This window comes from Dermacentor silvarum, chromosome 1 (genome assembly GCF_013339745.2).
Source record: "Dermacentor silvarum isolate Dsil-2018 chromosome 1, BIME_Dsil_1.4, whole genome shotgun sequence".
Taxonomy (NCBI): domain Eukaryota; kingdom Metazoa; phylum Arthropoda; class Arachnida; order Ixodida; family Ixodidae; genus Dermacentor; species Dermacentor silvarum.
In genome coordinates, this window is record NC_051154.1 from 225,858,638 (window position 1) to 226,002,816 (window position 144,179).

At 46.8% G+C, this 144,179-nt stretch overlaps 3 protein-coding genes across 3 annotated transcripts; 1 reads left to right on the forward strand and 2 right to left on the reverse strand.

Annotated features, from left to right (window-relative positions):
- Positions 1 to 7,376: 7,376 nt before the first annotated feature.
- Positions 7,377 to 64,417, forward strand: LOC119436852 (bone morphogenetic protein receptor type-1B). Its single transcript, XM_037703855.2, has 11 exons — positions 7,377 to 7,479; positions 13,457 to 13,641; positions 14,347 to 14,458; positions 16,404 to 16,518; positions 18,121 to 18,265; positions 26,594 to 26,786; positions 33,093 to 33,284; positions 37,150 to 37,255; positions 43,190 to 43,365; positions 51,172 to 51,305; positions 58,644 to 64,417. The coding sequence occupies exons 1-11, from the start codon at positions 7,377 to 7,379 to the stop codon at positions 58,779 to 58,781; spliced, it is 1,599 nt and encodes a 532-aa protein (XP_037559783.1). The 3' UTR covers positions 58,782 to 64,417.
- A 135-nt stretch (positions 64,418 to 64,552) lies between these two features.
- On the reverse strand, positions 64,553 to 69,172 carry LOC119436851 (uncharacterized). Its single transcript, XM_037703854.2, has one exon. The coding sequence runs from the start codon at positions 69,170 to 69,172 to the stop codon at positions 67,397 to 67,399; it is 1,776 nt and encodes a 591-aa protein (XP_037559782.1). The 3' UTR covers positions 64,553 to 67,396.
- Positions 69,173 to 123,587: 54,415 nt separating this feature from the next.
- Positions 123,588 to 124,624, reverse strand: LOC125942083 (uncharacterized). Its single transcript, XM_049660035.1, has one exon. The coding sequence runs from the start codon at positions 124,601 to 124,603 to the stop codon at positions 123,902 to 123,904; it is 702 nt and encodes a 233-aa protein (XP_049515992.1). The 5' UTR covers positions 124,604 to 124,624; the 3' UTR covers positions 123,588 to 123,901.
- Positions 124,625 to 144,179: the final 19,555 nt, after the last annotated feature.

Below are 144,179 nucleotides of genomic sequence, written 5' to 3' on the forward strand. Positions count from 1 at the left end.
GTCTCTTTCCTCCTTCACAATCACCATATATATAGAGAGCAAACGCGACTTCTTCCGTCGCGCGAAGGCCCTGAGGGGGCGGGAGGGAAGGAGGGAGGGGAGGCGACGTTTAGCTGCGGCACCAAATGCGTATTTATATAAAAACGTTGCGAGGCGAGAAGGTGGTAAAAACTTCCGACGCTGCTCGACGAGTTTCCCGTTCTGATCTCGTCGAAAACCCCCGAGCCGCCCCCAGAGGCCCTGGCAACAGCCACCAACGCCGCGCGCGTTCGGTGCGAACGCGGGCAAAACGGCGATGGCGTCAACAACAGTTCTGCGCATTGTTTGTGCTACTGCTGCATGTCCAAGTTTATACAGCTAATAAAACTACTATCCTTACTCCGTATAGCTCTCTACTAAGTTGCTATCGCAATTCATGCTTCGCCTTTCTGGTGAAACTGCGACATTTTTTATCGGGCTGAACAGAATTAAGTTCTTAAAAATGGCCATCAGCTTCAATGTGTTCTTCGTAGAAAGCAAAAACAAGTCATTTTCAGCACTTGCATCACTGTTTTACTGAAAACATCATAGCAATTTAAAATGACTGCAGGAAAGGACACGTACTACGCCATGTTCTGAGGAAGACAATACATTCCTTGCTTGGAGGTGTAATATTTAATGTATATGTGCATGACAGCATGATCTAATCTATAACTAAACATGTTTATTTTAACTACATTTTAAAAAATGCTTGCAGGTACTTTATAATCTGGAGTCCCGTATTAAAGTTGCTTTCACAGCTGAAGTGCCGCTCACACGTGCAGTCGCTTCCTCTGATTTTTCGAGGCAGTGCCTAAAAAAACTGCTCGCAACCATCGACCCGGATGCCATAGTGGCAAACGGCAAGGGTCTCAGGCCACTTCCAGAGGGTGGCCTTACCAGGAGGGAACGCGCAACGTTGCATCGACTGCGCACGGGCTGTGTCTGGACGGCGGCGCGGCTGTACGCCAAGGGACGCTCCACCTCACCGGCCTGCGAACGCTGCGGCTACCCCGAGCCCCTCGAGCACCTTCTCTGTGCTTGCCCAGCGCTGGCACAGGACCGCTCAAGGGTGATCACTGCCTACAGGCAACAGGGTCTACCTGCTGCGACAACCAGCGACCTCCTGTTCCCGTCGCCTCCCCACCTCCGAGCCCTCCATGGCCTCATGGAGTTTGTGGAATTGAACGGATCACCGCCCATCGCTAAGCGCTCGCCCCCAGCGGGCCACCGCCTCCATCACCAGCCTCCTCCATGATCGGATGACACTCTTGCTGCTTCTCCTTCTCTTCCCTTCCTTTCAACCTCTTCATCTCATTGTTCCCCTTCCCCTGACGCTGCGCCGTGCTCCATATTGGGCACCAGAAATAAGCGTCATGTTTCTTCAATAAAATCACTACTGCTACTAACCACGCGCCACCGCCGGGCGGCGGAAACATGTATGGAGGGGCTTTAATCTACGCGAGCCTGCACGAAGTGTAGAAAAAAAAAAAAAAAAAAAAAACCCTACTGTATGGCACTGCCTGTACCAACGTTTATAAACTTTGGACTGTACCAAAACTGCCGTAACTACCATTACTGTGCATGGTTATGCCCAATATATTGGTTATGCCGTGGCAGTAGCACACCCAGGGGCAATGCCTCCTTTACTAGTAAAGGAGGCGTTGACCCAGGATCTCTGCCGGGGGGGGGGGGGGGGGGGGGAGCACGCACTTTGTATAATATGCAATTTCCTTGCTCGTACAGGAATCGAACAACAAATAAAATGCCTAATAGTTATAATAATATAATGAGACCAAGGATGATGACGATGTTTATTTCTTCAGCATTTTACTCAAAGTATTGTAATATTGAATTAATAAATACAAGACAGTGATAGAATGCCTTTGTTAATCAGGAAAATTCGACCTCAAGCCACCTCCTGAATTGTAATGACAATGTGAACAGAGCACTGAAGGTACACGTTGGACTGGTGGGGCTGGACGCATGGGGGGTGGTGTCAACCACGACCTACTGAACTACAGACCTGCACAGATCTCGCTGCTCCAGCACGCCTGGTCTAGTTCACCCATTTTTCCGCTAGGGATAGAACGTACGAGCAGAGTGGCGCTAGTTATAACCTGTTCGTTGTCGTCTGCTTCTGCGATCTGTTCCAGCGCTCGTGCCGCTATTTCGGCAGCCCCAGATCGTTTACATTGTTTGTAAATGCATAAATTCACGAAAATAAAAAAGAAAACAAAATTTGCGAATGATTGCTTCTCATTTCAATCACGAGGTACAGTAGGAAGAGCGGTGCAAGAAAGGAAAACAACGAGTACAGCCAGCAGACGATAACATTTCCTCCCGTTGCCTTCGCAGTAGAGGAAAAAAAAATCTGATTACCAGAAGATTCATAGGATAAAATATAGTACAATGGAGTAATAAAGAAATACAATAATAAAGAACTTGATATGTTGATATGAACAAGGACATTTAAAGGAATCACGCAGACGATATGTATACGCAGACCACACACAAACTGCGTGAATCTGCAGACGCTGCAGAAGGCATGTAACTTCAGCGTTAGCTACATGCAGGTTGCTTGAGTTAATTACATATGGGATAACGTAAACGATCACATTGTAGTATATTGCTGTGTGCCATCATGTAAATGAGAACAAAGCAAGGACTCTAGCATCAGTTTTCACAGTTTCATAAAAACTTTGCGATGCATATTTGACGGGCCGAACAAACATGTAAACAATCACTCCATCAGTGAGTTTTTTTTTTTTTTTTTTCTTGTGTGGAGCGGCGCGAAATTTCCGCATAATAGCAAACCTAGAAAGAATTCGTGTACTATTTTACGCGTTATTACATACCACTACAATGAGTACAATTAAACAATTTTGACATACTAGCTGTTGTCTTCGTAAGAAATTGTCACATATGCTAGCAGCCCGCTACAGAAGAGCAGGCGCACACATTCGAACGCCGCCCAGCCACCAGCCGGGTAGCAGACATGGATGGATGGATGGATGAGGCTGAACCCTTTAAATCGGGCGGTGACATACGCCACCTAGCCATGACTATTAAGATAATTTGTACTTTGTGGTGGGTGAAATTTCACCCCTGCCTTAATTTTATCCACCAATCAGATAACCTCTGTTTGGTTATTTCTACCCGCTTAAAGTCTATTTTGCCTTCACTGTCCCTAAACCCCAATGCTTTGAAAAAATCAGCCCCGTTGCCTTGCACTGTAGGGTTAAGCCCTTTACAGAAAAGTATGAGGTGTTCAGCCGTTTCCTCTTCTTCTCCAACACGCACAGCACAACGTGTCTATACCTTGGTACTTGACTCGGTACATCTTAGTCCGCAATACTCCCGTCCTGCATGGCTTCAAACAACAAAGAGCTTCCCCTAGAATTATCGTAGATATTTTCTTTGGCAATTTCTTGCTTGAAAGTTCGGTATGTGCCCAGTGCTGATTTCGTCTGCATCCCTGTTTTCCACAGACCCCTCTCTGTTTCCTTAACCTTTTTCTTAACCGCTGTTTCCTGGTTTGCACCCCTCCTGCAGTCCAAATATTTGATTGACAGTTTTCTGGTCAGCTTCCTCCATTTTGTATCAACATTCCTCATGTACAAATAACTGAAAACTCTCCTTGCCCACCGCTTTTCTGCCATCTCTCTCAATCGCTCCTCAAATTCTATCTTGCTGCTGGCTTCCCTGCCCTCGAATGACGTCCATCCCATGTCACCCTGTACCCCTTGATTTGGTGTATTTCCGTGTGCTCCCAGAGCCAGTCTACCTACCCCTCGCTGCTTATAACTTCCAACCTTGCTCGAACCTCTGACACAGGACCGCATTGCCGAAAGTCAAACTAGGGACCATCACCCCTTTCCAAATCCCTCTCACCACTTCGTACCTATTGTAATTCCACAGTGCCCTATTTTTCATCACAGCTGCACTTCTGCTACCTTTAGCCGTCACATATTTTTCATGTTCCGTTAGGTACTCAGCCCCATTGTTTATCCACACTCCAAGATATTTGTACTTATCCACCACCTCCAGCGTAACCTCCTGTATCCTATGCTCGCTGCCCTGATTATCATTAAAAGTCATGACTGGCGATTTTTCTTTACTAAACTTCAAACCTAAGCTATCTCCCTCTTTACCCCAGATGTCCATTAATCTCTGCAAGTCTTCCTTGCTGTCAGCCATAAGTACAATGTCATCTGCATACATCAGTCCTGGTAATGACTGTTTAATCCATTCTCCCTGCTTGGAATAGGAAAGGTTGAAGCCAAGTCCGCTCCTCTCTAATTTTTTCTCTAATCCTTGTAAATACAGCATGAACAACAGAGGTGACAGAGGGCACCCCTGCCTAAGCCCCTGCTGTATCTCTATAGGCCCAGATACCTTGTTTTCCCATTTTATAAGCACCCTGTTACTTTTATAGATATCTTTTAAAAGATTTCTTACTCCATCTTCCACCTCTAGAGTGCCCAGTATGTCCCACAAATCCTTTTGGATTACACTGTCATAGGCTCCCTTGATATCCAGAAAGGCAAGCCATAGGGGCCTGTGTTCCTTTTCTGCTATTTCAATACACTGTGTCAATGAGAACAGATTATCTTCTAACCTTCCTTGTTCTCGGAACCCATTTTGTAGTTCCCCCAGCACCTCCTCGCTCTCCACCCATGCCTGCAGTCTGTCCTTTATAATCTGCATCACCACCCTGTAAACCACTGACGTCACTGTTATGGGACGGTAGTTGTTTATGTCGGCTTTGTCCCCATTTCCCTTATATATCATGCTCATCCTGCTCACTCTCCACCCGTCGGGGGCTTTACCGTCCATTATCATTTTGCTCACTGCCTCTCTTAATGCTTTCTTAGATTTTGGGCCCAATGTCTTTATCAACATAATTGGGATGCCATCAGGACCTGTCGACGTGCTACTACGAACCCTCTTCTCTGCCCTTTCCCACTCGCTTTGTGCCAGTGGAGCCACTGCACTGACTAGTCCATCCTCACCTGATTGAGCACATGCTATGTTTCGTTCTTTAAATTTTTCTGTCATCATTGTTCTTATATGTTCCATTGCCTCATCTCCCTCTAGTCGAACACCTTGAGCTGTAACTATAAACCTCTGCTCTAGGCTAGTCTTATTACTCAAGGAGTTGAGATGTTTCCAAAATTTCTTCGCTGCTTTTCTATCCTTTTTGTTAATTTACTTCTGACAACCATTGGCTCCCCTTTCTTCTGATCTTCTCATTGATCAAATTGGATGCTTCCCTTCTACAGCTTAAGAAGTTGTTCCATTTTCTGCCTACATCAGCTTCTGGTTCACCCCTATGCTTTGAATATCTGTGTTCCCTGGATGCTTCCTGGCGTTTCTCTATGGCCTTCTTAACCTCCTCATCCCACCAGCTCTTGGGTTTACGTCTTCTGTTCCCTTTTGTCCTGACTCGTACCTTAGTAAGCTCTAGCTCAAATAGTCCTGTTAAATTTGCATATGTCCATTCTGTTTTTGTATCCTCTGAAATTACTGCCTCAATTTGCTGGGTTGCTATTTCAAGCTGCTTTTCCGAGTAAAATATCCCACCTGGTTGTTCATCTTGCCTCCTACCTACTTTCATTTCCCTTCTAAAACTCACCTTAATACGTTTGTGATCACTACCTAGACTTCTGGAGCCATATTCATCTATGCTCATTACATTTAGCCTATCGTGCATCCTATGTGACATTAGTGCATAATCTATCGTCGACTGCAGGCTCCCTACCTCCCATGTTATGTGCCCTTCACACTTCTCAGTACTGTTGCATACAACTAAGTCATGCATTTCACACATATCCAGCATCATGTTGCCTGTTGAGTCTGTGTACCCGTCCATGTCTTCTATGTGTGCGTTCATATCTCCTAGTATAATAATCTCGCACCCTTCTCCTAGCTCATTAATGTCACTTGATATGCATTCCAGCATTTTTTTGTTTTCCTCTTTGGCATTTGCTCCTGTCCACAGGTATACAAAGCCAAGGAGTGTCTGCTCTCCTGCAACTTTCCCTTTTAGCCATAAATGCTCCTTGCATTCCTGTTTGACCCTTTGCCAGTTCATACTTTTATGAATAAATGCACCAATTCCACCCCCTTTTCTGCTGCCCTCTGTTCTATTGCAATATTCCCATGCATAGTCAGGGTTACAGGGAGGTTGCTCCATGTCCCTAAGATGTGTCTCCACAAACCCGTATACCATCAGCTTTTCTTGCCTTAGTTGCTCGCACGGAGTAAGATAAGACAGGAGCGCCGACTCCGCTCGTCTGGAAGGGACACATTCTGCAACGCCGGCTCCTGCTTGACAGCGTGTGCGCCAGACGGCGCTACGACTTAAGAAAAACTCTGCAGCGGAGAGGAGCAAAGGCGCGGGGACTCTCTCGCGGCGCCTGCTTGCCTATCCGTTTTGTCGTCTGCTCCGCGCACGCCCTGACGACTGTAGTACTTGCGCTATTATTTGTGCGCATATATTTTTAGTGTTTGATTGCTGTCAAATTGAGACGGCCGACGGTCCACGTTTGTAGCAGACGACACGCTCAGCGGGCGCCGCGCTGCCCGTTCTGCGCCGCCGTCGCCGCCGGTCTCCGCCGGTCTCCGCCACTCAGCGCATGCGCGCATGGAAGCAAGCTGTTGAGTGTTTTCCACGCGCCTCGACAGATGGCGCTACGAGATGTATAATTTGCGTTGCACGTTTTGTCCCGAGCGAATGCGTTGCGCGGCGGCGGAGTCGGCGCTCCTGTCTTATCTTACTCCGTGGTTGCTCGTCTATCTCCTCCCACTTCAGCCTATTCCTGCCACCTTGCAACAGGTTATAAAAGCGCCACCTATGGCCACCGGTTGAACGAAAGTGGGCGCATGCTGCTCCCATACAGTTTCTCACTAAAAATAGTGAGAAACTCTATGGCTGCACCCATAGAAGCCGGACATCTGTGCAGATCTGTAGTTCCAGTAGGTCGTGGTTACAACCATGGAGGTAAAAAACACTCCATGGTTACAACACCCGAACCCCCCTCCGGTCGGTGCGCCACTGTGCCATGGCTATTATAAATATAGGGGTTTTAATGGTTATGCCTCTGAGTACGAGAAACAAATTTTGAAAGCTATGCTTTTGTTAACGGCTAGCGCCGAAAGCAGTCGTGGAGCCAAAAATTTGTAATTGACATCACCTTTTGAACATTTTATAATAACCATAATAATAATAAAAAAACGCAGCGATTGACGGCGGCGCTCGCTATTTTATTAACTCGAAGCATAGACTGCCATATTTGCTCCATGAACTGTTTTTTTTTTCTTGTCACGTGACCGTTGCTGCTATTCGAGGCAAAATGGCTGCTGTTGGTGGGAGTTTTTGTTGCCTGAAGATGCGAACGAGATTGAAAATTTCGGGAGTGTTACCCATCGTTTTTCTCGCACTGATGGTTTCAAACGGTAAGTTAGGCTGCTTGCATTTAGTTTGCTAAGTGATAGTTACTGTTATTCTTTCGTATAAGCACTTTTCAGGTCTGTAATTTTCGTGTTTGAGCTGCGTTGTTTGTGTTGTTATTAGCGCATAACTTCCATAACTGCTGTTTGATTCACACAGAAGTTATGATTTTGCTGTCAAATAATTCAGCCTTTGCTGTGTATACGTATATGCTATTTCCTGCATGTTTCGATCTGCACTCTGGTGCATATATTTGACTTTCTTCTAGACATCAGTTGGGGTAGCTTCAGTAGAAACTGAAGTGTTTGCTTGTGTTATAAGCCGCTTAGGTCAGAACGTAGGAATGTTAGTGCCTTGACTAATTCCGGAAGGTTCTTTAAATAGCCCCTTGCTGCGAAGTTGGGATTTCTGAAGGACTGCTAACCGTTTTTCGCTAACACGATTTACGCACCGCCATTACAAAGCTCTTCAATTACGTTAAGAAATAGGGTGTGGAACGAAAATGTGTGATAGAGCGTTCGTGAGCGTTCGCTCTTGTTGCGTAAAGTGGGTTCTAAACGCGATAAATTTATCCAGGTACACATCCGTGGTATGCCTTACTTTACGGTTCTGTGGCTTGCTCATTGCCAGTATTTAAGGTATGTGCACTACAGGCGCGGTCTTGGTGTTTCACTCGTACAGGCTGTCTTAGTAACTGTATCTCTGGTGTATTCACAGATACGGTTACTGTATCAGTCCAAAAGTCTAGCTTGTTTCAGTGGCTGTAGTCTGCGTTTGGTTTTCACTGCCTAATGGAACGCAGCGACCAACGCAATCTACTCTAGTCAAGCGTAAAACATATGCTTAAAAGAAATTGATGTTACCTCGATGGAGAGCGTGTTATTTAAACCCGTCTTCAGAGAAACACAAGTCGCATAGAAGTGCAGTTCGCAGCGGAGCATCGCGATTGAGAGGCAGGACGACCGCATTCCGTGGAGAGTAACGTATTTCTGCTAGGACGTACAGCACAGAGAACAAAAACAAACTAAAAAAAAAAAGGGAGTGAAGAAGCGCATGGTAGGCCGACGATCAATTCTACTTTAGTTCGTGTAACAGCGCTCATATCTCAAGACCTGGCAGAGTTCAACAGGATACGAAGTGCCGCGAAATAATGCACGTTGTTGGATGCTCCAGGAGTGCTGGCTGGTGAGTGTGTGACTTCTTCCCATGAGAGTGAGGAGCATTTGAGCAAATCATATTGAGAATTGACAAATGCTACATTTGTGACCATAGTTTACTAAAATCAGTTCTTTTGTTACGTTTTACTGAATATATGTGGGTATGAAGCAGGAATGAGGCAAAGCATTGCTTGGTAAAAGAAACAGGAAAGTTTCTTAATAGATGTGCACAAAATTAGCAGGCTGGAGAAATATTTGTTAACACCTTGATTTGCATATGAAATGCTATGAAGTCAAACTCGGGAGCAATATATTGTAGCTTGTCATTTCCTTTAATTCTATCCCTCATTACTCGTCACGCTGAGTGAACAATTTCTGCCGTTATAGCAGTGCAGCAGCATGCAACTTGATGACAAAGGGCAAGAAGTTTGAAACAGTGTAGCAGCAGGCAACTTGATGACAAAGGGCAAGAAGTTTGAAAAAAAAAAATAATTAATTTTGATCCCAGCATGTACTTACACCTGGAATGTGCAACTTTTCTTTACCTGCTTGTGAGTCATGGCAGAGTAAATATGTGCTTCTCCTAGGTAAGCTGCCTTTATTTAGAATAGTTGACTGCTGACTGGGCTAGTTGAATCTTTGTAGTGTAGATAAGGCACTCGACCTGCCTGCTTGCATGTCCTTCATTTTCTTCAAATGTGTTGTCTATACAATGCAATTTTTGTGCCAATCCATCATGTCCTGCCTTTTATGTATGAAGATAGGCTCAGTAGCATCTTGATGCGCACTGTTTAGGCTGGGAATGCTTGATTTTTACAGTTGTGTTGGGACCTAAATGCTCTTTTTCCACATTTTGTTTTGCTGTGAAGTACAACCCATTTGTTTAAAAAACTTCAGAAAGATTGGGAGACAAGCTAGTTGGGTTGATGTTCATCTTGGCAGTATAAACTGCAATGAGCCAGCCACAATTGGTGAAAAACAAAGGACAAGTACTTGTCTTGTATTTTCGGTTGTGTGTGGTTTTCATGTTGCACTTCTGTATTATCAAAGTTGTTTTGAGTAACTAGGATTTAACAGTAGTGACTACTCTTTAGGTACCTTTTTGAGCAGTGAGCATTGTTGTATCCATAATAATTGGATTTACTGAACGTTCCTTAGCAGTGTTGAAAAGGCAGAAAGACACTTGAAAAGCTCCTTGATAGCCATTACTAAATTGCTGGTAGTGTAATGGTATGTTGAATGCACTGTTGCCTCATAACCTTCATGAAACTTCTGTAGCTGTCCATCCTTCTATGAATGAAATGCTTATATGCAGTATCAGCCAAATTTAAATGCACTTCTTGCATAACCTTGCATGTCTCACTGTTTTTGCAGTGTCTTGTCCAAACACAATTTGTTCTTACTCATAATGTGACAAAGCAGGGGGAAGTGGACTAGGTAGATGGAAATTATGAGGGCAGTGACTGTGGTTGATAATTCCATCAGTTTATGGAACAGGACAGTGATAGTTGTACCACATAGTATATACCAAGATTGGGAGTGAGTCAGATATTGAGGACGTTAGGTGCATTAATTCCAAGAACAAGGCCATCTGCTTGCTTGGAGTTTTGGAACCAGGTCCACAGTAGCTCCTTTGTCATTTTCCAGTGTTGCTGCTTGAACATGGTGAATGCCTGTCAGATGGCTAGAACTTTGGCATTGACTGTTTATCATGGAAACCATATTTCTGCATTGACATCTTGCTGAACATTTGTAGTCATGGTGTAGATGGGCAATGAAACGTGCATTCATGGTGAAGTTTATATTACTTCTTTCCTTGCTCCCCAAGATACCAGAAAGCTGGCTTAAGTTTTCCCCATTACAAAGGTTTTCGCTGTTGTAAAGATACTTTTGTATAGAGTGCCTACAGAAATGTTGACTATGCATGTTTATTGAATAGGTACTGATGGGCTAATTGTTGATCCATGACTCTGGTGAAGCAGTGCATTTTGAAAAAAGACGTTCACACAAACATGAACGACGAGGACGTACAGAGTGCCTGTGTATGTCCTCATCATCATGTTTTTGTGAGTGTCTTTTTTTCAAGTACGCTGCTTGACCAAAATTGTGTTTATCGCAATGCATTTTTCATGTCAGTTGCAAAAATCTAAATTCTGCAGTATTTCAGCATCCAGTTACTGAGCTGTGTGATGGCTTTAAACGTAACCACATTTTTGTATTGGGTATCTACGGAAATGGTTGCTGTATATGCATATTGCCGTAAACTTTTCTCTTTAAGTGTCAATACATCCTGTTTCTAGGTTCTGTGAAGGGCTATGTTCTGTTATTCTGATGAATTGCATCCATAGCTGTAACAATAGGCAAATATAGTGTTGAAATATGGTAGCTCTTGTTGTTTATTTATTTATTTATTTACAGAATACCTGCGTCGCCTCGAAGGCATTATCGTAGGGGGGGGGGGGGGCAGTTAAAGATGTGTTAAATCATACACAGAAATAAACAATAAATACACAATGCAATTAACATCAAGGTTGAACATATAATGAGTTAACATTTTCAAGCGTAATAGAAAATTTAAACAAAGTTAAGACAGTAATGCATTGTCACAAACACAGGCGCGAAAAAAAATTGTGATTATCAGACACTGAAACACATTCTTCCGGCAACAAATTCCAGTCTTTCACCGTAAGTGGATAGAATTATTCAGCAAAACGGTTCGTATTGCAGCTGTATTCACGCACCTTCTTTGAGTGGTCGAGTCGATTCGAGACATAAGTTGGCTCCGATAGGTAGTTGCGGCTATCAATGCCTGTTTAATGGCTGCGTTTTGTGTACTTCGGAAATAGCTGAAAGAGTGCAGTATTTTAACCACCTTTGTGGGATCACAAGGCTTGAAATGCTGATTAAAGGAGTGCTGTCAAATTTTTTCCGTCTTTTTATTGCTTTATGAAATAGCTATCGACCAAGTAATTACACTATGGAGCCTCAATTCCACGAGAGCACAACAAATTATTCCATTATCTTTTATGTGACTGTTCAAAATGCGCGTCAAGTGCAGCACGGCTTTGGACATAAAAAACTAGACTTATCACATCGAAACCTGTTGTGGCGGTCTTGTTGTACCAGATACCACTGATGTGCATAGTGCATACAGCCATTATGGCTGGGCTGCCAGAAAATAAGCCGATTCAGCACTTGACAGACAAGAAGGGAGAGCATGTCCCCCTGTGTTTCCAAAAGTGAATATTTAGAAGGGCCAGTTTGGCACCCTTCATCGTTATGGTCATTGTATGGCCTTCAACCACTGCACCGGGCTGACTGGCATTTGTGATACATTCATATAAAGCCAACAGGTAATTAATCCAATGGAAGCATAGGAGTAATTTGCTGTGGTTGCAATTTAAATGTAGAAAATAATGAGGAAAAGAGAAAATGAAAGTGGATGAAAAGATAACTTGTCACCGGTGGGGGTGGGGGGAGGAAGCGGAACTTGTAACCTCCGCATTATGCATGCATTGCACTACCAATTGTGCTACGGCGACGGCCATCAATCCATCAATCCGGCCACTACCTTGGGTATTTATGTGTACTAGATCTAACCCAGGGAGTGCTAGATAGCACTACTCAGGGCCATGGCACAGAGATGTGAAACAGCCCTTTAGTGTATTAGCATCAGGAGTGTCAAAGTGGAAAAATGTGTATGTGTGGGAAGCTGGTCACGTGGTAAAAATAGAGAGGGGATGGGAGAGTTTGGAAGAGCGTGTATGTGTGTATATATATTTATTAGTGCAACTGCCGGTGGGCTGCTTTGGACCACCGTCAGTTGTACTTCACTCCTCGAAGAGACAGGAACTGTGTCGAGTAAGCTCCTGAACAACTTCTTGCAATGTGGTGAATGCGGTTTAAATAGTGTATCTGGGATTTCAAAGAGGTGCGACATTATGCTAACACATTTCTCTTGCATTTACCGCTAAATTGCCACACTCAATTTTTTTGCTTGATGGCGTCACGTTTGAACAAAATCATAAAAAAGATGCTGTACATATTTGTGAGAAGAAACTGAAACTTTGTAAAAAAGACACAGTACAATACAGAAAATTTTATGTCAGTACTGCTTTAAATTAAAATGGCATTTCCTGCCTGTTCCTTTTCACTTGTAAAACATTTGTCTATTTTGTCTACTTGCCCTGTTTCAACTGCTGGCAGCATGCTTTCAACTTGTATTCACCACAATTCTCCAAGGAAGCAGGTGTACTACTGGGCTCATATTTGATGTCTGAAGTACATTTGCTCTATGCTTATGGCTCGCTTTCTCAGTGTCACACTGGGAGTAGTGGTTATTGCATAAACTAATTTGGGGGGGGACCAATACACAATGCTGGCAGTCAAGCCTGAAGCCCTCACTGCACCATGACAGAGTGCTGAAACTGTGTAGTGAAAGTGTTTCATGCCATTATGTGCAACTGTGGCATTTGGCTGAAGTATTTTGTGTGTTTGGAGTTTGCTGGATGCTATTAATTCATTTGCTCCATCTCGCCAACTCAGTGCAGTGAAAGTTATTGGTCACTCGCACCAGCCAATTATGTCTTTCTCAGAAGAGGAAGAAGGGTTTAATAATTGTGCACTAGTAGTACTTCTGCGAGCCTTCCACTTATCTAGCACAGGAGGATTGATGGCAGACAATGGATGAGCCCTTCTCCTGGTCGGCTAATGCAACCTATAAATTTCATCACATTATACAGATTTGGCGAGACTGTGTAGGCACTTTCCTGAGCTTCAAGCGATTTTAAACACTATTAAAAAATGTTGACTATTTTCATTGCAGGGAAAGCATTAGATTGTTACTGTCTTGGGAGCTGCCCTGATGGCTCCTACAATGGCACATGTTCTGCTCCACCGGAAAGTGATTGCTTCAGTGCGGTTGAGGAAGTCTTCAATCCAGAGACAGGACTGTTAGAACCTGAGCGAACTTATGGGTGCTTGCCTGCAGAAGAAAGCAGCATACTGTGGGTGTGTGGCTTTGCCATTAATGAATGATCTTTCCTGTTCTCCTTGCGTGTCCAGAAATAAGAGGGATTTTGTTTTTATTATTGGGTAGCTCTTCATTCAAATTTGGCAGCGACAGAAACCTAAGAGCACAAGAAAAGGCATAAATCACTTCTGCTGATGTTTGGTTATTGTGTAGAAAAAAACAATTAAGGCAGAACAAACAGGTGCTGAAAGATAAATACTTGCACGTAACTCTGCTTTTGCTAGTGTTGCAGAGAAATCAGAGTTCAACAGCCTTAATACAAATAGAACATATTTCAAACAGTGAGCAGGCTGTATTTGTATTGAAGTGCAGCATGTGGATAATATTGACGCATAAATGTCTAGCTCTTCTCAACGCCAGTTTTAATTGAGTATTTCCTTACAGTGTGCTTTTCTTCTTTCCTTTGTCTTTTTCTTCCATCAATGTATAGAGTTGTACTGTTGCATTGTAACTAAGAAAAAGTGGATCTTAAGGCAGAAACGGTTTTTGCAAAATCATACAATGAAACTGAAATTGTAAAGGAAAGAGATGTTGGGTCATTTTTTTTTTTTTCGTACTAGATGAAACTTTTCTCAATTTGCACAGTAGTCTTCAAGCAGGCCTATCCCTACTTCCACAAAAGGACGCTTTGGCTTTATTTTCGACGCATTTGTAGATTGATCTTTGTTCATTCTTCCTTTCAGTGCAAGGCTCACCTTGTCCCGCACAAGGTGCCGAAATCGATTGCTTGCTGCAGGAGTGGTGACCTCTGTAATAAGTACCTGAAGCCCATGTACCATATAAGGGCTGAGGATGGTTAGTACAACTTACATTCTCCATATGCTGTTGTGTGTCAAATACAAGCCTTTGTTGAACTTCTCGAGACCCGAAGACAGCTCAATGACATAACTTTTTCGAGTCTGTTCTTATTGCCACCTTGTGTGTTACGCACTCGGAAAACTGATTTTTGTTTAACTGTCATGGTTAGATGTCAACATCATTGTTTCCATGTTTGTGGACAAAGTAACTCTCTCCTTGTGTTTCTTATGGGGAAAACCACTTTGCCTGAATACGGAGATGATGTAACATTGTGTGGTGGGTTTCCACGTTGCTGCATCCTGGATTTTTAATGTGATCTCACAGTACTTGAAATGCCTCTACATATGCTTTTTGTTGTCAGTTACGACACGATGATCTTGATGAAACTAGTGTCAGTTTTCTGAAAAGCTGACAGCAGGAATAGAATTAAACTACTTACATGCAGTTCTGTGTGCTTCTAGCCAGGATGACTATTTTATGTAAACGTTTCTGAGTTAATTTTGGAAAGGATTGGAGGTAGTGTACAATAGTATGTACAAAGGGTCCTGAGAAGTGAAACTTGTCTGATGACCGTGTTCAATGTAATGGCAGAGGTAGCCCTCGTTGACATTTGTGCCAAGCGCTCTGCATAACCTGTAGAGAATAAGAACATTACCAGGACAAACAACAGAAATTTATGAGCTCTCTATTTTGTACTACAGCAAAAGGCTATTGGGAAAACAATCTAATGACACAGCTATTTCATTGCAGGTACCACAATAAATCTTTTCAATCTGTAATCTCTCTTCCTGTGAGCCAGTTGCGGTAGCTTAGTGGCTATGTTGTATTGTTTCTGAGCTTAAAAGTGGCAGGTTTGTTTCCCAGCCCCAGCAGCCACATTCAGATAAGGACAAAATTCAAAGTGCCATGTACTGAAATATTCGTTCGTGTTAAATAACCTACATTCATTGAAAGTCTTCCTGTAATCATCTATACCTGCCATGCTTGCTTAGTGGTTATGGTGTTGGGCTGCTAAGCACGAGGTCGTGGGATCAAATCCTGGCCATGGCGGCCGCATTTCGATAGGGGCAAAATGCGAAAACACCCGTGTACTTAGATTTAGGTGCACATTAAAGAACCCCAGGTGGTCCAAATTATTTCGGAGTCCCTCACTACGGCGTGCCTCATAATCCGAGCGTGGTTTTGGCATGTAAAACCCCATGATTTAATTTTAAAAATTTCAATTTTGTAATCATCTATCCCAAATTTATCCAGAGCACTTCACAGTGGTTGTCGCTCATGGCTGAAGTGTAGATTTGGGACATTAGAAGATCTCGCAAATGAATCGACATGCATTTGAAACATACAAAACGTCAGAGCCATGGCAGTTTTAAGCCACCTAATGAGGGAGGTTTGCACTCACTTCGCTTGCATTGCTTCCAAGATTTGTAACGCAGCAATGGATGTCCATTGCAAGCCACTTGGGTGTTGTAGGCTATGTAGGTGTCATGTGATGGCAGCACCATGCATCTAAATAAATTTTGAGGCTGGGAATCGGCATAATAGGTTGCGAGTGTAAATAAAAATAAATTGCATATGGGCACAACTGTAATTTGTTGGACTACAGCTGCGGCATCCACAAAAGTATGTAACTTTGTGTGTACGCATGCTTGTAGTCATAAATCTCATCATAGATGCTTTGCTTCTCTCTGTGTTGCAAAGCCTGCTTTGTCAGTTCTGCAGTCACATGCTGAATACCGTCAATATTAAAGTGGCATTAATTTCTCTAGCTTCTGGGCTTGGAAGCTACTGGTTGTTGTATTCATGCCTGTTATTTCCAAATGCCTGGTTAAAACAGCCCCAACAACTAGAATTTTCCAGCTGTTAAGACTTAAAAGTGGCTTGGGTATTTTAATTTGCCTTGCCAGGGTCATATAAATCCAACATTACTTTTCTTTTGCAGAGTATGGACCTACTGTGTATCTGTACAAGGACACCTATCTACAGATTGTCATCTTCATTGCTGTACTGGGTGTTGTGCTGTGCCTAGGCTTGATTGGCTACATATTCTATACAAGGTAGGATGTGCATTTGTGTGGTAATGGCATGCTCTGTTCTTAAATTTTCTATTGTATTTGCTTTATTAGTCGTAAGGCTTTTGGTAAGTCGAGTATACTCTTTTATGCATAATGTTGGTCTGTATCTGGAGTTTGATGTGACAAGTACAATGGGTGGTTAGGCCAGTACTGTACATCCATAGGCCTGCTTCCAAGTACTTTCAGAGGTAATTTTGAAAACGCTCATTATGACTGCTCACTCAAGTTAGAAGATGCTTGCATGTCTGTAGTCATAAAAAGAAAAATTGGCTGAGCACAGATGTCTGTAATTGAGGCCATGTAACGCCGTAGTTGCTTAAAAGGTTAGTTTACATTATGATATTGTGCATTACTCCAGCCTGCTAGGTAAAAGACAAAAATGTTGGTTTTACCCAGTAGCGTACCCAGGATCTCTGCCAGGGGGGGGTTGACAGTTTGCCAATACCATCTAAATAGCACTAATTTCAATTTCTTCACGCGAAATTGTCAAAAAATGCGCTTTTTGTGAGTGTGCAGACGATTGCGCATCTTACATCTTAGTTGCAGTACTCAAATGCGCAAGGAAAGAAAGGGGGTTAAACAAAAGAGGGGGGTTAAGTCGGCCTCAGGGGGGGGTTACAACCCCCCCCCCCTGTCGGTGCGCCACTGGTTTTGCCATTATTGCACACCCGTAACTTTCAGTTCCGTTAAAGAAAACTTGTGATATGTAATTTTTTGTTTAGTTTTTTACGATAATTTGAAAGGTTTGTGCCAGTAATGCATCCCTACATGCGAATATTAAAACCATTTGAGGTCTCTTGCCATTAACCTTTTTTTTTCACCCAATTCAGCTGGTATGAAGTATGAGAGCTCATAAAGGGGGATAAAAGTAAGGATGTGGGAAATTTGCAAATCTAATACAGATATTTCAGAAAAATTGCCTTTGAATATAAAATCAAATAGCAAATATTTAAATTTCTGAAGTGAGATATGCAAGTTTCTTAGTCTTTTTGGCAAAAATAAAAAGGCTTGCTTATGTCATTTGAGACATGTAACTCCACCTGTTGTGCTGATTGATTGATCATGGTGATAACAGCGGTGCAGTCACCTGCAAGATAATGAGCTAGGGCAAAAAGAATACTGCCATACAGAGTTAATGTTCACAGGTTGGCAGGTATGCCATGCTGGAAAAGTGAAGCATTTCACTTTTCCAGCATGGCATGGCAATGGATGATTGAAGCATTCACTGAAAGTTGGAACATGTGTGAATACTTCTTTTAAGCAAATATGTTAGCTGAAAACAAAGAAGCTTACTTAATATGCATTAAAGGCTTGTATATATCAGGGCTGTGGAGCAAAAGTTTCTTTAGTGCTTAAAACTGCAGCGCTCAGTAGGAGATCCCTGAAGTGTGCAAGTCAATTTTGGCCTTGTGAAATATCAATATACTCATAATACGAAACCTTATCCAATTAGGAGTTTGCAGGTCATCTAAAGTTGATCCATATGGGGTCTTCCTGGTGCAGCTCCCACCTGCTGAATTGTTCTACCCTTTTTGGTTTTGATGATGGGAGGTATTTGTTTACAAGCTTTTTTTTTTCCCCCAGACACAAGAAGGCACTGGAGAGTCGCAGCTTTTTTGCATCGGGGTGCCGTGAGCCTTTTCTTCCCATTGAAGAGGGCGGGCCTTGCCTCAAAGAACTTATTGAGCACTCCATCACTTCTGGTAGTGGATCAGGCTTGCCTCAGCTGGTAAGTGAAGTATTGAGGCATTTCGTTCTAGTGAGTGCTTAACTAAGGGGAGACATGGGTCGTAGACCAAAAATGTTCAAATCTTTATTCTTTGAGGTATGGTGCTGAAAACTTGTACATAATATGCAATGAAATGTGCTTATTTCGAATGTGAGGACAATTGTTTGTCTCCTTTTGTTTTCATTTTATGCAAGATTCCTTCAGTCAATTTTCTGCAAACATTTGCAAAGTATCAGTTCCTCACATTTTGCTAGACAGGATATTAGTGGCTTCTGCATGATTCAAGGAATGTTATAAGACCAACATTATTGCTCTGCCTTACATAGAGCAAGAGTTGAAACTCGAGAGTGTTCTTCTGGTGCTTAACTTTGTACTCTTTGAAATCAAAACTTGGACAAATTATAATAAAGGGCAATGTAATTGTTGTGGGGCTTGTGTGATGACGGAACAATACCATGTTTACTAATCACGAGTGCAGTATAATGCAAAAAATTCTTTTAAACTTTTGTGTGAATATTTAGTTGAGTCTGTGGTGGTCATATTTTAAATGTAGTGGAATCTCAATATAACGAACTTCAGGGGACTGCGGTAAATCGTTATTCTGAAAGGTCGTTATAGTGAAAGCCCCAAAATTAACCATTCCGCACATCAGCCCATAAGGTCATAAGTTGTCACCATTTGAGCTATCCATGAAAATGTCATTGTTGGCTCTCAGCTCGTGCTGTTATTTTCCATAGATTCCGCCGCCATGCACCACCTATGCACGATATAAGAGTGACACACGCAAAACAGATGCTGAGAAAACTACCGACAAAAAGGAAGCTCCATGTCACCTTCAAAGCGCAATGTTTCTTGTTTTGTTTTCACATTCCTTACTGTGGACACCGCAGCTGTCTCACTCGAGATAGACACGTGAACTATTCCAAAGGAAAAAAGCGTGTGTAAACGACAACATTCGGAAAGAACAAAGTGCGACCGTGAGGCGTCCCCGCGAGCACAGAGGTTACATTTCTCCGCACGCATAGCTAGTACGACCGCAGAAAAGCACGAAAAAAAGGATGAGACGCATCTCCGTTACTTGGCGACACTTGTCTGGATGGAGTATGCGCTCGTTTTTTCTTTCTTTTATTGCAATTGCAATTATATGGACACTCCACGCGCATTTCTGCCGTCGGCGTCGCCGTGAGGTTCCGTATAAAGCCCACGGGTGATAAAATCATCGCCATGCGCTGTATGCCTTATGTGTGAGTGAAAGCGTGCGAGGGTGAGCCGGCGATCACGGCTCAATCTCACGCACACAAGAGCAGGAAGTGGGAAGAAGGTGCGCCGTCTTCCAGTCGCACACAATGCTCCGGGGGGAGGGTAGGAGGGAGGGGGGTTTACTCCGTGCTGCCCGAGCGACCACGCGCACCCACCGGGCCTCAAGGCTCCGGAAGGAGGGTAGGGAGGAGGGGGAGCCTGCCTACTATGCCACGCGTTTCCGCCAGGGCGACTGTAAAGTCGAGTCCCGGACAACGAAATTGACAGGACATGCGAGAAATTTTGTTGTGGTGGAACTTCGCTGACGCAAAATTAGTATGTATATACAGTTAAACCTGGGTATAACGAAATTGACAAATTCCCGAAAAACTTTGTTATAAAGAGGATTTCGTTATATGCAGGTTCGGCACGAAAATTTGAAAAAGGAACGCTTACTGTATTTACTCGATTTTAACTCGCCCTCAATTGTAACGCACACCCGTTTTTCGTTTTCGTCGAAACACTCATCCTTGGAATGTCACACCAGGTACCAGATGCGTGGACGCATGTCGTTTCACACAAGCGCGAGGCATCGGAAACGAAGAGCGAGTGTCACGATGACGTCGTAGCGTCGTATAGTGTTACAGCAGAACCCCGCTGTTACGTCGTTTTCGGCCGGTCCCAGCACAGCTCCCATAGAATCCAATGCATTGGTAACCCCGCAGTTGCGTCGCAACTGTAGGACTGTTCCCGCATCATACGTTGCGAACTGCCACCCCACGCCGGCCCGAGCGGCCATTTTGACTTTTCATGTCGCTTGGCTTGGTGGCTTGACGACGGCATTGGCTGCCCAAAGTGCCGGGGGCGACAACTATGACGTATTTTCGGTTTCCACCAGCAAAAGTATGGCCCTTGAGATCCATATTTGCTATATAAAGATGGTGTCTATGACGCGTTGTGGCCCTAAAATTGGTTTTGGCTCATAGATATTCCGTATAAAGTCCAAGGGCGATAACGCGGTCGCCGCGCACCGTATGCTGTATGTGCGAGCTGACGACCGCGTCTAAATCTCGCGCGCGTACGAAAAGCAGGGAGGAAGCGCGCCTTCTTCCGTTGCGCTCGAGGCACTGGCGAGGGAGCGAGGGGGGAGGGATAGCGGGGCGGCGTTGTACTGTACTCTGGCATCAACTGCGTACTGCGCGGCGGCGCGTGGTCTAGCAGTGTAGGTGCGTCGACGGCTCGTAGCTTTGTGCGTGCTGTATGTTCTTGGCGTTACAGCGGATAGAATGGGGCAATGTATCGGCGCTCAGTTTGCGTTCAAGCGATAGACAACAGCACGAAAGTCACTTCGCTCGCTTCTCCAGCGGCGCTTCCACACGCTACCAGCGTATGACAGCGCGTGTCCGCGCTCATCGAGTGTGATGCGTCACAGCGTGTACCAGCGCGTCGGCAACATTAACTGGAAAAGGAGAGAGTGCCGGCTTGGCGGGCTAGGCCAGCTGCAGCAAGCGGCGGGATCAGGTTTGAATGAAGGGAAGGTTAAAGGTCACGCCCGCGGCGGCAAAATTGCCGGGTCGAGGGATGCAGGGCTGCCTCGCACACGTGCGCTCGCTTCGCATTCCGTCGCGGCAGAGAAGGATTCTCCGGTTGCTGCTCGCGCAAAAATGACAAAATTTGGGGTGAAATCTCTAGGTTGTCGGAGGGAAAAATTCGTTACATCGAGGGGGTCTCCTGCTGCCACTTCGTTACGTAGAGGTCTCAAATACATGTGCTTCTATGGAGTAATGGCGGGAAATAGAAAAACTTCGTTATATCCAGGAATTCGTTATATGGAGGTTCGTTATAAGCAGGTTTAACTGTACGTGCGCCAAATGGCAAAGCCTTGAACGAAACTGAAACCATCGTCCGAGAAATCTTCACGATGGCATGGGGCAAAGGTTGAGACGTACCAAAGGCGGTCAATAAAGTGTCGACTTCACGAGAGAATGCCTTTCGCGCCGCTGTTACAGAATTTTTCGTACATTGTGGCAGACGCCTAACCCAACGCGCGTGCCCGGCCGATCGCAAACACTCATTTGGGGCACATGCACTGTCGCAGTGAAGCGTTTTGAATTATCGCAATTTCACTGCATATTTATGACAAAGTCGGAAAGCTTGACAAGCTTGAACTTACCGGAAGTTTTATTTCTAGAAGTCAGTCAGCCTGGATTTCTTACACTTCACGGCAAGCAAAGGCGTTACGCGAGTCTCACAGTCCATTAAAAGAGCCATCGCAATGTCATTGTGGTGGGCTCTGATAACTTTTCTGATGAGGTCAAAAGGATCCATTACTTTCAAAGCAGTCGCCGAAGTCGGTGTGTCTAGCAGATTTTCATCTTCTCCAGACGATTAGATGTTGGCATCATGTTGACAACAGCGGTGGCCGTGCGGGCACTGTATCTTGAAAGCAATCTGCAACATGCACAAAGTGCGCGCCCGCGCGGGCCTCATCTTGAAAGCGATCTGCGATGGGCAAATTGCACCAAGTGCTGGTAGAGTCGTGTGCGCTGTGCTTTCGACGTTTAGTTCGCGGTGAAGCGAGAGACGGCATGGAGGTCAATTCGCTCGCTGCTATTGCCGCACCTTCTCACTCCAGTGTGTTGACACCGAGTTTCTGCGGTCATCGAGCGAGATGTGTTCATGTTTACCTGTGTGCACGTGACACCGGGCTTGGTAATTTAGTTAGTAAGCGAATGTTTACAAGTTTATACGGCCGATAAAACGACTATCCTTAGTTTGTATAGCTGTCTACTAATCTGCTATCGCAATCTATGCTTCGCCTGCGAAACTGCGAAATTTTTTTCCTTCCGCTTTCTGCCTCGGCGATCATATGTGCCTTCTCCTCAAGAGAGAGAAATTTATGCTTCTTCGTTGGCGTAGCCATTTCGACCGGACACGCACCACAGAAAACGGCAGTGATTGTGGTGATCCCGTGCAGTCTCGCACAGGCGCGTGATGACCACGCATGGCTATGGATTGCAGTGGCTTAAATCGGTACTTTGAATTTGATTTTGTTACCGAAATCGTCGTTCAAGTGGACATACGATCATCACAGCTTTGGAAGGGCCTTCTAATTTGACTACTCGGCACTTCCAATTTCAGTTCAGTCCCAATTTCATTCCCGAAAAGTTCGTTGAAGCGGAAATACTGAATAATTTGCCTTCGTTATAAAGATACTTTTTTTGTATTACTTTCTATGGGCAGCTGACGGGGAATCGGAGAATCTTTGTTGTGGCGGAAATTTTGTTGTAGCGGCGTTCGTTGTAGGGAGATTCGACTGTATCTTGAAAGCCATCTGCGGCGGAGGCAGAGTCCTTCCTCCTGCGCTGTGTTTTCGCGGCTTAGTTCGCATTGATGCGAGCGGCGGTACTGCTGTGGCGTTTACTCACTACAGTGCAGTCCACATATAATGATACCACATATAATGATATATTGGTTATAATGATGAGTCGACATAAGAGTGTCAACTTATGCATTAGGGCTATGAGAAAAAACCCATATATAATGATGTGTTATTCACCGCATATCGGATATAACGATTGAAATTTTTCTTCTGGGCGGCGTTTTTCATGCAGAATAATGCAGAAATTATCGTGCAGAAGTTAATGCAGAAATAATGCAGAAATTTCTCATGCAGAAATTATCGTTCCTAAGTGCCCCTAACCGAGACAGGGCGAAAAGTTTGCCTACGCGAGTTCGTATCTGCCGCCATTACCGCGCATCCCGCCCGCGCGCCGATTGCGAAAGCCACGGTCGCAAGTTGGCGCGGCGTGCATAAGATGGCACCAGCTGCTTCGCGCCCACGTTATGGTGGCTAGCCACCATACCAACGTGTCACCAGCGGTCGTGCGAGTGGCCATAGAGATGGAGGGGTGGGGGGCAGACCAAAGCGATAAATGAGGGGCGCCTGTGCTCCCTCCCGCTCTCTCGGCGAGCGCGGAATCAGCAGGAGGTGCGCCACTTGAGACGAAACTGCAAATTTTGCAAGACTCGAAGAAGCACAAGCTCGCGCAGTCAATGATATCGACGGTTATGAAAACCAGGAGCGCCACGATCATGAAGGCTCCGATTAGACGATCGTTGTCGCGACAGATGGCGGCGTTGTATGACGGAGGCGACGGCAGCAGCAGTGACGACGAGAGTTACAATGGCCTTTCTTTACACCGACCCCCATGTTCAACCAAAGTGCAATGTCGTCGATCGAGTCGCTAATTGACTTCATGCATGCTAAATTATAGCCGCCAGTGTTCGCGCGTGCAGCTGATGGACGCAATGCACACGTTGGTTGTGAATCCGAAACTTCCGCGAACACAAGTGCAGATTTCTATTTTAGCGCGCCTTTGAGACGCTATTTAGAGGTATAAATGACTTATTTTTCACGGCCTACTTTCCACAACGTCGACCTTTAATCGCAAGCGGCAATTTCGGTTTCGGGACTGCAAAATCTTATAGAACAGTGGTGCGACTTATGTTACGTTTTTTTTTTTTCTTGAAAAACTGCTGTCAAAATCAGATTCGATGTTATGGACATGCAAAGCGCACTGGTTGACTTAACTGCTACGGGTTCTGTGCGCACTTCGAGGTGGCAGGTACGTTCTTGTGATCGAGTTCCCGAGCGCCATGCGAGAAGGACGGAGCAACAACACAAGCGGCGGCAGGCCGACCGCGAGTCGGCCGACCCCGAATTCGTCGCATCTGCAGATCGCTGTCAACATACAGCGCGCGCCACTGCGCAAACTACGCAGTTGCTACCAGAGTACAAGCTGCCCCCTCCCCCTCCCTCCCGCACTGCCTTCCCGTTTTCCTCCCTTGTGTGCGATTCAGCTCTCCGTCGGACGCTTTCAGTCGCACATACAGCATACGGCGCGCGGGGATGATATTATTGCGCTTGGACTTTATATGGAGCATCGCGGCAACCACAACGGCAGAAATGCGCCTAGAGTGGAAATATTTCACCCAATACGCTTGCGCGTGACCTGCGTTCACGGAGTGAAACGTCACTAATTTTTTTAAATCGCTTACGGAACAAACAGGTGCGTCTCATATACGTTTTTTTCCGGAAAGACTGCTGTTTTGAGGGGGGCACGTCTTATACAAAGCTGCGAGTTATTGACCGGAAAATACGGTATATTCGGCATTTTTTTTCCCGGCAGTCCAGATATAACGATCGGTTAAAGCGATCGCATTTCTTGTTATTCTCGATATCGTTATAAGCGGACCGCACTGTACAGCGTTTTGACAGTGAGTTTCCGCGGTCATCGAGTGAGATGCATTCATGCTCGCTTGTGCGTGCGTGACACCATGCTTAATTTAGTTGGTACGCCTAGGTTCACAAGTTTATATGGCCGATAAAGCTACTATCTTTACATCGTATAGCTGTCCACCAGCTTGCTATCGCAATCGATGCTTCGCCTTTGGAGCAAAACTGCGACTTTTTTTGTTTTTCACATTCCCTTGCCGTGGACACCGCAACTGTCTCACTCGAGGGGGACACCTGAACTATTCCAAAGCGCTAGTGCGCGTAAACGACAACGTCCAGAAAGCGCAAAGTGCGACCGTGTGGCATTCCTGCGAGTCTGGAGGTTACAGTTCTCCTCGCGCGTAGCTAGTATAGCCGTAGAAAGAAGGGCGAAGGAAGGCAGAGACGCACCCTCATTGCTTGGCGACACTTGTCTGGGCAGAGCATGGGCTTGCAAAACCTGATGCGTTGTCACCTCTGCCATGCCTCCGCAATAGACAAAAAAAAAAAAAAAAAAAAATCTCCCGCGTTTTTTTTTCTTATTGTGTGCCGTCGCGAGTTTTCCGAACTCATGCGCCATGGCGTCTGCTTTCTGCGCCTTGTCGTCTGCTAGCCTACTGTTTCAGCTGCTGTGAAGGATACACGGAAATCTAAGAATCCCCACATTTTGGAATATTAGTCAGAGTACTGAGGCTTTGTTAACATGACACGGCAACTGAATAATGATCGTTATTCTGAAAAGTTCGGTATTATGAAGTTCGTAGTACTGAAATATTTTTACATTGAAACTATAAGCAGTCAGCAGGGGGATTTCTGAAAAGTTCGTTAATTTGAAAAGTGTTAATGCAGTGTTCGTAGTAACAAGGTTTTACTGTATTGCATACGTTGCTGTCTAGGAAAGTCTTTTATCCAATGAAAGAATGTTTCTGTTCATTTCTAGCTTCACTTAACCCTTTCAAACACCAATAAATTTTGTTGACTGAAAGCTTAATTTCACTCCATTTCTTGCATATTCAGAGTTGGCAGGGGATTTCTGAAAAGTTTGTTAATTTGAAAAGTATTAATGCAGTGTTTGTAGTAACAAGGTTTTACTGTATTGCATACATTGCTGTCTAGGAAAGTCTTTTATCCAATGAAAGAATGTTTCTGTTCATTTCTAGCTTCACTTAACCCTTTCAAACACCAATAAATTCTGTTGACTGAAAGCTTAATTTTACTGCATTTCTTGCATATTCAGAATCATAAAAAGCATACAGCTGCAGAATAGATGAAGAATTTTCAATTCATTAGTGCGTTTTGTCAAGTTTACAGAACATGGAGTCCACGCGAAAACTCACTACAGGAACATTACATATGAGAACATCAACTATTCTATGTATAGCAGGCTTGAAAAGCACCCATTGAAGATTATGCCTGATGCTACACACTGAAAAACAATGAAAGGAGTACACCCACTACATACAACGACGTACTCACACTGAGCAAGTACACACAACAATCTACCTTCCCACTCGTTTTACTAAAACATTTTGAACCCTTTATTCAAACTTGCAACATTATTCCAATTGGAACAGTTTCAAGATGTATGTGACACATTTTAAGTGCCATTACTTTCATTAATGCTAATGCTGTTGATGCTCTTCCTTGGCATATACAATTGTGTACACAGCGTCTTAAAGGGTTAAGCTGAGATCTTTGTGTTCCACATTGATTTGTTCAGTTATTGTGCTTGTCATAGTTTACATGTGCGATCTGCAGTACAAATGTGCTGTGGGCAGAAGAACTTCATAGCTTTCTTTTCGACAATGCAGGTTCAACGGACCATTGCAAGGCAAATACAAATGGTGGATATCATTGGAAAAGGACGCTATGGTGAAGTCTGGAAAGCTCATTGGCGAGGCGAATATGTTGCAGTCAAGGTGTTCTTTACAACGGACGAAGCGAGCTGGCTACGAGAAACTGACATTTACCAGACCATGCTTCTGCGCCATGACAATATTCTTGGTTAGTGCTCATGTGCTGTTCGCACATTTAAGGGGGGACGTGGCGTTCGATACCAACTTACTTATTTCTTTGTGGATTTTTATAAAAATTGGCAGACTTATCAGCAACGTTATTGTGATACTGCTGTATAAATTTCATAAAGATATCTTTAGAACTTTTTATGTACAATATCTTTCTCCTTCTGGCCTTGTTCCAAGCCTGAATCAATTATAAAATATGATAGAAAACTTGTTCAATGCACTGTGCATTCTACGATGAATGGTTGAGGTCGTGACATTCTTAGATTTTTTTATTCGCAATGCAATTTTTTTTAGTTCTCATTTTTTATGAGGTGACTGTACCACATGCATTTAGGCTGTGTGCAAGTAGTCGAATCGTTAATTGTAGTAAAGTAAAACTGCAAAAGCAAGAGTGTCATGCCCTGGACAGTACATCCAGGAATACAGAGAAAAAAACGGAACTGAAATATACCTAGTGGTCACGAAGAAATCAGTGGAACAAGCAAAGCAGGAAGCAAGAAAAGTCGTTTTGAGAAAAAAGGCTTTCAAACTCAAACTCAGCCTTCAGATGTTTCTAAAATGTTTTATGATGCAACCCTCTATGTGAGACATCCATAACTGACTAGAAATCGGTCTATACTGTTTCCCCTTTGCCAATACAGCTTGTACAGCTCTCACATTTACATAGAAAATTTTGCGACCTTCTTTTTGCGGTGATGACGACTCCTTCGCGACACCGCCGCAAAACGCGCTCGTCAGTATCATTTGCGCTGCTAATCCATGTCTTGTTCCCAGCTGAACTGAAAGTCCCGGTTGGGAGCACTGCTGGCACTTGGATTTGCCGAGAAGCGAGTTCAGGGCCGTCATTTGAACGATAAGAAACTCCCCCGCTTCTTCCGTACTGGCAAGCACCTCGCCTTCACCCGTTAGTCCCATTTTCCGCGCGGTCGCAGACACCGAACTTTGTTTTGCTTGCACTTTCACGGCGACCTCTCGGGATGCTTCGACCGATGCGAAATGCGGCTCCAGGCGTGCCTGAACGGTGTCGCCCGTACTTGTGGGCAACGTAGCAACATCGAGCGAAGTGCCGAAACGAGAACCGGAAACATCCGAGGCGCGATCGCTGGATGCATCCAACGATGGGGAACGCGGCACGACACTGCTCAACGGTGCCACTGCTGCTCGCACGAGATGTTTCGCCCGCGTATGAAGTGCCAAAGAGCGACTCCTCAACATCGTCGACACAAGTAGGCATTCCGCCCGCATGTGAAGTGCTCGGTGGTAGCTCCTGCATGGCATTATCGGCACGCATACGCATCCTGCCCGCGTGTGGAGTCCTCGGCTAAGCGTCTGTGACTTCTGTGCTGTGCTGCACAGTACTGCCAGGCGACCTTGAAGCAGTTTTTTTCACCGTCGGAGATTTTCGCTTACGAGTGCCATAAACATGAGCCGTCTTGTACTTCAGCGGTCGCCGACCCATGGTCACTGGTAAACTTCCGAAACTACGCACCGCAAGCACTGATAAATGCGTCGAGCCGTATGTCCAGAGTAGCGTATCACAACACAAACCAGCTTCCGAAACTAGGCTCCGCACGCACTGACAGCGAGCCGATATGTCCAGAGGCGCATATCACAACACAAATCAGCTACATTCCGCAAGTGCTGGCGATCTGGCGAGCCAAGATGCCAAGAGGCGCGTATCAAGTCCGCTGCTGAAACTACGCTCCGTACGTGTTCACAAAGATGGTGAGGAGATTGTCAGACGCGAGAGTCACGGGCAATATCAGATGTAAGCTTCTGAAACACCGCACATACAGATAAACATCGCGCGCCGAGAGGCGCTGCAGGCGTGGCGGCGCGGTAGCAGAATACGCGCACCGCCAACGAGACCAATGGCGAAGCTCCAATTGACCACGTGACGGCCGTGGCCAATCGGAGGCCTCGGAACGGCCTTGAATCATTTGCTTTTTGTGCGCTTGCTTCTGAATGGCCAGAGCGGCAAATTTAAAGACGGAGAATTGCGCTTTCCAACAAGGGCAAAATGGCGGTGCTCGGTTGCGCCGTTGCGGAGATATCGTGGCTTGAAAAACACCGTTTTTTCGTATTTCCGCGGAATTTTTTCGGCACGTTGGCTGATACAAAAATTTTTTTCAGCACTTCTACGCGGTTTTCAGTGTTCATATTTCGAAATCAGATAAAAAAAGAGTTATAGAAACGGAATATGTGCTTTTCAACAAATTGATTTTTTGGTCATTTTTCGCGATACGAAAGCCGCGTCCCCCCTTAATATAAGCACAGGTCTTGTCGTTTGGGAGACAATGTTTTCTTCCTTATTTTCATTGTGTCACTCCCCAGTGCAAGCTGTACTTATCTGCACAAATATAATCAAAGAGGGGTCCTACTCTTTCTCAAGGCCCAGTTCCTTTTGTTTTGCTTACCCAGGGGTGGAATTTCTGCTCCATTTGCGCCATTCTGCTCCATTTGAGTTTTCCTGCACCACCCTGCTCCATTGCCCGCCAATTGAGCCAAAAATAAAACCCTGCGCCACACTGCGCCATGCAGGAAATTTTACTTAAAAAAAAACTGAAGCCAGTTCCACGAAGTGAAATCTGTCTAAACAGCGGAGCTGTGGTTGTCTTCGTTATGATAAACTGTTTCTTGGCGTTTTGCCGCGAGGTTGTGTATGAAGTCCACAGGCAATAAAATCGCCGCACGCCATACGGTATGTGCGAGTGAAAGCGTGCGATGGGGAGCCGGCAATTGCGGCTCGTGCATGCAAGGGCGGGGAGCGGGAAGGAAGTGCGCAGTCTTCCAGTCGCGGACAACGCTACGGAGGGAGGGTAGGGAGGTGAAGGGCCCGCGCTTTACTGCGGCCACACGCTCCCGCTGGACTGGCAAACTTTGTGGAGAGGGTGCTGAGGGGGGGCGCGCCTTCCCTCCGTGTGGCTCTCATCCTCTACTATCACGTGATGGACTACACGGACGACGAAGGGTCAACTAACAGCTCCGCCGTTAATAAGGGCACTTGGCGTAGTTTCGGTTTCAGTTACAGGCAAGCGCGGCTTCTGCCTGGCTAGCTCAATTTAGTCTTGCTACAATGTGGCTGTAGACAGCGTTTTTTTTTTTCTTTTTTCTATTTCTTCTTCATACGCGGTGGTTGGTGAAGTTAGCGACGACTGTCATTGTGCGCCGGTAGTCAGGAAGTTCAAGGACTGAAAAATGGCCAAACGTAAATAATATTCTCCTGCTATTTTTTATAATTGCAACTAAGCATGCAGTCGCAAAAGTGTAATGCACACCAGCCAGCGTGTCGCCAGCGCCGGAAGCGGTCGGAAGTGAACGGTACGCTGGTAGGGGGGCCTTTTCTCCGCGCTCGCATGTTTAGGTGAGTTTAGTTGCCTTTGTTTCGATCGAGTAGTAGGATGATCAGGTGTAGTGGCTCTGCTTGTAGAGTACGCGTGTAAGAGTTACGGCATTCTATGGTTTAAGAGGAAGCTTTAGCTCTGGGACTGCTATCTAAATGCGTGAGAAATAGTTTTTCTCGGCAACCACTGCCCCAAATTTGATGAGATTTGCTGCATTTAAAAGATAAAGTTAAAATCTAGAGACTGGCAGAAGCGTATTTTTGATTTAGGCATAGATTTTTTTCATAAAGATTGTCGAACATAGCAACTTTTCTGAAAACGAAACTATGAAATTTACAACTTTGTAACTTGGTAATGAAAAACGATAATACAATTCTGTAAATTGCATCTAATTGTACACCTAATGTGGACAAAAATGTATAATACACTGCTCTGCAATATACCGTTAGTATGCGAGTGACTTTTGTGAAGCCCTGGTAAAGAATGTAACAAATTCACTTAAGGTATAAATTGATGTATAAAATTTGTCTGCTTTGGATGCTCTAACGGATGCTGTTTACAAAACTGTGATATCTGTTTTTGGTGCAGAGCTTCAAATTTGTAAACATTGTGTGTCTACTTTTTTTTTCGAACTTATCAATTGGCTCAAAATCAAGATTCCGCTTCCAACAGTCACGAGAATTAACTTTCTTTCACAAATGCAACAAATTTCATTAAAATTGGTCCAGTGCCTAGCACACCAGTGTTCCTTACGTAATAAAATGGTCCAAGGCGATCGAGCCTCTTTTTGTAACATTGTTATCAGGTTCAACATTTTAAGATATGATACATGCTCCTCTAATGCAAAATAAAGTCTGATATGCCCCTTCTATCTCTTCTGAAACGGTGTTTTAGTTGCTCCCAGCCTGCTCCAAAACTGCAATTTACCTGCTCCCAGGAGTGCTCCAAGTGTATCAGTTCCACCCCTGTTACTTCTAATTAGCGGCACTCATCAGCTCATTTCAGCACCCCCACTTAGTTTTAGTGCTCATGCATGTTTTTTTGCTAGTAATGTTAATGTGATTGTCATTTAAAACACATTTATTTTGACTTTTGAGGGAAATACCTTTTTTCCAGAACTAATTTTGTTTATAATTGCTTGTATTAATATAAAAGGTGAGCTGCATCCATAATACATATTTTGGCAAATGCATTTTCAGGATTGGGGCATCATGCATAAAAATGAGGTGCAGTGAAACGTAAAAATTTTGTGCACAGTTATTGGAATCAGACTGGAACTGCACCACATGTGTAAAATACCATACTCTGAATTCTGAAATAAGTGTAGTCCTATGTACAATTTTTTTAGCAGTTATTGGAACCTTCTGAATTTTATTCAAGCTGAAATTTATTATTCACGGACACCTTCGTATAGTGTGCCTAGTGTATCTTCCCACAGTAAAATGTTTGCCAAAGGATGCTGTATATTCGACACGCATGACTCCTTGTCACTGGAAATCACTGTACAGCATGGACCGCTCTAACGTAAGTTGCCAGAGCCATGTGTTTCAGTACTGGGACTGGTACAAAACTTAACCAAACAACATTTTCAGAGGCTGTGCACATGCAAAACATGTAGACTGAGCAGCCGCATGTGTCCGGGAATTGAAGCATATGAACGGGAGGTGCACGCCCTTTCATTGGCGAGGTGGTTCCTCCACTTTCCAAGTGCCGTACAGCCACTTTAAAGCATTTCGTTGACTCTGCACCAAACTGCAGCTTTGTCCACGGACTCCCGACGACTTAGCTGGTTAGGCCTAGCTGGGGGGGGTGTCTGGCGGCATGCCGTCGCGGTAAGCTTGCCCTTGATATATGTTCCTACCTGTGGATGAATACATGGAAATTTGGCATGAGATGACGTGCACAGGCTGCACTGACGGCAGCACGCGTTAAGCCATGCTCGCGGCCGATCAGCCAACAACTACTGCAAATGCGTATAGCAAACGTATGTATGTACATGTATTGGTGGAAATAGTGCAAGCTTGCGTGTGGACAACATTCCAAACTGGTGAATTTGTGGAACACTGTTTAAGCTGACAGCGTTGCGGATTCAAGGTCGCACACACGATACCTGCGCTTCGCGACGACGTACATTGCGATGACGCACGTCACGACAGGTGATCGTGAAACGCACTTGCTGCCTCAACAGATTTTTTCGTGGTGTTGGATGCGTAAAATACAACAAATTGATTTACCGTCGAATTACTTTTCTGGCCCGCCTGATAATTCAGACATTTTTGCAGCCTCGTCCGTTTCTGGAAATAAAAGTCGGTGACTATTTACTTTCTGCACACAATATGAGGAGCCGAAGAGTGACAAAGTGCACGTGTTTGGTGCGGACTGCGCACTGCTGACAAGTGGCCGGAGCAGAAGGCTTCTCCGTTGCCGAGGCAACCTCTGCTCACCTGCTGAACTAGCTCACTTGCTGCCTCATTGGTCGGCATTATTTTCTGGCAATTGCATTATAACCGGTATTTCATTTTGCGTGGGAGCACTATAAGCGGTATGCTTATACATTGAGTTCTACGGGAAGATAAACGGGCATCAGGAGAGACCGCATTATATCCAGTCCTGTACTACAAGCAGTTACGTTATAAGTGGTCTGAGCTATATAGACTTCGATGATGGCTGGAAATCTCAACATTGATAGGTTGTCCATACTGAACAAAATACATAGCCATTCACAGTTGCTTTGACTGGTACATGTGGCTATGACCACGAAAGGGTGGAATCAGACTATAACCTTCCTTTGCTTTGGCAACTTGAAAAACACTCTTTGCTTGTCTGACACATTGTAAGTGATTCATCTTTAACGCTGCCAAGGTATGTACTGTGGTGCTAAAATAGTTGCACTAGCATGAAGTTATGATTCTGGGCTCTGAAGGATGTGTTATTGTTTGCAGGCTTCATTGCATCTGACATCAGAGGCACAGGCTCGTGGACACAAATGCTGCTCATCACGAACTACCATGAGCGTGGCTCTCTGCATGATTACTTGTCCACACATGCCTTAGATCCTGAGGATGCTGTGCGGCTGGCTCACTCAGCTGCTTGTGGCCTGGCCCACCTACACATCGAGATCATTGGCAAACAAGGTAGGATATAGCACGGGCCACTGTGTCGCACCTCAAAAACCAGCAATAAAGCCTTGTCTTTATTGTTGTGTTCAGACTCAGCTTGATGAATAGTGAAGCATTACAGGGCAGTGGAATTGTACCATGAGGAGCAATGAACTTCTGACGGAGTTCATATGCATGCTATGCCTGAAAGGAAAAGGCAAACCAGGCAGGATCTGAGCATTGCATTACGGACTAGCACAGTGCTGGTCATGAAGCATTTATTTTACGGGTGCACAAATACTCAAATAAATGTTATTTGTGTTGCGGGCTGTGTAGGGGGAAGTGAACAAGGCAGCAACAGTCAAGCACAATTGTGGTTTCATTTACTGTCATCTCGTTTATCGCTTCACACTTTATGCCCTTGCAACAAAAATAATGAATGCCAACTAGCTCAATCTGCCGCGCTTGAAATATATGATAATGACTAGAACAGTGACATGGACTAGGTCAGTTCGTTAATTTTAATATGAACTGTTAATTTCTCAAAAATTTAGCAAAATACCTGTGGTCAATGCCCGACTGGGTGCAGCCTTTCCATGATGCATGGCCCTGACAGAGCACATTAGGACAGGTCTGCCAAAGCAGGTGAAAACGGTGAAAGGAGGCTATATGGACATAAAGTACAGTCGTGGACCGATAATTCAAACTCAACAGGGACCATCAAAAAGTCTGAATAATCCGGAGTCCAAAATACTCAGATTTGCCAGAAAATAAATGACTTTATACCACAAGTGGCCAAAAATGGTGTACCTTATTCTTGAGTCGTTACTTCCGGGGATACCTTCCATTTCGCATAACTATAGCACAAAACGCATCAGCGTCTACGAGCGATGGCATTCTTGGCACAGCGCCAAGTGTGCTGTCTTATCACAGTGCCGGAAATGCTGCATCAACATGTCTGGTGCTAGGCCAGTATTTTGTAGCGATGCCTTTCCGATGCTAATGCCTTTTCGCGCTTGGTCAGTGGTCAGAGCGATGATCCACTCACGTTATCAACGGAATCAGCCGACCGTGAGCGGTGGATGATAAGACTAGTATAGAATAAAGCATAACGCATCACTACAAAATACCGGCCCTAATCACGTGAAATATCGCGAAAGTGATCGTCCGAGAATGCAGCCCAAGTTTGTCAACTCGTTGCTGTGCACTTGTCCGCTTGCCTTTGGCCTAGACAGTCTGTGGCTGCAATTTTGTAGCAATGCCATTTCTTATGCTATTTATTCTCACGCTTTTTTTGCGCTTTGTCAGTGGTCAGAGCGACGCTTCACCTGTGTTATCAGTGGGATCTCAGCCAGCCGTGAACGATGGATGGTAATAGCATAAAATGGAGCGTAATAAAGTATTGCTACAAAATTGCACTGAATGAAACTCGCATGAAAAATCGCACGAATAACAAATGCAGCCGTTACGTCTTAGTGGCTTGACTTGTCCTGCGGTTTGAGTGTGGTCGATAACTACTAAATATTTAGACTAGCTTCGCTAGTTTCGCTCTCTAGAAGGCGTCGGCAGCATGGCCGACAACCATGCTGGCAACGTATCAAAACCAAAATATTGGCATTTCTGCTCGAATTGGTGGCCAAATTACTAGCACACGGTCGTGCACTCGGGAGTCCGAATTATCAGACGGCGCGCTGTAAGGTGTTTGAAATTTCAGTCGTACTTATACATTAAGTCCGTGGGGCCAGTGGCAGTGCCGCGGTGCTGTATGAATAATCAAGCATGTCTGAATTATCGTCCAAATTGTCGGTCGGCTACTGTATAAGTTCTTCTGTGCTCCAAAATGCAATACCTGGGTCTGTGTTATAAAATTGGAACACCAAAGGTGAATCTGCACGACAGCTATGTCTGTGGACACAAAGTTTATGTGATGACGAGCACCCACCATCCGGTGGCAGTGCACATTCAAATGTATGGCAGGGCAGACAAACCAGCACTTATTTGCATGCACACACTCTCGAGTGTAGCGGGGCCTACCACTGTCAGCTCAGGTGGTGGAGAAATGTGACACAGCACCACCAGTGACCACAGCATCTAAACCTTGCCTCAAAGGTCTCATGCGACAGTGCATGCATCTTAAGGTTTACTTTATTTTACTTCATTCGGTTTGATATTCAATTCGAGGACTACTACCGTATTTACTCGAATCTAGGCCGACTCCGATTCTAAGCCGACCCCCCAAAAGTTCGAAGTCAGGAAAAAAAAAACTTACCTCGAATGTAGGCCGAACGAAAAAGCGAGGACAGCATTCGCAAAATGAAACAGCATTTATTAAATTTGAACATTCTATGTCACCATCGCTGCTAGCCTCGTCGCTATCTTCCTTACTGCTGACATCTTCAAACAGTGCGCTATATTCAGTACCATCCAGCGCATTAGAGATGCTGCATTTTTGGAAGGAGCGCACGTTGCGGCGCACACAAAAACCATCTCCCGTGGCCCCCTCCAATGACAGACCGATGCCGAAGTTCCGCCCGGCTTGAACGTTTGACGATGCCTCTACGGCTAGCACAACTACTGTATTTACTCGATTCTCACGCTTCCTCGATTGTAACGCGCACCCGTTTTCCGTGAGGAAAAAGTCCTTTACCAGTACCGCGCACCTCATGCTTTCAAACTGAAATACAACTTTCTGTCATTTGGAAAAATAGATTTCCTCCCGATGCACTGATGTTGCGATGAATAAAAAAAAAGTCGCAGTTTCGCCCGAAAGGCGATGCATCGAATGCGGTAGCAAATTAGTGGACCGCTATTAACAAGCACGGTGTCACGCGCGCTCAAGCAAACATGAACACATCTCGCTCGTTGACCGCGGAAACGAACTGTCAAAATGCTGGAGACGAAGCGCGCCTTCTTGCTAGCATGCCTCTCGAGTCAACGTGGCGAAAACATGGCGCGCGGCTGACCTTACCCGTCGCAGATTGCTTTCAAGATAGGGCCAAGGCGATCGTATCGCCGGAGTGGATTGTCGCAGATTACATCCTGCTTCGGTCCACTGAAACCGTTCCGCATTGCTTTGCTGGCGAAAATCCTCTCCTTCTGTTTGCACCAGTCCCGCTCGCAAGTTTCGGATTCTGCGAACGCCCGTGATGCGGCCCGATTTCCGTCCGTCTCCGCACAGATGATCACTTTCCTTTTAAATGCGGCATCATGATGAACTCGGTACTTCATGCTGATAGATAGAGCAGACGCTGAGAACGTGAAGACGGACGGTAGACTATTGCCTAAGCACGTGCACTGCAGCACACGGAGGAAGCTTCCGCATGCTACGGTAGCTAGGCTCGACGCGCGTGCGAGGTGGCCATTCTGAAATGCCGACGCAGATTTAGGGTCGTGTTGAAAGTGCGCGTTAGATTCGAGTAAATACAGTATTCGTTTAGAAAGCGGCAGTATAGTGGCATCGCCCATTTGGTGCCATTACGATAACGCCACACCGCGCGCCGATGCTGCACCATACCGATACTACCGATACGACGCAGGTCAAAATGGCGACGTCGCTCGTGTACTTCAGTTGGCTACTGGCGTGGCTAGTAGCGGCTGCGATACTGACTTTTCTAGATGGCGTTAACTATGCACCATATTTATCAGTTTCAGTTAAAAACTGGCGCGTTTTTTAAAATCCTCGAATCTAAGCCGACCCTAGAGTTTCGTACGTGATTATTTGAAAAAAACTATCGGCCTAGATTCGAATAAATACGGTATATTTCGTATTTGCACACCCTTAATATTTTTTGTAAATGTTATAAAGGCACAAGAAAATTTTTTGCTTTGTATTATTGAAGTATGTATGTGTCAAATCTATTCAACCCTAAAGCGAAATTTTGCATTATCTAATGCCTTGCAGGAAAGCCAGCAATTGCTCACCGGGACATCAAGAGCAAGAATATCTTGGTCAAGAAAGATGGCACTTGTGCCATTGCAGACTTTGGCTTGGCAGTGAGATTCAGCAGGTATGTAAAACTTGTCTTTTGCATTTAGTTTCTTTGTTTATATGTATAAGGGGGGACCAGTGTAATTATACTTTCTTTCCTGCCAGAGCCAAAGTTTATAGAAATACTTTAAAGGTGTGGCCATACAAGTGCTAAAATGCGCGTGGTCAGCTGTTTGTGTTGAAATGCTGCAATGTTGGCATGGCCACACTGGCCGGCATCGTCTACCACTGTGACCGTCGTGTGATAACCTCGCTCTCCACTGGAATCGTTGTGGCTGGGATCAATGATGATTCCTGGTAGAACTGAGAGAGGGAAGTAGTTCCTAGTGCTTCTAGCCTGAATGAACTACTCATTTCTTATTGGTCCTCATGATTGATGGTGCGTGGCGTGTCATAAAATACCGTATTTACTCGCATAATAATCGCACTTTTTTTAAAAAAAATTGACGCAAATTTCGGGGTGCGATCATTACGCGGGGTAAATTTTCCGCGAAATAATATTTTGAGCACCGAAAACGCAAACAAGTCGCGTATCAGAATTCTTACGATAGCTATCATGAACATAACCAAAAATAAAAGTAGAGTAAGGCTTACCTTTGTAATAAACGCACACATTACGCAGGAACTACATGCATTGCATATTGCCCTTTAATTTTTTTCATTCACTGACCCCCTAACTTTCATTCAGAGTCTGAAGCATCACTGGCGTCAGTGTCGTCGCCGCTCGATTCCTTGTCAGAACCGGCAGTGTCATCGCAGTCCCACAGAAGGTTATCTTCCGTTCCGTCGAGCGCGTTTGATATGCCTGTCTTCTTGAAGCTGTTGGCGACCACCTCGTCGGAGATGCTACTCCACGCTTCGACAATCCGCGTGCTGTTGGTAGCCATGAGCTTCTCACGCTGATTTTTCCAGTACCTAATTTTGATTTCGTCGACGCCGAAATGCCTGCCGGCAGCGCGGTTGCCGTGCTCGAGCGCGTAATCAACCGCCTTCAGCTTAAACGCGGCAGTGAAACTCGCGTATCGCCCCATCGTGAACCGGCACTCCAACAAGCAACACCAAAGCACGTCACCACGTTACGGAATGGTGAAAAGACGCGGCTTTTTCAGGAATTATGGGAACACGTCGGCAGCTTGTTGCTGCGGGATGACAACAAGTCAACCAACAGGCGGCTGCCGCTGTAACACTGCGGGATATCAAAACCACGTGATCAAAACAAACATGGCGGCTGACGGAGCTAAGCGATCGCGTTTTTCCTCGTGAGTCATGGAGGTCGTGAGTGCGTCACGCGCGTGAAAACAGTTTCTTCCGTCGAAATAATGAATTATTTCGTTTAAATCGGTAAATTTGCGGCAACAGCATAGCCATGTCCGCTTTTAGAGGACAGAAACAGAGATGGGCGCGTTCAGCTGCCACAGATGTAGAAACACATGGCAGGCATGTCGGGAAAACTACGGCATTTGTGTTTACTGCTATGCTAATACGGCACGTTTCCGCCAAGGGTTGGCAAAAATTAGGAATCTGTTTGGTGTGTGCAGTTCACTTGGTGAGTCTTGAAGAGTTATTTACGTAACGTTCGACAGATGGTAAACATGATGATCATCAGCTAGACTTGGCACACGACATATCGCTGCGGCAAGTTCGGGGTGCGATCATTACGCGGGGGAAAAAAAAAATGGAATTTTTACGACAAAATTTAGGGGTGCGATCATTACGCGAGTGCGATCATTATGCGAGTAAATACGGTATACCTTCAAGACCTTCTATCAGTGGCGGGAAAATGTTGCTGCTCGCCTGCTTTTGTGGCATGCGTTTTGCCAGTGGTGATGCACTCGTTTTTCTACTAGTGTGGCCGTACATAAACATTTGTTGCAACAAAATCGCTGTTTGAATTATTACTTTATTAGAATTATCTTGGGTGGTCTCAGTTTGAATGCATGCGTTGTAACTTACCAGAATATTCGAAGCCTGCGGGCAGTGGGCCCAGCTTAGTGCAAAGAGGATATTGGCAAACATTCGGTATTGAAGGATATATGCAGTGATTTGATCCCGTGTGCCCCGCCACCCCCACCAACAACGCAGAGAGTGCCCTGCATGCCACTCGAAGCCTTTTCTTCATTTGCACCAACAAGACATAATGAGCTGGCATTTCGAAGGCATTCACAGAGCGAAGGTAGCCACCCTAGTGCTGATGGTATCTCAGCTTTGCTGTACAACTTTAGCTAGAAAGGGCTATGTTTCTTGTTTGCTTTAAAGGTAGGTCCTCCCTTCCGTCTTGCCCTCATGCCGCCCCCCACCTACATTGTATGGTTATGGTTTTGCTGAAATGTAGTTTTAGCTTCTGTTTCAAAGAGCAGTCATTCTTATTATTGAATAACTGAGTCCTTATTGAGTAGCAGGTGGTCCTTTGTCCTTACAGATGATTCTTATTTATAAAGCTTAGAATCTCAGTCTTTTGTCTGTGACAGACAGGACAGACAGCATTATGGAAAAATGGAAGTGCTTGATGAGTGTTGACTTGAGCACCAGTGCTATGCACAAGATTTCTGCTAAATGAATGTGACTTGGTTGCTGCTCAGCTTCAATCCTGCAATTGCAACATGTGCCCTGAAGTGAATAATTACAAATTGGTGAAAGTTTAATTAGTTAACATCACGCTGTGATTGGTCATACAAAGTTATGTCCATCACTACCTGCCATGGTGGCGTAGTGGCTGTGGTGTTGTGCTATACCCCGAGGGCGTGGGATCGAATCCCGGCCGTGGCGGCCACATTTCGATGGGGGTGAAATGCAAAAGCACCTGTGTACCATTCATTGGGGGCATGTTAAAGGACCCCAGGTAGTCAAAATTAATCTGGAGTCTCACTACGGCGTGCCTCATAATCAAATCGTGGTTTCGGCACGTAAAAATTACAGAACATTTTAAATTTAATGTCCTTCACTTTTTAACTCTTTTCCTAACACGTCCATTTCCCTAATGTTCCCATCATTTGTCCGCTAACTGTGGTTTTAAACGCTGTTTTTGAGACCTTTCGCGCCGCTCCAGGACACACTGCGCCATCTGACATATGAGGTGCTACCCAAAAGTTCCAGGAATTCAGTCGTAAAAAAGAAAGCATTGACCATAACGCCTAATCAGCACTGTCACTTTCAAAGTAGTCCCCTTGACCATGTATACACCCATCCCCGCGTTTCTGCCGCGATTTCATGCGTTCGTGGAGCTCTCCAGGCGACAGTGTGTTGAGGACCGCCTGTGATTCAGACTGGATCTCTTCAACAGTGTGAAACCGACGTCCTTTCAGCTTCAACTTCAATTTGGGAACAAGAAAAAGTCAAGGGTTGCGCGAGGTCAGGTGAATAGCGTGGGTGCGGAAGTACTGTGATTTGTTTGGAAATCAGGAACTGTTTAACGGAGTGATGTGTGAGCGGGCGCGTTGTCATGATGAAGAAGCCAGTTGTTCTTCCACTCCTCCAAACGCTTGCGATGAATGATCTCTCTTAAGCACCTCAAAACGCCACAGTCAAGGTCGCTATTTACGGTTTGTCAAGGAGGTAAGAATTCCGTGTGGGCAATTCCATGTAGGTAAAAAAAACAGTGAGCATGGATTTCATATTCCCACAAACTTGACATTCCTTTTGCGGCTGCTCAGAATTTGGCGACTTCCATTGCGACGACTGCTGTTTGGTTTGAGGATAGTAGCCATAAACCCATTTCTCATCCCCGGTTATTACACTGGAAAGGAATGTGGAATTGTCTCTGACTTGTTACTTCAGTTCTGTACAGACAGAAACACGGTGCAGCTTCTGTTCGTCACTGAGCAGTCTTGGCACAAATTTTGCAGAAATGCGCATCATGTTAAAAAAAATCCGACAAGATTTGCTGAACTGTGCCGTACAACTCTCCTACAATGTAGCAGACATCCTTTATAGTTAGCCTGTGATTTCCAAGGATAGCCTTATGAACTTCCGCTATCGTTTCTGGGGTTGCGCTCGTTGACGGGCGTCCAGAACGTTCCTCGTCGTAAACGCACATTCGACCCTCTTTGAAGCATTTATGCCATAAGAACGACCTATGGTGTTGACCCCAAAAGCGTCCTCTAGCATACGATGAGTTTCTGCCACAGTTTTGCCAAGTTTAAAACAAAACTTGATGCAAATTATTTGCTTCTTGAAGTTTGCTATTTTGGTTGCTAAGAAATGCGCCAAATCAGTGAAACATTGCGTTGCAAAACAACACTTCGCAAAACAGTACTTCTTCAACGTTCATTCAAACAGGCATACTGCTAACAGCATCTAGCGGTGCAAATGTGTACCACACTCAGTTTGCCCATGCTTTTCACATTCCCGGAAGTTTTGGGTAGCCCCTAGTATAATAGGAGAATTTAACTTTCATTTCTTATAGAGTTTGTTTTGTTCCCGCTGTGCGCCAATTTTTGAACGGGCTGCAAAGACGCATGCATGCCTGTCTGGAGTTGAAAAGGGAAACGGCCTCCTCTGGAAGCGGTGTGCATGCTCCAAAACATAGCAGATCTCGCGATTGCTATGTGTCTGTGGGTAATTTTATCGACGGCTCGAGCAGTAGCGACTCGGAGGATGCTGCCTTTTCATCTGACTTAGATTCTGAGAGTGACAAAGACTGAAAGCAATCCGGAACTTGAGCATGCAATGCTAGAGCATGCTCCTCCACCTACTGAAGCCATTTAGCACTAGCCAGCTTACATGTAGACGTACTGAAACTGCAAGAAATGTTCTGACAGAAAAATGCAGCAGAAAGCATTATATTACTGCAATACTTGCAATGTTCCCCTATGTTTCACATTGAGAAGCTGCTTTGCTGCATGGCATGCCGAATGGCTTCCAGTTAAATTTTTGTAGCACAAGTAGTTTTTTAAGGAAAAAAATTTTGATTTAGTCACAAATAGTGGCCATTAGATGGCTAAACATCAAATCCCGGCCACGGCGGCTGCATTTCGATGGAGGCGAAGTGCAAAAACGCCCGTGTGCTTGCGTTGTAGTGTACGTTAAAGAACCCCAGGTGGTCGTAATTAATCCGGAGCCCTCCACTACGGCGTGCCTCATAATCAGAACTGGTTTTGGCACGTAAAAACCCCAGAAAGAAGATACCTAAAGATTTTGTTCGAGCAGAATTTTAGTTTGAGCTAGTTGGTGGGTCATAATTCAAAGAAATTCATGGCACAAACTAAACAAGGTGCCTGTCCTGTTGTTGTGTTCTTTGTCCTCGTCTAGTTTGCGCTGTGAATTGCTTTGAAACATTTTGTGTAACTTCAAAAATGTTTTACCACTTTTTTTCTTTTTAGATACTTTTACAAATTTTGTTAAATTTTATTCAACAATCTTGTTTTTGGCAATTTGCATTTTTTTACATAAATCTCGTTGATAAAGATTGTATGTCGAAACGTGGATTCATTCTGCTTTGCTTACATGTATTGCTTAAATATTTTAGTGTAATAAGGTGCTAACTTGGGCTGGTTCGTACATGTCTGAAAATACGAGTAACAGCGCAAAGAACAAAGTGCAATAGTTTCTTCAGAAAAAAAAAATTTTGTGTAACCCACAAGGAACATCCATTTTCCACACGGTAGGGAAGAAGTCAAGTAGTCCAGCTAATGTGACAGTATTGTGCTGTTTCTTTAAAAAATACTATCACATAGTATGTTTACTAGGTATTCTGTAAAACAATAATAGTTGTCATTTATGCACATAATAGTAGTACTCTTTGCACGCAAACTTTCATCTTTACATGCGGTTTTGATATAGAAAAAGCTGCAGAAGATATTAAAATCAGTCCATATAGCTAATTGAAAAAAATGCCCTGAATGTCATCTGGTGAAGATAACTTGATGTGATTAGTTTGATTAGATGATGTGATTAGATTGATGTGATTAGATTGATTGAGTGGCAGAAGGTGTATCACTGGCTGTTTTCTGTGCAGCGAGGCCAACGAGTTGGACATCGCTGTGAACCCCCGTGTAGGCACAAAGCGCTACATGGCCCCGGAGGTGCTTGATGAGACTCTTGTGCCTAATCGGTTTGATTCGTACCGCATGGCAGACATGTATTCCTTTGGCCTGGTGCTCTGGGAAATTGCTCTGCGCTGCGTCGTAGATGGTAAGTTGAACCTTGAGCTATTCCTTCCACCCATGCCAGCACAATATGGGAGGGTCTGCTGGCTGAATTGAAAAAAAAAAAGTTAAAGTCCACATTCTTACAACGGTTCTGTATACGGCATACTTTCTTATATAATAGACCAATATTCTGTTGCATAAAATGCAATAGCACAGCCAGAAACTGAGAGAAAACACAGCCACCAGCATTCCAAGACGTCGCATGGATGCAGCACATGATATTTTCTGCTGCTAGCAGAAATAAACTTCGCTTGTTGCCCAAAAGTCCGTGCAGCGGCCTACCCATTGCCGCATGATTGCGTGACAACTGTGAGGACACCCATCCTTAGGGAGGAGAGTATGTGGTGCCCCTTGGGTGTGGTGGCAGCCACAGACATCCATCCGCAGGGGGCGAGATTATGTGGCGCCCTCTGGGCGTAGTGGTGGAAGACGCGGGCTGTGGTGACATCCCTCCAGTGTGTGTGCAGGTGTGTGAGCGTGTTGGCGCGGGAAGTGAGAGTGAAGCCTAATAAACCTAACAAAAGGGGGCCCGTCCGGGATAGACTCAGCAGGAATTCTGGAGAATCTAGTGCAGATGCTTCTGCAACAAACCGACGGGTCACCAATGGAACAGGATGGCAGCGCAAGTGCGGCAAGTATTAATGGCTGCACCGATCTCAACTTCCTCGACCTCATCCGCTCCGAGCGCCGAAGCAAACATGGCCGCTTCCTTTGTTCACGCTGGTGTCGGTGGAACACGTTCAACGACAGTGACGACGCCAGCTGCGGTGCCGCGATTCGAGGGATTCCACGACGTGCAATCACCGCAGGAGTTCCTTCATAAGGTGGAAAACTTTTGTGTGGCGGCAGACATTCCTAGTGAAGATTGTGTCAGACGCGTCATTGCGACCGCCCTGGATGGTAGCGCCAAACTGTGGTACCGCTTCGCCGGGCCTTTCGACTCCTGGGATGCATTTGTCGACGCCTTCAAGAAGGGCGTTTGCTTCCGTTGACGAGAAGCTGCGGCTTAAAGAGAAGCTGGACCTACGCACGCAGCACCCCGAGGAGAACTTAAAGGGTTCATATATGTGGTGGCAGCCTACTACGATAGTATCGGCGAGGAAGTGCCCAAGTTGGTGAAGGTGAACCGAGTCCTGCACTAAATGCACCCCCAGCTGCAGGACTTGGCGGCGGAGTCTACCTACCCAAGCTTGAAGGCATTGGCAGCTGCCGCCAATGGCCTCATGGAGTGAGCGCGGCTGGCTGCAATATCGGCCTCCTCCACCCAAAACAAACCAAGTCTCGCGCGACTTGGCATATTCGGCGCACATCATTCCTGACTCAATGGCAGTGCCTCAGTACACGGCAGCTGTCATCTCTGTGCCTAACGTGCCAAATTCCGCGACCAGTTGGACGCCTGGATGCACGTGGCCCCTTCACCCCGCTGCAGTGCAGCCTTCGTACCATTGGGACCAGTGGCTTGTAGTTCAAGCTCAACCTGTCGGCGTGCCAACGTACCGACCCCAGCAAGCACCAAACCAAATTGTTTGCTGACGATGTGGTGGTGTCGGCCACATTGCATGCAACTGTGCGAGTGGACAGCACCAGGACCGCACCGTTTGCTTCCAGTGCGGCCGGCCAGGACACTTCCAGGCACAGTGCTCGGGAAACGGGCGCCAGTAAGTACTGGGTCCGACGGGTGCCTACAACGCCGCTATGCAAATTACATCTGCAGCCGGAAGGAAGGAGCTGTTCCTCGACGTTCAAATAGGCAGTAAGACATTCTGTGTCCTGCTCGACACTGGGTTCAGTGTGAGTCTCCTTGGTCTACTGACCACCAGTGCAGCGTGCTCTTCGGGAGCAAAGAAGAAACTTGAAACTCGAACACTTTGCCTGGCATCAAGTTGATCCCAAAGCGCCGCAACTACCAAATGCAGAATAAAGTGGGATGGTGGCTCCCGGGTCCAAAAATTTCTTTGTCTGCCCGACCTGTGCCAGGACATAGTGCTTGGCAGGGACTTGACAGCCACTGGCATGCCCTTGCGCATTGCTTTGGGAGGGTGGACTATAGGTATGGAGCCACAGCTTGTTGTCCCATTTGCCAAACCTGAAAAAAAGGTTGCCCCAGATCCAAGGGAGGATGCCAATTGCCTTGGAAGGCTGTTCGAGCAAGAGCCAGACACTGTAGTATGCAACACAGTCGATAGCTCAGTACAGCAGACAGAAATGATGGACTAGTTCAGGGGCCTGCTGGGAGAGTACGAGGCGCTGTTCACAAAGTTGCCTGGTTGTACCATGCTCATTGAGCACTCTATTGACACCGGCGACAGCACCCCAGTGCGCACAAAGCTGCGCTCAGTCAATCCAAAAAAACAAAGCATCATGGACACCTGCTTGGATGAGATGCTGGATGCAGGCATAATCAGGCGCAGCATAAGTAGCTGGTAAAGTACACCGGTCCTGGTGGGAAAGAAGGCCAGAGGCTATCGCGTGGCTGTTGACTACAGACCCTTGAATTCTCGCTCAAGAGCACCAGTGTACCCTATGCCTCACACTGATTGGCCTTTGGCTCAGCTGGGTAATGCCCAATGGTTTACAAGCTTTGACCTGTCCCAGGGGTTTTTCCAAATTCCACTGCAGTAACAAGAGGTTGAGAAGACGGAATTCATATGTCACAGGGGCACATTCGAGTTCACAAGGATGCCATTTGGTGTGGCTGGGGGTCCAGCCATATTCCAGGCTTTAATGGACAATGTTCTCAATGGCGTAAACCACAAATTTGCCATGGCGTTTCTCGATGATGTCTTGGTGTACTCTCCAACTATAGAAGACCACCTGGTACATGTCCGCGAAGCCCTCGAGCGCATCAAGGATGCAGGGCTTACAATTAATCCCGCCAAAGTACAGTTGTGCACACAGGCCCTCACCTTTCTTGGTCACATCGTTACTCCAGGAGAGTGCCGACCAGACCCAGAGAAGGTGCGCGCAGTGGCAGAGTACCCACGACCATCCAACATCAAGCACCTGCAGGCATTTCTTGGCCTGGTCGGATATTACAGGAACTTTCTTCCACAATTTTCCCTTACTGCTGAGCCATTTACCAACTTGCTGAAGCGGCAACAGAAATGGCAGTGGACGAGCATTGAAGAACGGTCATTTGCAACTCTCGGAGCAATGCTAGCAATAGGTGCAGTTCTGAGCTTGCCAGACCTCAACACACCATTTGTAATTGCAACAGATGCCAGCAGTGTTGGCATAGCAGCGGTGCTGCTGCAACATCAGGATACTTTCAGGCCAGTTTCGTTCATCAGCAGAGGCTTGTCGCATTCAGAGCGTAATTACACAGTCCAGAAGTGGGAGTGCTTGGCCGTTGTATGGGCTGTGGAGAAATTCTGCCCTTTTTTGGAATTTACAGAATTTGAGGTGCACTCAAATTCTGTAAATTTTCTGTAAAATTCTGCGGCGAGACGTGATTGACACGGTGGTCTTCGTGACAAGGTGCTGACGCACGCGTTTTTGCCGCTAGCGTGGCCGTACCCTAGGGCACGCGGCCGACGCAGTCAGAACGAAACTACCATTTCGCTGCAACAACTGCAAATGAAATCGCGGTCGCTATCTATGCGATCATAAATGGCCACTGCGCAGCTCTTTAGGCACGTGGCCGACGTGCGTATGGGCGTCTTGCACTGGAGTTTGAGGTATAGTAGTGGTGCCTGGTGGCGGTGAGAGAAGTTATGTCTGGGTAGTACCAGCTTGGGTAGTATAGACCTGGCTGTGGCGAAGCACGTTTCTAGCCCGAGTTTTACGTCGATTCACACTTTTTTCGGCCCTGTTGCGAATGCGAAAAAGCTCGTCACTTCTCAGAGACCACGCCAACCATGCTGCGAGCTGGCCGCAGCCTAGTTTAATGAAAACGGACTCTCCGTGTGCTGTGGGACGTAATGCTGGAAGTAGAAGGAATCGGCGACGCCGATCTGGAGAGACCTAGCTCAGCTGCGAAAAAGCGTCACTGTCGTTACTGCTGCGTTGTGAGCTGCCACGAGCAAGAAGGCCTGAATCCCAACATCAGATTCTACCGTTTTTTTTTTTCAAGGCGTCACGAAGCGGAGCGTCGGGCGCGTTGGATAAGTTCATTACCCCACTATGAGCAGCACAGGTTTGAGAGTTATATGAGCTCATCCTTGGCCTCAAGCCAGCACGTTGAAGCAGCGCAGCAAGGAAGTATTGATTACAGCACATCGATGTTCGAGCGCTGTCATTAAAAGCTACATCAAGCGAGCAGCGCACGAGCTCGCGCTGCAGTGCGATTCGCACGTAGTACGTTACTGTGAGCTTATATGCAGTGCATCAGTTGTTTATCAGTTGCTAAAGGGACAGATTGCCGTCACTACAGCGCAGGCATGACTACTTGTTTAGCGGCATGCAGTCAACAAATTATTGCAGGAGGCCCGCCGTTCCGTGGCATGCTGAAGGAGCGGTGCCATCACGGCGCGTACGATCGTGCGCTCGAGCAGTTTGTACATCGCGGCAAGCTGAAAGACCGCTGCCGTCGCGGCGCGTACCGTTGTGCGCTCAAGCAGTTCTGTACACATGTCTGCTTATCGCTGCTGTGAATTCATTTATAGCAAGCATTTCCTTGCGTTTATGCTCCTGAATTTAGCAGCGTGCAAACCTTACCTGAAGTTTAACGTCGTACGTGACTCACTTCACTTGCGATTGACACCGCGCTAAAACTTCGCCGCTTATTTCTTGAATGGCGTACACGTATTCGGCGTTGCATAATTTCTTGCCTTTACGCAGCGTGCCACCCCTGAAAAAATTGTCGGCGCCCGATATTCGCTGCAAGCCGTGGTACAACACAACTGAAAGTGGCGGGTCCATATTGTAAACGTGCTTTCCGAAGCAGACGACCGAGCTAGGTACTACCCAGTTTCGGATTGAGGGCACTTTTTAGCACCATTTTTGCAGCGCCCCCTGGGCAACGCAGAAGCCCCATTGAGGCAAAACGAAACTACTTTTTGCCGCAACCTCTGCGGAAGAATCCGCGGCAGCTATCGATGCGATAATGGATGGCAACTATAAAATCCTGCGGCCAATGCGTGGCGGTAAACGCAATAAAGACACAAATAGGCACGAAGCGTTCCGTCGTTGCAGTCATTCATGCACGATTTTCGCTGATGACTATGGTGATGCGGAACAGCTGAAGTGGACAGTCCACTAGGTGGACTCGTACAGAACAGCCCCCCTGATGGGGCCGTTACCTACCAGCCCTCGCGGGCACAAGCACTTGCCAGTCATTGTCGACAAATTCACCAAGTTCATTGAGCTCTTCCCTCTCCGTGCAGCAACCACACAGCAAATCACCAGTCGTGTGGAAGAGTTCATCCGCAGACATGTGGTACCTACTGCCATTTCTAGTGATAACGGGAAGTCCTTTGTCAGTAGCTTATGGAAGAACCTGCTTAGGCGATGGGACACCTCGAGCGCCACACGGTGCTCTACAGGCCAGCTGGGCAGATGGTTGAGCAGCACAATGGCACCTGTGAAACAGTGCCTTCGTGTATACTGCAATGAGCACAAAAACTGGGACCAACGCATTTCCGAGATTGCCTTTGCAATGTGAACTGCAGTAAGTGCTGCCACCGGATACACCCCAGCCCTCCTCTGCTATGGCCGAGAACTCCGTACCCTGTGGCAACCCGCTGAAAACAAGCAAGATGCTGAGCCTGCCGCATCAGCTTCCCTCGCATTCACAGCAGAACATCAGTCCCGTTTGGCAGAGATCACAGATGCTGCACGGCAGCATCAGCAACATGCTTGGAATGCCCAGAAGCAACACTACGACCGACGGCGCCGAGCCACGACATTGGAGGAAGGCGACCTTGTCCTGCGCGAAACCCACGCACTCAGCGATGCTGCAAGGGGCATCTTTTCAAAGCTGGCGCAATGCCCCATTCTGCATCCGCAAACGTTTTGGTGCAAACACTTTCAAGCTCATCCACCCACAGACTGGGAAAGCTTGTGGCGAGGAACCAACTTGTTAAATACCATCCTCCATGGTCAGCGGGGGGGCTTCACGTTTCAAGGGGGGGGGGGGGGGGAGGCTGTGAGGACACCCATCCATAGGGAGGGGAGTATGTGGTGCCCCCTGGGCATGGTGGCAGCCACGGACATCCATCCGTAGGGGGAGAGAGTATATGGCACCCCCTGGGCGTGGTGGCGGAAGATGCGGGCTGTGATGACTTCCCTCCAGTTTGTGTGCAGGTGTGTGAGCGCGGCGGCGGTGTGAGCATTGGCGTGGGAAGCCAACGCTCACACCATGTTATGTGGGACACATGACAGCAACCAGTGCGCTCACTTTGATCCGTATTCACTCTTGCTACTTGCTCTGCACCGTGACAGCAAGAAATAAATGGTAAAATGAGCTTTCGCTTCGTCTCATCTGACACTGAGTACAAAGTATCCGAGATACGAGATACTTAGTACGCACAATCTTGGAGGCCATGGAGTCATAAAAGTGTTCAAATTTCTAGCTGATGGCACCACAGTATTTACCGCTGGCAGGATGGAACGCATTTTTACTGGCGATGACGGCATATTAAAACTAGATCTAGTACCCTCTGGTTAAAACGTTGGCCTCGCACCACATCTGACATTTTTTACGGGCGTACTATTGTATTTATTCAGAGAACAATGAAAGTTTGTCGCTACTTTTTCTTGCGATGTTGCACCCATGTATTTAATTCCACAGCAAGACGCAACAGCACGACTGGGTCCGTCTGTCGCTGTCACTTGAATATTGCGTGGATGTGGTCTTTAGTATGAGCTTCACCACGAGACAGCAAAACATACACGATACAGAAACGATCAAAACGTGAGAGTACGGGCAGCGTAATGTTGAGTGAAAATTAAACCTTTTGACCATCCGCCACGTCATTGTCAAGTTGTAGTGTCAATCACTCCTTTTTTTCTGTGAATTGAATAGAACTGGACAAGTAGCAGCCACATTGCTGTCCATGTTGCACTGAGAGGCGGGCAGCATACCTTTGCAGAATATCTAGCACTGCAACCCTCCATTGCTTTTGCACTGAAGAGTGGGGCATATGCTTCTATCTTGGCTCCCAGTGAAACAGTGCTGTAGCGTTTGAATGTGGTAATCCCTGATACTTTGCAATAGGGACTTCTGCATTGGCTGGCTTCAATATGTACAGAGCATGTTGAGTTTTTCTTAAATAGATAGCACTTTTTGCTCTCGGTGCCATTGGTGAAAGCGCTGTGGCACTCTAAGAAAGCATGCTACACAAGAAGTGACTTGAACGATGCGATCGCCACAGTTACACAGAGACATGTTTAGTGGGACTGATGATCACATACTTCCGGTGTCACCACCATGATGAAAATGATGCCACCTTGCCATGGGTGGCTTGCTGCCAGCACATTTGTACAGTAAGTTCCATATGTTCTCTGCACCACTAAATTTACATGATTGCCTCATTTAAATTGAATGTAAAATGAGGTTTGACAGAATGGCAGAGATGATCAAATGATCACATAATACATGAGAGTCAATAGGCTTTCAGTTTTAGTCTGCAATAACAGCTTTTTTAGGGAAAATGTGGTGTCATCTATGTACGGAATGCAACTTAACTAAAGCTAGTCAACAAAGTGGCATCTGCATGTTTTACGGCAACATTGGTATATGTTTTCAGATAAGACATGTCTGTGCATATTTGCACAAGCTCACATACTCTTGGGCTTTTTTGGACCCTGTTTTCTAAAGGTTGCAATGATGTTTCCTGTGCACATTTAGGTGCTGTGGAGGAATACTGCATTCCCTACCATGATGTGGTCCCCTCAGACCCAAGCTTTGAGGACATGCGCAAAGTGGTGTGTGTGGACAATGCAAGACCACAGATACCCAAACGCTGGAGCACAGGTGGTTCGGTGAGTTATTCTTTCAGGGCATCCAAGTCCCTTGTTTTTTAGGACGGGACCATGACACCCAAGTCCCTCCCCCTCCCCCCCTCTCCATTAAAGACTGTCGGTTACGCCAAACCGTTCCTTTCATAGTTCGAATGACCTAGGGCTGTTCACACTGTAACCATGTGAAAAAAAAAAAAAGATCCCTGCAGAAATAATGGTGATATTGAGCTTTCATAGGCTACAATTTGGTGCAGAACGTACCCCTTATGCATTTATATCCCTTTCAGGTGCCGCCTAATTCTGTTGATTGAAAATTTAATTTCACTGCATTTCTTGCGTCTTCAGAGTCAGGAAAAGAATACAGCTGCAGAGTAGATTAAGATTTTTCAATACTTTAGTGAGTTTTATCAGGCTTACAGAAAGTGGACTCCATGCGAAAACTCACTATAGGTACATAAAATATGAGAACCTCAACTGTTTCATGCCCAGCAGTCTTGAAAAGCATCTGTACAGCCACTTGAAAATAATGCCTGGTGCAAAACATTGTGAAAATCGATGAAAGAAGTGAACCCACTATATACAACTGCATATTGACACCGAGAAAGAATACCGAACTATCTACTTTCCCACTCGTTTTACTAAAACATTTTGTACATGTTATTCAAACTTGCAGCAATTTTTCAGTCAGAAGTGTTTCAAGATGTGTGAAACGCATAATAAGTATCATTACTTTCATCAATGCTTTTGCTGTTGATGCACTATCTTGGTGTACACAATTGTGTACGCAGTGCCTGAAAGGGATTGTTCACATATTACTTGATTTATTTGTACAGTTAAACCCGCATACATAGGACTTGAATGTTGAATCGTGCCTTATTTACTCGTGTGAGGCTTGCACCCCCACTTTGGAGTATTAAAAAAAGAAGTTTCATTAAGTGTCACACGCATACTTGTGTGTGTGGTCTATGAGATCCAGGAGGCTATGCCCGCATGCTGGCTGATTTCTGCAAGTCACTACTATATGGCACTAGTTACAGTCCTGCCAACGATGGCATTGTCAACACATCCCCATATCTTGCCGAATCGCAATCACGCCAAGGCATAGGGCATAGAGGCGTTCCGTGGCATAGACGCAGAACACTTATGTGCTTCAACAGTATCACTATGCTGAGGCACATTGTTTAGCAGGCTTAGCTGCATTGTGCGTTCCGGGGCATTAAGAGGGCATCACTGCAAAAAGTGGTGGCATGGATTTTGAACATGTTGTGCGATTATGTTCCAAGGCCATCATAAAGAGCTTGAAGTAGACAGGAATTTCAAGCAGTAATAGACGGTTCTGAGCACACCCAGAAAAGCGCCCTTGTCAACTGACAAGGGCGACAACAAAAGTGTTCATAGTTGGTTGCTAGTGATAGCGTTATTCTGCATAGCAGTCCGAGACTTTGGTGAATAGCCATAAGCCTGCCTTGTGTGAGACCCACACACTGTAAAGAATCCCTCCCCCAACCCCCCAAAAAAGCACGGACCTTACATTAGTGAATACGGTATATGAAATTGTGTACTTCTAGTAGGGGTGTGCGAATATTGGAAAAGTTACAGTATTATATTTTTAATATTCATAATCGATTCAAAAAATATATACTCGAAAATATTTGAATGTTCGGTTGGATCCGAATGTTCGAATCAAATCGAATATATTGCTGACTGTGCGGGAGCAAACACGGTTCTTAGCATTTGTTTTTATCTAATCTAGGAATATTGAGGTGATTTTGTGCTAAATTCTGCGATGATTTCATGCTGCTAGCGAAATTTCGCCTGTTAAGCACACTTAGCCACTAAACGTCTAAACTTTGCAGGAAAGCCAGCCTCTCAGTAGCAAGGGGCATGGGTTGCGGACAGCGAGGGTGCACTTTTTTTTTTTTTTTGCAGTGCCACCCTCAATTCTGAACTTATTATTTGACAGCAAGTGCGATGAGTGACGACTGGCACAGGGTCAAATGCCTCCGAGTTTATGGTCATTTGAGGCGGTGTATTAAGGCACAGGCTTTCGAGGACAGCTAGTGGGAATTGCTAAATTTCCCAAGTTAATAAATCTAGTTTTTTAACATTGACAATGTAATTGCAATGTTCCAACATAACATATTAACCCAACTTGCTAGTAAATGCATGTCCTATATCATTATTCGACATTATTCAATATTCAATTCAATATTCGAAGCTGAGTATTTGTATTCGATTCGTATTCAAAAGTTTTGTTATTTGCACACCCATAATTTCTAGTGGTAAATTCAGTGTAAACAAAATCTTAAAAATTGAAAGTAAGAAAATTCACACTGAAGCTCCTCTTGGAGTTGTCTAAGTATGCGTAAGCGTTGAGCCACTTGCTCATCTCCACTCAGCCCAGTGTCATTATCAGTGTTATGAAACTTGATCCGACCATTATAAACGACAGTGCTGCGGCGACACTAAGTGTTGAGGAGGGTAGTGCAAGGTGAATTGATGATGCAAGAAAACAACTGCAGGGGGCGGTGCCAGGTGCGCTAATGATGTTCCGATCATTATAAGCCGTTATCGCTGTTTAGTGCATTATCCATCCAGCTCGAATCATTATGAACCGTGATCAGCTGTACTCCGGCAGCGGCTGCATATGGCGCCGCCGCGTGGCCCCTATCTTTGAAGCGATCTGCAATGGGGACAGAGTACGCCAAGTACTGATAGCTTCGTGCGCGCTGTGTTTTTGCTGCTTAGTTCACGATGAAGTGAGACGCGTGGGCACTATCGTGAAAGTGATCTGCGATGGGGGCAGGGTGCGCCGAGTGCTGATAGCTTCGTGTGCGCTGTGTTCTCGCCGCTTAGTTCACGTTGAAGCGAGAGGCAGCACGAAGGTCAATTCGCTCGCTGCTGCGGGCCCTACCTTGAAAGCGATTGTCTTACGTAACGGAAGGACTTGTTTCCTCGTTGGGTAGGAATAGAAATGCTTATGCAGTAAAAAAGAAAAGAAACACTGGTTGAATGACAAAGGGAACATAGAAAATTCCAGTTGACTTGGGATGAAATCGGCTGTCATTGTTGTTGTTACCCGCCGTGGTTGCTCAGTGGCTATGGTGTTGGGCTACTGAGCACGAGGTCGCGGGATTGAATCCCGGCCACGGCGGCCGCATTTCAATGGGGGCGAAATGCGAAAACACCCGTGTACTTATATCTAGGTGCATGTTAAAGAACCCCAGGTGGTCCAAATTTCCGGAGCCCCCCACTACGGCGTGCCTCATAATCAGATCGTGGTTTTGGCACGTAAAACCCCATAATTTCTTCTTCTTCTTCTTCTTGTCATTGTTCTCTTTAGAAAGTATGTAATTTGGTGTTGGCACAAAGCTGTGCAACCAAGGTCACTTTTTTTTTAAAAGGTACATCTATACTCTATCTTATAAGTAACTTGCAGCACTGCCATAGGTACAGGGTGCACACAGGCAATATCTTTGTGCAGCGCAACATTGTTCCGGGCGTAACTGTCTGATTATTGGCGGGATTAGAGAGTTGCTTGAGACATGATACGTTACAACAATACATGACATGTTTGGCCCTTGCGCATGCACGTTGTATATCGCAATTACGTAGTAACATGGCACCACCCACACCGCCCGCTTCGATCCGAATTCTTGCTTGTTACTGGCTCTCCACTCTGACAGCAAGGAATAAATGGTAAAATTCGTCATCGCTTAGTGTCATCTCACGCTGAGGGCAAAGCATCAGGTATATTTCTTCATTATTTTTCAGATCAACTGTTTGTTTTGACGCTGCTAGGACTGCGGAGGCAGTGCCAAGCCCTATAAGTAGTTTGATTTCCAGTTAGCAGATGGTGCCACAGCTCTAGCACTGGTGATGCGTTGACGATGCGGAACGCTTTAAAGTCTAATTGTTCACAGCATCAATAATTTACTGCTGTGCTCTAGTATGGTCCGTGATGACGGTGGCAAGCAAATGCCAAATAGATGCCGATTTGGCGTGGATGAACATTTATAAGGTCGTTCGCCCTTACTACTTGCTAAGGAAGTAGTAAAGGTGCCTGGTATCCAATCATTGCACCAATGAGCGCGTGCCTCCGCACCAGTTGCGCGGAAGCTGCGCCTCTAGCACATTAGGGAGGTAGAGTTTCAGAATTGGTTCTGGGTGATGTGGCCTTCAAGCCCAGAGGACCTCCATATTACTGTATGGTCACGTGACTAACTTTAAGATAACTCTTGCTACATAGGTAATACAGACGGTCAAGTGGTTGAATTACAAGCCAATGCTTGGGCACGCACCCGTCAAATCGTGTGCCACGTGTGACCAAGCGCGACAACCCGAAGCAGAGCAGTGTCGTGTTTCGTATAAAGTCCAAGTGCGATAAGATCCTATCGCACCCTGTATGCTGTATGTTTTGGGTAAGAGTGAAAGTGTGCGTGGGTGAGTCAAGAAGGATCAAAAGATGGTGGCTTGATAAGGAGAGCCCACAGTAACACGGTAATTGCGATCAAGTGCACCTGAAGGGGGAGGAAGTAGGGATGTTCTAGTGAGGCCGTGGTTGCGCATGGTTGTCTGCAGGGCTGAACACATATGCAGCCCATGCGCCCTGTTTTAGAGGTAATCTGCTGCATGTGCAAAGACTTGGCGTGCTGAGATGGCGTGGCGGGATGTGCGCTGCCTTCCCGAGCCTTTAGTGGGCTTCTTCAGTGTGCCAGACGCTAGCTTGTTCCGGTCCTGATACTAGGAAGTCATGTTGGCTGGTATCCCAAGACAACCCAAAGCTGCCTGAAAGTTGCAAAATTGAACGTCAGGACAGCTGACCGCGAGATAAATCTAAACACGCTGCCAGTATTTCAGCGGCCGGGGTGAGCTCGGCATAGTCGGCTTATTTATGTGTTGCTAGCTTGCTGAAGCCTACTGAAGGGCTGGAGCGGTATCCTTAAGCGATCACATTCGGGTATCTGATCACTTTCGCCACATTTCACACGACCCAACACAGGACGCACACTAGGCCAACCTCCCTCGATCTTTGCACAGCATGGCAAACAACCTCCGGCGTGTCCAATGCCAAGACTTAAAATCATGCTAAGTGATATCCCCGAATGCGATCACTCAAGGATACCTGCTCGTAGTGATCACGTTACCCACCGGCGTTGATGAGTTGGCATTCGTGATATTGGACAAGCTAGGAAAAGCAGGATCTCGGCTATGTTTTAAAGCACGCATAAAATTTCGTCTGGGCCTCGATTTCAGAAAGTTGTTTGGATGATGATGCTTCGCTTCTGTCCCTGTGCTGAAGGAGCTGGGGCTGCAGGTGGAGCATGAAAATGCATGCCGCCTGTGACCAGTGAAAAGTAGTTCATATGAAAACATTATTGATCGATCATAAGAGCAATAAGCGAATGTGACATGCGGTTATATAGACCGGCTGGCCATCACTTAACCAGTGCATTCCATTAACATCAACAGGCTAGTTCATGGGTTCTCAAAGTGGGTTCCGCGGAACCTACGGGTTCCGCAGGCCCCTGCTCGGGGTTCCGCGAGCCACTGATAAATTTTCCCTGGTCCCGCTCTCGACAAGTGTCTAAAACGGCGAACACGAGGTGCGCTCGATCGAAAGAACCTCTATTACCCATGCCCGAGTGTCAAAAAGCACATCACAGTGCGTAACAGCAACGCGCGAACTGCGCAATAAATACGCAAGCAGCTTTTAGCCACCCAAACCATATGCCCAAACTCTGAGAACGGGCAGCGCGCCTAAGCTTTCACACTTGAATCTCGGAGGCCGTAGCTTACCACCATGCGCGTTTCTCCTATTTGTAGTTAGGGTCGGTGCCGATAGTGTGCGCACTGACGCATATGTTGGAGGGAAAAAAAAATTAAAAAATGCGCGGAGCGCCGCAGAAGAGCAAGAACGGCGTAGCGTCCAACCGAAACGAATCGGCGTAGTCCGCATCGCCGTGGTCCTCAGCGGCGATCGTACGCGGCACGTGACTGACAGCAACGCCGAAGCGCTTCGTGCCTAATTGTGCCTTTAAAGCCTTTATTCTTGCGTTTATCGCCGCGCGCAACACCGCGTTGGCGGCTAGCCGCGTGCCTCCGTAAGTGCGTAGTCGCTATCTCTAATCGCGTCGATAACCACCGCAGTTTCGTCCGCAGCGGTTGCGGCAAATAGTAGTTTCGTTTTCACTCGATGCAGCGCGTCGGCTGCGTGCCTTCACAACTGCGCAGTCGCCTCCCATGGAAGCGTCGATAGCGACCGGCCGCACTTTCGTCCGCACTTCTTGCAGCGAACGGTAGTTTCGTGTTGACTTGGTGCGTGCGTCAGCCGCCTGCCTTCTGAACCGTAAAGTCGCCGTACATGATCGCGTCGATAGCGGCCGCGGTTTCGTTCGCAGCTGTTGCGGCAAGCAGTAGTTTCGCTTTGATTCAGTGCAAAGCTGTCGAAGATAAAAAGCACCGGCTACATCGCGATGGACGGACAATTCGTTGGCGAGCAACTGAGTGGCGAAAAAATAATCGAGATGTGCGCCCGTTGGTGTGCAAAGCGCGTCTCAGATGAAAACGCGCGCCGCGAAGGATGTCGCGAGGCCTTCGCCGCTGCTAGCGCTAATCAGTCATGAGATGAAGAGAATTTCAGCTTCCGCACTGGTCTTGTGCTAAATAGAAACAAGATTTGACGATTCATTGAGTAAATAGAAGCGTGATGACGTATGAAGTACTTGTTTATTGTTTTCTTGATACCCTCGATAATTCGACATTCCGTTAATTCGGGGGGGGGGGGGGGTTCCTTGGCACTTTATGGAGGTTAGCAGGGTTCCCTGGGATGACCGTACTTGAGAACCCCTGGGCTAGTTGATGTGAGAGATGTGAAAATGGATACCACCACCCAAAAGGCACTGCAGCTTGTGGGAATTCGCATCTACATCTTGCGCGGAACACGGCACAGATAGCATGTACACATGAAAACGTGGCACGCTGTTCACGGAGAGAAGCTTCATGGAACAAAAAAAAAAAAAAAATCAAATGCTCACCGCCTTGCAGTGTGGAACGGTGTTTTAGAATGTTAGAAAATAACACTGTAAGTAATGTAAACCGAAGGTGATCAAGGTAAGAGTCCTCATATGCCCATGTTGCAATCCATCAAGCCTCCACAAAGATGGCTCCAAGCGCTCATCGACTTTTTTGTCGTCTGCTAGCCAGAGAGCCGGCAGACTTCGCCAGATCAAAATCGTCCTGGCTGGTTCTGGCAGTTAGCGCCTCTCTCTATGTTATTTTCATGCAAGTGTGATGTTTATTGTGTTTCTGTGTGTCGTGAGTTAATTAAAATGCTGTTATAACTCTTATTTTTTACAGGTAACACAGTGCCTGTCCAAGCTAATGCAGGAATGCTGGCACCAGAGACCTGGTGTTAGGCTAACAGCCCTGCGGGTAAAGAAGTCACTGGCTAGGCTGGTGGTGGATTCCAGCTACATTGGGGGGAAGATGGTGTGACACCTCGGCATATTGTATGGCTAGAGTACCAGCCTGGGTGCACGGTAGAGCAACAGGTCCTGCAGATCATGCTGTGTGCCGCTGTTGTTAGATAAGCAGGCTCAGCTACCGTAAACCCCTACGGTTGCATCATCGTAAGATGTCTGCAATCACATTGCCGTATCCAAAAGGCCCGAAATTGCTGTGGTGAGCAGATCAGCAATTTGTAATAGTGAGTTCACGAAAAGCAATCTGTGCTGACACAGGCCAGTGAACATGACCTGCGGTACCCGCCCATTGGAAGTAACGCAGTTTTGCTGTCACTCCCTTTCATCACTCCGGCTACATGTGTGGAATTGAGTGAGCTGCAATGATGGAACTGAATGGCATGAACGGTGGGTCCTCGGTTGTGACCACGATTCAGTCACTTAGCATTGACTTTTTTTCCCCTAATTACTACAGTGTAAGTGATTTAGTGCCTTTTTGCTCACACCAGTCCTGAAATCGAAAGCCACCTGTGGGCAGCTTCTTCACCTTACCATGAGTAAGCTATATGCAACCTCTTTTACCCAAGGAAATGTGTATCACAGGGACACATTGACATCAGTTACTGTTATGGGCAGTCCTCTCCTTGTCTGGGCTTTATTTCTCTATGTGCCATTTTATACAGCTTTTGTTGTTGCCTAGTTTTTTGTCTGACTGTTTTTTGTTATCTTACGAAGCATAAAATAGCACTCACATTGTTCATGGATTTTTTATTTCATCAGTTTTTATTTTGCTCTACATGTACATTTAATCAGCTCTTTAAAGGTTTGCAGCATTGTTAAGGTCACAACAGTCATTAGATGGTTTGCAGCACATGGACAGAAGTACTCCAAGTTGTATGCACAACGAAAGATGTTCATACCATTCATACAAAAGCAGTAAGGAAAAATTGCACTTTTTTTTTTCTGTACAACTACTGCATACAAGCTCACATTTGCCTTACCATACTGTTTCAACAGCATAACCACTGCAAAGTAATGCCTCAGTGTTTTAGTACAGTTTGTGAAGCATAATTAGTGTTTTTATATGTATTTAGATGTGCCCTAGGATTTAAAAAAACGTCTATGCAGGTAAGAGCATTCATTATAAGATTAACAAGCCAAGTACATAACCACTGAGCTTATAAATGTACTTTTTTTTGTGCTGTTGCAGCTGTTGAGTGCCTACGTTTCATATTTGCAAAGTGATTGTGGACAAGTCAGTTAATTTCAGGCCTCCCACATTATAATGTGACAGCAGTGAATGATGTTTACCATTGAAGCTATTGCTGTACAGTATGTCCGAAAAGGTCTTTGAGGATCTACACTTTCATGTGATAAATTTTAGGGAAAATAATGACGAATGTGAAATCTCGTATTTTTTACTATCATCTTTTAAGTGCTTACCTAGTAGTGCCTCATATGCAGTTTCAAACCTTATTCTTTTGTTAGTGCTTCAGCAGAGACATTGAAAAGTTGGTTTGATTGGGGATCAGAAATAATGATAACTGATGACTGTCGTGATATTAAAAAAAAGAAATAGAAAAGCTAGTGCATGCTGCAGAAGCAGGCACAAGAGCCTTGTCTCCAACATGCTTCTACTGCCTTAAAATGACTGAAACAAAGGCTTACAGAGTTTAGAATATCATGTGCTTGTGAAACAGTCATCCCTCTGACTGCTTAAGTGCACTTCAAGGTTGGAGTGATTAGCCTCAAAGTCCCTACAGGCTTTATTTTAATGTTTGTGGCCACAACGGCTACTGAATTACTCTTGGCACATTCTGTGGTGCACTGTGCTAGAACATGGTGCATCACTCTGTGCATCATATTCATGAGAATTGAGAAGAACATGAGAATTCATTGCTTAATAGCTTAAGCTGCTACTTCCCTCGTTAAAACAGTGCAAATTAAGGAATGTTTTCCTAGCTTCGCATTGGCAGCAGTGTTAGTTATTCAGTGACATAAAAGTGTTCTTTAGACTTCATACTCGCAGTTCGTATTGATTTTCATTGCTTTGTCACACATCAGCCTTCATACATTTTTCTCATGTGAACATAACAGAGTACAACCTTTTTCTTGTGAATATGTAAAAAATGATATGTAACAGTTGATGTGTGGATGTCCAGCTAATTAACTCAAACTTTTGCTGTTCCAGTTAGTGTACATACATTTACTTGTCTGAGTATTGTGCCAAAATGTAATATGAACATGTATATATAAATATGTATATATATAATGCTAGACATAGTCATCAGCTTTTTTGTTAAGTGGTGTGGTGGTAGCACGACAATGCAAGCTATGAAGTATTTGCAATTGTACCACTGAATCAGCAGTGTGGCACCCCCCCTCCTCTTTTTTATTTTCTTAAATCAGATGTAGTTGCATCAGTTTATTGTGTCATTTCTAAATTTATTGAGGTGCTGCGATGTAGAGTTATGTTTGATATGAGCTGCAACACGGTGTCCAGGGTTGAAGGAGCTCCAAGACTGCACGGCAGTACCAATATACAAAAAGTTGGTTTAATAAATATCAGGGCTTAGAATACCAGTGTTCATTTCTCTTAATTTTGTGTATGTTGGCGGGACCGTGCAATCTTGGGGCCCCTTTGACCACGGGTACCGTGTTGCAGCTTATATTGAATGCAGCTGTATGTGAGCATAAGGCAGAAAAGAAATGTAGATGTTCACATTCATGAGGAAAAAAGCCTGTGGAGTAGCTATGTGCGGTAAATATCAGATGTGCAGATTTGCTGATGAGGCCAATCCTGGTAGATAACAGCATCTGTCTAGTTATCACACAGAGGAATAAACTGCATTAATGTGGCTTCCGTAACCTGTTTCCACCACTGCAAATTGTGTACCTTTGTAATACTTGATGTACTTTTGGTTTTATGGCTGACCAGCATGCTTGTTTTTTCTATACTTTGCCTTGTAAGTGCTGCAGTAGCAGGTTTCTTTGTGTGTGCCTAGTATGCATGCCACTGGTCTGTTGGTAAAGGAACAGACAACCATGGAAACTGGTCCCCCCACCCCACTCTTACCACATATGTGTCACTCATGAGCTGTCATTGATACCAAAACATGTGCATAAATCATGAAGACTTTATAGACAGCATAAGCATAGCTAAATCTCCTGCATGACAAGAACTATGTGTTCTTTTTGAAATCATGACTTCATTGATACTGTAGCCTGTGCCTTCTGGTGAACGTAACCCAGTTCTTGGTGCTAAAATGCTTTCCAAACTAAACAATGCTGCATCGTGTCATTAATGGTCCTTTGAGTGGCTGACTTGCACATTGTTGGCACAATAATCAGCAGCCAAAGCTGATAGCTATCATCGCTTTGAGCAGTACCTGCATCAACCCACCTCAGATATTTTTTTTTTTTTTTAACAGCATAATATGGGGCCTCAGGTGGCACCATGTGGCAGTTCAGGTCTGTTGAATGAACATAGACACTACCCTTTGAGTGTACAGCAGTTGGGAAATGATTGCCTTTTCGTCCATAGCTGCACTCGGCACATTTTTCCCTTCTCCATCTCGGGCCATTTCTGTTTGTCTTTTATAGCTTAATGTGCATTTTTATGGATAGCTGTGCTGTTCAGCTTCATTTATACCTGCATTAAGCTTACTCATGTCTGAACCACTAGGTCTTCACTCATTGTCATGTATGCATTATATTCATATTTTTATCTCGTTATGTTGTAGCTGAGCATTTATTATTTTATGGGTCATATAAAGGAAATTGACTATGCTGAAGGGGTCAGATCCCAGGCGGCAATGTTTTTCGAAATCCAGTGGCCAAATCGTTATTTGAAAATTTTATTTCTTTAGTTTTGTCCAATTTTATTTTGTCTGACCACAGGAAGTTCGTGCAATTTATTCTTTTTTGTGGGGTTTATGTAAAGGTTTCACGCTGTGGCACATAATGCCAAAGCTCCGTTATCTGTGCTCCTGACATTGTAGCTCTTATGTATTCCTGCAAGTAGATCACAAAACCTTTTGCCCGCACACTGTTTTCATCATGCAACAAGCAGGCGATGTTCCAACCATGTTTCAGTGCCTATTGGAACCCTTCGTTCTCTGGTGCATTTTACTGCTGCTTGCCTTGTTTTAATATGCCTTTGCATTTCTCACTTGGTGATTGGGGACAGCTGACAATCTCTCATTCACAGCCAATTGGGGTATGCTTGTTGTGCCTTGCTGTACGGCTTTCTATTTGCAAGCTTTGTGGAGGATTGCAGGACGATTCCTCTGCCCACGCTGCCTTTGGTACACACACATGGCCTGAAGAGATTTTGTAATTGTGTGCACGCATTTTAGCGACTTCTCTACAGCTTCTTTTGGGCTGGAAGAGTCTTCTTAATAGTGCTTTTTGAATGTGCAGGTAGACCAATTCAGGTGTCATAATGATATTTATATATGTTTGTTATGCCAGTTGTTTTCTCGTGTGCCATCAAGTATTTTTATTCAGCAGCTTACGTGATGCACTTTCGAAGCCCAGAATTGCCAGGTACAGTTGTGAAACTGCAAAAGGATGCGTGTGCTGGTTTGGTTGCCCAGTGCAAACGGCAAGCACAGCAATTTATGCCACAGCACGTGATCCCCCCCCCCCCCCCTCTTCTTTAATTTTTTTTCTCGTGCTTGCTGCTCTGAGGCTTTGTTATGTGTCATGTGGCGTTATATATACTACTTTTCATTTTGTATCTAATGTGATCAGTTTGTGGTATCGAGTTGCACTTTCATCTCCTCAATGGTAAGGAGCCTGACATTTTTGTGTGCAAGATGCTATACTGCGATGCATAAAATGCTATAACCCTATGAAAAATTAGGTCCCCTTTGTAGCTCTCTCCTGTTTATTAACTGCGTGACAAAGGGAGCTAACAGTGTGCATCTACATTTTAGTAGCACAGTCAGGCCTGTGTTGCATTTAGGGTTCAATATTTTTAAAAATAATGCCATGCACTTGTTTTCGCACTGCTTATTGTGAAGGTCAATTTGTTTTTCTTTAAATTTAGGTATTTTTAGTTGGATGACCATTTAAATGCTTGTTTAATGTTTAATAGTACTTTGGCAGTAAGTGCAATATGACGAGTCGGTATAACAAAGACAGTATGCCTAAATAATAACATTGTGTTATCCCTTTACTGCAAAAAGCATTGTTTCTGTCGTAATCAACTTATTATTCAAATGAGTGCCCTTATGAAACTTGGAAATTGATTGCTTTAGAGTGTAGACATTTGCTTTGTTTTCGGTGCCATAATGACATTGGGTACTAATCTTTATGTATTATAACTGTACTTTCAAGAATGAATCCACCTATTTTTGGGGTCTTTCTTAGTTTAAAGAAAAATATTCTGAGACCTGTGGATAATGCATTGTCCAATTCTATTCATATTTGGTCATCTTCGTTGCTGTAAAATTTCAGCATCCCAAACATTTTGCCTCAGTCACTGAGTGTGGGATAAATATTATTACCTTATGTGTTGGCTGAAGGTGCATTTGCTGGGAAATGTGTGCTGTATAATTCTGCAGTTTCATACCATTGAGGATATGGAAATGAACTCCAAGTCATAAGTCTGTGCAACATTGATGTAATCTTGTAAGAACAGTAAATGTACATTTATGCTCATTTGTGATTTGTCCAGTTTTTTTTTCTTGAAGCACAACACTTGGACAGCAAGAATTTGCTTTATTGGCTTTCGACAACAATATTAATAGTTAGTCCAACACATTTCAAACAGTGGAACACACTATTTACAGCAGACATTTCAGACCTATTTACAAGAGAAACATGCCAGACCAAATGATGCACATATAGCACCTTTGGAATAGCCAAGAATATTGTGACTGTTTGGCAAGAGGGAAAATGCATAGAACCTACATTCATCCTTAGCACCATTAAAGAAAAAAAAAACAGCATAATCACATGAAAAAATGGTTGATGTCTGACAAATGAAACAATGAAAAAGCTCAATGAAACATCTCGGCCAATACGCGATATTTTATTTTAGTGTAATAATTATTGAGGGTAATGCACTTGCGATAGGAAGTTCATGAACCTTTAGAACTTTGTGTGAAGTTGCCTCTTGGGCTGGTGGCCTGCTTCCTTGCTATTACACATTGGGTTAAATCTCCAAAATTTTTAAAGGCCTGAACTACTCAGCTGCAAAGTTAGATAAAGCAGGCATCCAGGCACTTATCCAGAAACCACTGCAAAAAAAATATTGGATGTTGTCAACAAGGCAACAAAATCGCCATCGAGGTGTTCTATGACAAATGAATGGACAAGTCACCTAAGAGTGACCTTTCTGCCAAGTTTCAATGCTTTGTATGTTTGTTCTGTGCTGCCTTGAGTAGGGGTTGCATTGAAGCACAATAGTACATCTTCATGATTGTCAACTGTTTCATCAAGCTTTCACATGCAGCACTGTCAAACTTGTGCAGCGTTCAATGGGGATTGCATTGATGGATAACACACATCTCTTAGTACACATCCTTGCATTTGGACTCTCAGCAGAATTTGTCAAACAATAGCGAGTTGAAGCACGCCACAAAGGGATTTAATGTGAGTGCAAATTATGCCAGCCTATAATCATTGCAACATAAGCCATTCCGTGCGAGTGATTAGGGTTTTGTGTTAAGTATGCTGTTATCCAAACAATTGTACACGAAAGCATCAACTGTTTTGATGTAACTGCTTTCATTAGTTCGTTGCTACTGCCAGGTGCAGCTGCTTTTGTAGTTGTTTACTCGGCTACCTGGAGAACGCAATGTCCGTGTCGGCGCAGTCAACTATACTAAAAGCTGCATACATGTTCTACTGGGAGGAAGCGGTGCGGGACAGGGGGGGTTGATGCTAAGTACGCAATGGCACTGAACAGTGAAAATACTGTTTGGCAGAAGCATTTCAGCCCAAATTGATTCTGGAAAAATAATTTTCATGCCGATCCCGCGTATACTCCAAGTAGTGGTTCCTGAAAATTTGTTAAACGATGAGTTTGATTTCCTAGTGCACAGTAAAGAAAATGGGAGAAGAGTAACGTCATACTAAAAATGAAAAACTTGCAGTGTGCTGTCATAATGTGGACGACCATTAAATTTTTGCATTGTGTTTTCACAGATCACTTTCAATTATAGCATACCTTCCAACTTGTGCACATTAAAATTCGTAAAAGTCCCGCAGCCACAGTAAGAAAGAGAGGGGGGAGGATAGTAAGCATTCTTATTTCAAAGCTTGCTCTTAGCACACACCTTTTATGAGATACACACGCACTTTATTAACGCTGAAATACCTTTAGACACAGCGCACAAGTAGCAGCAAACGTTTGTACAGCAGAGGCTCGCAAGCAACACATTATTTTTAGATAATGTGACCTTTTCAGTCAGATTGCCCTTGCCGATTTGGCGTGCGTTAGGAGCTTGTCAGATAAACGTTTTTGGAGGAAGTGCCCTTCTGGCATGTTGGGCTGTCACAAGAGGGCAGCACAGGTGCCATCACAATCTTTATACCCATTTTTTTTTTCTATCTTGCACCATGCCATCTTTCAAGATTTTTTTCGTAAAACTTCACGAGAGAGTCGTAAAATCGTACAACCTCAAATTCGTAGACTTTACGAAGAGCATCCTTTGACGCCACATTTATGTAGCCCGACGTGACAACAACGTGGACGGAAAGTGGGCCTGTTCAAAATTAATTTCGTAACGCCCGACCAAAATTATGGCCGGTCGCGGCAGACTCGTGGCTTGGCATTTTGCTACTGGTCTGTGCGGTGTGCTCCACAATCGCACGCAATCACGCTCAGCGAGCTCAAGACAAGAAAACGCTGCAGTGTTAGCGGCTACTTTGATCCAAAGCGCCCGACTGATGTAAGTGCGGAGAGCGCACGGCCTGTACCTGCACGTTACCTTTGGCACTCGGGTATAAGCGGACGAAAGCAGCCTAATCCACGTTGCATGCGGACTTGCCGCCATGGAGGCTCTTAATTGTCGGGGCGATTGTACGCGAGTTGGCCTGCCCGCGCGCTGTGTCCGAGTGAATACCATTTAAATCTTGTAAGCGCAGAGCGTGATACAAAAGACGGGGAAGTGAATGTGCCTGCCGATAAGCGACTTCAACGTCGCTTCGTAATGGTAGCATACACTTTATCCTAGACACACTGGTGAGGCAGAACTACGAAGAAAAACGCGTCATTGTGGGCTAACACTCAAATGTGGTTAAATGAACATGGATGATCCCTGAATGCACAATGAAAGTTAAACAGATGTTTATGGCTTAAGGAAGAAGGCACATTTTGGCCCGGTTATCGGACGCGCTGACAAGGCGGATTCGCTAAAGTCACCTAGACCAGCAGCAGTATTCATGCGATAAAAGGTAAAATAAAGGATCCGAATACGCAGTGTCAGCGGGTCGTAAGGCCACCTGCAAAAATTTAATCATTCAGCCCCTTCGCAGTATTTAAGTGGAATCGTGCTGCTGGAGGTAACGTGCTTTTAAGCTGCGCGATTCCACTGTTTTGAGGGGAGAGGCCGAATGGTCAAATTTTTTCGCGATGCTGGAAAAAAGAAAATCTCGTTCATCTTATTAGTTCAGGAGCCTATAAGCGAAACCTTATTAGAGCTTTCCCTTTTTGAGCACTGGCAGATCGTAGGGAAGGCTTTTAGGAAGCCGCATCGCCGTCTTTTGCTTGATCCACAAGAAGGCGGACAGCAAGCAGGCAATGACGAGGAGGGACAGGAGTACTACAAGGACGGACGCGAATCCTGGCGCAGACATGCATATGATGGAACTTTCATGCTCCTCCTTTACTAAGGGAGCCGGATGGGTCTCGTTGGAACCCAGGCTGAATGCCAAGTCACCAGCTGAGACAACGCGAATCACTCTGTTCACGCCAATCTCTGCCATTTCCTCCTCCTCTTCGTGGTACGAAACGTCTCTCTCTTCCCTGGGCCGACCAGCAGACTGGGAAACATGGTTAGAGTACAGCGCCTGCTTTTCGGGTGCCGATGAGTCGACGGACGCCTGCGCCGAACACTGATCCGGGCATTGATACCGGCAGATCTGTATGGTGCATTGGAAGTGCACTTCCATTGTATCAGGAAATTTAAAGGCCTGGAAATGTGCGTACGACAGCACCGTCGCACTGGAACCGAAGTTCCTGATCTTGGTGAACCGGCTCATTAGTTTTGGTCGCACGACGCACCCTTGGCTGTCGACAAGCTCGATGGGCGCCCGCTGGCCGTCATGCGCAATGCAGTTGCGCACCAGCATGTCGAATTTGTTCTCGTCGTCCTTGATCGCCAGTACCATCGTCATAGTCTGACCGATTTTGACGATGCCGGCTACCTCGCTGGCCCAAGGCCCTTTTCCAGCTTGTATCTGCATCCAGCAGCCTACGTTGTCACCTGCGAAGTCGGCGCGCACAACGTCGAGCATGTCTACTGGGAAAGGCCGGAAAGTAACCGCCTTCTCGTAGTTGTTGTGCCACGTGCACCTCAACTTGCGTGCTTGGTCCCACACTTCCTGCACCTGTGGATCGTACTGGACGATAATGGTGTTCTCGAAGAAGCTGCCAGTTCCAGAGTTGCCACCGTCGTAACCGTAGAGGCCATTCTGCGTGTTTCCAATGGTGCCACAGCTGTTGATCGATACATCGAAGTAGACGCTTTTGCGGCCTGAGCCCGCCGGCAAGTGGACACAACTACCGTAGCTGTAATGGCCTTTGCTGAAGATTATGCCGTGGAAGGGCTTGTCGAACTCGACCACTACCTTCATGAGGTTTTTCTCGCATTTGACATCCAGGTGGACAATCTTGGGCATTTCGGGCTGAGGCAGTGGCCACGGCTCCTGGCCTTGAGCCTGCGTCGCTAAGTCCGTCGATTGCTGCGGATGAACGTTGTGGTTCTCTATGTACTGGTGATGCTGCTCCTCAGATGCACCGCCGCCGCCGCCGCCGCCGCCACCTCCACCGCCATGGTGAACAACTTGCGTCGGTTGATGGTGGACATCGGGATAAGCATGGTGGTGGTGGCCCTGCTGTGGCTGCTGCTGCTGCTGCTGCTGCTGCTGTTGGTGCTGTTGGTACTGCTGCTCGTGCTGCTGTTGCTGCTGGTACTGCGGTTCATGCTGTTGCTGCGCTGACTGATGTTGGTGCTCAAAAACTGGCTGAGGCGGCTTTTGGAGTTTGTTCGACTCCCACTGTGGCAGATGGATGGCGCCCTGTTGAAGTCCGTTGTTAAACAGCTGTGGTAGGATGATGTGGCCGCTTTGTATGGGTATCTGGTGCACCGGGATAGGAATGGCGTCGAGCGGGTATCCTTGCTGCTGTGCATGGTAGTGCTGCGAAGAAAACACCTTGTTCTCGCCTCCGCCGTTGTCCTTGGTCTCCATCTCAGAGGCCTGCTCACTCAGCTCTTCCTGGCCGCCGACCTGCTGCTGCTGGTCGGCCGCGCCCTGCTCTGCGTCGCCTGCCAGCACAGCCTGCGAACAGAAAAAAATGAAAAAATAGGCATTTTCCGACGTTTAACACCTGAATGAAGAAACTATTTAAATGCATCAGCTGATACCAACAGCTTCAGGTTTATGGTGAAGTTCCCGGTAGAGAACAACTGTGTTAAGTTGAAAACTTCCCGATAAATAAGTTCAGCTGCATTGCATTTTAACATTGAAATGAATCTACTAAAATAACTGTCCTTCAAAATCAGTTTCTATCTCACTTCAGTCCAGAGCGGATAGACCGGAAACTTGTATGCTGCTGTCCGTGCACCGTCGTATGGGCGAACGCAGGCTTTGACCCAATTGCGTATGTCGACAGTCGCATTTGGCACATATGCACACGCGCAGCGTGGCTGAGCCTATATAGAGGGCGCTATAAAACTAGTACAATTAGCATATACAGGGTGTTAAAAGTTAAGTCGACAGGTATTTTTTTTTAAATTAGGCGCTTAATTAGATGTACGTGATGACCACCTCTACAGGTTATGCGCCCAGGGAGACACAGAATGAGGTGGTAATTATTGATACCGGTGGCTTAATTAACTAAAATTGAATAATTAATTTTTAGTGGCTGCAGTAAGCAGGCATGTTTATATTGAAAAGTTAGACGCAATCGTGTTTCTACACAGTTTCATTTGGCAGAATTCTTCTAGAGCATCCGTGCTCCGAGATATCGAACTGCGAAGTTTAATTGCCGTTCGCAAGATTACGCATGCAAGGCAGTGAGCAGTAGCTCAGTAGCTCTGGCAGTAGATCTCTGCCAGGGGGGCGGGGGGGGGGGTAAGCAAGCACTTTGCATAATATGCAATTTCCTTGCTTTAGCCAGAGGAATCCAACAGCAAATAAAATGCCTAATTATATATAATAATATAATGACACCAAGGATGATGACGATGTTTATTTCGGCAGCGTTTTACTCGGAGTAATTTAAGAGTGAATGAATAAATACAAGACAGTGATAGAGTGTTTTTGTTAATCAGGAAAATTCGACCTTCAAGCCACCTCCTGAATTGTAACGACAATGTGAACAGAGCACTGAAGGTACATGTTGGACTGGTGGGGCTGAACGCGTGGGGAGGGGGGGGGGGGGGGGGGGGCTCACAACCCCCCTCCTCGTCGGTGCGCCACTGGCAGTGAGGACCGGCGCAAAGCTCCTCCCTTTTGTGAAGTGCCTGCTGTGTACGGTGTTTAGTTTGACAACGGGGTGGAGGCATAGGCAAACGTGATAACTGGCGCCCTTTCAGTCTTGGCTTGCGTAATCGCAAACTTCAGTACTCGGAACCGCTATTGAAACACGGAACCGAGTGGCCTGTAATGATGGCAGTAACTGCGATGCCGAGATAAGGGAGCCAGCGCTGAAGCCGAGCCGAGGGGAGGGGGGAGGCAGTTATCAATTTCGCCTATGCCTACACGCCGTTTTCAAACTATATACACCGTACACAGCAGGCACGTCACAAAAGGGAGGAGCTTTGCGCCGGTCGTCACTGTCTTACATGCGTAATCATGCGAACGGCAATTAAACTTTGCAGTTCGATATGTCGGAGCACGGATGCGCTAGAAGAATTCTGCCAAATGGAACTGTGTAGAAACACGATTGCGTCTAACTTTTCAATACAAACATGCCTGCTTACTGCAGCCACTAAAAAGTTCATTATTGCAATTTTAGTTAATTAAGCCACCGGCATCAATAATTACCACCTCATTCTGTATCCCCCTGGGCGCATAACCTTATTGTAGAGGTGGTCTTCACGTACATCTAAGCGCCAAATTAAAAAAAAAAAAAAGAAAAAGCTGTCGACTTTAGTTTGATCACTCGCAGTGTATATACAGGAACACTATAATGACCACATGAATAGGACCCATATTAGCAAAACTGCTCTATACGTAAGGACGCTTCCTGATTACCTGTCATTCGGGCGCTCTTGGTAACGAAGGGCGTGGTAACGACACGACCGCCGCGTCGATTAACACACGGTACTTACCTAAGTTGTTGTTTACACGTCTTAATTCACCTTTTTGCCCTTAAAGAACTTCGGTGAATTAGTTTGGGAAGTGGCGGAGGTTACAAGCAAAGGGAGATAGTGGTGATAATGGAGACTTAATTATCTACATCATGAGGTCTAATGCTTTAGCTGGTGCTCCCGAGACGAAGAAGCCTGGTCCCAGTGACTGGAATCTCGGGGTCGTACAAGAATTCGTACAGTGACCGCCATAGGTCGTCGGCGGCCGCAGCGCTTCTGTGCCTCGGTATAGTGACCAGGTCTGGAGGGAGGTCGGTCGCCATTCCGTTGGGAGCGAAGCAAGGGCCCTTTGTCTGGGGCCAGAATACAGCGGGCAGTCCCAGATTAAGTGTTCGAGGTCAGCCCGGGTGTTGCAGGGGCTGCAGGTACCCGCATGCGAACGTTCCAGGCCACGAGGGTCTTACTTTCTGCGAAAACGCTGCACGAGGAAGGGCGTAAAGAGGGTTCGGATCTGTACCTGCCGGAGCAGAACCTGCTGCCGACGAGTAGCAGCCATGGCGGGGGGTGGGGGAGCAATGTCTATGGGGTTGGATGTAGTGAGGAGATAGCTGCGCCGGTGGCGTTTGACTTCGGCTATTGCTTCCATGGGATTGTACCACTGACTATATATTTCCGTGTCTTCAGGTACGTTGTTCAGTAATTGTTCGGGCGGTTTCGAATGGACGGGTAGTCACATGGCGGGCGCTAGTCGATGGGCCCGTTCATTTCCTGGTATACTCGTGGGCCCCGGGATCCAGTGTAAATGGAAATCGTGGTGTGGTGACTGGAGTACTTCTCCGCAACACACCAAATACTGCCCCGCAAAGCAGCAGCCAGACAGTGGCATCGGACGATCCGACGGGATTCTAAAGACCGTCCCCAGACAGCCAAACCTCAAAAAAGAAACTAAAACAAAGGTGCTTCGGCACAGGGGGCGTCTGGGGGAGAAATAGGCGAAAGAAGAAAACACCGCACCCCGGCCGGGTGTCGGATGACCGCGGGTCTGAGAACGGCAGTTGGAAGAGAGACGTGCTGAACTTCGGATCGGGCGGGCGCTAGATGCCCACAAGAACGAAGACGGCCCGCAACTTTGCGTGAGGCCAGGCGCTGTCATCGCCAACTCCGCCGATCGCTGTCGTCGCCGACGACAATAATAAGGAGCAACCAGCCGCTACCTACACCAGAGCCACAGCACCAAACTCCACGGATGAACTGACATCGTCGCATCGCGTCGGATGATGGACATGTAACCTGTGAGCCCTCTGCTTAAATATAATTAAATGCCATGTTATGTCACATTAGGTGTTTGATTTTATTTATGTAAACTGTTTGTTTCGCTTTTGTCATATTTCTTGCCTATACTTTGATATATAATTGATTCCCAATATAAGTTTTGATTGTGTATTTGCATGTGGTGTCTCGTGTCCATTTTCATCGCGTAGCACACCTGCAGGCGTGACTCTGAAGTCCCTTACACGTGGCCTTGGTCACGCAGACGACGCACGCGGAGGCGAAGTTGTTGGACTACAGCGGTTGTTAATTGTGCGAGTGTCCTTACAAGCTCTAAAGAAATTCTGAGAGTCCGTAAACACTCTCTAGTGGTGCTTAGTATCTCTTGAAAATTTGTGAGCAGGGGATTCGGCATGCTTGGCAAAATTTAGGATGGCATACAGTTCTGCCGTAGAGCTGTGGACGACATGTATCGTGAGGGGGAATTTACTGCCTCGTTCGGTTGCTTCCATATTTGTTCATGCCGTAGTAAACACTGGCTCCTCCTGTGCTCCTCCAATAGAAGCATCTGCATGCACTATATGGCACCTACCAGAATGGTTGTTAATTGCCCTCGCGTAGTTGGTGCGTGTATTTCTCATGGCGTTTGGCGTGGGCCTGTCTCCTTGCCAATTGACCTTGTCCCATGTTCTTCGGCAGTGGCTTGGGGTCCGCAATCGGTATGTGCTCCCAAGGGGGAGATATTCGTGGAAGCGTAGGGAGGTTAGAGCTAGATGTCATGGCCAATTTTAACCTAAGTGACCCTCCCTGCGTTTGTGGACTTTAGGCGTGTCATATAAGTAAGCACGTGCATTGAGATAAGACCAGCGATGTTGTGCCTATAAACTTTTGCGCCTAAACTTTTCTTTTTCTTTTCATGTTTTTTTTTTGTTTTTATTAATTTTCGTCATTTTCCTGGTGTAAATGTCGCGTGCTAAGATCGGACGGAAATGTTTGGTGCGAGGAGAGGCGGGGGAGGCCGAGGAAATGTAGGAAGAAAGCGTTTATAGGCAGGTGATTCAATGTGCAAACAAAAAGTCGTAGTTTCGCCCGAAAGACGAAGCATTGACAGCGATTACAAAGTATTAGACGACTGCACGAAGTAAGTTCGTAGTTTTATCGACCGTATCCAGTGCAGAAAACATTCGCTTACTAATTAAATTAACAGTTGGTATCACGCGCGCGCAGGCAAACATAAACAGATCGCACTCAATAACCGCGAAAACTCGCTGTCACAACGTTGGCGTTATGAAGAGCCCCTGTAGCGGGTAGCGAACGCCTCGTGCTGCCTCTTCAACGCGTTTCCGAAAGGCCTTGCACCCGCCGCGGATTACCTCCAATACGGCGCATGGCCCGCGTATTTGCTCAGCCGCGCGGAGAGCCACGCGCAGGTATACTGCAGGGGGCCCCGGTAGAGAAGACGGACACCCACCTTGTTATTGTGATAGCAATTATATGAACACTGCAAGCGGATTTTTGCCGTCGGCGTTGCTGTCGCCGTGAGGTTCTGTATAAAGTCCAAGGGCGATAAAATCGACGCCGCGCGTTGTATGCTGTATGTGCGCGTGAACGCACGCGATTGACGCGCGCTTTCACGGGGAGCGAACGTACGGCGGAGAGCAAACGCGACGTCTTCCGTTGCGCGAAAGCCCGTGGGGGATTGGAGGGAAGGAGGGGGGGGGGGCGATGTTGTGCTGCGGCACCAAATGCTTATCTCGCGACCGAGCGCAAGGGGAACTGGAATCTCGTAGGCGAAAGGAGGAAAGCGGGAAGGCAGCGCGGGAAGGAGGGGGTGCGGCTTCTGCTCTGCGAGCAACTGCGTACTTGTACATTGCGCGGCGGCGGGTGGTCGCGCGCAGCGTATCTTGAAAGCGATCTGCAACACGGCTCCTACCTTTGTATGCGCTGTGCTTTCGCCGCTCAGTTTCCGTTGAAGCGATAGCCCGCACGAACCTTCGCTCGCTGCTGCTGGCACGCTTGCCCGCGCCAGCGTTTTGACAGCGGTTGTGTGGTGTCATCGAGTGTGATCTATTCATGTTTGTTTGTGCGCGCTGACACCATGGCTGTTATTCAGTTAGTAAGCGAAGGTGTCCAAGTTTATACAGCCGATAAAACTACTATCCTTACTCTGTATAGCTCTCTACTAATTTGCTATCGCAATCGATGCTTCGCCTTTCGGGCGAAACTGCGACTTTTTTTTATTTTCATCTGTGTACAGATCGCCTCTAAGAAAATCGTTCACTTGTTCACGTGTATTGTCACTTCGCAGAGTTTGTCGTATGGCCCTATACACTGCCGCAACTGCACCGTATACAGTTTCTATAGAACAGCCAGGATGCGAAAAAGTATGAAACAAAGAAAAATTTGGTACCGCCTATATAGCTTTACCACAGTGCTGGCGGAAGATATTGTACTGAGCTTTGTTTGGCCAGCAATTTCAGTGAGTTCACTAAAAGAATTAATTGTGAAGCTAATTAACGGAATTTATTTTAAATCAGCCAGTCTAAATTGTGCTTTCTACTTCAGGCAAGTAAAAACAAACACATATTTTCGATTGAAAGAAAAGTAGAAGAGCCGACAGTAAAAGTCAGCAATAGATCGCGGTACAGCGTATCTTAAATTTCACTGCACCGTGGGAAGATCCCGCTGACTGCGTGCCCGTAAACAGCCCACGTATGCGCGACCGTACAGGCCGAATACCGAACCAGCCTTACCACGTGTCGCTCGAAATATTTGTTTTTACTCCAACTGTCGACCGTGTGACGTCTGAGAATTTAGGCTGTACACTGTACAGTAATTATTGAACCCAAGTAGCTCAGACGTAACACCGTTGTCGGCTTAATTTGTGCCCCTGCTCTCGGGAGACGGGAGCTGCGACCGCGCTGCTCGCTCAGACGTACAAGGGGCCCGCGCACCTCTGTGGATGCGACCGTGCTTCGCGGCGGCCGGAGCAAGAAATTGGCTCGAAGCTCGCGAGACAGCGGTCACCGGCTTCTCTCGGGCGCATCCGCAAAGGCAAGAGGCCTTTGCGCAAGCGCTGGCCGCGGGGCTCGACCCGCCCGACAAGCCGCTTCTTCGGCGGCACGGAGAACGCGCGGGGCCGCCCGTCAATACGGCATTTGGCCCGGAGGAGGAGCGCTTGACCCAGTGCAGCGCCGTAGCCGCGGGCTACGCGGCTGCTCCTACCGCCCGACGTTATGCGAGGCACCCCGCAGAGTGCGGAATTCCGCCGAGCAGCGCGACTCGTCCTTCCTGTTGAACGCCTGGCCCGTGTTGCGTATTGCCTTTCTTGTCCTTTATTGACCCCAGCCCGACGTGTGGCATACCGCTTCATTCACCCGCAGGATTAAACAGGAGCGAAGGGTGGTCGATTAGGTGGCGGGGGCCTTGTGCGGGGGCCTTGTGCGGCCGGGGGCGGGGGCCTTCACGCCAAGGCGGTTGCACCGGTACTTTGCTTAGTGTGTTGCGCCTTTTTTTTTTTTTTTTTTTTTTTTTTTTTTTGGTACTGCCCGAACAGTCTCGTTGCGAGTCGAATTTCCGCGCTTCAAGAGCTTTGGAGCTTCGGACGTCAGTGCGATATTGAGCAAATGGAATGCGGGGCGCGTACCTGGACCGCCAAACTTGTATGTAATATGGAGCATCCATTAAACCACTGGTGCCACGTGCTCTGTACTGTCAGGTTGTCTCTCGCGTGCTATATAGCTATGGCACCGAGACCGCGCAAGGCAATACCCTCACTATGAAATGAGCGAGAGAAATCTTTGGAAACGAACGTCTCGAATTTTAGTCAAGTACCAGCATACAAAGCCAATAATATACACCGAAACCGAGGAAAACATGCATGACTGATATAAACTTTCTTTTTACTTTAACAATTTACCAAACACTCTCACTCATTTGCTCTCGTCAATCTCTTCTTGAGTCAGCCGTCAATTAGTAACACAAAAGAGAATTAAATTGAAGGCTACTTTCATAATCTTGACGAAGGGAAACAAAAGCGGAAGGCATGCTACTGTATAGTTATCCGAACCCATGACGGTGACTCATGTCTTCTTCGGTGTTGCCACGCGTCCAGTGGATTGCCCTTAGTTTATCCTCATCGAGTGGCACTGATCCATTTCTGAGCCGTAAGATTTATGCTCCCTTAACTGCGCGTTATAACTCTATAGCTTAGGAATACGAGAATATGTCTAAATGTTAAATATTGAAGGAGGTTATAGCCCAGCCGGATGTGATGCTTAGACAATTAATCTCGGCAACTGAGACGGACCGTCGCAATATTATTATTTATTTTTCGTCTTCCTGACTTGTCGGTTGTTGATGGTGAAGCAGAACACCTTTAGTCAGCGCCGATGATTTTGTTACGATTGAAAGGCTCTGTCAATTAACTTGGCCCTTTATATTCTTTTTCTTTGTGACAGAATGTTTTGTCCGTGTTGGTACTCACTAAGGGCTTTTCGTGTTTCTGAATCGCTACAGCGCCGCCAGAGCGAAGATGCTCGACGCAAGACTTTACGCAGGCTATCTGCAGTTCTTCGTCCCGCTAGCTGTTCAGCGATGGACGAAGCCAAGAGGCGAGCCATAGCACAGAAAGGGAATCCTAAACTCCCTGTCCCCGCAATTTTCACCTGCACTCCCCCCTTCCTCCCTAGATGGCTACCACCAATAGGAGGGGAAGTCGTACTCTTTTGCACTAAATAAACATTTTCGTTATCATCAGTTATAAAAGGGAGGGGGGGTGGTGGTCAGAACGGGGTCAGAACGTTCTTCCATATCCGGCATTACTATATGTGTGCTCTTTCGAGACTGATCTTACTAAGGCCTTTTTTTTCCTCTAAACTCCGGAGTACTTAGACTATACAGGTAGCATGTCACATTAGCTGAAAATAAAATTTTCCTTAAAAAAAAAAGGGGGGGGGGGGTTGCTTTCTTTCTTTTTGCGAGAAGGAGTCCGAGGGGTTAGATTTTTTTTGTTAGTCACGCCCACATGTGAAGAAACAGTTTAGCCAAAGAAAGCATAGGCCAAGTTACTTGTTACGTTTAATTGGAATGGAGAAATAATAAGACAAAGGGAAATGAAAGCGGACGGACAGATAAATTGTCGCAGGTGGGAGCTGAACTCACGTCTTCCACATTGCGTGTGGTGCTTTACCAAAATAAGGCGCAACAAAAATTTCTCCAGGTAAACTTTTGCAGACATTTTCTTGGCAGAAAAGACCCAAGTACACGAAAATATCGCGAAATCCGTAACGTGACACAGTCGTCATTGCCAACATGGTTCGACGGGAAATAAAAAAGAAGAAAAAGAAGAGAGGGGGAAAAAAAGAGACAAAGGTTTCGCATTCATTTTTTTTTTGTTTCGATTACGTCAACTACTTCAGGCCAACAAATACGTGTAGAGTGATCCGAAGGAGTCGCCCATTGGTTTAGCCCGATTAAGTGCTTCCGTTTAGCGTCCATTTAACTTGGAAGTGTTGGAGGGAGTGAGACGACATATGGCAACCTGCCCCTGTGATCCGAACCGCGAGGCCAGTGGTAGCCTTATTCCATGACCGCCTTAGACAAATTTTAACTCGGATTCAGCGCGAAGGGACAAGGGAGAACCTTATAGCTACGTATTAGCTTAAGTAAGCTGCCGTGCGTCTACTGTGTGAGAGGGTACAAAATTAAAACAGAATACGCTAGCGACCGTTTTCGCAGAGCTCTCTCATGGTCGTTGCTTTCTTCAGTGATTTTGCTTTATTGCGGATGCAGGCGACCAAAATGTAAGGTAGTTGGCGACGAGTCTTCCGTCGGCTTCGTTGGATCTAAATGTTTGGGTAACAACGCATTCACGTTGTTAGTTGGTGACTTTCTATGGTGCTTGGGTAACAACGTTATTCGCGTCATTACCAAAGCACTATGGTAAGTCACCAACTATAGCACAATCCGTCCCAATTGAAAATGTTATCCATCTAGGAACTGCAGCCACTTATATCGATAAACGCGATTGGATACTGAGGTGTTTCCAACTGAGTTGCTTTATCTGCACTGACAATTGGGCGAGTTGGTGTTCTTTCGTATTTTCGTCTTCCTTGTTGCGCCGTTCTGAAGCCATGCTGTATCTGTCCTACCAAGAATGCGGAAATTATAATTTCGCCTGTTGCTGTGGCGTTGCGAGGCAAGTCACGCCTTATTTTTGCACGCGTCGAAGGAACCGAAGCGAGTCGTCAATTGCGTCTGCAAATTCACCAAAACGAAGGATACGCGCAGCTAAGTAAAAGTATATCACACCACCATAAAACGGCAACCGCACTTATCGCCCTGGATATACGTATATGGCATGCGATGCACAAAATGCCTGTGTTCACGTGTTTTTCAACTATACGCACTGTTTATTTTGTTTTTGTTTTTCAAGCATTTGTCGAAAAAAAGTCACGGCGTGCCAGCCCGGAGCTGTCACCCGCCTCGTGATGTACCTGCGGAACTTTCACTGCTCCAAAGCTTTAGAAGAATGAGATGATTGAGGCGGGCTGTTCAGCTACCGTGCTCGTGGTTCGGAGCTAAAACGGTCATTACAGGAGACCCGCCGCGCACATGGCTCAGTGACCGGCTCTGCCGATACCATGGCGGCAGCTGTATACTTCACGGCTGACAGAATAAAGTAAAACACGAACCAACAACTCCGTGGCTCCCAAGACAAGCTGTGGTTGCCTTCAATGACTCCTGCCCATGCACTGCCGTGGGCTATTGCGCATTTTATGCTGGGATGTGCGCGCGCCCGCGCAAATACTTACGCCAATGAGGAGCAGCAGGCATCCCAACCGGAGAAAGATCATGACGGTCTGCACGGTGGCGCTTGCCAACCACGTCGCGGACGGGAACGCAGCTGGTCCAAACGTCGCCGTTGCTCGGAGGCTCTCCTCCCCCTATCTGGGGCTGCAAAATATACGGAAAGGAAAGCAGTGAGCACAATGGAAACCGCCGGAACGCAAACGTCCGGATACTAGCTTGTTCTTGGTAAGAAACTGTCACTAACCGCGTTGCCAGAGTTTGCGGGAAATTATAATGCCAGCGTGTATTATTCTGATGGCCTGCATCGGCGTTTCTAAAGCCGCTTTTTCTCATTATTTTTTTTTTTATCTGGAAACATTCTAAAAGAATTGGAAGGTGTATGTACACGAAATAGAAACGTGCCGAGGTGACGTGTGATGAGACTCTCAATGCGCTGCTGTTGGTTCAGTACCGCCCATGATCGCGGGATCGAATCCCCGCCGCGGCGGCCGCATTTTGATGAAGGCGAAATGCAAAAACGCCCGTGTGCTTGCGTTGTAGTGCACGTTAAGGAACCCCAGGTGGTCGAAATTAATCCGGAGCCCTCCACTACGGTGTGCCTCATAATCAGAACTGGTTTTGGCACGTAAAACCCCAGAAAGAAGAAGAAGAATTCCGCCCATGTCCGGCTGCTACTAAATTACGTTGCAGACTTGGCGATCAAGACGATTACGTAAGTGTAGGTTGTGGCTATCAGGCTGCGTTCCTCGGTAAGGAAAGCCAAGGACGCCTGACTGCTACTGTCACAAACACTTTGCAACTATTGCTGAATAAAATTGCGCAACATGGTTTAATTCGTTTTCTTTTTTTTCAGCTGCAGAAGAGGAGAAGGGAAAGAAACAAGCCTTCTGAGAATCAAGCTTACTATTTATTTCTAGGACACGAAATGGGCTTCAAATCAATGTCGGCCCCCGCAAGGGCAGTCATGAGGTGGGTGCGCTTCCTTATAGCCACGCCTACACTATAGATGTACGCGCATGCGCTCTACGCAAAACCATGCCGCCGTCACGTGGGGCCGCAAGCTTTATAGTAGCCAGCCTTGTTTCTCTTACTTTAACTTCTAGCCACCACACTTACGTATACAACCTTTTCTCTGTGAAGCGCACTCATCTGGCTCACATTCGTGCGAAATGGCGCGAGCGCGTATAAGTACTATATCACGCTCAGTATGAACTACAACGGGAAAGCGCGTGGCAAAGCATGCGCGCGTTGTAGCTCATACTGAGCGCGATAGTACGTGAGCTCGTTGTGTACTTTTCGTTGGGGTTGTATTGTCTTGCCGCGGGGACGAAGAAAGCCCGCGTGGACTCTGTTCACGTCAGGAAGACAGGAGGTTGGACTGAGGAGCAGTAGCGCACGTAATACGAGACAAAGCAAACGGTGTTATTGGCACGCGTTTTTCTCGCGTGAACGACGCGCTTCAGTGCGCGAGAGACGCGAGTACTGTGCTGTCAGCCCCCCCACCATCTTTTCAACTAACCCTGCTTTTCTTTCTTCTTGGCCCGCGCACCTGCTGCTTCCCCCGTGTATGTGTGTGACGCTGCCCCCAGGGTATACGTGTGTGTCAGGCTGTTGTCTTGCTTTCTTGTATTGTACGCCATTACCCCCTTTTTTGTTTTGTTTAATGCCTTCATTCCTTCCTCCCGCACAGCGCGAGTTTCGTCGGGGTGGGGGGAAGTGCTCCTCCGTACACAAGTTGATCGCTGCGCTCAAGTTGGGGCAAGAAAACGAAGCGAAACGGAAGAGACATAGAGTAGGCCATTATATAAGTGGCGCCGGGAGCAAAAAGAAAAAGAAGTGACCTAGTTCGCAAGCTCGCGGCCAGTTGCAGGTTAGGTTTTCGCAAATATAGTTTCATCGCTCCTCTCTCGCTCTTATCGTTTCGTCCGTCCCATCCTTTTTTTTTCTTTCTTCTAATTTTCTTTCTTCTTCGAGACGGAGGGAAACGTCTGCACGGCGGCGTCCCTCTTGCAAGAGATCCGGGAGGGGGCAGACGCGCCGCTTAATGACAGCCCGAACGCCGACATGACCGGCGCTCGCATCGTCGTCGTCCCCTCATGCGAAGCCTGTGCGCGGCGGGCGCGTGCCTCTCGGACCTCGTATATATCGGCCCCTCTGGCGGACCTAATAGGCGCGGCGCGGAAGACGGCGGCGCCCTCCTCCTCCTCGGTGATGGGGCAAGCGTCTGCAGATTCGGCCGGGATGCCGCTACAGCTCTGCTAGCCGCGGGTGTCAGCTTCGAGCTAGAACGGTTACGGCGCGACCAGCAGATTTTACCTTTTCCGTGTTTTTTTTTTTTTTTTTCTTGTACAGCCAACAGTAATAATACAATGAAAAGCGGCTGGCCGGAGGAGAAGCCGCTTCTTCTATAGCGCGTGGCCCCGTGACGCGTAGATTCGCTTTTTCGGCGCCGCCGTCACGTCTTCTGTCTGCATGCGCAGAGATGCGCAGACGTGCTGTGAGAAGACATGCTTCGCCGCAGAGAAGAAACGTGCGTGTATGTGAGGCGACGGACTGCACGTGCGCGGGTATGACGCTTGGGTCATACTGCATAGGGACCACGTGACTACTTGGAACCTCGCACCGCAAAAAGTGTGAAAGAGAGAGAGAGAGAGAGACGGATTGCTGAAACGAACAGACCCCAGCAGGTTGTGGCCTTACAGCCGATGACTGCATGTTAAGCGCAGTCTCTTAAGTGCGCCTGTATGCTGTGTCTGTCAGGCTGTGTGGACGCAAGGCAGCGTGTAGTGCCCGCAGGAATTCATCCTATACTCTTCCACGCACGCACGTACACCTCCCTTGTCTTTTTGTGGCCCCGCTGTTGGCTTTTGTTTCCCCTTACCCTTCCGCCTCTCCGAGCGTTTAAAGTGTGAATAACTACTACTACTAAATAACGTGCTGGCTTGGAATGACGTAGCTTTGAAATGGTTCTCGCAAAATATAGGCCTGCGCGAACAAAGAACCTCTCTGTGTACGAAGTTGGGGCAGTTTGTCTCGGTTCAACATTATACAAAGAGGTCTGCATGTAGTAAGCAAGTATTATCGCGCAAGAAGGGCACAATACACCATGTTAGTACACCCATCACCCTTCATGACTAACAGTTTAGATATTTAGACAAATAGCATCCGCTGTCACCTTTACACTCACTATAGTCATCTTTATATTTCTTCGTTTTGTTCTCTGGTAAATGGTTAGAATCTTCTTCTGTGTCCCCTCGTTTCAATTGGCTTTTACGGGTTCTTCGAATTGTCAGCGCATCATGCGATTTTCGACCCGTCGCGGTGGCTTAGCGGCTATGGCGTTGCGCTATACTAAGCACGAGGTCGCGGGATCGAATCCCGGCCGCGGTGGCCGCATTTCGATGGCAGGCGAAATGCAAAAACGCCCTGCATTGGGGTCACGTTGAAGATCCGCTGGTGGTCAAAATTAACCCGGAGTCCCTCACTACTGCGTGCCTCATACTCAGATCGTGGTTCTGGCACGTGAAAGCCAAAAATTAATTAATTTTTTAAATTATAAGATTTCTTGACGGCTGACCTCCTTTTTTAGGCTTGTGTCTTTTTTTCTTTTATATTTGTTTGGCTTTAATGATGCGTTTCATTTAGCGCTGTGCTTTCCGATCCTGATTGCGTTATTGTGCTTGCAGCTTCTTGTGCATACTATATACAGTATATGCCAATTTCTTTGAATTGGCTTGATAGTTCAACGTTCGTGTCGTCTACTTCGCTCTGGCCTGTCATCTTCAATAGTGCGTGCCTCCGCAGTGTAGCTAACATATCGACGCAGTGGCGATTGAAACCATTGCTAATACCTGCGTAGTCAGACGCCCTACGGGAAATATTACTTCGGACAAATTTTTCTTTCTCTTTTTTTGTGCATTTTGTATTTTGTGCTCGCATGCAATGCAATACGACGCCATTTCTCCGTAATGCGCTTGTCCGTATAAATACGCGGCGCTGAATGTTGCTGCTCGCCACAGCAGCAATCACGACGCGAGAATGGCAGCAAGAATCGAGAAACTAAAACAATTGGCTCCTTGCCCTAATTACTCTCATAGGAAAACTCCCGGTAGCTGCCTTATATATGCGTCACGTCACGCTCGAGTTCTACAACACCACGAGGCCTGCCTGTTGCTCGCACGTATATTTCTTTATCGTCGTCATGGTTCCTATGTAGTTCGCCGAATTGCAGCCGCGTCGGTACCTGTGCAGCCTAATGAGGGAGTCATCCTTTCAACCCACAGCACAAAGCTCGCCTCGGAGAGATAAAGGGCGCTTCCTTTTCTGTATTCTTTCTCTCTGAACGGCTTGGTCGCGTACAGCTGAAGTCGACCTGCTTCCGTATAATGATCGGCACACATTATGCGACCGCATGAAGGCAGAATAGTCCTTTTGCGCCAAAACGGGTGATCTTGTATATAGTGCGGAGTGCAAGCATATATATATATATATATATATATATATATATATATATATATATATATGACCAGGGCATCACCTGGTCTGGTGATCGGCAGCAACTAACTATACGTATATATATCGCACGGGGCTGTCATCCACTATGGTTGTTATTTAGCGGAAACCTAAAACAATTAGGCTAGACCTTAGCACCACTAACTCTCTAAGAGATACGAGGTATATATATATATATATATATATATATATATATATATATATATATACATACACACACACACACACACCTCGTATCTCTTACACACTTGCGATTTTGTGCGCACCGAGACGCGCTCGCGGACACTCAACACACCTCGAGTTCTCTGTTAGATAGCTACAAAGTGGGTGAAGTCCGCTTAATATGCTAAAAAAAAAAAAAAGTGTGACATATGTGGGATGGAACCTCTCTATGACCCAGCGCAGCACCTCTAAGCATTAGGCCAAGATCTCATGCACCAAACCAAACCACGTTTTATTTTCCACTAATCGGCACATATTAGGCGACGATCGCACCTATGCATGCTGCTCTCGACCGTGCCAAAGTCGCTCTTTGAAGCGTCCGGCGCTCAATTGCGTCACGTGCCAGTTTTGCGCTCTTTGAGGCGCTGTGTTAGACTGCACAGCCGTCGGGATCGGCGCATATTTTTCGTCAGAGGAACGTGATACCTCTAAAGTGTGTGGAGTCCGCTCAATGCTGTCGCATTAGCAACGTGACGCGGCCATTTTTAAGACGGATGAGAGGAAACCTCAAAACGTGTATACATACATCTATTCCTTTTTCAGTTTTTTTTTCTTTATTCCGGCCAACTTGAGTATATGATGTAACGCGTGAAAGAATCCAGTTTTTTTTTCGGCCGTGTTGCTTCGTTAGACAGAGCGATACATGAAGCATTTATCGAATGATATATAGCTCCGGTGACAATGCGACCTCCTTTTTGTCGACGGGTTTGTTGACATAGAAAAAGGCTCAGCGCACAGGAAATGTGATTAAGTAAGACCCGTCCTAACTGGTTTGTTGTGCTGACGAGTTAATCGTATCTCTACGCACGTGATTAATCCCATATTAATTAGACGTGAGTAATCGAACCTCTGAGAAATAAATTGATCACTGGGGGATTTCGCACGCACGGGGCGTGCCGTACGAGGAGCGGCCACAGGTTTTGGAGGAGTGGTCCGAGTGGTCACTTCGTTCGACCAGCGGATGCAAAGGGATAGACCGGGAGAATTGGGACTGCACATTTTTTCTTAGTTGTTGCTACGAGCTGCTTGCCTTGAGTTGGTTGGCCGGCGTTCACTGTGTCGATATTTCCGGCAGTTTGGACGTCGCTAGCATGTGAGATCGTAACTGTTACTTTGTGCGTTAATAACATCCTCTATTAGTGTTTTAAGCTGGGATTAACTGTGGTCATAAACAAAGCAGCAGTGAGCAGCTTATTGATGAGCTGCAGTCATCGACATTATACTTTTTTTTTTTTTTTTTTGCCTGGCCAGGATACCGTACGTATATTCTCAAGCGATACGAGGGAGATCAACAACCCGCCGGTTGAGCAAAATTGACAATAGCTCGTGCTGGAGACGGTTGCATTCATGCGAAAATAAGTGTACGGGATGGAGGGACTAAACATTAGCTCATGCTGATAGTGTTACCTTTTTGTGTGCGTTTTACTTAGTCCATATAAACTGCGTTTGGGAATTTTGCTGCAATTAATTTAAACCTAAAATGATCACCTTCGAAACTCTTCAGACTAATTCATTTCTGAGCATGCGACTCCCATAACTCTGCAGATGAGAGTGGCAGGCGTGGGCGCTGTCTCGGATTGTACGCGTTATTTGAACGGCGCCTTACCGCCATATTCTGTCAGAATAATCAGGGAAAGCGTGTGGTTGTGGATGGGGAATGGAGCGGCAACATTGACTAATCGGTTTTTCCTCCCCAAAGAGGACAAGTTACAAACAGGACACGAACGCATCTCCTTTGACAATATGGACTGTCAATTAAAACAACAACAACAACAACGATGGTAATGCCCACTTACCTGCATCGCCATGCAAGCGTGTGACGCGACTTTGTGTGATTAAGGTATACTGGACAGCTGTAACAACACGTTGGCAAGGAAGCTGTTGGAGGCATTTAATTTTGAGAGGCACGGATTATAGTAGCGATACATCTGCTTATCTTTTCGGCAATGAGTCCCACTTGCTCCACACGTGACAATGACGGGTGCGTGTTTCCTTAGCGCCATGCGCACGCTTTTGTATATATCTGTCAGACATTGGTGCGCAGATGCATCAATTAATGTTTAGCGCCTTTCTTGGTCCTCTTATATGCGTCTCGTGTCATTTTCTCGACGCATATGTACCGCGTGTCGCAGCTAACGTTAGCCAAGTTGTTAAAAAAAAATTAGAAAACACGGTGCAATATACGATCTTAACACCCTATAGAGTGTTCGGTCGTCACACTTCCGACTATCGAACACCATAGGTTTTATAATTGTATCTTGCGCAGTGTCTTTCTTTTAATTTTTTTGTTTTGTTTTTCGTTGAACAGCTTGGCTAACTTTAGCTGGGACACACGGTACATATATGCGTCGAGCAAGCTCGCGGTCTATAGTCTGTTTTCTCGCTTTCTGCGAGTGGTCCCTGTTAATGTTGACCGCTTGAGCTCAATCCTTCGAGCACGCTCATAAACCCAAACACGCGAGCGTTTCCGTTTCCTGTGTCTCCATCGCGATGCCACCGCTGTGGCCCGGACTCATACCCGCGACCTCCTGCTCATGAAGGTCGCCGAGGACTCCGAACCGCTGAAACTGAACGGCAGCAGAAGGAGGCCGTCTTAAAACTTATGCTACTTTAATATAATCGCTATGTAGATAGTAGCTAGTGCACTTTGAGTGCGGTTGCATCTACGTTATCAATTGTAAGCACTAATTAATTACGGGCACCGAAGTTCAAGAATAGAAGGTATATACAGTTCAAAATCCTGCGACTATAGCAGCATCTTGCGCATTTGCTTTCCGCCCGGCAGGGAAGTTCGTATGCAAAGACGGGGTTGACCTCATAGCTGTTTGTCTATAAATGGTTTAATATTTTCAAGCAAAAATGAAGTGAATACGTTCTTTACAAATGTAAAGTGCTTAGAAAAAGAATAGTTGTGCCATTCGTAATTTCCGTTCGTGATTTTTAAGCATTGAAGAATGGAAATTTTTGTCTATACAGAAGATGAATTATAGGCCGATTCATTACGCCTACCTCTACTGCGCGCCAAACTTTTGTTTCTGAAATTCAGCAAACCTTTCTTTGCGCACGAAAAAGGCTGCGTTAAAACGTTGACCCTAATAAATCGGCTGGTTGGTGTGGTCATCCTACGTGGAATGGCGCTGCTTACTACGGGGGATAGGTCATAAATCGGGTGGTAGTAGAAACAAAACTATTTTGTGTGTGTGTGTGTAAAATTAAAGAGAACCTAATAAAGGAATGTTAATGATGCTTTAATAAATAGTAGTAACAAAGAAGCTCTATGCTCTGAACTCCGTTATTTTTAATTCTAAGAAACATATTAACTAAGAAATACTGATAATATTGTTATTATTAATGATTAGAAAATAAGTTAAAGAAACAATCTTAGCATGGCAGTCTCATTGTATCACTTTGTATCACACAGCGCGTTTTTTTTTTTTTTTTTTTTTTTTTTTTTTTTTTAAGAGCGTTCTTCTTATGCTCACTATAGTCCGAAAGCAGCTCGTGTTTCTTCGTACTCCGTTTCGCGCCGTGAGGTACACGCACAACTGACAAACTCGAGCTCAAGCTCGAACGTTCACTCCGTGGAACTCGTTAGCATAGTACAAAAAATGTCAGCACACATAAACAACAGTCCACCAGGAGTGCTTAAGCTGTTCATCGTTGCCATTAGGAGTACATTCCTCATATATATTCCTCATCACAGAACAAAAGTGCACTTCAATGTTTTTTCTTTAGGAATCTCAACAATAAACGATGGTTCTTGAATATATATATATATATATATATATATATATATATATATATATATAAACGAAGCGCTTAGTGCGACTTTGGTTAGGCTGTTAGAGCACGCGTTCAGCTTGTTCACGCACTGAACATCACACACGGAAATCGTAAGCGTTTTCTAATTACATTCTTCATTTTTTGGCGTAAGAGCAATCGAAGTCGGTCAGAAATCAATGTGTGTGGTTTAACGTAACGAAGTTGTCTACACCGGCGGGCTAAGCGTGGGTCGCTGTAGACGAGGTCTCCGGATTAATTTTGACCACCTCGATTCTTCAACATGCACACAAGGCACTGTACGCGAGCGTTTTTGCATTCCACCCCCTTCGGAACGGGGCGACCGAGAATCGAACTGGGGACCTCTCTCTCTCCCTATATATATATATATATATATATATATATATATATATATATATATATACAGAGAGAGAGAGAGAGAGAGTCGATTCTTGTCGTGTGCCGCGTGTGTGTTGGGTGCCTTCTGCAATTTCTGCAATTGGTGTTTCTGAAATGTTTATGTACGTCATGGTTTATCTGCTCTCATTGACTTGTTTCGCAGCATTTGACGCGGTCTTCCACTTTTGTGTGCAGAATTCTTTTTTCGGACGGTGGGGAAGGGGGGCTCACGTTCCCGGTGTGTCGCTTCAAGCATCATGAAAAGCGTGCATGGTGAACTGCTTGTGAAATCAGCGCTCGCCACATATAATCCAGCACTATACGAGTATATGTCTAAACAAAATGAGAGAGTTCTTTAAAAATCTTCAGGGTGATCGCTCTCAAAGAAATTCACCATAATGTGAACGAGAAAAGTACTTTATCTGAAGTAGTACGTACGCGTACGCCACTGACTACATGCAGGCTGTACAGGCTGTTTTGCACAACCTTCGTATAGGCAGCAGATCTTACGACTTTCATCTAAATTTTTCTCGTGATGTGCGAAAAGCATACTTGGAGCAATATGACGAAACGTTTCTTCGTGGACGTACTCCATTTAACCTACGTATATTCGATAAAAGGTACCGACGGATACAAAGCAAGTTATTGCGCTCAGAATGTATTATATGCTGAAGCGCTTGCTTTTAATTCATCGACGAGTTTTCGTCGCGTACTTACATTGGGCCGATGTTTCGTGGAGACAGGCGCATAGCACGATTGATGTTAAAACTATAAAATACAGGGGATTGGGAAGTGCCCGTTTTCACTTTCCTAATCCCCCGTTTCGCATGCATTTGGCTCTATTCGCATCGTTGATTTTACGCACCGACGCTGAAAGTGCAGTGCTTCGGAGTCAGGATTTACGCTGCATGCATATACATATACTATAGCTATAACTGGGCGTATGTCGACGTTTGTAGCACTGCTCGCTATTTTCCTGCTGCTCTCGTCGGTGATGGCGGGCGCGCTTCGACGTCGTCGTTGAGAGCTGGACCTTACACGTTCACATCGAGAAAAAGCTTAAAGGTCATGACCTTAATCCCCCGAAAAGCAACATTCGGAAGAAACTTGCCTACGCAAAAAAAGGCCAGGAAACTGGCATATATACCGTATAGAAATGACATTCACTATATATACTGCATAAGGTATGGAGGCTGGCTATCAACCTGTTTACGAAAACTTTTATGCTGAGTATCCTGCAGTTTTCAACCGCGCTAAGACGTCGCTTACGCTACGCACGCTCACATATTACTCTCTTCGTTATACATATGTGGCATGATACGGGATGCCTGTGTCCACGGGCCACCATAGATTCTCTTTCCGTAATCGCCCGTGGACTGTAAGAAGTATGCTATAGGTTATCACATTCCCTAGCAGGTGCGAGGCGAGCTCACCTTTCCTTCTAGCTTAGAAAGCATCGCTGTACGTTAAAACTGTAAAAAGATGAGGAAGAGAGATAGTAGGCATGATAAAGAAAAGTGGGGTCGATTTTCTTTGCTGACAAAACACAAGCTGAGAAGGGGGCAAGACTACGGAACTATATATACGGAGGTAATCGAAGTGCTTCTATACAATGCTAACAGGGACGAAAGGAATGCAGTAGAAAAGGAAGGTTTAGCTGCCAAGAATGACAAAATAACGGCAGTGAAGCTGGATGTGGGCGAAGGTATGTCTTGTCATCAGTGCTCACGCCTTACAAGTTGCAAAAAGCGGGAAGAAGAAAGAAGCCTTCTGGACTTCGCGAGAGAGGTAAGTCCATCCCTGGAGTATAGTTCTATTGTATATGGCACCTTCACCTCATTTATCTTAATGACATGCTTGAAGAGGTCCGAAATAAAGCAGCCAAATTCGCGTTACCAGAGCATGTCGGAACTGAAAAAAATTAATTCACATTGTGCCACCATGCATGTGTACGCACAGAAAGCTTAACCACCTAACCATTTTTTTTTTAAAGCTTTGTACCCCCTCTTTTGCCCGTAGCCATGTCCCGATACAAATCGACCAAATAGTTTACAGTCGCCCCATGGGCTTCGGCACATCTCCTTCGGGATTAGATTAAACGTGGTTAATCGTGTTACTACAAACGGCACCTGTTTACTCCGTCAGTTTGCGATATATAGCATTTGGAAGAGGCCGCTCTTTCTCGCTGCTCTTGTCACGGCTGTCGGGAGTTAACCTTCTGAAAACAGCTCCAATGATTGCTGATGCCTCATTCTGCGTCGAAACAACGCCGCTTGTATTCGGCGCCTCCAGACTGCCGCCGATATGTGAAAACGTATTATAGAAGAGCGACATTGAAATGCCAGTTTCTCTCTTGAAATAACCCAAGAACTGTTCTAAAAATAGCGACCTAGCTTGCCGGGGGAAAAAAAAAGAAGATTGAGTGTACCGGCCAAATGTACACACGTTGGTCTCTCCTCCAGCACGTTGAACGGACGTGACTTACACTATAGAACCGAAATAACCCAAATAACGACTATCCTCGGCGCTGCAGGCTGCTGTAGCCAGAGGAGAAGGCGAGGTCGGGCACACAAACGCACACCCACATTAGACTGGACGTGCCTGCTTTCCAGGGTCACGGTGTCGTGATCCTCGACTGGGAAGAGAAGGCAAGCCGCAGCACAGCAGCGTACATACACACCGGACGAGGTGCGCGCGCCCGTGTTATATTCCTCCTCCTCGGGACCGAGACCCAGAGGAGCAGCGCCGCCGGCGCGTACGGAGCGGCGCCCGCGCATGTGTCTGTGCGTGTGTGTGTACCACACTCGGTGTGGCTGCGTGCCATTTCCCATGAGTGGCCATTGTCGCGGCAGCGCGCGCGCCAGCCACGCACGCTCGTCTTTTGTCTTGCAGCCAGGAGGAACAACACCGAGGCCTCATTGTTTCCTCGCCGCTGGGCGGACCGAGCGGCGCCGAGGAAAAAACCGAGGAGACGACACGACACGGACGATCCATCGACCAGCTCTAACGAATGCCGAGCTCGGCAACGTCTTCAGTGCGTGTACGCATAGTATACACGGGCGGCGTCGTTTCTGACTCTTTTTTTTTTTTTTCCCTCTCGGTCTCTTGGTCTCCACACTGTGCGTGCCGTGAGGTGCGTGCCCAGCAGACTGGTAAACTGTTTTCATCCCTCTCTATATTCTTTTGCCCGCCTTTTTTGTCTTCTTCCCCCCCCCCCCCCCCCCCCCTAACTACCTGTTCCTGCTCTATTTTTGCTTCTTTTATTACTTTTTTTCCCTCTCTCTTCTTTTTTTCTGTTATCCGTTCGAAAGAGCTGCCGCCTCGTCGTTATTGTTGTCCTCACGAGACGCTCTATACGAGAAGCTAGCCGGTGTGTACAGTATCGGGCTGCCCATCGTGCGCCGTATTGGCCTGCAGACACCCTCGGGAACGGCCCGTGTATCCTTGTTCAGGCCACGCGCCATTAACGCGGCGAAGATGAATGATATCCACTGGAGAAAAGGTGGACGTTACGCTCTTTTCTATACTGTGGCGAGGGGGACGCGCGTTCTTCTAGGGTTTGATATAGTGAGAAGCGTCTTCTCTAGCTGACGGTGTACCATGTTCGATATAGCTGGTGGTACCAAAGGTCCATTGACATCGAGCCTCCGTAAAGCATAGCTGATGTAAAAGTTTCAATAGCAGCTCAATTCCTGAGAACACAGACTATACGCCGCTCTGGTTACCAAAGCGATGCCAAAGTTGGACACTTTGCTCGGCGACAGTAAATTGTTTGCGATTTTGAACATTATAACGAAGGCTTAAAAGTGTATGACTCGCCGCAGTGTATCGGCGGCTATGGCGCACTTTTGTTGAACACAAAGCCGCGGGTTCCCGTTCTGGCCGCTTTCCGATCGTAATCGAATGCCAGAATGATCGTGTACTGAAAATATCGGTGCACGTTGAAAACCTCAGGTGGTTTAAATTAATCCGGAGCGTCCATCAGCCGAACTGTGGCTTTGGAATGTAAAGCACCATCAATTATTATTAATAATATTAAAGCGCACAACTATTCAACGCAACAGGCACATTGGCCATTCACAGAACCCCTTATATAGGGTGTCCGACGTAACTTGAGCCAAGCTTTAAAAATATTGTCACGTGTCTTGCCAGGTAGCTGGACAGAACCAAGGTAAAGTTTGCCGTCGCTTTAGATAATTACTAATTAATTACATAATTAGTGTTAATTAATGATTCAGCTTCTACAATATTATAATTAGATGAAAAGTGTCAATGAGAAAATTGTAGAGCTACGTGAAAAACTCCCGATACAGCTTTCTGTTGCTCAATACGTGCTACATAAAATTGTTTTTCCAAGCATGAGAGAAGCCCGCGAATACACGCAAAGTGCCTGTATTTACAGACTGGTGTACTGGTGTGTTTGTTAGCTGACACTTTCCGAACGACACGCTACGGTCGTGCTCTTGCTGGTTTCTTTTCTTGGGCCGGGGTAATCTAAAACGATTCTATTTCAATTATTTTCGCGCTTCATTAGTGAGTGGTCCGATCGGCGCTCCGCCCACGTTATTCCCGGTATCGGCCGGGTCCTGAACAGTGGATGATAAGAGACAATTAGACACGAGTGAAAGGAATCCTCGCATTCCTACTTGGTTAAAGCACTCCCCCTTTCTTCAAATGCCAATCTACCTCTCTTTCCTTCTTTCCGCTACATAATGGCCGAGATTATCTTATCTCAGGCAAGTTGAACTGGCAAGTTCAACTGGATTATCGTCCCGTTTCTACCTTGTTGTAGCATTTTCAATTTATTTTCTATTAATTTCTTATTGTTTTAAATGGTTACAGATACTGGTGGAATTAAATAAGCTATGCTAGCTTTACCGCCACAGATAAATCAGACGAAATTACCAATTTTAAAGTTACTTTTACATAGACGTACTTGTGCTGGCTGGCCTGCCTGTGCTCTCCGCCTTTGTAAAGGACGCATTTCTGTACGACATTTGTGCATTGCACCTCAGCACCTATGACACGCAAGCGACCAAAGCAATGATGCACACGTGAATAAAGTTGGAAGATTTATGCGTGAAGTCGACCTGATAATCAATATTGGAAATGTTGATATTATGAGTAGCTAAAGCTCGTTTCTGTTCTAGTAGTGGAGATATTCCAACGACGACGATCTCCAGTTATTAAAGATACGCGATATGATATATTGTGGTAATTATTGCTGCGCAAAATTCACATCATCGGCGGACCCAATAAATTATGAGATAATTCACTAATTTACTCGTTAGTTCGGGAAATCTTGCAAATGTTTGATTAGCAACTACAATGCACATCACATTTGCGGAATCGAATCTGGTCAGTGCTCAAGACATGTCCACTTAGTAGAAATTATACCGGCAGCAGTTTCGAGAAATTCGTTTCCAAAATGAACGACGAAGTACGTTTGCATTCCATGTATATAGCTTTGTACTACTTTGCTTAAGCAAGGTTCTGCGGGAAAATGATAGGTAAAACGCTAGTGCATTTTGCCACCAAGTTTGGGAACAAGTATATCGAAGTTGGTGCAAGTCTTAGGGTTATAGTGCTTAGTGTATAATGGCTTAAACACCGTGACAGGCTTATATTTCGCAATTGCAATGTCTGCTCTGAAGCGAATAATCAAATATGTTAATCTGTGAAAATAGCCAACTAATCATTTTATCGGCTATTCTCGCACATTTCTGATGATGTCCACCACTGCTACAAATATTGGCCAGAAGATATAACTTCTCCGATCCCATGTCCAGAGCACTTAATTGGAGACAGTTGTAACTGAAGAAACTGGTATACGACCCTGCACTGAGCCTTCAGGTGCACGCGTTTTGTTTCGAGCACGCGCAAAGAAGTCGGCATGAGTTCGCGGAATGCCACTGTGGGCGCATTTAGTGAGCAGCGTAAAGAAACGGGTAGCGTAGGGGTTCCTATATATATATATATATATATATATATATATATATAAGGCTGAGGACAGTTGCTGCTCTTACAGCGCACGAGATTTTTATCTATGCGAAAGTTATGTCCATCCGCTCCTGCGCACCATGTTATGATGCGTTCTGATATGCTCGATCATGAGGTTGTGGGTGCTGTTTCTGCTGCATCATTCACTTACGCATAAGGACGAATACTCTAGCATTCGCGTGGCTAAAATTTTAGGCGCAACCGCCCACGAGGGAAACATAGGAAACCATTCTCGGGTAAGAGACGTAGCGAAAAAAAAAATACTCAATGAAAGAAAGGCAAGAAAAGCGCAAGTGATGCTGTGTCACCTCCTTTCTTCGCACATGCGCGCCTGTGTGCTTGCATTTCAATGCGACTTAGAATAAAGGTTCAGTAATGAGGCGTCCTCAATTTCGGTGCCTCTTAAAATCTCTAAGCTTAGATACGCAAAAGCTCACCGGTACGATTTCTTTCATACTCGTTAACAAGCACATCTCGCGTGCCGCGTCTGAAAACAGGCACCATGCCCTAATGGGCGCGTCAATTCGGACGCAATTGATGGCTATCATTCGCCGCCGCGCGGCGCGTCCTTATTGGATGAATGTGATGTACCGCGCCGTGCTTTGTGTTTCTGCGGTTCCCGAACTGGTCGCCCAGATTGCTATCATCGCTCAGGTTCCCAGGCGCCGCCGGACGGGAAGGAAGAGGCCGGGCCGGCGTGCAAATGAATTCAGACGCCGCGTGTGCGGTGACCGGCTGCGCGTTGCGTGACGCAGCCGGCCGGCCGGCCGCGATAAGATGCGCAGTCACGCTAACTTAATTGCCAGCGCTGCCGCGGACCCCTCCCCGAGCACGCTCCGAAGGCGGAAAACCGCCGCTGCACGCCCCCGTCCCATAGCGCCGGCCGCGATGCGGTCCCGAGCAGCTGCCGGTGGCGTATCGTGATTCGGTTTTCGGAGCCGTTCGTCTTCGCGAGCCTCTCTTCGCCGCGCTGCTCTGCGGGTTAAGGGTCGCACGAGGTTGCCCCTACGCGGGTCGCGATCTAAGAGCCCAGCTACGCTGGTGCACGGTGTCTGTTGTGGTCAAATTCGGAGCTATTACGGCACGTCCTGCATGCGCTTTATGTATAACCCCGAGAAGCCGGAGGACGGGACAAAACAGCCCCGCGTCGGGCAGACGAGTTGGAAGTATACGCAAAGCGGTCTTCACGGGCTCTTACTTAGGCTATTAACGCGAAAGCGTTAAGGGCCCCGTATCGCAGAAAATCTGGTGTCGGCGTACCGTGAGCGAAAATTCCCGTATATATTCAGGTATGTGTAACATACCACACCTTGCTATATGATATGGGGTATATGCGGGTTATATTGCCACACCATTCTATTACTAAAGCTTCTCATACCTTGTTCTTACATTCTTGACAAGGTTATTCCTAGGAATTTTGAGAATGACAGCCCACAAACAAACGTCACGAAACAAAACACCGACAGCGCACGCCTTTTATGTTAACTATTCTCAGACTGAAATATAAGTGCGAAGCAATAACAGAAACCTGAAAATGGTGTAATTTTTTGGGCGCGGCTGTGCACAACCTCCGGGATCGGTCCACGCAAGAGGCCGCGTTTCTACCAGAAAGAGCTCGCCTTCGTGCATAGCGTTTGCCGCAAGCGTTTCCCGGTAAACATTGTAGGGTTACATAAGCTGCAGTTGCCGGGAAGCGTGAGAAGCAGTCAAAGATCTTTGAATGCTAACGCGTTCCACTCTTAAAGGCGAGCGTTCTCAAATTCTTTAACTCAATATTGTTTGTTGGGTTTTTTGTAATGTATAATCCTCTTCGAAAGGTCCCTGGCCGATGCGCACCGGGCAATGGGTGGTGGCTCTGTTGTATGGACTCGTGCGGCGCTCCCGCCATTCCAAAGCAGCGGATGGCGATGAGATAAGTTCTACCATCATTTCCCGAAGCATTGGTGTACTGGTGATGCTAATATGAGGCCTTCGTTATGAATCGGACTCAGCCGGGTCATGTTGCCAATAACCTGGGAACTCTAGAAGAAGGGACGGCGTTTCCTACGTGGCCAAGAAACACACACACACACACACAAAAAAGAAAGAAACAGGTGACCTGTTTTCCATTTTCACGTTCCTTGATGCCGAGCTACGTCGTAAATGAGAGGCTGATGCTGTAGACCGCGATGAGGTTCGCGGATAGAACACCCGTAAAGAAGGCGGCAATGGTGCTTCCAAACTAATTATATATACCTATTGCCATTAGAGGAATCCCGCTGTGTAAATGAAAAAGAAAAAAAAAGGTTATACTTCAAATAAATTTCGTTTTGCACTATACGCCAGCTTGAAGGTTCCATTGAATGCTGCAAATGGGTCACTTTTATGTACTAGGCTTCTACGTATATGGTGTCCTTTTTTTTTTTTACCTCGAACACATTCTTTTTTTTTTTCTAAATGCCTAAAATAGTTAGTCGAACCACGTTACTACAGATTAATTATCTGTTTAGGCGGACATCATTTGCACGAAAAAACCAAAGCAATCCATTCGCTGATTAAACTAATTACATTAGTTAACTTCACAGTTACAAACAATACGGCACATGTTTACAGTACATTGAAAAATTGAAGAAAATTTCTTCATAAAGGTCTAGTTCCGAGTTCTTGAAGTTTCAAAACGGCCACGTAAACCGAAATAACTGGCGTACCAAATTTATTCGGTCAATTTTTACCCGATTACGCGCGCAACACTGCCAAGCGCTGTTTCCAGGGCAACCCCCATGTGACGTAGTTGGGCGGCGTAAAATATGACTATGCATCCAATCGGAAGTTGCGCAAAACGCCAATCGGAATCAGCTTGTGGGAAGAGGTAAGTGCGGCGGCCGCTTCATTTTAAGCCACGATCTTACGTCACACAGGGACGCAGATCCATGCTTCGCGGTGCCGAGCGCGGAATCGGGTAAATTGAACGAATAATTTGACGCCAGTTATTTCGGTCTACGTGGCCATTTTGAAATGTAGATACACAGAACTACACATTCCTGACGATTCTCTTCACCTTTCCAATATAAGTATATATATGTGCCGTAAGGTTGGTGACCATAGCAAGTTAATTAATGCGATTGGTTTATTTAGTAAATAGATTGATTTGGTTTTTCTTGAAAACTATGTATACGCCTGGGCAGATAATTCATCTGTAGTGGCGTAATTCTAGTTAATTTTGTAGCTATTAGAAAAAAATGTGCAAAAAAAGAGAGAAAACACTGTATACATAATATCAGGTCTAGAGACAGATTATACTTTGCCTCTTCTTTTGTGCTAACATGGTCTTCTGAGGTTATACTAAACGTTTAATAATCATCAGCTTATTGACTCGTCTCGCATCACGTAAATGAAAGGAAACTTTAAACCGCTAAAGTTCACATTGGGTGTTGCTTTCACTTCGGCTGCCCGTTCCACGCCAGCACGTTCTCTGCGTATACATACACCATTCCTCCCGCGACCTCGAATCTCGCACTGTCAGTCTCTCGAGTTTCGACGTCTTCGTCTCTGATTATTCGATGAGCATTGCGCAACGTCTCCTCTCGCGCGCAGTTATCTCGCCTCGGGCCGTGTGTTCTCGGTGACTAAAAGCCGCACGTGTTGCGCTCCACATGCTGGGCGAGCTTTCAGCGAGCCAGTTCGAGGCGGCGGCCGGTTCGCGAGACGCACACGCGCGCGCAGAACTTCCAGGCGTGCCCTGAGGCGGGAGCATTTTGTGCCTCGCCGTCGGCGTAATAAAACTGGCCATTTCCAGGGAAGCGATCAGACGAGTAGTCTGCTGCTGCGGCACCCCGCGAGACTGACTGGCCCCCCTCCTGCTTCGCGTTTTGTGATTTTCTCCCCGCTCATCCGCGCCGAGATATTATTGCCGGTAACTACGGGGTCGCCCAAGCTCCGTTCCTCTCTCTCGCCCCGGAGACTTCCTGATTGCGCGTGAAGCCACCGCGCCGCTTCGGTTCGAGTGTGACGGCGGGGCGCTCGGTCCGGCGGCGGCCCGACCGTTGTTGCCCGAGGCTCTGGGTCACGACGTGCTTCCCGTTTATGACGAAACGCGCGTGGCTCCTCTTCTTTCGGGCTGCGCCGCGGGGCCGCCGCTTATTCTGCCGGGCAGCCTCCTCCGGAGCGCGGACAAGCAAACCCACCCTCCCTCCCTCCCTCCTTTCTTCCACCTGTCTTCTGCCGTGCGGCGGCCGAATAACGCCGGGGCACACCTTGCGAGTGCAGAGTATGGGCCTGTGTGTATACGGCGGTTTGTTTTGAGAGGTCGCACGTGCTCGCGAAAAAACAATAACGGCGGAATACAGTTCTCTGCCGAAATTTCCGGTATCGTCGAAAGAAATCGGCGCAGTTATCGTTGTACTATTGCGGGCTATCGCAGCACGAAGGGGGACATTTCAAAGTTGGTCAGAACAGAGAGAAAGAGAGGATTGCTGGTGAGATTGGCTTTTCGCAACCAAGCTCAGCCGCGGTCTTCTTATTTTTCTGCGGTTGATTTGAAAAAAAAAAAAAAAAAAAACTGCAAATCAACTTCCAGGGTTGTCAGCCGCGCTACGTATTTGCTCCATCAGCCACAACCTCTATCTCTTCTTCTGTTTGATAGAAGCGCCCAGTTTGCCTTTCATTTGTCTTGCGGTCTTGCCTTGTGTGGACGAGAACTATACTTCAGGAGAATCTGTGCATTTCAATATGTGTCGATCAAATGAAAAAAGAGGCGTTCCTTCCTCCCTGGAGCTTTCCAGAAAGGGGAAGGGGGTCACACCGGGTTCGCTAGAGGAGTACAGTCGCACACATCCGTTTACGCAAAGCGCTTATAAATGCTTAGTTTCACCAAATATCTGCCTAAAAGGCGTACTCGACGGAAACCGCAGAACACTATAGCGCCTTGCGAAACGTGCGAATTAGAGTGAATTACTGTTATGGAATGCCAGGTCAATGCTGGCTACACTTACTTATGTCGGACATACAGGAAACATGAGCCAACCACATAAGGATGCTTGTTTGCGAGATCTCATCCTAATGTAGCAACCACATGATACCAAGACAAAAGACGTCATAGAAAGATGGTTTCTTAAATGCATGCAACGTTTTCCCAACTTATTTTCAGCGCGGTAAGCGACGTGCTGTAGTCACGGCTGGATGGGGTTCCGCGCGGTCGTAAAATGAACCAGCAAATACACACAGCGTAGAAATCACTTGGCATCATTGTAAGGTCGCTGTGGAGCCGCACTGAAATTATGTTCCATGGTATTGCTGTTGAACGAGTCTCCGCTCGGGACGAAAGTGTGCCACACGAGGCACAGGAAAGAGGGACGTAACTTAAGAGGCAACAGCAGTGTACATCCGACAATGTAAAAACAATGGACCAAAACGAAGGAACTATATAGTCACCCGAGCTTTTCTCGATTTTGATGTCTTCGCTTAAGCACGGCGCGAGCTACTCACGACATTGCTTGAAAGGCGCGCCTGCAGTAAACGCGCAACTCTTACAAACCATTCCGGCTGCATGCTATGTCGCATAGCCTTCGTTAGGGAATTTGAGCACTTTACTCCTGCACTGCATGGGTATTCTGAAGTGAATACTCGGAATCCCTGCTTACCAATAGTCCCCATGGGACTCAGAAGAAATGCAATAAGCGTGCACGGCACGCAAGTCGGCTTGTCCCGCGCGTGCCCCGTAACATGCATCCGCGGACGCCGCTGTTGCATCTCGTAACCCGGTCCCAGCGCGGCGGCCTCTCTGGTTGAGATCCGAGGAGACCGGTTCGAGCGATGATGTAGCGCCTCCAAGGTATCGTGTCCTGTCACCCCCCCGCAGTGCGGCGTGGGAGCTTGCCTGACGCGCGCGCACATCCCCTGAGCATCCAGACTGCTTGCTAACGAAATATGGGCCGCGGGGTGCCGCCTATGGCATTTCGAAAAGCGCTGGCGCATCGAAGGAAATCGGCCCGCGCGCTCCCGGTATCCTCGGGATCGAGCACGTGCTACGCGTTGAGTCGCATTTCCGTCAGTTTACGAGCCGGTCTGGCCGTTCGGGCGAGTGCCGATTCGCTCGCGCGATTGCGCGGAAAGACACTGCGTGGTACCAGTATCTGCGCGTCTCGGAATCTCTATAATACGTGACGTGCGTTTGATCGGGCATATTCAGATCTTATAGTGCGTTCGGTTGAGATCTTCAGTGTGTCCCATGGATCGTATGGCTTTATAATGATACTTCAACGCAAATGCCTCATGCAGGCAAACATGCAAAAAAAAAAAAAAAAGTGCCTTTCTGTGTGCAAGAAGGCAGGCGAATGCGTTGATATGTGCAGCCGACATCAATCGGCACGATACTGGAGTTCTAGAGTTGTGGCCAAAGTTTTGCGGCAGTGCGAATATAAGTCATAATTCATGCCGACACGAAAGCAGTAATCAAAACGCTGTTCGAGGGAATACCTCTTCGACTGTCCATAGTTTCACGCTTCCTCGATCGTTTACGTGTCGTTCCTTGGCCACGCTATTGAGTAGTGATCACGCAGTACTTTCGAACGCTCTTCTGAATTTCTGGAAAAGAGCTGCGTTCGACCGCAACAACCGCAGGATAGGATCACAAAGGAAATAACCATAATAATCACACCACACACGCTGTGTGTTTGTGTGTTTTCCCCTCTTCCTTAGCCGCTTTTCCACGTTTGTCTCCACCTTTCTTTTACTATACAGAAAAGATGCCTCGTGCACGACTTTCGGTGGCTTAAGGGACAGTCGGTTCCAAACACGCGCCGCATCGCTGCGCCACCTACCATCCATTACACAGTGCCTCTTTCAACCGTTCATGACCTTCGGCATACCGTCTAACCATCCTCCTCTCCGTACTCACCTTCTTTCTCGCCCCTTTTCAGATCCTACCCGCGTAAGCTCTTTTGACTTGCTACGAGGCGCGAGGTCATAGCTATTACGCACATACAAACAGCGTCGTTTCCGCGTATCCTGACCTTGGCCGACGGAAAACCGTATAGTCGAAGGAGGAGGAACGCCCCGAAGCAGCAGACAGCGGCACAACACTCCGCCGCCGATTCCGCAGCGCGCCGGAGTCGTGGGGCACGGCGGAGCGTGAGCTACGAGAGTGCGCGCGCACCGGGCATGCTTGCATGCGAATGAGTTTCAGAAACCGACGTCGTGCCTGCCGTCTCTCGCACGCGTTGTTTCCGGGGAGATTTACGTCTGTGCGTGTGCCGCAGAAGCCGTGGCTGCAGCTGCGAGAAATGTCGTCGCACTGTCGTACGCGTCTCCGGATCGATCCGCGGGCGGGATGTTAAAAGAAACGCGTATTATTTTTTCTTTCATGAAAAAAAAAAGGGGGGGGGGGCGCAATTTTTTCACGAGAGAGCCTGTACGTTGCGTCTATATAGCCTCGTGCCGGCTATTGGAGCTCTGGGTTGGGCACTGACACGACGGGGCTTGTGGCTGTATACGTTGCTGTCCTTCACTGCGCTCTCAGACACTGATCACGGGACGGCTTAAAAGTCAGCTCTCACGCCGCAAGCCGACATGCGAGCGCTGGACGACTAGTTCGAACTCACGCTGGACTTTCGGTGGCCCGGTCGAAGCACTGAGAAGCTTGCTCCGCGTCGTGAATGCGAGCTGCGGCTCACTTTGTGAGCGAGCCTATAGCTGGCAATTGCAAGCGTTCGCATGGACAGACGGACATCACTCTGCAGAAGCAAGAATTTCACTGCAATTCGACCGGGGACGAAGCAAATTAGTTGCTGACTATAAATATACACCTCTTCGCATTGTCTATGGCAAAGTGAAGAGGTGGCCAACACGGTGCGCTGTAGTAGGCCAACACGTGCGCTGCCTCTTCAGCGCACGATTGACTATTGTTTTCGTGATAGTACGTTCGTGTACGTTATCGCACTGCATCGCATATTAAGATGCATCGCAAATTACGATGCGAGTTCAGTAGAGAATTTATGACATCTCGTGAACTATGTTAAAGGAGGAACTACCGCTGAGGTAACATTGAAACGACTGCCACGAAAAAAAATAAAAAAAAATACGGACGCAGTTGAAACCATAAGTAAGCATCATGAAGTAATCGCACGTGCAACGTACGTGCAAGATAATACACATTTCTGCGGTATCCGAAGTTGTAGGCCAGGTTATGTTGACTAATATATATATATATATATATATATATATATATAATATATGCGAATAAGTGTGTAAGTAGAAGTACGTATATGAATTAATGCCTCTTATATATACCGCATACCGGGAAGAATTATTCGCGCCTGCTCGGCCTGAGAGGCGTCCCGTATATATATATATATATATATATATATATATATATATATATATATATATATATAGAAACGTCTCACCTTCGGAACCTCACAGACTACTACGCATATTAGTAAAATAGACAAATAAAATTGAGTAGGCTGCACAGCCTCACACCTATCACTACCTCGCACGCAGAATACGCATATTAGCACGTTAGACAAAAAAAAAAAAAAAAAAAAAAAAGAGCAGGCTGCTTAGCCTCACACCTGTCGCAACCTTCCACGCAGAATCTTTTTTTTTCTTCTTCTTTTTTCACCACTTGTTGATTCACCATTTGCGACGGCCGCCTCCATACGTAATCGTGTCGCCGCACGCAGCAGCCGTGTCAACCAGCCCCTACTTCAACCGGTTTCTGGTACGGCTGCTGATCGGAAGATGCAAACACAAATGCAGAGGGCAGCAGTGCCCCCTGGAGCTAACTGGTTCTCGCTCATCTCGCCGCACAGCGTCATCCGCGTGCCTCGCGTGGCACAACTGCGACGTGACAGCGCCCCGGAGGAGCCGGAGTGCTTCTCGGGATCAAAGGAAGCCGGCTCCTGGTGGGCCCGTTATGCCGCGGGCGCCCCGCGCCTGCTCGAAACAAGAGCACGTGCTCGCTCGTAAGCACGCCATCAGCCGCGTGTGATGGCGACGCGCGAGTGTAGGCGGGGCGCCAGTTAATTAGCCAAGGGCGCCCTCCATCTTATCGCAACGTGGAAAGCGGAACGAGAAAAGAAAACGGAGCAAAGATTACGATCATAACGAAGGCAGAGCTTCGAGAATATTGCCGACTCGGCCGGAGCGAGTGCTGTGGAGCGACAGGAATTCTTGGAGCGCTTGTTATAAGGTCAGTTATGCGCTTGTACCGGAGACTCTAATTGAACCTGCAGTTTGTTTGTTCTTTTTTTTTTCGTACTATCTCCGAAGAATCTACAATACCGTAGTTTGTTTGGATGCTTCGGTAAAATGCACCCCAGCCTGTTTGCCTTCGTGCTTTCCCATGCGCCTGTATACTGACGAAATTTTCCTCTTCAACTTTTGTTTTCAGCTGCTCCTTCTTTGTACGCTTGTTACCGATCACCTTGTCGTGCTAGCGATAAAGCGCAATCCAATGTTCTTGAAAAGCAGCGAGTGAGCTTAACGCGAAGTCTGTACCTCCAACTGCCGTCATTCCTTCCGCATAAGACACACTAAATGGTTCTCCGTTCCCCATGCGAACAGTTCCCATTTTTAATGCCTCGTGCTAACCTTATCACAAGCGTATAACTTTTGCTGGAAGCTGGTGTTCTTTTAAAGAGAAATTGCCCCACCGCGTCGATATAATATCGCACATTACTGAAGAGCGTCCGTCCAGTTTGGTATGGAATATTCGCACGACCAATTAAGCGCCTGTCCGTGTACACGTAAGGACAGCTTAGAACTCACTTTTTACATGTCATCATAAATTAGGCGTATTTTCTCTTCGCAGAACAGGAAATAAATCAGTGAGTCACATTGTAAACACATAAGGGACGCAGGGAGGTTGTAAACAATACAAATATGGTACGTACATACGTGCCTATCTTATGCATTGTATGCGCATCGTTATGTTTATCTTGTAAGTTGCAGTATAGTCATGATTGCGCAATGCGAACGTATAGACTACACTAGCTCAGCGTAGCTGACTAAGAATACAACTGCGCGGCGTACTATATCGCCATTCGCCTGCATTGCAGTCCTACGCACTCGGTACGTTGGGGCTGCGATGCCTTTAAACACAGAATGAGGTTGGACGCTTAAATTGTTCATCTTTTTTTTCTCTCTACCACTAAATTTTCCTCATAGGCCCACGAACTTCGCACGAGTAAACGCGCTCTGCCACGACGGATGACGCGTGAAATGCGACTGCACTGAAAGGGCGCGCAGACGTTTGCCTTTGCTCCTCGGAACACCTTTTTTTCGAGGAAGTGCGCTAAGTACATATATGCTCGTCGTGCGCCTCCGGAACTCCGAAGATGACGAAGAAAAAAAAAAATATCCCGTCTTTGCCGGCATTTCCGGACATCGGCTTTGTCGAAGCTCGCTTTAGCCTTAGGCTTTGGAAAAAAGAAAAGAAAAATCAACACCATCAAGGAAGGGAGAGACCTTCGGTCGAATCGAGGAAGCGCGTGAGTGTCGGTGGCAGTGTCGCGCGCCCGCGGCGCGAGAAAGGGGGGGGGTGGGGGGCGATAGCTCTCCCGGCCTGTGGGTCACTGGGGATCGTCGCTTCTTCCGATGGAGGATCCGGTCTGCGCGCGCGGCGTGCTTTATCGCCGTCTTCTTGCGCCTAGCCATAGCCCGATTCTCGTCACGTCGGAGAATCGTTTGCGGAAGCTGCCCCGGTGTGGCTTATTTTTTTGCCTTCCTTACTGCGCACGTTTTCTTCTTGATTTTGGCGTGCTGTCTGCTCGAGGCTGATGCCGTCGGTCGCGTGACCTTGACCAGTCGGCGCGTGTCACCTGCTGGAGTTCTGTGCGTGCATTCTCCAGCCTTCCGGTATCTTTCACAGGGCACGGCAGGGAGCCACGTGCGGCGGTCTTCATTGGAGTACGTAGGAAGTTGAACTCGGTACTTGTTACAAGGGGAGAAGTTTTTTTTTTCTGTTATTATAATTTTTTTTTCGGGACGCCCATATATTTAGTATGAAACTTAGCGGGACATCTTAGGAAACCCCCGCTCTGTGACGTGCTACTTCTTTTTATTCTTTCATAAAGGACGAAATTTACGGGGGAGGGGAGGGAGGTATTCAGTTCGCTCCAAAACCGTCTCAAGATGGCTGCTTGTTCAGCTTTAATGCCTACCAGCTCCCACTATACGCGCAGCGTGCTTCGGTTATGTCATAAGACTCATAATACTCAACAGCGTCCCCGCATTACGATGGAAAGTTCTATACTATACTCATCTTGCTTGTGTCGGAAAGGCACGACGAGTTACACTTTTCTCCTTTGCTTTCGTTTCACTCGCGGCGATGTGGATTATGGCGTTACATAATTACGCATCGATTCTATTTTATTCGCTCGTAATGACTGCTGCTCCAGGCACTCCCATTTTACTTTCAGACCAGCCTAGAACTTTATCTGCTAGCATTCACTGGGGAATTGTCCGCTTGGATTTCCCCCTATTTAAGTCCATTGAAGGTAATGGTGGGAACATTTTACTGGTCCTTATACAAGAGTTTTGTCTGTCGTGCTACGCTCTTTTTCGCAGTAAATGCGCCATCCAGCGTGCGACTCACGCATCTTTGCCTTCAGCACGACTTCAAGATTGCTGTATATATCTATAGTGTGTATGCGTGTATTTTCTTTCCTAAGGGGCGTGCGTACAACAAGGGCGTCCATAAGATGCGTCTCGCTTTGTTATAAAAAAACGCGCTCGCTTTCTCAATTCGTCGCCCGAGCGTGGTAACAACGCGGGCGTGCTCACATGGCGGGGTGGCGAGAGGCATCAAAATGCCTCCAGTGGTACTGAGACTTCGGCTCGTGCTCACAGGTCACGAGGTGCGTGCACTGCAAACGCGAATTTATTTCTCTTTATTTTCGGCGTTTTCTCCGCATGCACGCTGCTAGCTGCGAGCGAAACTACACCCGTCACAGGACCTGCTACGTCGTGCAAGCGTTGGATTCACAAAGCAGAGCAAGAGAAAAGAAAGATAAACGGGCAGTTTCTCACCCGAGATGAAAGGGCTCGCGTGACGCCTCTATACATACACGAGGAGGCGTTGCATTATGTCCGTGTTTGGCCGTTACGCGCGCCTCAACGCGTTTTCTCCCGCAGGATAGACGTCAATACCTTCCGCGAAAGAGGGACGCCTCGCTGACAGCGGCTGGCGTCGCCCTTTGTGCGGATAATATGCCAGTTCTGACGGCTCGATAGCGACTGAACTAAATGGCTTCACGTTCTTTTGGGGAGGCGTGTACAGACGATGAGTTCCGCGTATCCCGGAGTCGACTACGTGATAGCGCTGCGAACGAAAACTAAAACTATAGGAGAAGGGAATAGGAGGAGCACGCATTTCACTTGGGCGAAGCGCTATGCTTCACTGCGCGTTGCGGAAATGTGCGGTTACGCCTGTAAGAGATTTATTTACCTCCCAACCGAATTGGCAGCCGCGGTTTGTGTACCACCTTATGTAACTCGGCTTCTGTTAACGTTCGCGCGACAAAAATTCTAAATCGCCGAAAGCACTGCCCTCGCACTTCCGTGATCTATGTCCGCTAAGTTGAGTGAACGTACTTACACTGATTAACACACGCTTTTACTTATTTAATTAGTGAAAAGGCGTGCGGTAAAGCTGGCTTCTCCACAACAAGAGGCCTCGTGGGAAGAAGCCCGCTTTGTTTTTTTTTTTTTTTTTGCAAGTGACAGTCTGTATTACGAGTATTATAAGTATTTATGAGTACACGTAAAAGGAGGGGAACGCTACCACGGCAACGCTAAGCGTCGTTACAAACAATAAACGAAATAAATGTTGATCACCCGGTATCGAAACGGCCCTCTCGATCCTGAAGCCGCCGCTTGAGTGCGATCTTTGACTCTGCGAACAGCCTTCCAAGCACCATTTTGTTTCTTAAAAAACTTGCACATTATTCTTCCGAAAGCAACGTTTTCTCTTCAGGCGCACTAAATCGAGAGCAAAAGCAGTAATATGATATGCAGTGCAGTAGGATAGTCCTTCGCACTGCGGCCCGCATTCACGAAGTCGTTTCTGCGAAAGAAGAGTTCGTAAAAGCGGACGCCAGGCTCCAGCTAATCGTTACGTGGTAATAGTGAATGGCAACAAAATTAGCAAAAGCACCGGTCGATGACCAAAAGTTCTCACTACTTCTTTTGTTTCTCTCTCTGTGTGTTTGTACCGATGAATCTGAAGATATATTTCCAACCATACGAAGCCACTTGCTGTGTTCAAGGCATGCTCGCGTCGCTTTCAGTTGGAGAATACCTGCACCGTCGACTCGCGATACTTTAACTCGTGTTCCCGTGCTGCAACTGTTGTTCGTGAAATTTTCACTGGCGACTGTAATAACGATTACAGTAACGACTGGCGACTGGACGAAGGAGTGATCCGTCTGTTTGGGTGGAAGGCATAACAGGAGTGTATGTTAGCGAACTTGCACACTGAGATTGCTAATGTAATCACCGAAGCTATAACATCATTTACCGCATAGTATATGTCACGCCACTCAGGTGGAGGTCTGAATATACACACACAAATTTACCCTCTCTATCCCTTTCTCTGCCCAGTTCGTTTACCACGCTATCAATGCACCATCCCGCCACTTCGCATATACTGTTCATCACTGTGCTCCTAAGGCTATCTAAACTAGCAATTGTCCTCCATGCGCTGCTTTTACGACTTGTAGTCGTCAGTGCGTGGGCGCACTGACGACTGACGTGCGAGGTATGTTTTGAGGTTTTCTGAAGATGCATCAGGAAAATATTCTTCACTGCTGGAGGCTACGAGATGCGTTCTTCGATGACTGTAGCTGATGTTGTTGCCGATGTAGGCTCGCCAGAGAAGCAAACATAAATATCACGGTAGCAGCCTTTCGCGCTGGACATAACTGTGCACTGAACCGAAAGAAATTTGGATTTGCTTTCACAGATGTGCGAAACGCAGCCTTTCGACGAACACCTTAGCCGATGGAACGTATAGGAACTGTCTCGCGGTTGTGGTTTTCAAAGGAGGAACTGCTTCACCATTTGTATTTGCCTCTTGACGAGCAATCCACGGTAAACGACGTTACATATAGGTTACACGCACAGGCGTGGTGCCCTACCTATCCGTGGCGTTAAGTTGATTTGAATTAGCTTAGACTTTCGCATGGATACAAGTTTAAGAATTTTTTCTCTTCTCCTTTAATGTCCGCATGGGCGTGCACGCGGTTTTAGCAACAAGAAATCGAATCCGGCGTATCAATACCTGTGGCAGAACTTACGAGCCTAATGCACATACAACGCTTAAAGGAGAGAGAGAGAAAAAAAAACCGTAGTAAAAAGGTAGCAACAGAAGCCGCTGCTACATTTTTACCAAGTTTACCCTATTTTCTTTTTTAGCCAAGGGCACTGAAGGGAATGCTAGTGGACAAGGTATAATCTACTATTACAACTACACTACATTTACCAACGAAAGTATGTACATTTAATCATGCGAAACTTTGCTTGCAGGTGCAACGCAGTAACACATTACCTATTGGCAGTTCGTTGATAGAACGATCCAGCCCTCGATATTATACCACGAACAACTACGTTATAGGAGCGAACTAGGATACACAGCAGGAGTCTCAAACATGCGGTCCGCGTGATCTTTCGGCGCACCCGACCCATCACTGGCCCTACCCATTATGCTTCGAAAATGTCTGAATGCGGCCCGCGGCTAGCAGTGTACACCACGCATCGTGAGTTTGGCACTGCTGGTATACGAGTAAATGGAGTACCTGCTGAAACGTTGGCGCACATTCTAAGATCGCCAAGCTCGCGAAATAGTAGATACCCACCATAGCAAGTCCCGCCGTACTGGAAATGGAACCGAATGTTTCTCAACATTTTTTCCCATTTATTCAAATGCACGCGTCGTACTCCTCGGGGATGCATTAGAAAAATCTTATATGCATTCAGTTCTATAGGTTGTCCCAGCTAACGTTAGCCAGGCTGTTGAACGAAAAAAAAAAGATTTAAAGAACACGGTGCAGACCTCTGACGACTGAACACGCGTAGTTCTTATAATTGTACCTTGCATCATGCTTTTTAAATCTTTTTTTTCCTTGAATCGCTCGGCTCACGTTAGCTTAGACGCATGGTATAGCTTTGGCTCCGATCCGCAGAAGAGGATATGAATTGCAGTTCGCATATTTATCCACCCATGTGAAATATGTTTTAAATTTCAGACGTGCTCAGAGCTTAAAGAACTTATTTACACGTATGCATATACAAGTTGAAAAAAAATTGAAATAATTTATTAGGATAACAAAATAATGAATGTGGGTCAAAATTACTTCTAAAGATTGTACTCACACTACAGCACAACTCTGCATATAGCCACTTCTTGTGTTGCCCGTCAACTTTTTACAGTGGAGAACACTCTTGATACGACGTTCTTACAGATTCGTCAAAAAAAAAAAGGACCCGTTCGGGCAAACAGAATGAGGCTCTAGAGGAGAAAGCCTCACTCCCTCACCCTCTGTCTAACAAACTCAAAACGCATTCTGCAAAATTAGTAACATTTTTATAACCGAATGACGCATCGTTTTCATTAGCGTTAGCATGTGTAAGTTCTCGCTAAAGCACATCTCCGGCTCCCAGGTGGTAACAGTTACTACGTGGAGAGGTAGTGACCGTTACTCCTCCGTGAAAGGAGCACTGTACTATACGAACGCAGGAAAATTCTCGGCAAGGCAATAGATCCAAAACGGCGAACAACCAGCATACGACAGAGACGAACACGGAGACGAAAAACAATTTTCTCCGGTCTACTCACCACTCTGGCTTATTCCTTTGCTGGTGACGGATGTTGTGTCGCTCCTTTCTTCCAACCGATGGGCTCGGATCAAGACGTCGACTCCACTGACGACTTATCACGCGATGTGTACAGGGCGATAGCAGTCGCGTCGCAGGTCTCCGGTGGCCGCTTCCACTTCTTAAATCCTCGCCGCGAAGAAATCGGAAAGGGGCGGGAGAGTCGGATCACACGGATTTCACGTCCACGGAGAACCAAGCGAAGATTCGGCGAAGGGCGAGCTAGACTGGCCGCTGCTCCCAGCAGTGTCTCTCGATCGAGGGCGCCAAGTCCGAGGTGTATCTCGAGAGTGCCTCGATTAACACGTGGCTCCCGGTGGCAGTGTCGAAGCTGGCGTGCGGCTGTGGAGTCTCTGCTGTCCTGGCTGGGACACGTTCGTCACTGGCAGCCGGCGCGCTCAGCGGCACTGCCTCGTGTGTCCAGTTTCGGAGGAGCCGGGCGCTGCTGGCCGCTTCTCCTCTCCCGTTTCTCGGCGTCCCACCCTCCCTCTCTGCTCCACCCCCTCTCTCCCCCGTTCCAGTTATTTTTTGGCTGTGATACAGCGGAAAGCCATTGAGCCGCAACCGGTAGACCGACCGACAGACCGAGCAACCGACCGCGCGGCCATTCATCCTTCTCTTACGGACGGCTCCCTCCTCCTCTCCCTATTAAATGTTTGCATTCCTGCGAAGGTCAAGGTAAAGAACGGCGGCTCCCGCCGCCGCTCCTGTCGCCACAGCCGCCGTCCTCCTCCTCCTCCCCGACGCTCGCATCTATGCTCACCTCCTGGACGCTCGGCTTCTCCTCTGTGCAGGCGCGCTCGCTCGCTCAATCGTCCGCTCCTGTTCGGCGCCGGGAGGAACGGAAGGAATCCGGAGGAATTCCACTCGGGTTAATCGGGACTCGTATGCAGCGATGATGGCAGCCCGGAGCTCCGGCGTGATGCATCAACGTCTGCAGGCTTGTGAAAAGGCGGTCGTTAGCCACTCGGCTCACACGTGCTTGGTCCCGCACCGGCTTATGGGAGCGGCAAATAAAATACATTAAAAAAAAAACAGGCACGTAGAATACCCGGGCAACAAACAGGTGAGGAACTAAAGAATCACGCACTCCTTATCCTCATTAGCTTTTCACAGCATGCTTCTTCTACCAGCCCCGCTCTTGTTCAAGTGCTTGAACTGAAGCAGGGGAAGTAGTTGTAGAACAGAGGAGAATACAGAGCATTCTTTACTTTATTTTCTTTATTTTTGTTTTAAGACAGGGCCTTCTTTGGCGACTTAAGATCGATTTGTGGTTCATGGAATCTGTGTTTCTCGCCACTTTCGTCTCGTAAATTAAAAAAAAAAAAAGATTAAGGGGTTTTACGTGCCCAAACCACAATCTGATTATGAGAAATTCCGGAATAATTTGGACCACCTGGGGTTCTTAAACGTGCACCCAAATCTAAGTACACGAGTGTTTTCGCATTTCGTCCCCATCGAAACGCGGCCGCCGTGACCCGGATTTGATCCCGCGACCATGTGCTTAGCAGCTCAACACCATAGCCACTAAGCAACCACGGCGGGTTTGTAAATTAGGCGATGTGAGGCTTTCTGTATGGACGTAGGACAACGAAAAAAAAAAAAAAGGCGTCAACATGTAGCTTGGAACGGAAAGGACGCCCCAAGTTAACGTAGATCTATGTACGGAGCAGTAATACTGCGTAATTAGAGCAAAAAAGGTAGAAAGTAAACCCACATGGCTCAGGTGGGTCGATGCCGGAAATAGCGCAGTCTAAACACGTGGGCCGATCCCGAAGGTTGTGCAATCAACCACATGTATACGCTAATGCGCCCCGGAAGACCTTGTCTTTCGTCGATGTCAACCGCTGTTGTCGAAGTCAACCACCTCTTTTTTTCTACAACCTTTTCAATTCAATTTATTCCCACAAGAATGGAGGAAGGCCCGAACAAAAAGTGGAAATTTTTCCACTTGACAGAGATTCGGGCCCCCTTGTACAAGGCATACAGCAAGCAGACAGATTACAGACTCAGACAGTATAGACGTTCAAAAAAATGCAAAACAAAAATGAATTTATTATTCGCAGATGTACCCTATTTGTACTGTGCATACTTTAAAAGCTACAAAAGTAGCAAACGAGGGAAAAAAATAAAAGCATAAAGAAACACACGTATATATGTATAATACATACACATAAAGACAGACATATCTATGTAGCGTACGCAATGCACACAATGTGTGAAATATAAAGAACAGATGCATACAACAGTCATACAACATTACTATGAGTATCATAAAAGCAAACATAGAACTTTACAATGAAACAAACAGAACGCATAAAAAATACATTCCATAGCAGTCAATGTAACATAAAGTCCTGATGAAGTGTTCTCATTTTACCAACGCAAACCAACTGTGTAAATCAGACTTTCTTAGGTTAGTAATGTCAATATCTTGTTGATAAAACAAGTTTAGCAAAACTGGAAGCGTATGTCGAACGCTCTGCTCACCATATTTATTTCTGCAAAAAGGCACTTCCCAGCAATCAGTATTACGCGTGGCATGCACTGGTGTCCTGGTTTTTAATTCTGCCAGAAAAAGTAACATCTGTTTATTATTCTGTAAACTTTGTTTATACCTAATAGATAGAATGTACGAGTAAAAATTAGGAATTGAAATTAGATTGAACCGAACGAAAAGCTCCTTTGTGTGCGCATTATAAGGTACACCAGCTATTTGCCGAATGGCCTTTTTTTGAAGTACGTGCGATTGATTCAGATTAGATGATGTGGTTGTGCCCCAGACCAAGAAACAGTAGTTCAAGTTGGACATAAACAATGCGTTACAAATTTTCATTTTAATATTTGGCGGGAGTAACGAATGCAGTTTTGCCACGACACCAACTGATTTCAAGAGCTTCTTGACTACATATGATTGATATGTCGGTCCCAGAACATGTGTTTGTGGAAATATACTCCTAATGATTTTATAGAATCTACAACCTCAATAGTTGAGTGACCAAGAATGAGATTATGCGTCATTACCGTACGACATTGTTTTGGTGATAATAGCATTGCTTTTGTTTTAGTGACATTTATTTGCAATGAATTAGGTTCACTCCATGTGGTTAAGTCTTCGAGGCCTTTATTTACATCTGACTGAAGATTTTCGAGTTTTGAATCAGAAAACAAGAGAGTCATGTCATCTGCATATATGACGTAATTTGGTTTGCTGCTAATTTTTACAATATCATTCACGTATAGGTTAAACAGCAGTGGTCCAAGAATACTGCCTTGAGAAATTTCCGCTGCTTCAGTTCAAACATTTGAAGGTGAACCAACTCACCCGCATTAAGATGTTGTTAACCCACCACTTGCTTTAATTTAGAACTCTAGGAGTAATACAGCAATCGCCGGTGCACGAACTACTGGTCGAGCCAAATCTCCCGTTACCGAAAGCATCTGCACGGAAGGCAGCCAGCTGCAGTTCTTGTTGTGCAACCAAGGCGCTTTCGTACTGACTCAGTATGCGCTTAGGCTGAAACATAGAACCAGTGCTAATGGGTTTTCTTTCTTTTTTTTTTTTTCGATAGACTCTCGCATGGACTCTTGCGTCATCGTTCCAAATACGGGCAGACACAGGAAGTTCGCGTTTTTTAGTGCAAAAATGGTGTCTTGTGCCGTTGATAAATTATTTCCACAATAATTAAGTCTATTTACAAAGGATGCGTTCACCAATTCCCGAAGGAATCCACGCAGTCCCTTGCTTAAATTCCAACTCCAGGCAAACATATGTAACAATTAATTTTTTTTTCACGCTTGCCTGCCGTTCATGAAATTATTTTTCTTTCCACCGTCAGTGTCACTACAGTTCGTATTTGAAGCTGCCGTTTACGGATAACAAGACGTTACGAAATCCGGCACGTCGATGCTTCCCCCACGTACCTATACGTTCCTAGTCTTCCATACTAACCTATACTATACATATCTACGTATATCGAAAACATGTTTTTTTTTCTTTCATGGCGAAACCATTTAGACGACCAATACCGATTTGTGCCCCAGCCAGGAAAAAGGGGTGCGTCCTCCAGGAAGCTTCCGCTGCTGCACCAGACCGCCACTGGCACCAAAAGGACCTTTGGGAGAACCATTGTCGGCCACCCATTGCCGCTGCGCGACGCAAGGAAGGTAGCCAAAAAAGCCGCGCGGGTGGCCCTACTTGGCGCGTGCTTTGTCCGTGCCGTCCCGCGTAGCGGTCTTCATCTGATTGCCGTGCGACCGCGCATTGTCAGACGCTGACAGGGGGTCCTTAAGCGCCACCTTGGCAGTGCATTGACGAGCTCGGACGGTTGCGCGCTTCCAGCTCGCCCTCTTCCATCTTTCCCTATCTGCAGCGCTGACGCCGCTGTTATATAGCTCTCTTATTATGCCGCTCGCGCTGCGTGACGCTTGCCCGGCGTGCGCGTACGCTGCTTGGGGTGCGCCACGGCGAGATGGCCGCACGCGACGTGTATATATACTCGCGCGGGCTGCACAATTGGAGGTCGGCGGCGGCTCGGATAGCGTTGTTGACCCCTGGCGCGCGTGAGTCGATATGTAGCTTTCGGTGGGCGCTGAGATGCCCCGAGGTCTGTTGTGTGCGCGGGTTTCGTGACGTTGCACCCTTGCAATCCGCGGAAGCTTTCGCGCTTTTGCAGTTTGTGGACGTATATATAGATATCGACGGAGGATAAAGACGCGAAAAGAATGAACAGAATGGCGCATCTCTGCTACTTCTATAGGCGGGGTAGGCGCCTTATGTACTCTAGAGATTCATATATACTGTCATTGCAGCAGGGAAATCCTGCAGTGCTGGAGAGCGTCTATGCGCGCGCCGCCAGTATACATACATGGCGCTCCGTTCCACATAAGAATAAAGGGAAGTATAGATGGATTTCTCACTTGGACTATCTACTGGCTTCTTATGTTATCCTAATTTGGCATCAGAAATGTTTCACGCTAATGATTAGCCTCATTCAGCCTGCAATTTATACCATCAATTTATACCGCCACCAGAACGGGGGGAGGGGGGGGGGAGGGGTCATTTCTTTACCCTATTGCCCAAACACTCTCAGCAAAACAAACGGGCTTACTGTGAATCGCGAACGAGCACGGTTGCAAAATTAGACCATAAGACCCCCATTAGCTGTAACATAAGTTAGGCAAGTAAACTTTCTAATAAGTGAACAAATGTAACGTGTGTATTCGGTTTAATCATTTTTTGTACTCTAGTGCTCACACACCCTCTGCGACCAGGAACAATACATTTCACCTAAACCCGATCTTTTTTTTTATTTTTTGTTACATAGTAAAACACCTTCGCCACTAGACGTATTCACGCGCCTTCTTATCCGCGCCGCAGGGCGTTATGATCAGGCCCGTCAAACAAAATGCTTTGAAATAATTTTTTTCTGAGATTTGACGTACCAAAACCCCGATTTGATTGTGAGGCACGCCCTAGTGGTGGACTCCGAAATTTTCGACCACCTGGGGATCTTTAACGTGCCCCCAATGCACGGGACACGGTTGTTTTTGCATTTCGCCTAAACAAATTTCACATCCGCTTCGCGTTCAGCATGCCAAAAAAGGTGAAAAAGAAAAATACAGAAATAGAGAGATTTGACAACTCTATTGCTCCAAGCACATTGCGACAAGGGAGAGTAAACGACGAAGAAGATACACGTTCACGAGGCCGTGAAAGACTTCTTTCTTTCTTTTTTGTTTTCTATCAGATTGACAGTTAAAAAAATATATGTATTCTACTCTCTTTCGCCTCTTTATCATAACCAAAAATTTTAAGTCTAGAACTCTAGATTATCTATTGAATCTAGAACTCTAAGTTATTACCGCTGAGACATTTCTTAAGTCCGCCATGTTCTTAGCCAGTTCCCCCGAGTGGGTAGGTGGCACTGTCTTTAACATCATTATCATCATCTTCATCGAGATGACGTTTGCCATGGAACGTCGTGATCCGTCCTTTTCTGCGAGAGGCCTTACACAACCTCGTTCGCCTCCGGAGAGGACGATGCCGACTCGTATGCCCTTCCTGGTTGGGTTTGGAACAAGGTCCATGGCCACCACTCGAGCTGTTCTCGATGCAGCCGTAGCTGCCAGAGCCTCTGCATCTCCATCTGCACCATCGTCCTACCGGCCACATTCCGAGTCCTGGTGCTGCTTCGGACCGTCCACTGCTGCCATGCTGAGTCCATTTTCACCCTCGCCCCACTTTTCGTTGTTCCAGCCAGAGTCCGCAGTATCGCTGGCCCTGCTCCAACCCGAGTCTGTTGCCGCTACACCACCTGCGACTCAACCAAAGGCATCGGTAACCCCTGTGGTGGAGCTACGCGATCATTTATGCCAGAGAGCTGCGCACCAGGCTGGTTTTGGAAGATGCCAACACCGCTACTCGGGCTCCTCGCCCACGGCCTAGCCCGAAGTCTCCGACCGTCACACATCTGCCATCAAACCTGGCTGGGATGGCGACACCGGAGTTTTCCGTGGCCGTGATGAACTCAATCGCAATACGAATAACTTTAGGTTAATTTGGTGTGAAGCGACTTCACTGCGCTGCAAATTCAGCCTAGTAGCAAGACGCAGTTATAAACTATAAGCAATAATGTGTGTAATTAAAACGTAATTGAGAAAAGTTTTGATTTTTTTCTTTGGGAGTGCAGCGTTCACACGCAGCTGGCGTTAGTTTGGTTTGTGCATAGGTTTTATTGGTTTAGCTTGCAAAATAATTGTTAAAATGAGTGACAGCCTGAAAGTGTATGCGCAACCGTTAAACTTGTAAGTGTTGACGCTTACAAGTTTAACTGTAAACCAACGCATTCGTCAGGACATTCCGCAAGCAGCTGTGTTAACAGCCCATAGTGGCTGTACACTTCAACGCTATACCTCGAAATCATATATGGGAGGCCAGGATGGTGAAGGGTATAAGCGAGAATGCTCGTCCAGCTGGCCGGAGCTCTCAGCGCACCGTATAGCTGCCTCGGTCGGTGCACCGTAGTCTACACGTATTGATGCACGTCGGCTAAACAACGGGCATCCCGTCCTGCTGTGCGCTGCAGGGGAGCACCGGTTGGCACCTCGCGCTGCGGCAGAGGCATCAGACGCTAAACCGGCCTTGCCGTGGACGCAGCCGAAGCGTTGATTGAGCGCTTCCGTCCCGACCTCATCCGGTGATCCCACGACTGCATGGAAGATACGGACCATCTGTGATACCGTTGGTCTAAATTTCTTTATGGGGGGAGGGTAGGGATACCATGAGCGCGAAGACTAAGAATTGTAAACATATCGTTTGGAAGAAGCACATCGAGATTCCTCAAAAGGTAGAGCGCAATTTGCACACGCCGTGTATGTGCCTTTTTAAAGACATGTCTGGGACGTGTCGTAAGAAGAAAATGGCGCCGCATTTTTTTTATGCGACAGCGTGAAATTGCCCATTGAGCAAAAAATCCGGCATCTGTCATCTATAGCAATGAAACGGCACCTAGCCTCGCATTGCCATTGGTTGTGACGCCACGTCACGAGCTGCGCCTCGACGGAGCAGAGCGAGCGTAAGGAACACCTGCTGCCACGTTAGCGCGCCCGGTGTTGCTTGAGGGGAGAGGGCATCGTCGCGACGATGCCACGTCACCCTCGCTCTCGGCACGAGCGCTCCTCGATGGAGCAGAGCGGGAGAAAGGGCACACATGCTGCTGCCAGGTGTTGCTTGAGGGGAGAGGGCATCGTCGCGATGCCACGTCACCCTCGCTCTCGGCACGAGCGCTCCTCGACGGAGCAGAGCGGGAGAAAGGGCACACATGCTGCTGCCAGGTGTTGCTTGAGGGGAGAGGGCATCGTCGCGACGCCACGTCACACTCACTCTCGGCACGAGCGCTCCTCGACGGAGCAGAGCGGGAGAAAGGGCACACATGCTGCTGCCAGGTGTTGCTTGAGGGGAGAGGGCATCGTCGCGACGCCACGTCACCCTCGCTCTCGGCACGAGCGCTCCTCGACGGAGCAGAGCGGGAGAAAGGGCACACATGCTGCTGCCAGGTGTTGCTTGAGGGGAGAGGGCATCGTCGCGACGCCACGTCACCCTCGCTCTCGGCACGAGCGCTCCTCGACGGAGCAGAGCGGGAGAAAGGGCACACATGCCAGGTGTTGCTTGAGGGGAGAGGGCATCGCCGCGACGCCACGTCACCCTCGCTCTCGGCACGAGCGCTCCTCGACGGAGCAGAGCGGGAGAAAGGGCACACATGCCAGGTGTTGCGTGAGGGGAGAGGGCATCGCCGCGACGCCACGTGGGGAGAGGGCATCGCCGCGACGCCACGTCACCCTCGCTCTCGGCACGAGCGCTCCTCGACGGAGCAGAGCGGGAGAAAGGGCACACATGCCAGGTGTTGCGTGAGGGGAGAGGGTATTGCCGCGACGAGTCGCCCGATGGGCATCGCCGTGTCGGTGGCATGCGGCGTTGGCACCGCAGGCTCCTGCTTCTGTTTACTGGCTCGAGCAGCACGTACCACTGGGGTACATTACTCGCAGCACAAAACTCAAAGGACCGCTCAGCGCCGTTCAATAGGACATTAATGATTTCGCACTCACCACTCATAAGAAGGGCTTATATAGGCGTCCTCGGATTTTTTAATTTGCTGACATGAAAGCCAAATTAACGTTATCGCTAGTGAGCATGCCAGCAACAACTGATCGCATCACAGAAATGAAGATACGTGATCCAGCGCACGAATAGCTACGACACCAATATAGCTTTGCTAAGCAAAGGGTGTAGGTCATATGCCGCAATTTTGACGGCACTGCCTTGTACATACCCTATACGATACTTATGCCGGTACATTTAGTCAAATAAAAATCAATTTTCGAGAAAAAGAAAAAAAAGGTGACTAATCATATTTATCCCACGATGACAAAGGTGCTAGGGGAAAAGAGTGGTGAAAATAACTAAAAATAAAGACCTAGCAATTTAGGTTTGCCTTCAGTGAAGTCATTGTTGAAAAGAAAACATATTTTTAGGCCATTTTTCTTGATGTGCTCGAAGAAACAGTTAACAGAAAGCCATCATTCGCTGCTGGGATTATTGTCCTAGGATCTGTCGCCCGGTCTATTGGCGATTTGTTGTATGTAATGTTCCATCCAATCATCCAATCATGCTGTCTGGGAGGCCTGGAGCGTTTCCACAAGACTCATCGCGTGATGTTCGGTAATCGATGTTGCTGAGCTCCATTTTGAAGCTGGGGCAGGAAACGAATGCTAAGATTGTGTTGTTTGAACTTAAAGGCAGTAATTTTACGTGAAACGGATTTTAAAATGGATCAGAGGGCTTCGCTTGCTAGACCCGCCTGTAACGAAAGCATGTCGTATCATTATCGATGATATCGTGCTACCCACGGTCTTTACTTTGGTACCGTTGTGTAGAGGAAAGCAGGCATCACTCAATCATGCATGTGTAGCGTGCACAGATGGCACCGTTGTCGTGCCAGGCATGACGCACTTAGAGCTAAATTTAGCCTCTCGCTCAGCGTTTACAGAGGCATAAGTCGGCAGTAGGCGTTTGTCGATTCGAGCAGGATTGGTCACCTTTGAGACAGCTCGCTCAGCCGCAGTAGGTAGAATACGTCGAACTCAAACTGGTGCTCATGAGGAGTTATAAGGCCTACAAGTGCGCAATTTGTTGCAGAAATTTCACGCTTGCTCGGCTATGGTGCCCCCGCGTTCGACACAGTGGGACCTGAAATGGCGTGAGGAGTCTCGGGCAGCAAGGCAGAGGGGTATCCAACCCCCTTGACCACACCGTCACGTGACAATCCTTATAGGAAGCGCAAGCGCAAGAGATTTAACTTAAGCGCAGGAGTCCCAATCATCTACGAGTGCGGCGGCCCGGGCTCAAGTGGCACAGGGACAGGTCCCCGTATTCAGAAATGCATCTTAACTTTAAGCGCATGATTCACTCGATATAAAGGACGCCTGGCGTGAACGTGCCCAAGACACTGATTGCGTTTCCTTTGGGGCGCTGACGACAGGCGTCATTTTAATCAAGTCAAGCGTGGGCTTAAAGTTAACATGCATTGCTGAATACGAGGGTTAGTCTCGGCCGCCACCAAAAAAGGGGGGGGGGGAGGGAGAGGGGTCATTTCTTTACCTCTATTGCCCTAAGACTCTCAGCAAAACAAACGGGCTTACTGCGAATAGGGAACGAACATGATTGCAAAATTAGACCCTAATACCCCCGCTAGCCCTAACATAAGTTAGGCAAGTAAACTTTCGTCCAAGTGTCTAAATGTAACTTGTGTATTCGGTTGCGTCATTTCTGTAGCGTAGCGCCCCCACACCCTCTGTGACCAGGCACAATAGATTTCACGTACCCCGCTGTGGCTGCGTCCTTGATACAGCCTAAAGCCGATCTCTATTTTTTTTATTAAGTAAAACATCTTCGCCGCCAGGCAAGATCACTCGCCTTTTCTTAGCTGCCGCAGGGCGTTATAATCTGACCCCTCCCGCCAAATGGTTTGAAACCAATGTCACATTTTCACCGTGTTCCGCAGGTTAAAAAAGATGAAAAAAGGAAAATACAGAAATAGAGAGATTTGACAACTCTTATTACTCCATGCATATTGCGACAAGGTAGAGTAAACGACGAAGAAGATGCGCGTTCACGAGGCCGTGAAAGACTTCTTTCTTTCTTTTATGTGTTCTATCAGATTGACAGTTAAAAAAAAGATATCTGTATTGTACTCTCTTTCGCCTATTAACCATAACCGAAAATTTTAAGTCCAGAACTCTAGATTATCTATTGAATCTAGAACTCTAAATTATTACCGCTGAGACATTTCTTAAGTCCGCCCTGTTCTTAGCCAGTTCCCCCGAGTGGGTAGGTGCCACTGTCTTTAACATCATTATCATCATCTTCATCGAGATGACGTTGACCATGGAACGTTGTGCTCCGTCCTTTTCTGCGCGACGCCTCATACAGCTTCGTTCGCCCCCGGAGAGGACGATGCCGACTCGAGTGCCCTTCCTGGTTTGGTTTGGAACAAGGTCCATGGCCGTCACTCGAGCTGTTCTCGATGCAGCCGTAGCCGCCGGAGCCTCTGCATCTCCATCTGCACGATCGTCCTACCAGCCACTGTTCGAGTCCTGTTGCTGCTTCGGACCGTCCACTTCTACCATGCTGAGTCCATTTTCACCTTCGCCCGACTTTTCGTTGTTCCAGCCAGAGTCCGCAGTATCGCTGGCCCTGCTCCAACCCGAGTCTGTTGCCGCTACACCACCTGCGACTCAACCGAAGGCATCGGTAACCGCTGCGGTGGAGCCACGCGATCCGTTATGCCAGACAGCTGCGAACCAGGCTGGTTTAGGAAGACGCCGACACCGCCACTCGGGCTCCTCGCCCACGGCCTAACCCGAAGTCGCCGGCGGGCACACATCTGCCATCAAACCTGGCTGCGATTGCGACACCGGCGTTTTCCGTGGCCGTGATGAACTCATTCGCAACACCAGGAACTTTAGGTTCATTCGGCGTGAAGCGACTTCACTGCGCTGCAAATCCAACCTAGTAGCAAGACGCAGTTGTAAACTAAATGCAATAATGTGTGTAATTAAAACGTAATTGAGAAAAGTTTGGTGATTTTTTTCTTTGGGAGTGTAGCGTTGACACGCAGCTAGCGTTAGTTTGGTTTGTGCATAGGTTTTATAGGTTTAACTTGCAAAACAAGTGTTAAAAGGAGTGACACGCTGAACGTGTCTGCGCGGCCGTACTGACGCTTAAAAGTTTAGCTGTAAACCAACGCATTCGTCAGGACATTCCGAAAGCTGCTGTGTTAGCAGCCCATAGTGGCTGTACACTTCAACGCTATACCTCGAAATCATACAGGGTGTTTCACGTAACTTGGGCCAAACTTTAAAAATATGCAAATGCCACGTAGCTGTAACGAACCAAGGTAATGTCGTTTACCGTCGCTTGGAGATACTGAGATTCTTTTTCGCATTCCACCTAATTAGATAATCTTAAATAAGTAATCAGCTTCTCAAATATTATAATTAGATGAAAAGTGTCAATGAGAAAATTTTAGAGCAACATGAAAAATTTTGCGTGAGGGTTGCTTGCTTGCGCCGCGCACCACCAGAATTGGAGGGCGCTTAAGAACTTCGCCTTTAAGGGTTGAGCGCGATAGCATTCAAAGATCTCTGGCTGCTTAATAGGCTTTTTTCTCGTATATTCAAATTACAGTTCGACGCCATTCATGTCTGCAGGTGATAGTTAAGTCGTACTGTACGATTTTTCGGATGGATTTTACTTTAAGAAGTTCTTTTTTTTTTCTTTTTCACTAACGTCTTGTACCATGCGGAGGGCCTGTGTGGTCGGGGTGGTTCGGGATGAATTTCTCCGCCACGGATGCCCCGGACGCCGATGCTTACGCCGACACCGACGCCGACGCCGGATTTTCTGCGACACGGGGCCCTTAACGCTGTCGCGTTAAAACTCCCGATACAGCTTTCTGTTGCTCAATACGCGCTACATATAAAAGTGCTTGTCCGAGAGTAAAAGAAGGCCGCGAATACACGCAAATTGCCCCGAGCGGGCAGTCACGCAGCAATTTTTTTTTTCAAGCGAAGCTTCTTATAACTCACCGATTTCGTTGGCGTCCATGGACGCAAAAATTATCATCATCAGCATTGGCTCGAGCGTCGTCGTCTGCTTCCACAGCTGGCTGCGTTGTCGCTAATCATTCCAGCGTAGAATTTCACTTCTCTTCTGGCGTCGCAATTGGGAGGCTGCATATTTACGGGGGTATGAGCCATTCATTGTCTCTACGTAACGGACAGATGTAATCTTGAAGCAATTTCATGGAAATCGATCCAGAATGAACGCGCTTGGGACAAGGCTCGTCGTCGACGTGCCGATTCTAGCGTGAGGGCTTCCGAAGTTCAGGCAAAACGTCAGCGAAGAGTCGCGGACTGCGAGTTCAGGGAGCGCGATGTTGAGGCCAAACGTCAGCGTCGTCATGCCCTCCTGGAAACCGACAACGGTGGTGCACGCCTCGGCAACACTAGCGCCAACTTCCCCGGTGCGACGGCCAGGTTTCAACGCGATTTTCTCAACCGGAACTTCGGAGCCAGCTGCGGTGCGTGTGACCGGTTGTGGTACTCGTCAGTGCAATTCGTTCAGAGGAACACCGAAGAAGCATACAAGCTTCGGTTACCACCATTTCCTCGACAGGGGAGGGGCTACTGATGTTTTTAAACACAGGTAATAATTGTGTTTTAAAACACCCGATTCAGTTGTTTTCAGTGTGCTATTTCTCACGTGATTATTTGTTTCCACGTTATAAAGAAAATATGAAAATAGCCACATGATTACGGTATCCACGCGCCGCGACACCAGCAGGTCGTAGCGCTTGCCGAGCACGATCACGAGCGCAACCCGAGGTGCGCCAACAATGTGCCGGCTGCGGAAGAAGACGACGACGCTCGAACTAGAGCAAGGAGGATACATAAAACTTGCTGGAGTGGAAGCCGCCTATGCGCCCCTATGGGAGAGATTGAAGCCGAGCCGAGCTCGCGGCGGCCATCTTGCCAGTGGAAAAAGGGAGCCGTACGCTGCCGCACTCGTGCGTCTTCGCGCTGCGGATGAAGTTACTCGTGTTTATAAAGCAATGAAAACAAGTAGTTGTGGTTACAAATGTTTATTGCGACTTGTAAGCAGCCAAGTGGCATGTATAGAAGTAAATTCAGCAGCACAGGCATTAAGTAGCGACGCTTAAATCAGATGCACGGTAAAAAAAAAATGACAGGTGTCCTAGTGGTGATGGAAGATGATCGCCCTTGAGAGAAGTGGTTGCACCTTATTCTTGATCAGTTCACGGTTTCGTTCCTGCGTCATGTGGTGTATTTTAACTTTTACATATTCTTCAACGATTTGCTTGCCCAAATTGTACGTGTGATTATCAAGTGGATCAAAGTCGAGGAGGTGCTGCTCCAGTTTATGGAACCACTTTTTCTCAGCAGTAGCTCCCAGAACTTCCAAGATAAGCTGTTTTGCTCTTGACTTCACGATTAAGATGGCATCACATTCAGCCTGTAGCCGCCGCAGTCCCTTTTCAACTTCTTCACAGACGCCAATGACGTCCTGCGATGGGGAAATAAGTCCACCTCGGTTCTTCCGTTTAATTAAAGGCGCCAGCTCATCTGAGTCCATGGCTGCGATGCACTGTTCACAGGTAGTTGTTACACAAACCTTCAGAACAATGAAGCCTGCAATGTATGGCACCACAGAACCGACAAAAGCAGAGAGGCTTTCGGGCCAGTCAATACGATATGTGTAGTTGTGGTCATCGGGCTGTAGAACTGATGCCCTGAGCATGTCAGTGAGCGTGCTTCTTGCATCTACCATGGCTGCACTAGCGGTTGCATTCAATATGGAGACAATGTCTTGGGAGGAGTTTCCAGAACTGGAAGACGTAACTTCCGTCTGAACCAACAGACTCTTGTATGCAGCCATGAACTGCGCAGCTGTTGGATTGTTGTTGCTATCCGCCTCGTCCAGCGTATTGACCCCAAAAAGTTTTCAGCATGATCTCGACTGAGGTCCCTACGTGGGAGACGCCCGCTACGCCCTAAGCGCGTCCTGCAGGACCCAAATAAAGTTTGTCCAGTCCAGTCGACTGAGTTTGTGTGTCAACAAGTACTTCAGCTGACCCTGGCCGACATGAAGCTCGTCGAACATTCTTTCAGTGCTTGCCATGCATATCAAAAAGCCAACAAATCCAGTTTTCTTCAGTCCCTCTGTCACTGCACGTCATGCTGGATCTCTCAGCCCGTTTATGTACGCTACAGTCCCAGAAAAAAAAAAAAAAAAACGGCGTCCAGCATGCTTCCGTTCTGCTTCCATAGGGGCGCTTTGTAGGACCTTGCCAGCGGGTTCCTGGAGTTTAGGATGTAAAAGAAGCGATCGAAAGTTCTGTGTATGTATTCTATGTATCCTCCTTGAGCTAGAGTGACCTAGAATTCTCGGTCACTCTACTCGAGCCAATGCCGATGATGATACTTTTGTGCGTACAAGGACGCCACCGAAAGGTGCGAGTTTCAGCAAGCTACGCTTGAAACGGGCAAATACAGAAATAGATAGATTTTATAACTCTATTGCTCCATGCCTATTGCAATAAGGGACAGTGAACGACGAAGAAGATGTGAGTTCACGAGGCAGTGAAGGATTCTTTCTTTTTTGTTTTCTATGAGATTGACAGCTAAAAAGTTATCTGTATTCTGCTCACTTTCACCTATTTATCATAACTAAAGATTCTAAATCTGGAACTGTAGATTCTCTAGAATCTGGAACTCTAAATTATTACCTCTGAGCCATTTCTTAAGTCCGCCCTATTCTTAGCCAGTTCCCCCGAGTGGGTAGGTGTCACTGTCTTTAACATCATTATCATCATCTTCATCGAGATGACGTTGACCATGGAACGTTGTGCTCCGACCTTTTCTGCGCAAGGCCTCACACAACCTCGTTCGCCTCCGGATAGGACGATGCCGACTCGAGTGCCCTTCCTGGTTTGGTTTGGAACAAGGTCCATGGCCATCACTCGAGCTGTTCTCGATGCAGGCGTAGCCACCGCAGCCTCTGCATCTCCATCTGCACGATCGTCCTACCAGCCACTGTCCGAGTCCTGTTGCTGCTTCGGACCGTCCACTTCTACCATGCTGAGTCCATTTTCACCCTCGCCCCACTTTTCGTTGTTCCAGCCAGGAGTCCACAGCATCGCTGGCCCTGCTCCAACCCGAGTCTGTTGCCGCTACACCACCTGCGACTCAACCAAAGGCATCGGTAACCGCTGCGGTGGAGCCACGCGATCCGTTATGCCAGAGATCTGCGCACCAGGCTGGTTTTGGAAGAGGCCAACACCGCCACTCGGGCTCCTCGCCCACGGCCTAACCCGAAGTCGCCGGCGGGCACACATCTGCCATCAAACCTGGCTGGGATGGCGACACCGGAGTTTTCCGTGGCCGTGATGAACTCAATCGCAATACGAATAACTTTAGGTTAATTTGGTGTGAAGCGACTTCACTGCGCTGCAAATCCAGCCCAGTAGCAAGACGCAGTTGTAAACTATAAGCAATTATGTGTGTAATTAAAACGTAATTGAGAAAAGTTTGTTGACTTGTTTTTCTTTGGGAGTGCAGCGTTCACACGCAGCTGGCGTTAGTTTGATTTGTGCATAGGCTTTATAGGTTTAACTTGCAAAACAAGTGTTAAAATGAGTGACACGCTGAACGTGTCTGCGCGACCGTATTGACGCTCATAAGTTTAGTTGTAAACCAACGCATTCGTCAGGACATTCTGAAAGCAGCTGTGTTAGCAGCCCATAGTGGCTGTACACTTCAACGCTATACCTCGAAATCATACAGGGTGGTTAGCGTAACTTGGGCCAAACTTTGAAAATATATAAATGTCACGTAGCTGTAACGAACCAAGGTAATATCGTTTGCCGTCGCTTGGAGATACTGAGATTATTTTCCACATTCCGCCTTATGAGTTAGCCTTAAATAAGTAATCAGCTTCTCAAATATTATATTGAATTGAAAAGTGTCAATGAGAAAATGGTAGAGCAACATGAAAAATGTTGCATGAGCGTTGTTCGCTTGAGCCGCGCACCATCAGAATTGGAGGGTGCTTAAGCTTCGCCTTTAAGAGTGGAACGCGATGGCATTCGAAGATTCCTGGCTGCTTAACAGGCTTTTTTCTCGCATATTCAAATTACAATCCGACGCTATCATGTGTGTAGGTTGTAGTGAAGTCATACTTAACGATTTGTCTGATGGATTTGACTTAGAGGAATTAATTTTTTCTTTTCACTAACGTCTTGCGCCACGGACGGCCTGTGTGGTCGGGGTGGTTCGGGATGAATTTCTCCGCCACAGATGCTCCGGACGCCGATGCTTACGCCACAACCGGCGCCGACACCAGCGCCGACACCGACGCCGGATTTTCTGCACACGGTGCCCTTAACGCTATCGCGTTAAAATTCCCGATACAGCTTTCGGTTGCTGAATACGAGCTACATAAATGAAAGCGTTTTTCCGAGCGTGAAATAAGGCCGCGAATATACACGCAAATTTCCTCGAGCGGCCAGTCGCGCGGAATTGTTTTTTTTTTTCAAGCGAAGCTTGTTATATTGCACAGATTTCGGTAGCGTCCATGTACGCACACAGTTATCATCATCAGCATTGGCTAGAGCGTCGTCGTCTTGCGCAGCTGGATCGTTGGCGCCGGCCCCCCGGGTTGCGGTCGTGCTCGTGCTCGACACGCGCTCGTGCCACTGCTCCCGTCAGCGTCGTCTTGCCCTCCAGGAAACCGACAACGGCGGTGCACGCCTCGGCAACGCTACTGCAAACTTACCCGGTGCGACGGCCAGGTTTCAACGCGATTTTATCAACTGGAACTTCGGAGCCAGCTGCGGTGCGTGTGACTGGTTGTGGCTCGAGCACCACGTGGTACTCGTCAGTGCAATTCGTTCGGAGGAACACCGAAGAAACACACAAGCTTCGGTTACCACAATTTCCTCGACAGGGGTGGGGCTACTGATTTTTTTTTTAACACAAGTAATTGTAGTGTTTTAAAACACCCGATTCAGTCGCTTTCAGTCTGCTGTGTCTCGCGTAATTATTTTTTCCACTTTTAAAAGAAAATATGAAAATAGCCGCATGATTACGGTATCCGCCTGCCGCGACACCCGCTGTCCCAGGCGTTACTCGGACGACATAACTCTGCTCATTGTCTGGCTCGGCGGCGACGTGAAGGTGGCGAGGCATCGGTATCGCCGTTGGTCACTGCGAACTGTGAGCTGCTTTTCCAGCGTGAAGCGCGAAGCCAATGCAGTGCGCAGCGGCATTGAGGAGGAGGACAAAGGCATTGAGCACAGTTAATTCTTCCGAGTAACGCCTGGGACCGCTGGTGTCGCGGCACGCAGATACCGTAATCATGCGGCCATTTTCACATTTCGAGCTTTTTCTATATAAAGCGGAAAAAATGAGTGCGCGAGACACAGCACACTGAAAACAACTGAATCTGGAGTTTTAAAACACAATAATCAGCTTTCTATCAAAATTGGCACTTTCAAATCAGTAATTAGAAAGTTCTCTAATTAATCTCATATCTAATTTTCGATAGTTAAATTATGAAAAATATCCTCCACGTGCGATACGTCACTGCTGACAGAATACCATTGGTAGCATCCTCGTATATTCTGTATTTTAGTTTTAAGAGTTTGGCTTAAGTCAGCCGTGACACCCTGTATAGATATTGACGTGGTATTCAGGCACGAAAAGAAGGAACAGAACGGCGCATCTTTGCTACCTCTAAAGTGGGGTATAGGCGCCTTATGTATTCTAGAGTTTCATATATACTGTCATGTCAGTAGGGAAATGCTGCAGCTCTAGAGCTCCATTACGCAAGGGAATAAAGTATGGATGGATTTCTGACTTGGACTATCTATTGGTTTCTTATGTTAACCTAATTTGGCATCAGAACTGTTTCACACTGATGATTAGCCTCATTCAGCCTGCAATTTACACCATCGAAATGAACTGTTTTCAGAACATTACATATCAAGATAACGGTTTAAAGTACAGACCAAAAATAACCGATATGACGGGGTTAAATGTCGCCTAGGACTATAGCGCCATGCATTCTCAAAGGTGTCGATACTTTTTATGTAATGTGGACAAAGTGATAGCAATTGTTATGTTACCGTAAAACATTCAACTGCTCGAAAGAAACGTTGGAGAACACACACACTAAAAAAAAAAAAAGATGTAGTCGAACGCATATATGTAGGAATCCACGTGAAGCGAATCTTTAGTCAAGCGGTGTGATATTAAATTCCGTACAAAACAGACGGCGTTGCGTTACAACTACGTTTACTTTCATCCTGCATGCAACGTGCAACCTAATGCAACGTCTGTGTTCGTATTCTATACCACGAAGGTTTTTAGTCTCGCGGAATGTTCATGTTTATGCACTACACCACCCACAAGATATGTCGAATGCAAACACCAAATCAGGCGGATGCATTGTGTGAGACGTCCATACGCAGTGGTGTCACGGGGACGAATTGGCGATGAATGATGCTTATCGATGGAAGAATGCACGCACAGTGAAGTGCGACATATATCTATCTGCATTTAAGGATTCTGCACCTCTTGTGTCCCATGTGGCACAAACGCATCCCGAAGGATTGTCTAATGATGGCCACACGGTCGGTGTCGCAGCAGCAGCAGGTAGCAGCCACGCATGCAAACCCGGGAGGGTATAGGCACATGATAGAGTTATAGCGTATGTGCGGCTCCCTTGAGAAGGGTGCATGTACAGTAACTCTATAGGTAAAGTAAGCTTCTCTTTAAAGAAGCGGCAGCCTGCTTTCTCAAAGGTGCAATGCGGAACGGTGGGAGCATCAAAAAGGTAGAGTTTAATATTGCCACGGTGGATGAACGACTGCGGTGTCAGATTTGCATATCGTAATCGAGGTATGCAGCCACGTTTAGCGCAGCACTATGTAAGCGGAGGTTTTGAACTCTCGCCTCCGGTGACGTCAGTGCGCAAGCTCGCGGTGCGCGGGCGGTGATAGCTGTCGTTTGAAAAGCGAGGAGTGAGGCGATTCTAGCAGGGCGTGTAGCCACCCGCTTCTGTCTACGCACACTGCTGAGCTGTCACAATATGTGGGCACATCCGTAATCGCACTTCGCCGCTGGCACTTCCGCTGATGTGCACTTTGAGTGCAAGGTGCGCGAAGCGCATCCCAGTTCGGAGGTTTCATAATTATTTTAGGACAACGTACTTGCTCTATTAACCTCAAATTGCGGTCGCTCCGTCGACATGCGAGAGACAGAGAGAGAGAGATAAGAAAAGACAGGGAGCTAGGTTAACAAGAGGCATTCTTCGGTTGACTATTCTGTACTTTGCCGAATGAAAATCGGTAGAAAGTGGGACAAAAGAAAAGAGAGAAAGAAAGGCGCTGTCCAAGCACACACGGTGAAGCGTGCATATAGCACCGGTGGCTTTAAAGCCATTCACGTAGCTGCCAGTCAAGAGCGTCGAGTAATTCTGACATTCGAAAGGTGACAGTTCACAGAAATGAGGCCGTGAATGCACAAATGCCTACCACAAACACGTTTATAACTTTTTCTAAGTGAATAGGGAACGAGCACGATTGTGCAATTAGACCGTAAGGCCCCCACTAGCTGCAACATAAGTTAGGCGAGTAAAATTTCATATAAGTGAATAAATCTAACTTGTTCATTCGGTTACTTGCGGTGGTCATGAGGGAGGTAGTGGCCGAATACTGCACCAGAGAGCCCAATTCTTGTTCTGGTGATGGAGTGTCTTTGTTGAAGCTTTCTTTGTTGAAAGTAGACAGGCTAATTTCATTCGAAGTAGTGATAAACAGGATACACAGACTCCTTCTGTAACTAGCGATTAAGTTAGAAGGGCCTTGCAAGACATGACCCGGGGAAAAACGGCGAGAGAAGATGGAATAACAGTCGATTTAATATAAGACGGAGGAGACATCGTGCTTGAAAAGCTTGCGGCCCTTTATACGCCATGCCTCACGACTTCAAGTGTACCAGATAGCTAGAAGAATGCCAACGCTATACTAATCCATAAGAAGGGACACGTTAAAGAATTGAAGAATTATAAGGCCATTCGCTTGATTCCAGTACTGCATAAAATATTCACCAAGATAATTTCCAATAGAATCAGGGCAACACTTGACTGCAGTCAACCAAGAGACTGCGGAGTACAATCAACCTCTCTTAATGGCTTTCTCTGATTATGAAAAGACATTTGATTCAGTAGAAATATCAGCAGTCAGAGAGGCATTGCGTAATCAAGGAGTACAGCAGTCATATGTGAATATCTTGGAAAATATCTACAAAGATTACAGTTACCTTGGTTCTCCACAAGCAAAGTAGAAAGTTACCTATCAAGAAAGGGATGAGGCAAGGAGACACAATCTCTCCATTGCTATTTACTGCATATTTAAGCTCGTAGACTGGAAAGGCTTAGGAGTAAGTATCAACGGCTAATATCTCGGCAACCTTCGGTTTACAGATACCATTATCCTTTTCAGAAACAATGGGGACGAATTACAACAAATGATTGAGGACCTTAATTAACCGAGAAAGTGTAAGAGTAGGGTTGAAGATTAATATGCAGAAGACAAATATAATGTTGAATAGCCTGGCAAAGGCGCAAGAATTGAGGATCGCCAGTCAGCCTCTAGAGTCGCTAAAGGAGTATTTTTATCTAGGTAAATTACTCACAGGGGACCCTGATCACGAGAAGGAAATTTACAGAAGAATAAAATTGGGTTGGAGTGCATACGGCAGGCATTGCCAAATCCTGACTGGGAGCTTACCACTGTCGTTGCAAAGAAAAGTGTACAATCATTGTATTATACCGGTGCTTAACATATGGGGCAGAAACTTGGAGGTTAACAAAGAAGCTTGAGAACAAGTTAAGGACCACACAAAGAGCGATGGAACGAAAAATGTTAGGCGTAACGTTAAGAGACAGGAAGAGAGCGGTGTGTATCAGAGAGCAAACAGGGATAACCGATATTCTAATTGACATTAAGAGAAAGAAATGGAGCTGGGCATATCATCAATTGCGTAAGATGGATAACAGGTGGACTATTTTAGAATTGGTACCAAGAGAAGGGAAGCGAAGTCGAGGACGGCAGAAAAGTTGGTGGGGTGATAAAGTTAGGAAATTTGCAGGTGCAAGTTGGAATCAGCTAACGCAAGACAGGGGTAATTGGAGATCACAGTGAGAGGCCTTCGTCCTGCAGTGGACATCAATATAGGCCGGTGATGATGATGTGTATTCGGTTGCGTCATTTCTGTACCGTTGGGCCCACGCACCCACTGCGACCAGGCACAACACATTTCACGTACCCCGCTGTGGCCGCGTCCCTGATACAGCCTAAATCGGATCTTTTTTTTTATTCCTTTTTTTTAATAGCAAAGCACCTTCGCTACCAGGCGTAGTCACGCGCCCTTTATAACGTGCCACAGGACGTTATAATCAGGGCCGTCAAGCCAGATGATTTGAAACAATTTTTTATCTGGGGTTGTACGTGCCTTAACCACGATTTGATTATGAGGCACGCCGTAGTGGTGGACTGCGGAAATTTAGACCATCTGGGGATCTTTAACGTGCTCCCAATACACGGGACACAGGCGTTCTTGCATTCCGACGAAACAAATTTCACATTTGCAACGTGTTCCGCACGGTAAAAAAAGATTAAAAAAGGAAAGTACAGAAATAGAGAGATTTGACAACTCTATTACTCCATGCATATTGCAACAAGGGAGAGTAAACAACGAAGAAGATTCGCGTTCAGGAGGCCGTGAAATATTTTTTCTTGTTTGTTTTCAATGAAATTGACACTTAAAAAAGATATCTGTATTCTACCCGCTTTCACCTATTTATCATAACTAAAGATTCTAAATCTAGAACTGTAGATTATCTAGAATCTGGAACTCTAAATTATTACCTCGGAGACATTTCTGAAGTCCGCCCTATTCTTAGCCAGTTCCCCCGAGTGTGTATAGGTGCCACTGTCTTTAACATCATTATCATCACCTTCATCGAGATGACGTTGACCATGGAACGTTGTGCTCCGTCCTTTACTGTGCGACGCCTCATACAGCCTCGTTCGCCTCCCGAGAGTACGACGCCGACTCGTGTGCCCTTCCTGGTTGGGTTTGGAACAAGGTCCATGGTCGCCACTCGAGCTGTTCATAATGCAGGCGTAGCTGCCGGAACCTCTGCGTCTCCATCTGCACTATCGTCCTACCGGCCACATTCCGAGTCCTGGTGCTGCTTCGGACCGTCCATTGCTGCCATGCTGAGTCCATTTTCACCTTCGCCCCGACTTTTCGTTGTTCCAGCCAGAGTCCGCAGTATCGCTGGCCCTGCTCCAACCCGAGTCTGTTGCCGCTACACCACCTACGACTCAACCAAATGCATCGGTAACCGCTGCGGTGGAGCTACGCGATCCGTTATGCCAGAGATCTGCGCACCAGGCTGGTTTAGGAAGACGCCGACACCGCTACTCGGGCTCCTCGCCCAAGGCCTAGCCCGAAGTCACCGACCGTCACACATCTGCCTACAAGCTTGGCCGGGATTGTGACACCGGCGTTTTCCGTGGCCGTGAGGAACTCATTCGCAACACCAGGAATTTTATGTTCATTCGGCGTGAAGCGACTACACTGCGCAGCAAATACGACGCAGCAGCCAGATGAATTTGTAGTTAAACTATAAACAATAATGTGTGTAATTAAAACGTAATTGAGAAAAATTTGTTGATTTTTTTCTTTGGGAGTGCAGCGTTCACTCGCAGCTGGCGTTAGTTTGCTTTGTGCATAGCTTTTATAGGTTTAGCTTGCAAAACAAATGTTAAAATGAGTGACACGCTGAACGTGTCTGCGCAACCGTGTTGACGCTTACAAGTTTAACTGTAAACCAACGCATTCGTCAAGACATTCCGAAAGCAGCTGTGTTAACAGCCCATAGTGGCTGTACACTTCAACGCTATACCTCGAAATCATATATGCGAGGCCAGGATGGTGAAGGGTAAAAGCAAGAATGCTCGTCCAGCTGGCCGGAGCTCTCAGCGCACCGTATAGCTGCCTCGGTCGGTGCACCGTAGTGCAAACGTATTGATGCACGACGGCTAAACAACGGGCATCCGGTCCTGCTGTATGCGGCAGGGCAGCACCGGTTGGCACCTCGCGCTGCGGCTGAGGTATCGGACGCTAAAGCGGCCTTGCCGTGGACGCAGCCGAAGCGTTGATTCAGCGCTTCCGTCCCGACCTCCTCCGGCGAACCCACGACTGTATGGAAGATACGGACCATCTGTGACACCGTTGGTCTAAAATTCTTTATGGGGGGGTGTAGGGATATCTTTGTATGCTGCTCAAGCAGCATTTTAAAGGCATGAGCGCATGAGCGCGAAGACTAAGAATTGTAAACATAACGTTTGGAAGAAGCACATCTAGATACCTCAAAAGGTAGAAAGCAATTTGCACACGATGTGTATGTGCCTTTTTAAACACATTTATGGGACGTGTCGTAAGAAGAACATGGCGCCGCATTTTTTTTTGATGCGAAAGCGTGAAATTGCCAATTGAGCAAAAATCCGGCATCTGTCATCTATAGCAGTGAAATGGCACCTAGCCTCGCATTGGCATTGGCGGTGACGCCACGTCACGAGCTGCGCCTCGACGGAGCAGAGCGAGCGAAAGGAACACCTGCTGCCACGTTAGCGCGCCAGGTGTTGCTTGAGGGGAGAGGGCATCGCCGCGACGCCACGTCACCCTCGCTCGGCACGAGCGCTCCTCGACGGAGCAGAGCGGGAGAAAGGGCACACATGCCAGGTGTTGCGTGAGGGGAGAGGGTATTGCCGCGACGAGTCGCCCGATGGGCATCGCCGCGTCGGTGGCATGCGGCGTTGGCACCGCAGGCTCCTGCTTCTGCTTACTGGCTCGAGCAGCACGTACCACTGGGGTACATTACTCGCAGCACAAAACTCAAAGGACCGCTCAGCGCCGTTCAATAGGACATTAATGATTTCGCACTCACCACTCATAAGAAGTGCTTATATAGGCGTCCTCGGATTTTTTAATTTGCTGACATGAAAGCCAAATTAACGTTATCGCTAGTGAGCATGCCAGCAACAACTGATCGCATCACAGAAATGAAGATACGTGATCCAGCGCACGAATAGCTACGACACCAATATAGCTTTGCTAAGCAAAGGGTGTAGGTCATATGCCGCAATTTTGACGGCACTGCCTTGTACATACCCTATACGATACTTATGCCGGTACATTTAGTACAAATAAAAATCAATTTTCGAGAAAAAGAAAGAAAGGTAACTAATCATATTTATCCCACGATGACAAAGGTGCTAGGGGAAAAGAGTGGTGAAAATAACTAAAAATAAAGACCTAGCAATTTAGGTTTGCCTTCAGTGAAGTCATTGTTGAAAAGAAAACATATTTTTAGGCCATTTTTCTTGATGTGCTCGAAGAAACAGTTAACAGAAAGCCATCATTCGCTGCTGGGATTATTGTCCTAGGATCTGTCGCCCGGTCTATTGGCGATTTGTTGTATGTAATGTTCCATCCAATCATCCAATCATGCTGTCTGGGAGGCCTGGAGCGTTTCCACAAGAATCATCGCGTGATGTTCGGTAATCGATGTTGCTGAGCTCCATTTTGAAGCTGGGGCAGGAAACGAATGCTAAGATTGTGTTGTTTGAACTTAAAGGCAGTAATTTTTACGTGAAACGGATTTTAAAATGGATCAGAGGGCTTCGCTTGCTAGACCCGCCTGTAACGAAAGCATGTCGTATCATTATCGATGATATCGTGCTACCCACGGTCTTTACTTTGGTACCGTTGTGTAGAGGAAAGCAGGCATCACTCAATCATGCATGTGTAGCGTGCACAGATGGCACCGTTGTCGTGCCAGGCATGACGCACTTAGAGCTAAATTTAGCCTCTCGCTCGGCGTTTACAGAGGCATAAGTCGGCAGTAGGCGTTTGTCGATTCGAGCAGGATTGGTCACCTTTGAGACAGCTCGCTCAGCCGCAGTAGGTAGAATACGTCGAACTCAAACTGGTGCTCATGAGGAGTTATAAGGCCTACAAGTGCGCAATTTGTTGCAGAAATTTCACGCTTGCTCGGCTATGGTGCCCCCGCGTTCGACACAGTGGGACCTGAAATGGCGTGAGGAGTCTCGGGCAGCAAGGCAGAGGGGTATCCAACCCCCTTGACCACACCGTCACGTGACAATCCTTATAGGAAGCGCAAGCGCAAGAGATTTAACTTAAGCGCAGGAGTCCCAATCATCTACGAGTGCGGCGGCCCGGGCTCAAGTAGCACAGGGACTGGTCCCCGTATTCAGAAATGCATCTTAACTTTAAGCGCATGATTCACTCGATATAAAGGACGCCTGGCGTGAACGTGCCCAAGACACTGATTGCGTTTCCTTTGGGGCGCTGACGACAGGCGTCATTTTAATCAAGTCAAGCGTGGGCTTAAAGTTAACATGCATTGCTGAATACGAGGGTTAGTCTCGGCCGCCACCAAAAAAGGGGGGGGGGGGAGGGAGAGGGGTCATTTCTTTACCTCTATTGCCCTAAGACTCTCAGCAAAACAAACGGGCTTACTGCGAATAGGGAACGAACATGATTGCAAAATTAGACCCTAATACCCCCGCTAGCCCTAACATAAGTTAGGCAAGTAAACTTTCGTCCAAGTGTCTAAATGTAACTTGTGTATTCGGTTGCGTCATTTCTGTAGCGTAGCGCCCCCACACCCTCTGTGACCAGGCACAATAGATTTCACGTACCCCGCTGTGGCTGCGTCCTTGATACAGCCTAAAGCCGATCTCTATTTTTTTTTTATTAAGTAAAACATCTTCGCCGCCAGGCAAGATCACTCGCCTTTTCTTAGCTGCCGCAGGGCGTTATAATCTGACCCCTCCCGCCAAATGGTTTGAAACCAATGTCACATTTGCACCGTGTTCCGCAGGTTAAAAAAGATGAAAAAAGGAAAATACAGAAATAGAGAGATTTGACAACTCTTATTACTCCATGCATATTGCGACAAGGTAGAGTAAACGACGAAGAAGATGCGCGTTCACGAGGCCGTGAAAGACTTCTTTCTTTCTTTTATGTGTTCTATCAGATTGACAGTTAAAAAAAAAAAGATATCTGTATTGTACTCTCTTTCGCCTATTAACCATAACCGAAAATTTTAAGTCCAGAACTCTAGATTATCTATTGAATCTAGAACTCTAAATTATTACCGCTGAGACATTTCTTAAGTCCGCCCTGTTCTTAGCCAGTTCCCCCGAGTGGGTAGGTGCCACTGTCTTTAACATCATTATCATCATCTTCATCGAGATGACGTTGACCATGGAACGTTGTGCTCCGTCCTTTTCTGCGCGACGCCTCATACAGCTTCGTTCGCCCCCGGAGAGGACGATGCCGACTCGAGTGCCCTTCCTGGTTTGGTTTGGAACAAGGTCCATGGCCGTCACTCGAGTTGTTTTCGATGCAGCCGTAGCCGCCGGAGCCTCTGCATCTCCATCTGCACGATCGTCCTACCAGCCACTGTCCGAGTCCTGGTGCTGCTTCGGACCGTCCACTTCTACCATGCTGAGTCCATTTTCACCTTCGCCCGACTTTTCGTTGTTCCAGCCAGAGTCCGCAGTATCGCTGGCCCTGCTCCAAGCCGAGTCTGTTGCCGCTACACCACCTGCGACTCAACCGAAGGCATCGGTAACCGCTGCGGTGGAGCCACGCGATCCGTTATGCCAGACAGCTGCGCACCTGGCTGGTTTAGGAAGACGCCGACACCGCCACTCGGGCTCCTCGCCCACGGCCTAGCCCGAAGTCGCCGGCGGGCACACATCTGCCATCAAACCTGGCTGGGATGGCGACACCGGCGTTTTCCGTGGCCTTGATGAACTCAATCGCAACACGAATAACTTTAGGTTAATTTGGTGTGAAGCGACTTCACTGCGCTGCAAATCCAGCCCAGTAGCAAGACGCAGTTATAAACTATAAGCAATCATGTGTGTAATTAAAACGTAATTGAGAAAAGTTGTTGATTTTTTTTTCTTTGGGAGTGCAGCGTTCACACGCAGCTGGCGTTAGTTTGGTTTGTGCATAGGTTTTATTGGTTTAGCTTGCAAAACAAGTGTTAAAATGAGTGACAGGCTGAACGTGTCTGCGCAACCGTGTTGACGCTTACAAGTTTAACTGTAAACCAACGCATTCGTCAAGACATTCCGAAAGCAGCTGTGTTAACAGCCCATAGTGGCTGTACACTTCAACGCTATACCTCGAAATCATATATGCGAGGCCAGGATGGTGAAGGGTATAAGCGAGAATGCTCGTCCAGCTGGCCAAAGCTCTCAGCGCACCGTATATCTGCCTCGGTCGGTGCACCGTAGTCTACACGTATTGATGCACGTCGGCTAAACAACGGGCATCCCGTCCTGCTGTATGCTGCAGGGGAGCACCGGTTGGCACCTCGCGCTGCGGCAGAGGCATCAGACGCTAAACCGGCCTTGCCGTGGACGCAGCCGAAGCGTTGATTGATCGCTTCCGTCCCGACCTCATCCGGTGATCCCACGACTGCATGGAAGATACGGACCTTCTGTGATGCCGTTGGTCTAAAATTCTTTATGGGGGGAGGGTAGGGATACCATGAGCGCGAAGACTAAGAATTGTAAACATATCGTTTGGAAGAAGCACGTCGAGATTCCTCAAAAGGTAGAAAGCAATTTGCACACGCCGTGTATGTGCCTTTTTAAAGACATGTCTGGGACGTGTCGTAAGAAGAAAATGGCGCCGCATTTTTTTGATGCGACAGCGTGAAATTACCATTGAGATAAAAATCCGGCATCTGTCATCTATAGCAGTGAAACGGCACCTAGCCTCGCATTGCCATTGGTTATGACGCCACGTCACGAGCTGCACCTCGACGGAGCAGAGCGAGCGTAAGGAACACCTGCTGCCACGTTAGCGCACCAGGTGTTGCTTGAGGGGAGAGGGCATCGTCGCGACGCCACGTCACCCTCGCTCTTGGCACGAGCGCTCCTCGACGGAGCAGAGCGGGAGAAAGGGCACACATGCCAGGTGTTGCGTGAGGGGAGAGGGCATTGCCCCGACGAGTCACCCGATGGGCATCGCCGCATCGGTGGCATGCGGCGTTGGCACCGCAGGCTCCTGCTGCTGCTTACTGGCTCGGGCAGCACTTACCACAGGGGTACATTACTCACAGCACAAAATTCGAAGGACCGCTCAGCGCCGTTCAATAGGACATTAATGCTTCCGCACTCACAGCTCATAGGTATAGTGCGTAGGCGTCCTCGGATTTTTCAATTTGCTGACATGAAAGCCAAAAAAAAAAAAAACGTTATCGCTAGTGAGCGTACCAGCAACACCTGATCGCATCACAGAAATGCATTTACGTGACCCAGCGCGCGAATAGCTACGACACCAATATAGCTTTGCTAAGCAAATGGTGTAGGTCATATACCGCAATTTGACGGCACTGCCATGTACATACCCTATACGATATTTATGCCGGTACATTTAGTAAAAATAAATCAATTTTCGAGAAAAAGAAAGAAAGGTAACTAATCATATTTATCCCACGATGACAAAGGTGCTAGGGGAAAAGAGTGGTGAAAAAAAAACTAAAATAAAGACCTAGCAATTTAGGTTTGCCTTCAGGGAAGTCATTGTTAAATAGAAAACAATTTTAAAGTCATTTTTCATGCTGTGCTCGAAGAAACGGTTAACAGAAAGTCATCATTCGCTGCTGGGATCGTTGTCCTAGGATCTGTCGCACGGTCTATTGGCGATTTGTTGTATGTAATGTTCCATCCAATCATGCTGTCTGGAATGCCTGGAGCGTTAAATTTCCACAAGACTCATCGCGTGATGTTCGGCAATCGATGTTGCTGAGCTCCATTTTGACGCTGGGGCAGAAAACGAATGCTAAGACTATGTTCTTTGAACTTAAAGGCAGTAATTTTTTCGTGAAACGGCTTTTAAAGTGGATCAGAGGGCATCGCTTGCTAGACCCGCCTGTAACGAAAGCATGTCGTATCATTATCGATGATATCTTTGCAAGCATGCTACCCACGCTCTTTACTTTGGTACCGTTGTGTAGAGGAAAGCAGGCATCACTCAATCATGCATGTGTAGCGTGCACAGATGGCACCGTTGTCGTGCCAGGCATGACGCACTTAGAGCTAAATTTTAGCCTCTCGCTCGGCGTTCAGAGAGGCATAGGTCGGCAGTATACGTTTGTCGATTCGAGCAGGATTGGTCACCTTTGAGACAGCTCGCTCAACCGCAGTAGGTATTATCCGTCAAACTCAAACTGGTGCTCATCAGGAGTTATAAGGCCTACAAGTGCGCAGTTTGTTGCAGAAATTTCACGCTTGCTCGGCTATGGTGCCCCCGCATTCGACACAGAGGGACGTGAAATGGCGTGAGGAGACTCGGACAGCAATGCAGAGGGATATCGAACCCCCTCGACCACACCGTCACGTGACAATCCTTATAGGAACGGCAAGCGCAGGAGATTTCAGTCAAGCGAGGAGTCCCAATCATCTACGAGTGCGGCAGCCCGGGCTCAAGTGGCACAGGGACTGGTCCCCGTATTCAGAAATGCGTCTTAACTTTAAGCGCATGATTCACTTGATATAAAGGACGCCTGGCGTGAACGTGCCCAAGACACTCATTGCGTTTCCTTTGGGGCGTTCACGACAGGCGTCATTTAAATCAAGTCAAGCGTGGGCCTAAAGTTAACATGCATTGCTGAATACGAGGGTTAGTCTCGGCCGCCACCAGAAGGGGGGGGGGGGGGGGGGGAAGGGTCATTTCTTTACCCTATTGCCCAAACACTCTCAGCAAAACAAACGGGCTTACTTTGAATAGCGAACTAGCACGGTTGCAAAAATTCGACCATAAGACCCCCATTAGCGGTCACATGCGTTAGGCAAGTAAACTTTTTAATAAGTGAATAAATGTAACGTGTGTATTCGGTTTAGTCATTTTTTGTACTCCAGTGCTCAGACACCCTCTGCGACCAGGCACAATACATTTCACCTAAACCCGATCTTTTTTTAAAATTTTTTTGTTACATAGTAAAACACCTTCACCACCAGACGTAGTCACACGCCTTCTTATACGCACCGCAGGGCGTTATGATCAGGCCCGTCAAAGAAAATGCTTTGAAATAATTTTTTTCTGAGATTTGACGTACCGAAACCACGATTTGATTGTGAGGCACGCCGTAGTGGTGGACTCCGAAATTTTCGACCACCTGGGGATCTTTAACGGGCCCACAATGCACGGGACACGGGTGTTTTTGCATTTCGCATAAACAAATTTCACATCCGCTTCGCGTTCAGCACGCTAAAAAAGATGAAAAAGGAAAATACAGAAATAGAGAGATTTGACAACTCTATTGCTCCAAGCATATTGCGACAAGGGATAATAAAGGACGACGAAGATACACGTTCACGAGGCCGTGAAAGACTTCTTTCTTTCTTTTTTGTTTTCTATCAGATTGACAGTTAAAAAAAGATATATGTATTATACTCGCTTTCGCCTCTTTATCATAACCAAAAAAATTAAGTCTAGAACTCTAGATTATCTATTGAATCTAGAACTCTAAATTATTACCGCTGAGACATTTCTTAAGTCCGCCCTGTTCTTAGCCAGTTCCCCCGAGTGGGTAGGTGGCACTGTCTTTAACATCATTATCATCATCTTCATCGAGATAACGTTTACCATGGAACGTCGTGCTCCGTCATTTTCTGCGCGAGGCCTCACACAACCTCATTCGCCTACGGAGAGTACAACGCCGACTCGAGTGCCCTTCCTGGTTGGGTTTGGAACAAGGTCCATGGTCGCCACTCGAGCTGTTCTCGATCCAGCCGTAGCTACCGGAGCCTCTGCATCTCCATCTGCACGATCGTCCTACGAGCCACTGTCCGAGTCCTGGTGCTGCTTCGGACCGCCCACTGCTGCCATGCTGAGTCCATTTTCACCCTCGCCCCAGTTTTCGTTGTTCCAGCCAGAGTCCGCAGTATCGCTGGCCCTGCTCCAACCCGAGTCTGTTGCCGCTACACCACCTGCGACTCAACCGAAGGCATCGGTAACCGCTGCGGTGGAGCCACGCGATCCGTTATGCCAGACAGCTGCGCACCTGGCTGGTTTAGGAAGACGCCGACACCGCCACTCGGGCTCCTCGCCCACGGCCTAGCCCGAAGTCGCCGGCGGGCACACATCTGCCATCAAACCTGGCTGGGATGGCGACACCGCCGTTTTCCGTGGCCGTAATGAACTCATTCGCAACACGAGGAACTTTAGTTTCATTCGGCGTGAAGCGACTTCACTGCGCTGCAAATCCAACCCAGTAGCAAGACGCAGTTGTAAATTATAAGCAATAATGTGTGTAATTAAAACGTAATTGAGAAAAGTTTGTTGATTTTTTTCTTTGCTAGTGTAGCGTTCACACGCAGCTGGCATTAGTTTGGTTTGTGCATAGGTTTTATAGGTTTAACTTGCAAAACAAGTGTTAAAAGGAGTGACACGCTGAACGTGTCTGTGCGGCCGTACTGACGCTTACAAGTTTAGCTGTAAACCAACGCATTCGTCAGGACATTCCGAAAGCAGCTGTGTTAGCAGCCCATAGTGGCTGTACACTTCAACGCTATACCTCGAAATCATACAGGGTGTTTCACGTAATTTGGGCCAAACTTTAAAAATATGCAAATGCCACGTAGCTGTACCGAACCAAGGTAATGTCGTTTGCCGTCGCTTGGAGATAGATTATTTTTCACATTCCGCCTCATTAGATAGTCTTAAATAAGTAATCAGCTTCTCAAATATTACAATTAGATGAAAAGTGTCAATGAGAAAATTTTAGAGCAGCATGAAAAATTTTGCGTGATGGTTGCTTGCTTGCGCCGCGCAGAATGGGAGGGCGCTTAAGCTTCGCCTTTAAGAGTGGAGCGCGATATCATTCAAAGATATCTGGCGGCTTAACAGGCTTTTTTTCTCGCATATTCACATTACAATCCGACGCTATCATGTCTGTAGGTTGTAGAGAAGTCATACTTCACGATTTGTCTCACGGATTTTACTTAGAGGAATTAAATTTTTCTTTTCACTCACGTTTTGCGCCTTGCGCCTCGAATGATTCTTATCGATGGAAGAATGCACGCACAGTGAAGTGAGACATATATACTTATCTGCATTTAAGAATTATGCACCTCTTGTGTCCCAGTGGCACAAACGCATCCTGAAGGATTGTCTAATGATGGCCACACGGTCGGTGACGCCGCAGCAGCAGGTAGCAGCCACGCATGCAAACCCGGGAGGGTATAGGTATATGATAGAGTTATAGCTTATGTGCGGCTCCTTGAGAATTGTGCATGTACAGTAATTTTATAGGTAAAGTAAGTTTTGCTTTAAAGAAGCGGCAGCCTGCTTTCTCAAAGGTGCATTGCGGAACGGTGGGAGCATCAAAAAGGTAGAGTTTAATATTGCCACGATGGCTGAACGACTGCGGTGTCAGAATCGCCCTTCGCCGCTCGCACTTCCGTTGATGTGCACTTTGAGTGCAAGGTGCGCGAAGCGCATCCCAGTTCGGAGGTTTCATAATTATTTTAGGACAACGTACTTGCTCTATTAACCTCAAATTGCCGTCACTCCGTCGACATGCGAGAGACAGAGAGAGAGATAAGAAAAGACAGGGAGCTAGGTTAACAAGAGGCATTCTTCGGTTGACTATCCTGTACTTTGCCGAATGAAAATCGGTGGAAAGTGTGAGAAAAGAAAAGAGAGAAAGAAAGGCGCTGTCCAAGCACACACGGTGAAGCGTGCATATAGCACCGGTGGCTTCAAAGCCATTCACGTAGCTGCCAGTCAAGAGCGTCGAGTAATTCTGACATTCGAAAAGTGACAGTTCACAAAAATGAGGCCGTGAATGCACAAATGCCTACTAAAAACCCCTGTGTAACTTTTATAAGCGAATATGGAACGAGCACGATGCCAAAACTAGACCGTAAGGCTCCCCCTAGCTGCAACATAACTTAGTCGAGTAAACTGTCTAGTAAGAGAATAAATGTAACTTGTATATTCGGTTGCGTCATTTCTGTACCACAGTACCCACACACCCTCTGTGACCAGGCACAATACATTCCACGTACCCCACTGTGGCTGCGTCCCTGATACAGCCTATGCCCGATCATTTTTTTTTTATTTAGATAAGTTAACACCTTCGTCACCAGAGATGATCTGGTGCCTTTTCTTACCTGCCGCAGGGCGGTATAATCAAACCCGTCACGCCAAATCTTTTGAAGCAGATGTCACATTTCCACCGTATTCCGCATGCACGCTAAAAAAGATAAAAAAAAGAAAAATACAGAAATAGAGAAATTTGACAACTCTATTGCTCCATGCCT

Bases quoted from the DNA above. Each gene is read 5' to 3' on its own strand.
- LOC119436852 (XM_037703855.2), top strand. From the start codon at position 7,377: ATGGCTGCTGTTGGTGGGAGTTTTTGTTGCCTGAAGATGCGAACGAGA. The intron at 7,480-13,456 runs GTAAGTTAGGCT...TTTTCATTGCAG, and splicing joins CGCACTGATGGTTTCAAACG to GGAAAGCATTAGATTGTTAC. The intron at 16,519-18,120 runs GTAGGATGTGCA...TTTTTCCCCCAG, and splicing joins GGCTACATATTCTATACAAG to ACACAAGAAGGCACTGGAGA.
- LOC119436851 (XM_037703854.2), bottom strand. From the start codon at position 69,172: ATGGAGACCAAGGACAACGGCGGAGGCGAGAACAAGGTGTTTTCTTCG.
- LOC125942083 (XM_049660035.1), bottom strand. From the start codon at position 124,603: ATGGCTGCATACAAGAGTCTGTTGGTTCAGACGGAAGTTACGTCTTCC.